Source organism: Mytilus trossulus, chromosome 4, assembly GCF_036588685.1.
Source record: "Mytilus trossulus isolate FHL-02 chromosome 4, PNRI_Mtr1.1.1.hap1, whole genome shotgun sequence".
Taxonomy (NCBI): domain Eukaryota; kingdom Metazoa; phylum Mollusca; class Bivalvia; order Mytilida; family Mytilidae; genus Mytilus; species Mytilus trossulus.
This window is the reverse complement of record NC_086376.1, coordinates 44,805,333-44,943,412: the sequence shown is the minus strand read 5'-3', so window position 1 is coordinate 44,943,412 and position 138,080 is coordinate 44,805,333. Positions and strand designations below refer to the sequence as shown.

At 31.3% G+C, this 138,080-nt stretch overlaps 3 protein-coding genes across 13 annotated transcripts; 1 reads left to right on the top strand and 2 right to left on the bottom strand.

The window, feature by feature from the left end:
• Positions 1-7,764: 7,764 nt before the first annotated feature.
• On the bottom strand, positions 7,765-17,222 carry LOC134713968 (interferon alpha-inducible protein 27, mitochondrial-like). Its single transcript, XM_063575231.1, has 3 exons — positions 17,103-17,222; positions 8,643-8,704; positions 7,765-8,201 (listed from the first exon to the last, which is right to left on the bottom strand). Exons 2-3 carry the CDS (start codon positions 8,701-8,703, stop codon positions 7,924-7,926), a joined length of 339 nt encoding a protein of 112 aa, XP_063431301.1. The 5' UTR covers position 8,704; positions 17,103-17,222; the 3' UTR covers positions 7,765-7,923.
• Positions 17,223-38,241: 21,019 nt separating this feature from the next.
• On the top strand, positions 38,242-126,066 carry LOC134715357 (GRAM domain-containing protein 2B-like). Of its 10 annotated transcripts, none has more exons than XM_063577491.1 (15): positions 38,242-38,376; positions 49,235-49,378; positions 52,197-52,236; positions 97,934-97,977; positions 102,150-102,237; positions 108,960-109,063; positions 112,479-112,574; positions 112,967-113,044; positions 114,937-114,981; positions 115,607-115,958; positions 116,450-116,507; positions 118,538-118,579; positions 118,983-119,093; positions 120,715-120,820; positions 121,572-126,066. In XM_063577491.1, exons 4-15 carry the CDS (start codon positions 97,954-97,956, stop codon positions 121,650-121,652), a joined length of 1,185 nt encoding a protein of 394 aa, XP_063433561.1. In that variant the 5' UTR covers positions 38,242-38,376; positions 49,235-49,378; positions 52,197-52,236; positions 97,934-97,953; the 3' UTR covers positions 121,653-126,066. The 10 variants fall into 10 exon arrangements, with proteins under 10 accessions (XP_063433561.1, XP_063433556.1, XP_063433557.1 ...); XM_063577486.1 differs by having other exon boundaries at positions 49,235-49,404; XM_063577487.1 differs by lacking the exons at positions 38,242-38,376; positions 49,235-49,378; positions 52,197-52,236 and adding an exon at positions 61,884-61,986.
• Positions 126,067-130,529: 4,463 nt separating this feature from the next.
• Positions 130,530-135,270, bottom strand: LOC134715356 (sperm-associated antigen 8-like). Of its 2 annotated transcripts, none has more exons than XM_063577481.1 (6): positions 134,587-134,708; positions 134,063-134,240; positions 133,477-133,522; positions 132,704-132,824; positions 131,776-131,838; positions 130,530-131,080 (listed from the first exon to the last, which is right to left on the bottom strand). In XM_063577481.1, the coding sequence occupies exons 1-6, from the start codon at positions 134,611-134,613 to the stop codon at positions 130,958-130,960; spliced, it is 558 nt and encodes a 185-aa protein (XP_063433551.1). In that variant the 5' UTR covers positions 134,614-134,708; the 3' UTR covers positions 130,530-130,957. The 2 variants fall into 2 exon arrangements, with proteins under 2 accessions (XP_063433551.1, XP_063433550.1); XM_063577480.1 differs by lacking the exon at positions 134,587-134,708 and adding an exon at positions 135,060-135,270 and having other exon boundaries at positions 130,538-131,080.
• Positions 135,271-138,080: the final 2,810 nt, after the last annotated feature.

Below are 138,080 nucleotides of genomic sequence, written 5' to 3'. Positions count from 1 at the left end.
GAACAGACAACAGCAGAAGGTCACCAACAGGTCTTCAATGCAGCGAGAAATTCCTGCACCGAAGTCGTCCTTCTGTTAGCCCCTAAACACATATATATACCTAACTCCAAATTGTACACAAGGAACTAAAATTAGAAATAATACAATAAATTTAATATTATGTTAACGAAAAAGTGGCTGTGTGAGATATTACAGTTATCCTTCTGGTGTAAGTTTCATAAACAGAACAATAATGGTTTTTTTAAAATTAAACTGTAAACAGATGTATATACATTTTGTTTTAATTCCATAATTAGTTCAGCTAACGTAAAATAGTATAAATAAAATACAGAACTCAAAGGCAAGCCCAAAAGGGTGTAAAACCAATATAAACTGACAAAATTAAACGCTATCAATCAATGGAACAAAAGGAAAACAGCTGTATTATTCCTGACTTGGTACGTGTATTTTTTGAAAGAAATTTTGTAGTTAGCCAAACCTCCCACTTACATGACAATTGTTCATTGTGTTCTTTTTAATTGATAGAATCGCATGGACAACCCAAGCAGACATAGTACTAGGTAAATGTTAAAATAATTGGGATCCAGCATCCTGTGTAAACATGCATCACATATATACAATATATAGACGGGATTATCTCTAACTGACATAGAAAACATTGGCGCATTCATTAACCTCTCACGTGACCGATCCGCCATTACAACCGTGAAAAATAACGCACGTGTATTGATCAAAACATTATCGATTTTCTGTTTACATTTGTATTTCCTTAATTTTCTTATTTATTTTACTATGAATTCTGCCGAAAGTTATAAAAAGGTGGAGTTTTCTTGTTCAGTTAAAAGTTGTACAAATAATCGTCGAAAATTTCAGATGTGAAAAAACTCAATAAATAAAATATGTAACTATACAAGTTGTGCTGAATACACACAATACGTTTTAAAGAAAAACCCAAAAAACTTGATACACTGGCAGACGAATGTTGGCACGTCGTCAAGCTAAAATTGTCTATGGAAATTATTCCGATGATAACAGTTCATCATGTTTATATAGAATACCTACACATCAGATGTGGATCCAGGATTTGAAAAGGGGGGACCACGGTTCCCCAAACAAAACACAATTTGTAGTGGAAGCGGTAAAAAAAAATGGATTCACCATGAATGAAGCTTCATAAGGGGGCTCGGGCACCCTCCTCAATCCGTTCCTGTACATTTCTTTAGATAATAACAATGAAACCTACCCCGAGGCCACATGCAGTGTTACGTAGTTATGATCTGATGCATATCAACCAAGTATTAAGAGAAGATTTTTTTTTATACATAGATGACTATCTTTGTGCTTCAAAATGGACAGTCGTTCCGACAACATAAGCTCAGACAAACATATTGTTAACAGACGAATGAGGAGACAAGTAAGGAGCTCAAACTTTAATAAAAGGAAGAAACCAAGTTAGCGTATAGACATATTACGCGTCGTTCTGATGAGGTTAACACTTAGTTTAATATTTGGTTATTTGTGATGCGTTTTCATGTTTCGAAAATAAGCGACTTGTAAAATATATTATTCAGAGGCGTCGATTCTTGTTGAAAAACTTAGTTTTTGCAAACAGCATCCATAGACAAATCCCAACAAAACTTACTATTATTATTTAAGTTATGACGTCATATGCAACGTAAACAAATAAACGCTATCATCAAGTAACGTTTTTTCATATCAAGGAATTATTAAAAATGAAATTGGTATTGCGTTCCTTCCTATTTTATACTAGACTGATAAATATATATTTTACTCAAAGTTTCATACAAACGAGACCGGAAAAAGGACGTACATTGTAGATGTCTGCGCAGATGCGGGAATTCAAAACATGACATCCCAAAAATTGAACGATTTTGAGTTCATTAGTACAATGAAAATTTCGGGAAAATTTTCTCGATTTTTTTAATTTTTTTATTGACTTTTCTACTGTTATTGGGGACTTCGTGCCCATATCAAAATTCATATATATTTTGTCCGGGTTAAAGCGTATCAAATACCGTGAGTTATATTTTAGGACACCGGTAGTCCAAATAGTTATGACGTCTTGAAAGGCTATTATATTTTTTTTTCTTTGACGCCTTACTTCGACGTCATAATGCTGAAGCCACCATTTTCGGTTGGGCTTTGAGAGCATATTTTGCTCTCAACTTTGAGACCCAATTTAGCCATCAAATTTTCATTGAAGGCTAATAAAAATTGCATATATAAAAATGCTTAGCTTTTAATGTGTTTGTTTGATCAAAATAATTCCTATTAATCCCTACAGAAATAATAATATAAGTAACAATTCCATCCAAGGCGGGAACATGTCGACTTCATTTTTAAAACGTTTATCTGATTTCTTTTTTAGGAGATTATAAAATAATTTTTACACCAAACTCGGTAAAATTTTTACAGACTAGTAAATTCCCTCTCAAATAAAGTCCAACTAGAAAATATGAGTTTGGCGTTATGACGTCGAAGTAAGGCGTCAAAGAAAAAAATATAATAGCCTTTCAAGACGTCATAATTATTTGGACTAGGACACAGGACACCTGGCTTAAAACACAATTATACTTTTAACAATTTTAATCTCCATTACATATCTAATTACTTTATTATTTAGTCTGTAATTTACCGAGATCAAGTACGCTTCACATTTTGTGTTTACGTTAATTGCATGCGGTCTAGGTTGTAATGGCGATCGCTACTACCACGACGCCTAGGAGTCGCATCACAAACTAAGGCAGATAATTACAAAAACCTGTCTATATAACTAAAAAAATCCAGCAATCATTTAAATCTATCTAACAAAGACCCAAACAATGAAGGTGAAGTTTTAAAAAAGAGGGGCAAAAGTTACGAGATGGACATTCAACAAACATTTAACAAATCGAAAATAAGCTGACAACTCCATTGCTAAAAAAATCAGACAGACAGGCAGACAATAGTACACAAAACGCAACATAGAAAACTATGACTAAGCAACACGAATCCCGCAAAAAATGGGTTTGAAATTTTCCACTAACGTCAACAAAAATGTTTTTTCTGTTGAAGTTGGATAATGTATGTGATGTGTAAACTTTCTCGGTAAAGTAAAAAATAAGTATATATAAATACTTAAGTCACAAAAAAGAAAAACAATAATATTGTTAATACCATTTGTGTACGATCGCAACTTGCGACCATCCGGCACCAGGAATGCGTAAAGTTATAAACCCGATGGCGAAATGTATAAATTCTGAATTATGTCAAAAGTTATCCGAACAAAAGAAAATATATAGAACGAAGCCTGGTTTTAACTACCAGGAAACTAAAGTAGAATAAAAGATACACTTTCACCTAACATCTACAACCTTTAACACAAGCACTCTTATATTATTTATGAAGTATACAATGAATGTTTATTTATTGAGTCTTGGTGCTTTCGAATGAGACCAGACGTTCTTTGACAAAATACTGGATCAAAGATGACGTTTTACAAAGTCTGAGTAACAGCTAAATACGAGGCTGACGTTGGTATATATCGCAGCTACATGTAAGGTGAAGAAAATTTATAATTTGAAAAATGGAAATCGTCTCGTTTGTCATAGATTCTGGTACTGAGATGACTGCTGTTTGAGGCTAATGTCTAGAAATGATGGTTTCTTTAACATGGGATCAAAAAAATAAAAAATCGGATTTATAAAGGAAGAATAAAATCAAATTTACCTGTACTTGAAATCAAATAATCTAGCTTCCCTTTTGTTTTATTTCAAGTATCTACAGGAACTTACGATCATATGAAAATAAGAAAAGTATCTGTCAGATGAGGTGCTCTGTTGGTTCCCACGGCATTCCGAAAACATGCCGGAGTTCTTGCTCCTAATTCGATAAGAATATTGACAAATACTGATCACTTGTTCATCGATGTAGTAAGTAGTTTGTTTCATTTCTTTATGGTATTTTATAATGTCAGTTAACAACTAACTAGAGCTTATTTGTCCTTGTTTGAATACTATGCCTACTCTGAATGAAGCTTACTTATCATTTATCATTCCCCATAGTGCCTAAATAGTTTTACCTGGAAAGGGAATTAACCCATATCTTAATTACAAAACAACAGAAATTCTATAGATATCAAACCAACGAATTCACCAAATGTGAAGAGTAATACTATAGTATTCTTCATGTTTGACAATGAAATTGAAACACTTGATTTTTAAATTTTAAAGCTTTTTTTTTTGCGAAACATTCTATCTTTACTAGGCTTTCGCTTTGCTAATTCAGAACAGACCACCACATATCCGACACACTTGATTTAAACACCAATGTCAAACTTGTGATCTAGACAATCTTCTACGAAGCGTCGATTTCATTATTTATGATCTGATCTGAAACAACGGCTATTTGCCTTTTTTGTTTAGACGAAACACACTATCTTTAATAGGCTTGCGCCTTGCTAATTAATGTTGAATTTTCGCTTAAATAGGCTATCGGAAATACAGGTGAGCGGATTAATCCGGCTCTTAAATGGGCTCTAATGTTGGCGCTAAAATGTCCCCGACTAGTTTTAATATTTCGCTCAAATGTCCTGTGCCCATCAGAACAGACCATCACATATCCGACATACTTTTATGAAGAAACAATTTTAGAATAAGGAAAACCATAAATCCCCCGATTATTTTTAGAAATAATATATCATTTTGGCAAAGATCCTAAAATAATGTAATTAATATCAATAATCACCTATTTTCTTCTACACTTAAACACGAGATACTTACAAAATTATATTTCAAAATGCCCGCATGTGTGTGTTAATTGTCGGAATAGCACGAGGAACGGAAAGGGTATGGATTCGTTTGTCTCGATAGCTGAACATTGGTCTTATCAAATATGTTTGTTTAAAATATATCAAGTCAAAAAGGGTACAACATCATCATTAAATACCTGTTTAAATATGTATATAGTCATTTTATAAAATGTAATGTTTGCAAAAGTATGAATTATTCTCAATAATAAGGATGTTCTTATCCCAGGCAGAAATCCCTAGCCGTATTGGTCACAACTTTTTGGAACTTTTGTTCATCAGTGCTCTTCAATTTTGTACTTGTTTTAACATTTAAACTTTTTGCTGAGTGTCACTGGTTAGTCTTGTGTGGACGAAACGCACGTCTGGCGTATTGATTTTAAACCTTTTGTTAGTTATTTTCGTGTGTTTCTCTGTCCTATATGTTCTCCTATTTATTTGTATTTTATTTCTGTCATGTAAATGTTAAATGTAACATTGCCATAAAATCGGGAGGTTTCAAATTGGCATGTCACAAACCCAGGTTCAACCCACCATGTTTTTCCTAAAAATGTCCTGTACCAAGTCAAGAAAATGACCATTGTTATATTATAGTTCGTTTCTGTGTGTGTTACATTTTAATGTTGTGTTTCTGTTGTGTCGTAGTTCTCCTCTTGTATTTGATGCGTTTCCCTCAGTGTTAGTTTGTACCCCGGATTTATATTTTTTTCTCAATCGATTGATGAATTTCGAACAGCGGTATACTATTGTTGCCTTTATTTAAATATAAGATTATTACTAAAATTAAAAGCGCAAATACTGTAGGTTCTCAAGCTAATTTTTTTAAACAGTGAGATAAAATTTGTTTTATTTGCATTCACAAAAGATACATTGCGGCAGACATAGTTTTTTTTTAACATGACGTTCCAACAGAGTCCCTATTTATATGGAGCATAGTAAAGTTAAGGTAGTCAATTCTAAGTCATAAGTGTTTAATGAGGCCAAGAAGGACGTTTGGATTACCAAGATCTGATCTTTTTCAAAGGTTACGTTTTTGTATGCGGGGTTACCCGAGAGTTCCTTTATTCCTGATTCTTTGATAAGACATTCGTGGTTATATGACTTACATACACAAACAATATTGTTAGAGCTTTGTTTGATGGAAAAAGAAATGTAATTTGTCGTTTGCGATTGATTAAATGTTGACTGAATTAGTAATATAATCGGTGTTGATTTTTAAAGTTGCACATTCGTGGTAATATGACTTACACACACAAACAATATTGTTTGAATTCATAAAATGGAAAAAGAAATGTAATTCGTCGTTTAAATTTGTCCGATCGGGAATTAGTAAAGTAATCGGTCTGCCTGTTGACTTTCCAAGTTGCACATTTACAGCTGCCTTTCTTTTCATAACTGACCATGCGGAGTACATGCGCAATCGATCTCTAACTGAATTCACGGCATTCGTAGTATGCGATATGACAAATTGAACCAAACTAAGTGCTATTATTAATGTTATTTTACAAATAACTTTTCAATATTATGTTTCTGTATATTATTAAAACAATGCGGATAAACACAGATTTTTACTGCCAAAATCGTGCCAAACACCAGGTTAAGTGCCATTTTGGGACATTTAGTTGTTTACATCTCAATCATTTTCATCAGTGTTGTTCGAATAAAAAAGTTAAAGAGCCAAATTTCTTTTGTTTGTATGCTGATGATTTATCGTGGCTATTAGACTATTAAGCAGATATTGTGCAAATACTAATTTGACAACAGAAGATATGATGTTCGGTGTGAACCAAGGCCCTGTGTTGACCTACATTGGTTTACTACAAATTACAAATTGTGACTTGGTTGAGAGTTGTCTAATTGGCACTTATAACACATCTTCTTATATATATATGTTCAGGTCATTTCACAATAGTATGGTTCTGTTTAAGAAATGGCAGTAACTTTATCAAACAACATTATGAAATCAGTTGCCAAGGAAACAATGCTGTAACTTCCTATTGTAAGTAGGTAAATAAGTAATTATAAGTAAGAAACAATAATGTGCATCTGAGGGCTCGTGTCACAAGTTAACAGAAATTCCTCATAAGCGCTATAAAATCAGAAGCAATATGCAAAGACACAAGAAGAGGTGTATTGCTAGTAATGGATAAGATGTAGTTCTAATCGTTTTAAAATCGTTTAAGACGATATTTATATGACAGTTACAACAAACCGTTATATAAATGTACTAAAGGGCCAACTAGTACCACTTATGTAATGTCATGTAATTTCCAATGAGACAAGTATCCGCTAAAGATTCTAATAAGGTGGTTGTTTCCATTTTCGTAAATACTTACTTACAATCTCATCGAATAAATGAAACTGACGAATTCTTTTCCTGTGACGAGCTCCTTTATTTAAAGCTAGGAGCACAATAATAGTAAATAAAACGACAGTTTTGTCACTAGTGCATGGTTGCCACTTACCTTTCGAAACACCTCAGTTCACACACGATATTTATGGTTAAGTCCTTGTTGACTAATATTAAACTTATTGCGTAATGTTTTGTTATTTCAGCTTTTCTCTGCTGTTTTTCCGTTTGCGATAATGATGTTTTTATCTGAGTATTGCTTGCCCCCTTCGTATATCATCTCTTGTTTACACCCAGAAATGAAAAAAAACTGATAAGTATTCCAGAATTTGATATAAAAATTTCTAGTACTCGTTTTTATCAGTAGAATGTTAGTATACATGTACAATATATTTGTTTTGCTTTCATTTTTTTTCAATTTTCAATTTCTTTAAGTTGTTCGATTAGAAAAAGCGCTTTTGATTCACGAAATTTGCAAAGTGTTATGTTTGTTCATAATTTGTTTATGTCAACGGAATATCGATTTACAGGAAGGTGTGCATCCTTCAAATAGACAGCAATTTGATTAAATTAAAAGATTAAACATTATATTGATAACAAAAAATGGTTCATATTTTGTTTTCATTTATTAGTCGGATTTAGTTTTTTTTTTATTTATACAGACTGAATCGGTATAAACTATTAACATCCAACTGAATAAGTTGTTAGATTATACATAATAGAATAATCACAAAAATAAACATAGAACAACAAAAAATAAACAAAATTAATCGCAATCATGAGTTGCACAATAGGTGCCGTAACCTACACCAGCAGCCACAGCCTTTGTTGCCAATCCAATAGTGCCTGTCGCTCCAACTGACTGAGACATGGCAACTAAGCTGCCTGTAACAACAGGTGAGGACGCTGACATGGCACTGGCCGCTAAGGAGCTTCCCACTATTCCTGTAAGACTAAAACCGACTGCTCCAAGTGCTGCTGGTATGGCAATAGGTGCTGCCACCATACAAACTGCCCCTGTTAATACTCCTCCCCAGCTCCAAGCTGTAATTTAAACAAACATTATGATGAAAATTGTATACACTGTTTACTGTTTGTAAAGATGATGTAAATGTTTCCTGTTTTAATCACATGGTTATCTCTTTTTGTGATGGAAACCTCTTTCATATCTTAAGAACATGCATGTTGATGTGGTTGTTTTTTTATTTAAATCAGAGGAAATATTCGTGCCTTCCCAAAACAAGATTTTTATCTACATTTGCCATTATTTTTTCTATTAAACATAGTTGGACTAAATTCTTAATTGTCTTCACGTCTATAAAATTAGATGTTGGAAAAATGTTTAAACTATTGCACTGAGGAGAGATTAAATGTTTATGTTCTTTACCAGATATTTGTACTTTTTTACTTAATATTTCTGCTCTGAAGCGTTCCTGGTGAATTTTACATCAGAAATATTAGAATTTAAACATCTTTTTTACATACCATAACAACCTGGGGCGGCTATCAGCAAGATAAAAACGATAACGGAAATTTTCTTCTCCATTCTGAAAAACACAACATTATCTTGAAAGGGTACTGAGCATTAACAAATAAACAATATTCGGACAACCATAATTTTTAGACTATCAGACATTGAATCATTTTTTTAAAAGTGATATGTTTAGGATAAAAATTAACTACATGTATGTTCAAACCCTCAGTATGAAAATTTATGTAACAATTAAATTTCGAGCGTCCGATGATCGGGTAATATGATCATTGTCAGTCTTCGGAGGTCATCTCAATGGAACCATTAGTTGTAGTCTAGTCCAATATACCATACTTTATTAAAAAAATATTAATTTTGAATAAAACAGCAAGATATCAAAACACAGAAAGACAATGGCGGGTCCAGGGATTATGCGATTGTCCAGACAAAAAAAGTCAAATTATATTGGTGTATGACGATCATATAATAGAGAGACAAAGGAGATCAATTGAATATAAGAAGGTATAGGTCACCATAATGCTTTGCATAATTCGCAAAATCCATATCCATACAAAATTTTAATCAACTTGAGCGAGAAAATCGTTACGATTTTGACTTATAGTGATCAAAGGTACCAAGCTTAATGACGCCAGACGTGTACTTCATCTACACAGATTCATCAGTGACGTCGTCAGATCAAAAAAGATTTAAAGCCAAACAAGTGCAAAGTTAAACAGCATTAGGGATCCAAAATTCCAAAAAATTGTGTCAAATACGGCGAGGGTAATATATACCTGGGATAAGAAAATTCTCAGTATTACGTAATCTTCATACTTTTGTAAACAGGAAACAATTTTTTTTAAATGACCATATGATTGATATTCCTGTCAACACCGAAGTGCTGACTACTGCGCTGGTGATACCCTCGGGGACGAAATGTTCACCAGCAATGACATCGACCCAGTGGTGTTGATATTTTTTTAAAGGTACCAGGCATATAATTTGAAAATTACGCCAGACGTGCGTTACGTCTACATAAGAATCATCAGTGACGCTCTGGTCAAAATAGTTATAAAGCCAAACAAGTACGAAGTTGAAGAGCATTGGGGATATAAAATTCCCAAAAGTTTTGCCAAATACGGCTAAGGTAATCTTTGTCTGGGATAAGAACATCCTTAAGTTAGTTATTCAGAAGTTCATACTTTTGTACACACGAAACGTCTACAAGCAGTGGCATCGACCCAGTGGTGTAAATAGTTATCAAAGATACCAGTCATACCCCATGTTTTTGTATAAAAAAAAAAAAAACATAATTGATATTTAATTTCTAGATTAAGAAAATGTTATATAAATTGGCCTGAAATTTAAAGATTTGTTTTGAGTAATTCGTCCCTTCCTAATTATTACGGTTTTCCGTGACATTTTTATAAATAATAAAATAAACGTGTCGAGTTTTGAGCTGCAGTCTAATCTTATTTATTTCTAGTCTACTTTTAAATTTTCAAAGCTATTTTTGGAGGCCTAATAAAAGAGGGACGAAAGATACCAAAGGGACAGTCAAACTCACCAATCTAAAACAAACTGACAACGCCAAGGCTAAAAATGAAAAAGACAAACAGAAAAACAATAGTACACATAACACAAAATAGAAAACTAAAGAATAAACAACACGAACCCCACCAAAAACTAGGGGTGATCTCAGGTGCTCCGGAAGGGTAAGCAGGTCCTGCTCCACAGCAATGGATAAAATAAGCCTTTAAATTATTTTTTTTCCATGCTAGAAGTCTCGTTTATAGAGAAAAGGAAAGACACAAAAGATGTTGAAAGTTGACAAAAGATGAGAAACGATGTACGCAAATGTGTCGAGCAGCAAAGAAGAATGTCGGGAGAAGTCGTCATAAAGAAATCAAATCTTGCCAACACAGAAACAAAAGATAAAGCCGATCATGAGGTAGAAAAGGGTAAAAAAGAATTAAGATTTTTGTGACACAAAAAAAAATATGATATACTTGTGGTCAAGGTCAATTTTAAATAGCACAGTGACTAAAATTAGTATGGGAAAAACTAAATTATACCAACCGTGCGAGGGTTGAAAAGCCAGTCAAGGTCGTTAAACACGCCCATCATCATGGTATAATTCTCGGATTACTTCTTGTTATTTATATTTAATATGTTTAATAACAACGGTATATGTTAATTTATAATAAGGCACTAAAACAAATCAGCAACTACCACTGAATTACAGTCTTCTGACATGGAACTATTCATATCCAACTAAGTTGGACATCACGTGACTTTTGTGACGTATATTAGCCGCCATTTTGTTTTATATTTCCCCATATAAAATGCATATATGCTTCAATAAAGTTTAATTTTCTCTTAAACCTTATCCGTTTTCTCACTTTTGCAAATCAATCCTTGATATTCAAAAATATTTCTATCAAACAATGTTGGTCCTAACAGTTTAATTTTTGATTAAATTCGGTCAAATCGGAATCGTAAAACATGCACTTTTTCTCATCATTTCTCCGTTGAATCAATGCTAAATTACCGATACCCATGTCTACTTTTAAAACAAATAAAGAAATTCTGTAAATAAAAAACAAACTTTGCAAATCGATTAAGTATATTCAAACATATAGCTGGGGAAAAATACTACTTAAAACAGTTTAATTTCAGGGCAATTTCGGTCAAACATCGATTTAAAAACGGGAATTTTCCGAAATTTTTCAAAATGGCGGCTGATGTATCATATGAAAATGTTGCATCAAATCAATGATTTCTATAGTAGACTTTCCTAGATTATATTTAATTTTTCATAAAGAATCTCCGATCTTTCTGTTATTTTCCTTTAGTGATATTTCGATATCATTGATTTCAAAATTTCTTAATAAAAAAAAAATATTTTAAGTGTGACACGGGAACATTTATTTTGAAAGATATTCATTCAGGAGATACTGTTACCAGAAAATACTTTACAATATCTATAATAAAAAAAATCTCTTCTTTTTTAAAGGTGTTTTTCAAGTTTTCTGTATATTTTATCTTTCTTTAGAAATATATTTATTCATTTCTTTTAAAACAAAAACAAAAATGTTTTCATCCTAAGAGAGAAAAAAACAATGTTCAATTATAATAGATAAATATTCTCTACCTTTTAAATTTCATTCCTTGACCAAACAGGTGAAATCTAACTTGGGTTATAATGTTACATCATAATATATTGTCAGGTAGACGTGAAAACCAAAAGCAACCAGCTGACATTAAACATCCTGTCAGTGGGTATACATGTATTACCAGAGTTTAAATTTTGTGATATACAAAAGTTTTCATAAATGTACAAATCAATATCTTCTCCTTCCCGTGTCAAATCAGAAGAAGTATGTTTCATTATAAACTTTAGGAAAATATGAATATTATGAAAATTTCTTTAAAAAGATATTTTTTGCTTAAAAGGCATTCAAATATTTATATGTTTCTATAATTATTTCATAGAAATATTCTGATTCAAATTTTAATTTAAATGAATTTCGATCATTGATATGATTTTATTGTTATTTATCTTTTAATTCAATATTTAAAGCTAAATCCAGGCAATGAATCGATTTAAAGTTTAAATTGTGTAAAACAAAAGATTTATTATATACATTCCAAAAGAGACGTATAATACGATTGGTCTGGTTTTAACAATATTGTATACCCGATAATATCTATCGACAGAGTTATCGGTCCTGAATAGGACTGATATAGTTGGGTATGTATTTTCGACTATTGATTTATCTGTTTTTGTTGAACTAATTATTTCTAATAAACACAGATCGGCTGTTTTACGAATCCAAACTCTGATAACATGGAAACATTTTGAAACAGTTGTTACTTATTTGTCTCAAACAACACGTAATATCTACCGCCTTATTATATATTATGTATGGGGTGTTAGACAAGTGATTATATTTGCCTCACTTAAAATGTGAAAAAAGACGATCATAGCAGAATTCATCAATTTCTAAAAATCAGGGTAAGAAAAAGAATGCGCTTAGACTTATTTGCACATCTTTTTTGGCAGTGCAAGTGTTTCTGAGCTAAATCTTTCGCTACGAGAAAGCTGGTGGATGGAACTGTCTTTTATGTTAACGCAAAATGAAGGGGGGGGGGGGGCAAACTGTAAAAAGCAAAATATGCAATTCCCAATGCCATATTCCCCTTACTTGCTCAAACCAGGGACTATTATACTAACGCTAGTATAATAGTCCCAGCTCAAACGTATATTACAGATTTATTAATAAGGTTTATTGTGTAGTCAAGAAACAGCTTCTTTGGTGTGTGGCAATGCTTTTTTTTTAATATCTGTACTATAAATTATTGTACAAGTTATAAGTGAATTTAAGACAAATTTTTGTAATTTTTTTTGTACAAAGTCAAAAAACAAATTATAATTTGTACATTTTTTTTGTACAAAGTCAAAATACAAATTATAATTTGTACAATTTTTTTGTACACATTATAATTTGAACAAATTGATAACTTGTTCACAACATATATATCCAAGTGAGTATGGATTATTTCTCAATATATTATGTTGGACAATGTTCCGTTAACAGTTGTGATCAATCGACAAAATTTAAATTACATATTTGTGCTTTTGATATGTTCATAAGATGAGTGAGTGAGTTACGGTGATTTTATTTAAATTATATTATTGATAACTGTAGTCTTTTTAAAAATAATTGATTTGTCTTTTTTAAATAATTGACTTGATAATTTTGCAAGCTCTTGGAAACAGATGTTGCCTGGAAACAGATGTTGCATTTACTTGAAACTGCAAATCATCTTCTTATAAGAGGGAATATTAAGGATTTTTATCCTGCTGTTTATTTCCCATGTTTTCCTCCTGATTAGAATTAAGCTTACAAACTGCATTGCATTAATCTTTTTGTTTTAATGACAGCAGTATGATAAACTTACTAACTAAGTAAAGTTAATATAATACCTTTTTATAAAAACAAGGGTGACCAATCTGATCCCTAAAATTATAGACCAATTACTATACTGAGCTGCCTGGGAAAACCTTTCACATCTGTTTTAAATTTAAGATTGAGTTTTTTCTTAGAGGATTATTTATTATTAAATTAAAACCAGGCTGGCTTCAGAAAATGTTATTCCACAGTAGACAATATATTTGTTATTCACATATCATTTGAGTTGCTAAAGAGGGGAAAAAGAAACTATATTGTGCTTTCGTTGTCTTCGCGAAAGCTTTAGATACTGTTTGGCGGTCTGGTTTCTGGTCAAAACTTATCAAACATTCGATTAACGGAAAGATGTATATAACGTTATTGTCAACATGTACAATAATATCAAATCACGTATTCACTTTGGATCAGATTTTTCTGAAATTTTCCCTTGTTCTATTGGTGTTAGGCAGGGAGAGAATCTCTCTTCTTCGATTTTTTCCATTTATCTTCTTAACGATCTGGAATTGTTTTTACAGAATAATAATATAGAAGGTTTATGCACTATCTTTGATGAGTTAGAAATAGAGTTAAATGTTTATTTAAAATTGTTTTGTGAGTTATGGAAACTAAGAGTAAATGTGGAAAAAAAGTAAGATTGTATTTTTTTCACAAGGTAGACTACCGCAGAATATTGTTTTTAAGTATGATGATATAATACTAGATACTGTGAGTGAATTTACTTATCTTGGTGTTTTACTGTCTAGGTCAGGAAATTTTTCAAGAGCTAAAAAAAGCAATGTGAAAAAGCAACACATGCTATGTACGATATTATTCGAAAAGGTAGAGTACATAATCTGTCAATTGAATGCCAACTTGGTCTATTTGATAAAATTGTAAAACCAATACTTCTGTATTGGTATGAAGTCTGGGGTTTTGGAAAAAATCAATAATCGAGAGGGTTCATATTATTATTTGTAAAATATTACTTCGAGTAAAAAAGTCTACTCCTGATTTTATGATTTATGGTGAATTGGGAAGATATCCATTAGATATTTCACTTAAGTTACGATTGATAAATTATTGGTTCAAGTTGGTAACCGGAAAACCTGACAAATTGCCTTCTATTTTGTATAACTTAGCAACTGCCAAATATGGTACAAATATTTTATTGTTAAACAAGTCAAGTCAATTTTAGACACGTGTGGCTTGTCATATGTATGGGTCAATATCTTTTTTGTAAATAAAACATGGCTACATGTAACCATCAAACAGAATTTAATAGATCATTTCAAACAAAAATTGCTAGCAAGCCTACAGGAATAACCAAAAACATTAAATTATTGTTTAATTAAAGGATACTTTGGAGTTTGAGAAATATTTAAATATTTTGGATGACAGGCAACTGTTATTATTTCTTAAATTTCGAACTTTGAACATGAAATTTCCAATAGAAACTGGCAGATGGCAAAACATGGAAAGAGAAATTAGAAAATGTGTATTGTTGTATATGTGTAATTCAGATGCCATTAGTGATGAATACCATTATTTGTTTTAATTGTTCAGCTTTTGATAACTGTAGAAAACAATGTATTGCATTTTACTATAGAAATAGACCAAACACATTGAAGTTTTATGACTTAATGAATTCAAAAAAAATGTACAGAACTGAACGATCTATGCAAACTTATTAAGGAGATCAATAACAAATTGAACTTTTCTGAGTGAACAATTGTGAATGCCTCTATCTACTTTCGTACATTATTTATTTATATAATTTTGAAATATGTATAATTATCTCTATACCTTTGTAATTTGGTTTGTGAGAATAAAGATATTTATAGATTATCGGTGATCATCTCAACGAGATTGATTTTCTCGCTTGAGCCGGGACGTTAAAAGGCGTTAAGAACCTTTGGTGACCCCACAGTTTAAATTCTATAAAAAGTAAGAAGTGAGCAATAGTCGTTACCGACAAACGTTCACCTAATCTGTCCCAATCAAAGGGATAATTTAGGTCGTCAATCAATGTTTAGGACCACACTGTTTTGAATATGATTCTATTTTGTACAAAGTTTAGGTGATCAACACAAGTTATACGGTGATATATTTTTATCTCTTTAAAATTAAGGTAGCACAATACAAAGATTTTTTTACTTCCAATCACTAACCTTTGAAATGCTGTAACTTTCTTATGAATGTATAGAAAATAATAAAAGAGGTATATATAGATAGATAAAAGATTTATCTTTTAAATGAATGCAATATTTTTATTATGCAATCATTATGTAATCAATTATTATGTAATTAGTGACAAACTGGGTAAGTTCACATATCTTTAACTATACAGAAAATTTTAACGAAATTTTAATCAACACATCATGGGCTTCAAAAGGGTGTCTCAGATTGTCTCTATGGTATTCCATTCTCTAATAAATCTCTAATTAGTGTAAACATTATAACCACATAAATGAAGATAATGTTTAATTAGGTGTAAAATTTGTTCTATACATTCTATCTGAAATCTGAGACACCCTTTTGTAGATAATGGCCATAGGAACAGCATATAATAAAATCAGCCCTCTAGGGATACCTATGCAGAAGCTAATTTCATTTGAAAGTGGAAATTTGGTGAAAAATATTTTAGACACAGTTAACATTATAATTGGTTTTCATAATTGTTGCATAATACTAACATTGCATTAATTTGAAAGAGTAATCTGTTAGCTATCCAAAACTACCACTTTTATAAATTTTCAAGCATTTTTAAGAAAGTTACAGCATTTTAAAACTTGGGACTTGGAGTTATAAAATCTTTGTATTGTGCTACCTTAAATGATAGCAATGATATTAACGTTTCCTTTATTACAATTAACCCAGTCAATCAAGGTAGTTTTTCTGTGCAATTTCTTAATCTACTTGATCTCTGAAATGGATACCTAAAATCTTAGATAAATTTATAGACTGGTATAGTATTGTTCGTGACATGCGTTGATCATATATCACGTATTTCGTTCTAAAAAGGATGAGTTGCAATGTAAAAGACGGTAGAAAATTAATGCTCAATTTGATTAGGGACTTTCCGTTTTGAATTTTTCTCGGAGTTCAGTTTTTTTTGTGATTTTACCTTTTTTCTAAAAGTAAAAAAATAAAATCTGTGTAAGCTTTATTTGATCTGATGTTGATTTCTTACTCTACAACTAACCTCGCATGCATGCTACTACAGAATGGGATCGTCTGTCTTACCATAATACCTTTTTAACATATTAAACTTCTGATTCTCGAGCATGCATGGGTTTATATGAAAGTAAAAGCGAAAAGCATGTTTTAATCAAAGTTATGAACATTATTGCATTGAAGCTGTTTGTCTACTAAACTTGGCATTTGCATAAAGTATTTTAAACATCATCCCTGATCCTTGAATATAAAATGTGTAAGAGCCATTGCTGGTCACCGTAAATTCAAATGACCACTGGTTAATACCGCGGCAAAACTGATAAGTTAAAAAATTTCCCAACTTACCTTTGAAATGGTGTGTCGAATTGTTATAACCAGTAACAGTTTAAATTGTAAGTAAAATTCAATTACAGGATATATATATATATGATAGCTTAGCGCCCACTGAAAACAGACTGTTACGCATTCAATTTGTTTTTAAATGTGATTCTTTTGTCATTACATATGTCATAACATATGTCATATTATATGGATTGTTTTTCATCTTTTCAATTATATTTTTTTTTGTTGGCTGTTCTTTCCATCAATATGTTAGTTTCATTTATTTTCGGGAATTACATTGTATTTTCACTATTTAGTTGCAGACATTAGGAAACTATCATTAAACTTAAAAGGGTGCATGGGGGTTATTCTTGTTTTTTTTCTGAAAAAAATATATTCTGATCCCAAATGAGAGGAAAAAATATTCTGGTCAAGCAAAGATAAAAAAAATTACATATTCATTTTCCAGTGCACATGAAAAGCGAAATGTTTTAGATTTGATTTATTTGCAATAAAGAACATTTTTTTTTTATAGGTATGGTACGTATTATTAATTACAGTTACGACTAAGTACTATCGAAGTTCGGCTGAATCAATGTCTGTTCCTTAAATTTACAAAAGGACAAGATGTTTAAATAGAAAATACAAGTTATTTGTTCATATTTTACAGTAAAACGCAAAAATAAATTAAAATTTATGTAAAAAAAAACAAAGTAACGAATTTTTCAATAAAGGAGGAGGGCTTGAAAAAATGTCCTATCCTAAGTACCTATGTCATTCAAAAGCTGTAAACTTATGATTCTAAATATAAACTTTTAATTAGAATTCCCTGTTTTCCATGTATGTCAATGTATACCTTGCAATCATTCTTTATACCAATATTCACACATTTATATAGCTCCTCTTTGTGTAAATTTAATAGAACAATGTAATAGGGGAGGGTTGGATCCCGCTTACAAAAAAAGACAAACAAACAACAGTACACAAAACAAAACATGCAGGTCTCATATGCTCCGGAAGGGCAGACAGATCCTGCTCCATATGTGGTACCCGTCATGTTATTCATATTAGTACAAATCCGGTTTTAAGTCTGATCGGTAGGTCCTATTCGTTGGAAAAGTGGATGGGATTGTAGTTACGATTGAAACATATCCACCGCCAAAGAAAGTTTTGGTTGGAGGTACAAGCACTTGAATCTGTTATCAATTGGTAAGTGTATATTCTGTATGTATGAAATCATCTTATAATAGACCTTTGCTGTCAATCTCTTGAGTTATGATGCAGACTTAACTGGATTCTTTAAGTTCGATAGAATATTTCACCAAATTTTGAGTTTTCTTCCTAAGTTCCTGTGTGATGTCAGAGTCATGAATAAATTCGACAAGAAGAGGAGCACACTCAAATGAATACCGATCGCTTGTCGTAAAAGAGTCCTTCAAACGCAATTAATTTGCTCTCAATCAAGAAATCAAGCATAAAGTCAGTTTCAGAGAACTTTTTGTTTACAACTATGCAAAACATTAAAAATCAAAGATTGAAGGTGCTTGACTAAATAGTCACCATGGAAACAAATAATCTCATTGCTATAACAATTGTACACTAAATACCATGGACTTATCTGAAGTGGTTCCCATTGATCTCACTTATATTCTCTATAAGGTAAACTAGGCAAACTGGCAATTGAATGGAAACTGCCGTGTGGGTCATATTTTTGTCGACTGGTTCTTTTTGCTGGGGCCGAGTTTCATTCTATCAATTATAGTTATGAAGATAATTGGCAAAAAGAAATGAGGTATTATATTGACAGCAAACTCGCCTGTTTTCTTAAATAACTAGGGCAGATGGTACAAATGGAATTTGATACCAAATTATTGATCTATCAAAGATCACATTCTATGTACACGAAGTCAATTATGTCTTCATTTTGTCAAATGCAACCACATGATAAGTAATATCCTTTACCAGAAAAGATAGTCAATTATGTGCCCCTTTAAGATGGCATTTACCAGAGAGAGGGGACCGTCTGTATTCATGCCCTTGTAAAGCTCATCAAGCATTTTATTTATCGTCATTATACCAGATATACTTGTTTGGTCTGCAGTTTCCCTAATGACGGCATTGTGATTATTGATTAAAACAACTAACAAATAATTTGTGCAATATATAGCATCATCTTTATTTAATCGCTGGCTTCACATGGGAAGGAAGTGATGATGCCCCAAAACATACAACTATTCTAGCTTTTCAGCCATTCTCGAGAGTTGTCTTATTATAATTACCACTCATACCTCAAAACGGTGGATAAATTAAAACAGCCTTAGAAAATTGAATATGTCCTTTATGCCATAAAAAGGTGGAAGATGAATTCCATTTTATCATAACATGAACTGAACTTATAAACTTAGGATCAAAATTTTTAATGAAACTTCTAATATCGTCCCTTTTTTTTAATTCAACAAGTAAGGAAAACAAATTTGATTTTGTATTTTACTCGTGAATAATGTGATATATTAATAATCATTGTTAACAGTATAATTAAAATGTATAATGAGAGAAACAACTATAATGTCAATATATACGAACTGCGTATACGTATGATTGTTGACTTACATTATGATATTTGAAATGAGAACTTTAAAGATGAGGCATGTTGTCGAAGTAGTATTACAATAAATATTAATAATCTTTTTTTTATGCTACATGTTTGTATTGTTTTCTATCTATCGTTTTTTTTTTATCTATATGTTTGTTTGTTTTATGAATATTTCGTAACAATCCTTTTGTTTGGATTTGAGACTAATAAAATTCTTAATCTTATTTCCACAACTTTCCATCTACATTGTACCTGATCTTTATATACACCAATACTAAATGCATGTACAAAAAACTGCAATTGAGAAAAAATTACAAAAAAATCCTTTGCTCAACCCTTCAAAGCTGTGACCATCATATGACGACCCAAACCACTGTTATATGGCTCCAATGGCATTCCATACTTTCAGAAGTCAATTTTATGATACTTATATATATTGAAAGTATTCATACCTGCCAACTGTCCCTATTTGAGGGGATTCCCCCAATGAAGGCTCCAAAATGAAAATTTAAAAGAGCACTTGTGTCCACAACTTGAACAAAATAATTAATTTTACAATGGCTTAGGCTTGTAAAAGTACAAAGAAGCCCAAAACAACATTAAAATATATTTGAAGGCCACCAGGAGGCTGTAATTCAGTCGTTGTCGTTTGTTTCAGTGCTACATATTTGTTTTTCGTTCATTTTTTTTTTTTACATAAATGAGGCCGTTAGTTTTCTCGTTTTGATTTTTAAACATTGTCTTATCGGGGCCTTTTATAGCTGACTATGCTGTATGGGCTTTGCTCATTTTGAAGGCCGTACGGTGACCTATAGTTGTTAATGTTTGTCATTTTGGTCTTTGTGGATAGTTGTCTCATTGGCAATCATACCCCATCTTCTTTTTATATTAAAGGTCTTGTAGGACTATGAGAGTCATCTTGCACGCAAAACTCCCATGGGCATTTTGAAAAGTTTGCAGGTATGAACTGTATTATTTACATGTTCCGCCAACCTGAGACTATCTATAGTCATGTTTCTCATGTACAGTATAAATTGTATTTTGAGCTCAAATATGGACTTGAAAAATTGAAATTGGATGAAACTCAGTTTTCTATAGGGATGGGCTTCCCTTCAGTAGTTTATGGATAATCCAGTGGTGTAGTTCAATTTTTTTAACAAACAAGAAAAAATTACAAGCTTTCGCGGGCTTTTTATACAAAAGAATTAGAGTTATCTAACTTTTCCCGTCTATTTTTCGCATTACTATATAGTGTCCATCTACGCGCTTGTATTATTGTATAGATTTAGATCCATTTGAACATTTACAAATACAATGTTTAAGGAAATTTTAGGGGTATAGCCAGCTGGGTATAGCGCAAAACGATAAATGTTTTCGGATGTAGGCCTGCGCTGGACCCTTAATGAAAATGTGCACTACTTCTGGACTTCATACCAAAGACTACTATAACACAGGTCATACTAAACTCCAAAACAAAAATTGATGAACTAAAATTTAAAAAAAAACCATACAAGACTAACAATGTCCAATAACTTCTGACTTGGGACAGGTGCATAAATGTGGCGGGTTTAAGCAAGTTTTATGAAAATTCAACCCTCTCCCTATACCTCTTAATTTAAATATATTTTATTGTCTAAATATACAACAGGATTGGATATAAGTTATAAGCCTCTCCATATAAGTACAATATACAAAATTTCAAGATGACAGCAATTATATAATTCAGTACAATATGAAAAATATATACAATAAATATATTATGTCTAAACAGTAACAGTTCGATACGAGTGCACTTATTAAGATACAGCAATATTACTCAACAGAATCTTTTTGTATGGCGTATATAACTATGTACATTTCTGAAAAGGATTGCGTTTTTTTCAACAGTAATTTCGTCTGTTCCAAATAAAATACGTTCTATGGAAATAGCCTCTAGCCAATGTAGAATAAAGTAACGCACAGCAGTAAACACAGTAAAACCTTTATTTCTCATAATTTGATCATTTTTCCTGGTGCATAATAACGACCATAACATTGCATGAACATTTGAGCAGATTTTAAAAGAACAAATATGTTGGTATGCTTGCCAATAATATATAGTTTGGTAAATGCCAAATTCAAAGTAGAAGGAAGAGAACAATTATCGAAAACACTATCACGGTTCTCACAGAGCGGTGAATTCAGGAGTCCAGGACTCACGAAGAGGTGTCTGAACACACCGGCGATTTAAAAACTTGTGAATCCAAAGATGCATCATGAAAGATGAGATCGTGGAGACTTAAATAATAACTTATATTGCAATTATACATTCTTGTTACTGTGCGACACAACATGGCCAAAAATGACGAGTCCCAGCACTCGCCTTTAAAAATCCTTAGTGAGAACCTTACACTATGCGTCCTTCAACAGGGAAATAACCCAAAACCATACATATAGTAAATCCTTGACTAACTAATGGTTGGTGTCAGCGCGCCGCTGATGAATGGTAATCACAAAGAAAAGCAATGCAGATGTAACACATTTGTAAAGTGTTATATACTTCATATATCGCATTCTATTGATTTAAAAGGGCTCCGTAAGACAGCTTGTTAAACAATAGAAAAGAGAACCGTTTTTTTTTAAAATGGAGTAACTCCTGGAACACTATTATGATTGAAAAACGTTCACATAATTAAAATAAAATACTGTAAAACAGAAACAAAATATAACGGCATATGGCAAATTATTACAATAACTGAATAAGAGGTTCCTTGCATAGGACAGGAAAAAGAAACATACAGGTTAGGGTAGATATCTGTGTTGGCATACAATCCTCCTTCTAGTGTGACAGAGATGTAGCCAAAAATAAAAATAAGATCAAATTAAACTGTCAATTGTTCTTGAACAATTGAGAGGTCTTTCCTTTTATAATGTAAAATACATGTTTCAATAGACGTAAAATGTATTGAAAAGCTTTAAAACACACTGAAAACCCTTTAAATAAGGTCAAAAACACATAATTAGCTATTTGGGACATGACCTTGACCTTTGACCTTTGTCAAGGTCATTAATCCCAAATGTCATTGCTGAAGACCCCATGGGTCTAGGACCTTTGGTTATATAGTAAAAGCTGATTTTGTCTTTCCAGAAACCTAAAACAGGGGTTATGCCCCTTAAAAAAAGGTCAAATCTCTTCGGTCAAAATGTAACAAAGTTGCACTGAAATGATCCAAACATTTTCCACTATTTAAAACTTCTGTAAGTATAATAGTTTCTGAGATTATTCCATAACAAGGTGTTAGGTCAAAGGTCAAGGTCAACATACTAATTTGACCTTGATGTATTTTTCAAAGATACATGAATTGATGATGAATGGTGAAGATCCTAGGTGTCTACGACTTACGGTTTCTGAGTTTTGATGGTCAACCGACACCAGTTAATTTTCATAGGGGCATAACCCTACCAATGAGTCGTTGAATCTTTTCGATCTTAATGTAACGAAGAACCGGGGTCTGGTCTTGAACAAATTTCACCCTTTGTTTTTTTTCGACCTATTACGGTTACGGTGTTGGAACGATAACAAGGTTATTGGGTTTCGGAGGGATTACTCCGAACCGACAAAATATTTCGCCTAATAGGGTGAGTTCCAGATAGGTATTCATGACACCGATACAAGGTGTGAACATGAAAGCGACATGTCTTACGGTTAAGGCTGCTAACTTCGTCAAAGTTTGGCGGAACAAAAAGAATAATAAATATTAAACTGTCAATTGTTCTTGAACAATTGAGAGGTCTTTCCTTTTGTAAGGTAAAAAACATGTTCTAATAGATGTAGAATGAATTAAAAAGGTCAATGTCAACCGGAAAAAGCTTTAAAACACACTAAAAATCCATTATATGAGGTTAAAAACACTAAATTTGCTATTTGGGACATGACCTTGACCTTTGACCTTTTGACTTTTGTCAAGGTCATCAGTCCCCAATGTCATTGCCGAAGACCCCATGGGTCTAGGACCTTTGGTTATATAGTAAAAGCTGATTTTGTTTTTCCAGAAACCTAAAACAGGGGTTATGCCCCTTAAAAAAAGGTCAAATCTCTTCGGTCAAAATGTAACAAAGTTGCGCCGTAATGACCCAAACATTTTCCACTATTTAAAACTTCTGTAAGTATAATAGTTTCTGAGATTATTCCATAACAAGGTGATAGGTCAAAGGTCAAGGTCAACATACAAATTTGACCTTGAGGTATTTTTCAACAATACATCAATTGATAATCAATGGTGAAGATCCTAGGTGTCTACGACTTACGGTTTCTGAGTTTTGGTGGTCAACCGACACCGGTTAATTTTCATAGGGGCATAACCCTACCAATGAGTCGTTGAATCTTTTCGATCCCAATGTAACGAAGAACCGGGGTCTGGTCCTGAACAAATTTCCCCCTTTGTTTTTTTTCTACCTATTACGGTTACGGTGTTGGAACGATAACAAGGTTTTTTGGTTTCGGAGGGATAACTCCGAACCGACAAAATATTTCGACTCACAGGGTGAGTTCCAGATAGGTATTCATGACACCGATACAAAGTGTCAACATGAAAGCGACACGTCTTACGGTTAACGCGGCTAAATTTGTCAAAGTTTGGCGGAAAAAGAATAATAATAATAATTAAACTGTCAATTGTTCTTGAACAATTGAGAGGTCTTTCCTTTTTTAATGTAAAATACATGTTCCAACAGACGTAGAATGTATTGAAAAGGTCAAGGTCAACCTTAAAAAGCTCGAAAACACACTAAAAATCCTTTAAATAAGGTTAAAAACACTAAATTCGCTATCTGGGACATGACCTTGACCTTTGACCTTTTGACCTTTATCAAGGTCATTAGTTCCCAATGCTATCACTGAAGACCCCAAGGGTCTAGGACCCTTGGTTATATAGTAAAAGCTGATTTTGTCTTATCAGAAACCTAAAACAGGGGTTATGCCCCTTATAGAAAGGTCAAATCTCTTCGGTCAAAATGTAACAAAGTTGCGCCATAATGACCCAAACATTTTCCACTATTTAAAACTTCTGTAAGTATAATGGTTTCTGAGATTATCCCATAACAAGGTCTTAGGTCAAAGGTCAAGGTCAACATACACATTTGACCTTGAGGTATTTTTCAAAGATACATGAAATGATGATGATTGGTGAAGATCCTATGTGTCTACGACTTACGGTTTCTGAGTTTTGGTGGCCAACCGACACCGGTTAATTTTCATAGGGGCATAACCCTACCAATGAGTCGTTGAATCTTTTCGATTCAAATGTAACGAAGAACCGGGGTCTGGTCCTGAACAAATTTCACCCTTCATTTTTTTTCTACCTATTACGGTTACGGTGTTGGAACGATAACAAGGTTTTTGGGTTTCGGAGGGATTACTCCGAACCGACAAAATATTTTGACTCACAGGGTGAGTTCCGGATAGGTATTCATGACACCGATGCAAAGTGTGAACATGAAAGCGACACGTCTTACGGTTACGGAGGGAAATTTTGTCAAAGTTTGGCGGAACAAGAAGAATAATAATTAAACTGTCAATTGTTCTTGAACAATTGAGAGGTCTTTCCTTTTTTAATGTAAAATACATGTTCCAACAGACGTAGAATGTATTGAAAAGGTCAAGGTCAACCTTAAAAAGCTCGAAAACACACTAAAAATCCTTTAAATAAGGTTAAAAACACTAAATTCGCTATCTGGGACATGACCTTGACCTTTGACCTTTTGACCTTTATCAAGGTCATTAGTTCCCAATGCTATTACTGAAGACCCCAAGGGTCTAGGACCCTTGGTTATATAGTAAAAGCTGATTTTGTCTTATCAGAAACCTAAAACAGGGGTTATGCCCCTTATAGAAAGGTCAAATCTCTTCGGTCAAAATGTAACAAAGTTGCGCCATAATGACCCAAACATTTTCCACTATTTAAAACTTCTGTAAGTATAATGGTTTCTGAGATTATCCCATAACAAGGTGTTAGGTCAAAGGTCAAGGTCAACATACACATTTGACCTTGAGGTATTTTTCAAAGATACATGAAATGATGATGATTGGTGAAGATCCTATGTGTCTACGACTTACGGTTTCTGAGTTTTGGTGGCCAACCGACACCGGTTAATTTTCATAGGGGCATAACCCTACCAATGAGTCGTTGAATCTTTTCGATCCAAATGTAACGAAGAACCGGGGTCTGGTCCTGAACAAATTTCACCCTTTGTTTTTTTTCTACCTATTACGGTTACGGTGTTGGAACGATAACAAGGTTTTTGGGTTTCGGAGGGATTACTCCGAACCGACAAAATATTTCGACTAATAGGGTGAGATCCAGATAGGTATTCATGACACCGATACAAAGTGTGAACATGAAAGCGACACGTCTTACGGTTACGGAGGGAAATTTTGTCAAAGTTTGGCGGAACAAAAAGAATAATAATAATAATAATAATAATAATAATAATAATAATCAGAAGAAATACAGTAAGGTCTTTCCCTTTAGTAAAAGGAAAGACCTTAATAATAATTAAACTGTCAATTGTTCTTGAACAATTGAGAGGTCTTTCCTTTTATAATGTAAAATACATGTTCTAATAGACGTAGAATGTATTGAAAAGGTCAAGGTCAACCGTACAAAGCTTGAAAACACACTAAAAATCCTTTATATGAGGTTAAAAACACTAAATTCGCTATCTGGGACATGACCTTGACCTTTGACCTTTTGACCTTTGTCAAGGTCATTAGTCCCCAATGTCATTTCTGAAGACCCCATGGGTCTAGGACCTTTGGTTATATAGTAAAAGCTGATTTTGTCTTTTCAGAAACCTAAAACAGGGGTTATGCCCCTTATTAAAAGGTCAAATCTCTTTGGTCAAAATGTAACAAAGTTGCGCCGTAATGACCCAAACATTTTCCACTATTTAAAACTTCTGTAAGTATAATGGTTTCTGAGATTATCCCATAACAAGGTGTTAGGTCAAAGGTCAAGGTCAAAATACAAATTTGACCTTGAGGTTTTTTTGAAAGATACATGAATTGATGATGATTGGTGAAGATCCTAGGTGTCTACGACTTACGGTTTCTGAGTTTTGGTGGCCAACCGACACCGGTTAATTTTCATAGGGGCATAACCCTATCAATGAGTCGTTGAATCTTTTCGATCCAAATGTAACGAAGAACCGGGGTCTGTTCCTGAACAAATTCCACCCTTTGTTTTTTTTCTACCTATTATGGTTACGGTGTTGGAACGATAACAAGGTTTTTTGGTTTCGGAGGGATTACTCCGAACCGACAAAATATTTCGACTAACAGGGTGAGTTCCAGATAGGTATTCATGACACCGATACAAAGTGTGAACATGAAAGCGACACGTCTTACGGTTTAGGCTGCTAACTTCGTCAAAGTTTGGCGGAAGAATAATAATAATAATTAAACTGTCAATTGTTCTTGAACAATTGAGAGGTCTTTCCTTTTGCAATGTAAAATACATGTTCAAATAGACGTAGAATGTATTGAAAAGCTTTAAAACACACTGAAAATCCTTTAAATAAGGTTAAAAACACTAAATTCGCTATCTTGGACATGACCTTGACCTTTGACCTTTTGACCTTTCTCAAGGTCATTAGTCCACAATGTCATTGCTGAAGACCCCATGGGTCTAGGACCTTCGGTTATGTAGTAAAAGCTGATTTTGTCTTTTCAGAAACGTGAAAGAGGCTTTATGCCCCTTAAAAAAAGGTCAAATCTCTGCGGTCAAAATGTAACAAAGTTGCGCCGTAATGACCCAAACATTTTCCACTATTTAAAATTTCTGTAAGTATAATGGTTTCTGAGATTATCCCATAACAAGGTGTTAGGTCAAAGGTCAAGGTCAACATACAAATTTGACCTTGAGGTATTTTTCAAAGATACATGAATTGATGATGATTGGGGAAGATCCTAGGTGTCTACGACTTACGGTTTCTGAGTTTTGGTGGCCAACCGACACCGGTTAATTTTCATAGGGGCATAACCCTACCAATGAGTCGTTGAATCTTTTCGATCCAAATGTAACGAAGAACCGGGGTCTGGTCCTGAACAAATTTCACCCTTCGTTTTTTTTCTACCTATTACGGTTACCGTGTTGGAACGATAACAAGGTTTTTGGGTTTCGGAGGGATTACTCCGAACCGACAAAATATTTCGACTCACAGGGTGAGTTCCGGATAGGTATTCATGACACCGATACAAAGTGTGAATATGAAAGCGACACGTCTTACGGTTACGGAGGGAAATTTTGTCAAAGTTTGGCGGAACAAAAAGAATAATAATAAACGGAAGAAATACAGTAAGGTCTTTCCCTTTAGTAAAAGGAAAGACCTTAATAATAATAAACAGAAGAAATACAGTAAGGTCTTTCCCTTTAGTAAAAGGAAAGACCTTAATAATCAGAAGAAATACAGTAAGGTCTTTCCCTTTAGTAAAAGGAAAGACCTTAATAATAATAATAAACAGAAGAAATACAGTAAGGTCTTTCCCTTTTGTAAAAGGAAAGACCTTAATAAATTATTGAAGAATTGCGCAAATGATTGTCAAAAATGCATTTAATTTATTATTACAGAATTAATAAAATAATTATAAGACCGTGCTCTTGAATTTAATCATGCCATAATCATGCAAATAGTTGTCTAATTATGTACTTGAATGGAATCACTACAGGTATGTGCAATGATAATTGTAAATGGTGCATTTGAACTGGGACTATATTTTACTCACTAATATTACTCACGTATATGATAGTCTCAGACTTTAATTAAATATTGAATCGTGCAAAAAAATGCAAAACCGTGCACTTGAAATTGAATAATTACAATTCTATTAATCATGAAATATCTTATAATTGTGATCTGTACAAAAAAACAAACTTGCAGAATTATGCACGCCCGCAAATATGTATACTTTTTCTTTGAAAATGGACATCGCACTTAAGGTGGTACCCAACACTTTCACTAAAATTAATTTGGCTCGTTTAATTTTCATAAAATTTGGACAAAGCATTTACTTTGACCCTTTAACAGAAATATAAAAAAAATCAAAAATTTTACACCAACCATTTTATCAGAAAAATTACACTGGTTATATAGCAGTTTGACAAACTCCTATTTTGATCACTGAGAAGCTAAAAATTCACCTTACAACGCAACGTAATGAAAACGTTTAGCTGACTTTACAGAGTTATCTCCCTGTAGTGTTAGGTATCACCTTAAGGAAGTTTTCTGCTCAGTTTCAAAATAAATAACTTTCCATAAAACTAGTACATATTGATAGGGGATTAATTGGGGAATCAAAACAGCAAAACAAATATGTGCTTGTTTTCAAGATATTAGCCATTGGAATTTTGGCGGGGAAATGTTCTCTCTTGACTTTTATCTTAGATTTATCATTGACCAGTTAAAATTCTCAAAAACTGTTACAGCTTATTTCCTAATGCATGTAAAGCAAAACTTTGGTTGACTTGCTTGCTTTGTTTGTATAATTGTTTATACAAGCTAGGTAAATAAGATTCACATCTTTAAACAATATATATAGGCATAGTTTAACCTGTATATATAATATTTGAACTTAATTGGGTATCATCCTAATGATTGTACAATATACAAACAAAGCAAGCAAGCTAGCCAAAGTTTTGTTCTACATGCATTAGGAAATAAGCTGTAAAAAATAAATAAGATTTTATAATTTTATAAGACTTTTACAAATGGCTTATAATAATACGTGAGTCATACGTGTAAAAGATTTATAAAAAGAAAAGTGAGGGTCTATGGGCAATTTTTTAAGGCATTCAAATGGATGGATAAACAGAAGATTTCGAAAATCCTACAAATTTTCAAAACATGATAAGCAAACATCCTTAATATAGAAATATATGAATGGACTGCAATTAAACAGAAATACCTACAAGGCTATTCCCTAACGAACGCAAGGTGATCCTAACTTGGGAAAGTCGCAAAAATGTGGCGGGGTTTCTTAGCTTTTAAAGTTAAGACATGTCTTGTTTCTATGCTTGTGGCTATGGATTCTAATATGCTGGTTGTAATTTTAACAAGACTAGACAAAAAATACAACCAGGATCTCATACAAATAGCTTTTATTTACTAAATAAAAAATAATCATAAAATGATAGTACTGATTTAAAGCTATTTAATAATAAATTTTAAATTTGATGTGGGACTTTTCGGTAACAAAAGAAATGGGAAATTCTCGCTGGTTTGTTGTTTTTTGTTGTTAGTCAACTTAAGTTATCATAACATCACATATTTCTTGTTGTAAACAAGATATATAAGTCGGGCTATTCGATGAAATTTACAATACGACGGACGCGAGCTAAAAAAAGACAAATTGTGTATTAATTTACGTTTTTTTTTTATTAAATTAAGACTGCCAATTGATATTTTATCGTGTGTTTTTCTATGGTGTGATGTTATGCTATTGTTTCAAAAAAACGGGGGAGAAGGTTTGGATCCATTAAAACGTTTAATCCCGCTGCAAAAGTTTGCACCTGTCCTAAGTCAGGAATCTGATGTACAGTAGTTGTCGTTTGTTTATGTAATATATACGTGTTTCTCGTTTCTCATTTTTTTTTATATAGATTAGACCGTTGGTTTTCCTGTTTGAATGGTTTTACACTAGTAATTTTTGGGCCCTTTATAGCTTGTTGTTCGGTGTGAGCCAAGGCTCCGTGTTGAAGGCCGTACATTGACCTATAATGGTTAACTTTTTTTTAAATTGTTATTTGGATGGAGAGTTGTCTCATTGGCACTCACACCACATCTTCCTATATCTATAAACAAGCATTATTTATCCAAATGTTTGGTTGATATGTTTCACCCGACAAAATTAAGGGATGTGAGGGATTCCAAATCAACCAAAAGCTACGAATTAGTCTGACACAATCGGACAACGAATATATGAATGACGGTCGAAAAATGTAGACATAAAGGCTACTTCCAGCAGGCAGGTTGTAGTCTGGTCTTGAAAAAAGTATGATATATCAGCCTCCTCAAATCAAATGGTTCCGGCGTACTTTAGACTTTAAATCTGTCTAGAGCTTATACTGACTGGGATCAGTATTCAGCTGTTATTTTAATATAGGATGCCGATCATGGGGTGTTACGAGTTAACCATGTTTTCGTAGGTAAATAATATTCCTGAGGAACTTTTATTTTCAGAGTGTTCTAATAGAGAGTATTACTGTTTGGTGGACTAATGAAATAGAAGTCAATACGTTCTTGCTCAATCTAGGCCTGTGTCGTCATGAAGGTGTTAGAATTGTCATGCTCAGCCTTAGCAATTTGTGACAGTCTGAATTTAAATTTCAAAATGACTGAGTGATGTTTTCTCGACGCACTGGTGAACTCCACCATCATAGTGAATCACATGACTTTCGGTAAGTATATACCAGCGAAAATATCTTTATAAGTAAAGAATTTTAACATAAAATAAATACACGGGAAATGGCAAAGTTCACGTCGTCTAGTCTGATTTATCATTTTACCAACAAACAAACAAAAAGTCCAAGCAAAAGGGGTACGTCCTCTACGCCCCAACTCTGGATCCGCCACTGTACATATAGGCATGTTGTCTTTCTTTTATATAGAATAACCGATATGTTTACAAAGAAAGATGAATAGATTAATGCATTTAAAAATAAATATAACAAATATCCGGATTAATATGCAATTTTTTATTCAGAAATAACTCATATTTATCAATTGTTCATGAATTGAGGAAAAAACGTCATTTTTTACTGCATGTTTATCAAAATTAAAAAAAAATCCTCTATTTACAGTTTTATAAAATTTGCGTCACATAATCTCCCTGCAAAATGAAACAAAATGCCGTTTTAAAAAATAGGGGTCCGTGAACTCGTTTTCAAATTAAATCACTTTGAATGATAAAAATCAGTCGAAAATGCATCTTTTCCCATTATCTCACAGAAAGACGTCGCGAAAATAACAAATTACGTTAGCAACGCCATTACCTTCCCTGTAACTGTATCGTATGCCCTTAAGTAGCCTAGTCATATAGACAGCTGTCAGACTCGTCTACTTTTAACCTAACAATGACTTCGCGGTTCATTTTGGATTTTTAACGTAAATAATCGCACAAAGATTAAAAAAATACTATTATCGACGAGATCCTTTTAAGTTAAATTACAAAAATGAATATCGAGCACTCGGAGAAAATAATGTTTCGTCAGTCTATTCTCTATAATCTGGTTATGGATATTTCATGACAAGGTCTGTGGTATCTGTTTGGTAAAATTTAAATCTCTAACGTTAGCTTCCGTTAAATCCGAAAAAGTCCGACTTCGAACACAAAACGCTGGTCCCTTTAAAATTTCAAGTGGATACATATGGTGCATGACGCATGGATAAAAATACCAAATGTCTTAAACCGGTAACATAGTTAAAAAAATGTAAAGGGTCTATATGGATTTCAATCAAACTGATACTAAATATTGATGAATTGATAATCCGGGCCATTAAACCTGACCCAAAAATTACTAGTATAAAACCATTCAAAACGAGAAACGAGAAACACATATGAAATAAATAAACAGACGGCAACTACTGTATATTTGATTCCTGACTTAAGACAGGTGCACACTTTTGCAGTAGGATTGTAATGGTAACCTGAATCCTTCTACCTTCTCTGAAACAATAGTAACTCGAATAATTATGTGCCCTCTAGCGGCCTATAGCCTATCGAGGCTAATGTAGCAATCGGAGATTAGACGGAGATCAGCGGAATATAACGACTGACATTATTCGGGTTAAAACAATAGTATAACATCACAACATAGAAAGACACACTTTAAGTGGTATGTCATTAATATTGAAGATCGTTTGATTAATATACGAATATTTCTAACGACAAAACATGTTCCAAGTATTAATTTGCATTTAAAAAAATCAAAAAAATCGGAGTATCCATTGAAATTATGAATTTAAAAGAAGCGATAAGGAATTATATTCTGCACTATAATGTCCGCGGGTCTATCATATGTCGGTTATCAACCCAAAACTAATTATATATGCAATCTACACTAGAAAATGAACATACAAATTAAAGTATACAGAAATGTATGACTCCCCTTCAAATCCAGACCCTCCTTCGTAGAATCGTTGTTGACATGGTATTTGAACTACTCTTTTTTATATTAGTATACCACAACAGATACATGTAATACCATACCATCTATCTGGTATTACTATGAAAGATATACCATGACTCGAGAACCTTGCAAGACTTGATAAACATATTCAAAATGTGATCTATATGGGAACACGTTGTAGTAAGAAGGATATGTCATCAGATGTGGAGATGTCTCTTGTCATAAAGAATAGTGTTCATGTTCCGGACCATATGAGTATTTGGACCATACGCGTATGGTCATGACCATATGGGTATATACTCATATGGTCCGACCATACGCGTATGGTCGGGGTAATTAACACTCTGTTACAGTTAACTTTTAATACATCTAAAAATTAATTAAAATATGGTATGACCGTTCATTCAAAATACGCTATCATATAGGTAATTCTATCATTATATTATAATAAAAAGATAAGCTAAATAAAAATAAGAAGTTTCACATATTTAATTTTACTTAATTGTCAAATTTAAAGTAAACACATTTTATACCGATGGTCATTACCGATTAGTTATTACGAGTAATTGGCAATATGTCGACTAAAAAATTAAATTCCAAAAATGTCTTAATGAACTTGTTACATAGGAAGTCACTGGAAAGTAGCATACTATTAGTTTATTTAAGTGGTGTTGTGAAGATGGTGTATTGCAGTCATTTTACGATATTTGAGATCTAGAGCTTCTTAAAAACACCGTAGACATCAGAATTGCTAAAGACCTCGGTATCACTGAACGCAGCTGCAAAAAAGGCTTGTTTTTCACTCGCAAACAAAATGTGTAAATGAAAAAGATCGTGCACAAATTTCTTGCAAATGCAAAAAAAGCTATGATACCGTGTGGAAGTGAATGTCATCCAAACCTATATGCACGAATGTAACTAGCGATGAAAACTAATTATGGCATCAATATTAAATTTTTACGTAGTTTTTTGGATTATAAAATTAAAAAAATTGTCATGTTTTAAACCATCACTGTTTTTTTAGATAAAGTTTTTGTATTTTTGAAACGTTTATAATGTAATTTGAAAATATATATATACCTATATGGTCCAAATACTCATATGGTCCGGCCCGTTAATAAACAAACGAGTATTATACTCATATGGTCCGACCATACGCGTACGGTCGGACCATGCCGGCGCGTATGGTCGGACCATATGAGTATACGCATACGGTCATGACCATACGCGTATGGTCCAAATACTCATATGGTCCGGAACATTCACATTATTAGGTCTCGAACACAGTGTAAAAACTGTAAAAAATGTCATTTTACCATAAAGTTGGACTATTGTATCGAAACATGATTAATATTTACATTCGTCTATTATACTATACACGAAACAAAGATCAAAAACTTTAAAACAAACAGAGAGCTATCGAATTGTTAATTAATAATACGCTCACAAATAGGCAAGTTTAAGTTTAAACTGTGACATCGATAGTAAAATTATCAGTCGGTGACAATTTTTCTATACAAACAAGTGTGGACACAGATCAGTGTGAATAGTACGTTTGGATGTCTGACAGTGTTTTCTGACAAAAAGAGTTTTCCGGTTGTCCGCATTGGGTTCTTTGTTGAACTGTTGTGCCCAGTGACAGTCAACCTGTACCAAACACTAAAAATGATAGTCGTACATTCAATATTCTTGGTTATGTTTGTTATTGGGTTTGTGCCTAATTGATGTTAATCAACATCGCCTTGTATTCATATTCATCAGATTTTTATGTCATTTATCTAGTATTCTTGTTTATAAAACTACTATATAATTTAGAAAAGAGTGACCGTCAGGATCCTTCGTTGATCTTGCCAAATGCCATTGGTTCCTTTTTTTTTTATGTTGGAGACCTTCAAGCAACTGTAATAACTTTCTTCAAATATCCTGGATATCTACCAAACTTGGACAGAAGCTTTTTTGTGATCGTAAGATAGTGTCCATAAATATATTTTGTAAAACAAATCCTATTTTTACGTATTTTAGTTTTTCTGCAATTCTCAGTTCCGTAATTATTTGTATCCATTCAACCTGAGCTTAAATTCTTACCTTTCTTTTTTTTAATCAAATTGTGTTACTTATATATCGCAAGACATAAGAAAAAGAGGGGAAACAGTTATATTGCAAAATGAAAATGAACACCGAACGCCCTAGCGTTTGTACTGAAAACAAATATGAACCTGAAATGTAGAGCCTTTTATATATGGTTATATGTTGTGGGCTTTGTTCATTGTTAAGAGCATTCCGTTGGCCTATAGTTGTTAATTTCTGTGTCATTTATCTCTTGTGGATCATTGGTAATCATAATACATCTTCTAATTTTCAAAAGAAATTTAAGAATTCATGGTGGGATGATGTCTTTTTTTTTAATTTGATTAGTTCTAATTTCAAAGTTTTATTTGAAATCTATATTCAGTAAATAAAAGAGGCTACATATAATAGTGCTAACATATGTGGTTGTTGTTTTTGGTGTTGGTATAGCAAAGTTGATTTCACATAAGACAATATCATGATCGCTTCCTCCAATTGGTGGGAGGGTCTCAACTCTGTTCAAATGCAAATGATGGATTTGTCATGTACTTTAAACCTAATAACTAAAACGAAATATATTTCCCTGTAGACTGGAGGTGTAATGAGCTATCTGAAACTGTAATTATTCTTCTTGATTTTATTTGTGTAAGTTTTGACAATAAAGTAAATCAACATGTTGTACGTATTCTATGGGCACCACTGAATTGCGCCCTTTTATAAAAAGACTAGTACTGTTATGACGGTGGTTTAAAGCCAACTCTGTCGTTTAAACTGCATTAGAATACACAAAGAAACCTTGAACCAATCAAATATAAACGATAAGAATTGTTCTTTTCTATATATAAATATTTCATTTTAACACGGGAAACTCAAACATGCACTGTGATTAGATATTTTAGTATTGTTGTAAAAAACAACTTAAATTTCCTAGATAAATTTTAATCTAATCAAAATTAAAAGAGTTACACATTATAAATCAACAAGATAAAACAGTACTATAAATGTACCGTAGTTAAAAGGGGGTATAAGGCAGGAGTTTGTTTTAATTTTAAACTAAGCATTAAAACCCTGATAAGCATTACCATTAAAACAGTTGTAGTTTTTAAAAAAAATATCATATATCTTTATCAGCATCTGCATAAAAAAAGGTGTTCACCAAGTCCATGCAGTTGCTAAAATATGAGACCTCGGGCACTGATATTTTTAAGTAACAAAATATACGTTTTGATCGAGGACAAAATCGTTCATGATTCTTCTATATACTCTCATTTATATTGATTTACTTATTTATATACAATTTTGAAATCTAAAATGCAAAAGCGCAACAACCGGCACTTTCGATGTAGCAATGTACATATCCCAATTTAAATTGAGGATTGTTTTAGCAATGATTTTTTTTTTGTGGACAACAGTTTTTGTTATATAATATTATTATTTTATTCTCCCGGGCGCTATTTTTTCTTTCCCGGGCTCTCTCGGTAATTCCCGGGCGCTTTTTAGTAGGACCGGTTTTTGTACAGTATAAAATTTTAAGTTATAATTTGTTATCATCCAATCAAAACGAATATAAATATTGTTGTATACACGACACGTATGTAAATTCAATGTTCCGTTTAATTTGTTGATATCTCAAATTATGTTGGCATTGCACAACGCCATATTAATAGTGTTGTACTCTAAATATTAATGGCGTCTTTAAGCTAAATTCATTGGATGTTGGATGTGTAGTGATCGATATTTTATTCTTATACACATGATTTGTATTAGTTTTTTTTATTTCTTGGCTTTGAATAAGCTTTAGTATGCAAATAACAACATGCACGGTCATATCCTAGAACAAGTACATCAGCTAAATATCTAAGCATAACATTCTCTTCAGATCTCAAATGGAACAAACACATACAACAATCAGCAGCAAAACATCGAAAGCACATCAATTTTTATCATTCAGTCACGTAATCTAACAATTAGACACACACATCAGAAATTTTTTCAGACTGGAACAAGTGCAAAGAAGCGCTTCACGTTATACCGTTGCAACAGATTTCACAACACCAGCAGTGTATCTGATATGCTTCAAAATCTGAACTGGCAAACCCTTCAAGAACGAAGGCTTAAAACCAGACTACAAAAGTTCCACAAAGTAATAATTAACGAAATTGCAATACCATCTCAGGATATTGTCATAAAAAGCCAGTCTAAAACAGTATCTACTCATCAATTAACATTCAGACAACTCCACTGCAACAACGACAGTTTTAAATTCTCATTCTTCAGCCAAACTGGCATGGCAGTCAAAGATTGAACTAAATTACCGTCACCTGAAAATTCAAACAAAACTTCTACAGACAACTTTAAGGATACACTTACCTATGAAGTACTCCTTAAAACATTTTTTCACTAAAACTAAATGTACCTTTTGCTTTTTATCTTAATTTAAAAATTAAAAATAAAAAAATATATAAAAAATTTAAAGTTCAATAAAAATGGTAAAGTTTTAAAATTCAATAAAAATGGTTAAAGTCATAAGAAACCTCAAATCAAAAAGAAATAATGCATATGTTTTTTATAACTGAATTTATAGTTTTCTTTGTAAAACTTATGTTCATTTACTTTTTTCTGAAGAAAATTCTTTAATTTATTCATATTTAGAAGAAGTTTACTTTATTTGAATTGCTTCCTTCGAGCAAGCAATTCCCCCGATATATTTTCCGTATGCAAGGTGACCTCAGTGTGACCCATCTCGTAAAAATCCGGTGACCACAATACGCATGGATGTCCTTAAAATAAACTATTATCTGAATTTACATGTTAAACACGTGCTCAAATTCCATGCTTTTTTGTTTATTTTTCGTCAATTGTTGACAAACAGGTGACAATCGTTAAACTTCGGCTTCAAAACACGAACTTTAATTACCTGCCATATTTTCACAACAACACTGACCGATTGAAAAAAAAATTGACGATTATACGAAATTTACACGAAAAAAATGATAAATTCGAGCACAGAAGACTAAGTTTATGATGTTTGTATGCATTGGTTTAAGAATTGGAAGAACATTATTTTTCACCGGTCACTCGTTTCTTATGACTTTAAGTTTAAAATTTCAATAAAAATTGTAAATTTTTAAAATAAAGAAAAATTGAAGTTAACTTTAAAAAGCAACCGCAATCAGGCATGTGCTTGAAAGTAATCTTCAAATGTTGATGGCAGTTGTCTGTAACTAAGAAGAAGATCTGATCCGAATTAACATAAAAGCCAGTATTGGTACTTTCGACGTAACGGTACAGAACAGTACTTTAGTACTTTGATTTAGACCAGAAGCTGAAGGTGTCTTCATAGACGTCCGCGTTAAATGAACATACAATGAACACTTTACCTATCATAACATGGAATCAGCTGATACTTCCGGTCAGAGACGCCACTCGACCGGGTAAATAAACAACCTAGTGATCAGGCCATATGAGACAATCGGTAAGATGCATTGTAATGACAACTCTGTTATAAATGACATTGAATGTCATGTTAAAACATGATTGAAAAACACATACAAGATGCTTACCGTAATTATACCATTCGCCCTTGGCCTTGGGAGATCTTGGGATAATCAGGGATCGACTGAGGTGCACACTTAAAAATGGTGTGATATGTGTTTGTCAAATTGCAAATGACACAACTCTCCTTCAGAAACCTAAGAACGAGGATGTCAACAACTGCAGGTTATCCTATGGTCCACAACAAAATACAAGTCATATTGATTCATTCTATATGTACATGTATGACAGACCTGCCAACCCTCCCATTTAAATCGAGAGACTGAAGCTCAAATGGTGAAATTCCAGAAATTTCCTGTTTACCTTTACCCCCCTCCCCAATGCAGTAGTATAGAATCTTCTGCTTTTGGATATTTTAACCTTGAATGACAAGCATACATTGATTAATCATTAAACAAAGGTATCTTATTGAAAAGCTGTCCTGATGGATGCAAATGTCAAAGATGAATGATTAAAAAGGAAAGAAACAAACAACACATCTTGTATAAGATATAACCATGTTTACATCTAACATCAGACTTGAATTTCTTCTCTTGAACTGAATTTTAATGTGTGTATTGTTATGCGTTTACTTTTCTACATTGGCTAGAGGTATAGGGGAGGGTTGAGATCTCATAAACATGTTTAACCCTGCCACATTTTTGTGCCTGTCCCTAGTGATGTCAGGAGCCTCTGGCCTTTGTTGGTCTTGTATTATTTTTGATTTTAGTTTCTTGTGTACAATTTGGAGTTTAGTATGGCATTCATTATCACTAAACTAGTATATATTTGTTTAGGGGCCAGCTGAAAGACGCCTCCGGGTGAGGGAATTTCTCGCTACATTGAAGACCTGTTGGTGACCTTCTGCGGTTGTCATTTCTATGGTCGGGTTGTTGTCTCTTTGACACATTCCCCATTTTCTTCTCAATTTTATTAAAGAAATAAAGTATATTCAATAACTCTTATATACATGTATGTGTTTTGAAGATGAATAAATAAGTAGGTCATATATTTCACTTGAAAATGTTGTTCACGCAAAATCTCTAACTCAGCTGTCATACATGTACATGTAGTTGAAGGGGAGATCTCCCTCTGTGAAGGTTTCAGAGGTTGGCAGGTATAATATCATATATATTACATGTACCGGTACATGTATATATATGTCTGTCATACATGTACATGTATATATATGTCTGTCATACATGTATTGAAAGGTGCACAACTTAGTCTAACATTACAATGTAATTTGTACAATATGTATGAGAAAAATGCCAAGTACTATGATATCCATGTACACACATGTCATGTAAATCAATAGACCTCATTGCTATTTATTCAAATCCTGATAAGTGATAAGTTTCAAAATTACACAGCTTTTTTATGACATCACAAATCAGTTAATGGGAAAACCAATTTATTATAGTACATACATTTGTAAAACTTTTCAAAGAAAAAACATTTGGACCATAATTTGGTATTCGGCCTTTGGTTTCTTTTTGTATCCTTTTTTATAAGTTCTAAAACTTTAACTTTTTTTCTTTGGGTTGTGTTGGTGTTAGAATAGTATAAATGGAACAATTGAGTTTTTCGAGAAAAAAATAATACATTTAATTTTGATTCACCGTTTACGTGACAGGAAACTTAACAGGAAACCAATCTTTATTTTCTTTATTTTGCACAATATATTTCAAAAGACATAAATGAACACCATTACTAGTGTTACTTGCTTCATGTTAATATTTAAAATCTATTTTCAATGTTAAATTAAAGTTTTTTTTAAACGCGACAGGAAACCATAAGAAACCGAAAGCACTTTTTTAGTTTTATTTTATTGCAAAATCTGCTTAAAATAATCTGAACAGTATACTTTTTCTTAAAATCCGATCTTAAATGTAACAATATTATAAAACTCCTAAATATGTGCTTGTTTTAAAAACAATTAGTACAATTTATTCAGGAATTTCCATATTTTCTTCTTTGATACAGGATACAATAATCGTTGTATCTTGATGTTTTAGCCAAAAAAATGTATTTATATTTGGTTTTGAAATTCCAGTTACCGTATTTATTCTATTTAAAGCCCCTCTTCTAATTAACGCCCCCCTACCGAAAATAGTGTGTTCAGAACTTTTGACTTCTTTAAACGCCCCCATTTTGTAGTTAAAAAAAATAATTTCCAATGACAAAGACGAGTTTGACGGCAAAGTTATCATTTGGATTAGCTTCCTCTTGTTCACATCTTAGTTTGTCGCCGATTGCATAACTCCAGATACTTTTGTATACATGATAACCCCTAATTGAGATGTTGAAGTTATGTTCCATCGATGTTGACGCTTGTTCATTCGAAAATTTTAACAAATTATTAGATGAGGTCACATTACCGATAAACGCTATTTATAGATTATGGAGACAATAAAAAACACGTGTGTGTAACTATAGTCTATTTCAACAAAATTCAGGGAAAGGTCAATGAAGTAAGGTACGAAATTCGTTTCTCTAATTGACGCCCCCCTTTCGGAAATTGTCTACGCCCCCGAGGCGTTTATTAGAATAAATACGGTATATACAATTTATTCCAAATCATTGGCAATGTAAAATTCTTTAAATCCAGTGAAGAAAAAAACTTTTAACTTGGAATTAGAATCTTTAAAATAGGCACCATGTGATATTTGTGACCTGTACACCATCTACATGGTTTCCACATTTTAACCTACTTTAGTGGGCTAAAATCAATAAAGTACTTCCTTTCAAGTCATGTATGGTAAAAGATTACTTTTCCTTTGACAAGTTTATTGCGTTTCTGAAAAGTGTTTGCAGAACTTTTAATTAAAAATTGTGACTAAGATACCAACTTTGTACATTCCAAGTGTAACGGTATATTAAAATGTATTTTTTATTAAATTATCTTTATTCACCTAAAATATCCAGTAATATTTACTGCTGAAGCAAAATCAATCCAACGAACATCCGCACCATGATAAGAGACGTAATTTCAATTGAATTTTCCAAGGACCCTTTACATTGTTTTTGGGAAACGAAGTGTGTTAAAATGTCGGTCAAATCTGAAATCGATTTTGTCAAGTCATTGGGCATTTATTTTCACACAAGATGGTGTGTAACATCATGCACATAGGAAAAATAATAGACCCCCGGCGCAATCTCTTTGAAAATTGTATTTTCCTTGTTTAAACAAGACGAAACAAGTCTACAGATTATGTTTGCTAACATCCCGTTGGAAACAAAAACAATGTTTAGACCTAGTTTTTTGTATATCTGGCTGTAAGGGTGTGATCACATGTTAGTCACATGTTTCACGTATGACCGGAAATGATTAGAACTCAATGACAAAAACGATTTTAATAAATAACTTGACTTCTGTTTCGTGTGAAATGTAACGCATAACGATAATGTCATTTTCTAACTTAATTATTACGAAGAACAAAACAAGAATGTAAATCATCTCCGATTTACCTGTTTGAACATCTCACGAGAGTTCATATTTGCATATTGTTGCAAAGAATTCTTTTACAACAAAGCAGATTACACCATCTAAGATTTGCGTTACGAAATGGGAAACCAAAGTAACGACAGTGTTCTTACACCTGCTACAGAAATACTAATAGTTCTTGGTATTTTCTTCTCACTATTCTTATTGGTCGATGTTCTTTGTTATTTGAAAGCAAAAGTTACGAATTTGTGGGTGATGATTATCTATAAATCAGTCAGCGTTATGCACTTAGGAAGTGAAAAGTAACAAGGAAAACGACACAAAAATACGGTTGTATAATCTTTGAAATTTGTTAATTTCATTTTTTCTTCTAGGGAAGAGAATTGTATATTGCTATACACAATACACTTGTATATTGATAAAAATAATGGCATTTTTAGATGTAGTTACAACTTTTCTTACAGTAATTCACAATTTTATCACTTTTCTATAGTTACATGTATAGGAAACGAGCCCAATAGCAAATTATGGTCCATATTTAAATCATTGATACAATTTTAAACAGGATTTTTATGCATATATATGTATGACTCTTGTTTGTCTTCAAAGCAAATTTCCTCCCTCAGCTTATGATCCTCAATAGTGGTCTGTGTTTTTGCAAAAATTGACCAAAAACAAGAAGTAACTGTTTTTGTACTACATGTGTATTTTGGAATAAGGACGTTAACGATAGAGAAAGTGAAGAAATCTGATCAATAGACTATTTTAGTCATTGAACAAAGACTGACAGAGAGCAGATCAGATTTTGTAATTTGAGGGAAAATGGAATTGCTGATTTTTTTTTTCTTTAAATGATCAACCTTTAATCAAATGTCATGTATATATATTTACATACTTTGTAGTGAAAATATACCTTTGTTTAATTTACATTCACTGCCATTGAATTTACAATAATTGTCAAAATGTGTTATAATATAAAATCTTACTTCATATAACCAGTGTTTGAAGTATGAAGTTAATACTCTCGTTAGTCATGTCAGATTTTACCAATTTTTTGCCATTTTGGCTTATATTTTAAAAATTAAAATAGATCGACAGAAACTTAAATGATCAGACAGTAAGACAAGTATTCAATTAAAACTATGCCCTTTTATGATGATTTTTACCAAATTTTTTTTCATTTTGCCAGAAATGAAAACAACTACATGTACAATAAATGACCAATTAAATTTTGCAAATTTTACTGTCACCCTTTATAGGAGTGATTGCCCTGAAGTGAGGATTTTTTTACCCTCTGTTATGTTTTGAGCAAAAAGAAAAGAAGATATAGAGAAACTACAAAATGTAAACAGACTAAAAGTTCAACTGAACAAACTGAACAAAACAGAGATTTTTGTCATGAATTCTTATCTCGTTTACAATTTTGGAGAGGGTCCTTTGTTGAATATGTATTTATACCAAGTGAGTGAGCCATTCTATTTAGAGCCTCTAGTTATAATATTACTCAGGTAAAGGTCTATCCACTACATAAACAGATAAGTTTCATTGTAGAAGAATAAATGTTTGAGTACCTTATTTGACATGAGGCTTTCATTTTTATCTATTTTTACATGTATAAACTGATAAAGATCAGCAATCATATTGTATGAAACATGTCAATTACACAAGTATATTTTGTTTTAGAAAAACATCTAATTTTTGGAAACTCTATATAGATTTTGTACTGTGAACATCCACAGTTTTTGTAAAAAAATCTCAATACTTTTGCCTGTAATAAATGTGTCTTTTGAACCAAAAAAGTATGTACATGTACATCTATTTATTATAATTATTATAATAATGACCCAAAGGTGATATTGACACCAGCAGTTGTACAGTTGCTTAAAATGTGTAAGCCTTTTATAAAAGTTTTGTGAGTGACAAGTATGTACTTATGTGTGATTGATTGATTGATTAGTTATTTCTTACATGTTATGTCCAGTTGGTATGTACTTTGTGCATTTTTGAGTATGATATTATTATTAGAAGCAAGAAACTTTAGATGAAGAATTTTGCAAATTATATATATGAAAGCAATAGATTTTTTCAAGACTGAAAAAGAACCCCAAAATAATATTATGCAATATACTGGTATTTCAAACTGTTTACAATACATTGTATATATTTATATACAGTGGCGGATCCAGAACTTTTCCTAAGGGGGTCCCCTGACTGACCTAAGGGGGGGCTTGCTCCAGTCATGTTTCAATGATTCCCTATATAATCAACCAAATTTTTCCCATGAAAGGCCCCCCTGGATCTGCCTATGATATACATGTACAAATGTATGTTTATATATGAGGGTGGTCAAGAGTTATTTTCGTGCAACGTGCAGCTGTGAATAAGGTTCGTTATTCCCTGTGTTTTGTGAAATTGGTAAACAGATCAACATGCAAGAAATTTTTAATTGTTCGTTCAATGGCAATTTTATTTCCTTTCTTCTGTGCAGATATGTCCCTGGAGCTCATATATCATGAAGAAACTCTGGTCACTTTAATCTATTTAAAAAAAACACTTCTGTGGCAAAGCTGCATTGTAAATTTGTTATTTCCTTTAAAGAAGTGTTTTGGAAATCTAGAACATCTTAATGAAGCTTCTGTGTGTGTACATAATGTCTTATCAACATTCCTGATTTGACCTTTACTTCAAGTCTGATCAGTTCTGGACACTAATTTTACTTTAGATGTTTGTAAATATTGGTTTTTACCCACAAGTGTATTGATCTTATTTGAAAACTTTTCTTCAAAACCTTAAACAAACAAAAGAAATACAGTTTTGATGGTTTTATTGAATAGAAGCTAAACTTTACCTAAGAAGGGCTTATTTACTTTATTTTATATGTACTTTTACTTGAAATAACAAGAAAAGAGGGGGTAAATTTTGTGGCAAAACCATCTTGTGTATTCATTAAAAATATTTCCTATGAAAAAGTTTGACATGCGGAAGAAAACACTTCACAGGTTCTTAAACTTTTAATGGTCTGCATGTTTTTCATTTGAGGCATGCATACAAAATACCATAAAAGTTGATGGGGATAGACCAATCCCTCCTTGAAGGTCTATGGAAACAGACTACTTCAGAGTTACTTTTGCCAAACATTTTAGAATTTGAAACAATATCTGAAATTTGACTGTGCCAGTATTCATTTATCCATTTCATATTAGAAATGTGAATTTTCACAGTTAAATATGAATAATGATGAACAACTTGTATAACCTTATCAGATACTGTGAATTTATTCATTTTTGTGGGTACCAATTTTCGTGGATGTTAAATTTCATTGTTTTTGCAAAGTCTGCAGACATCCCTTAAGGGCATACGATACAGTTACAGGGGAGGTAATGACGTTGCTAACGTAAAATGTTATTTTCGCGACGTCAAACTTTGACATATTGGGAAAAGATGCATTTTTGGACTGATTTTTATCATTCAAGCTGATTTAATTTAAAAACGAGTTCATGGACCCCTATTTTTCAAAACAGCAATTTGTTTCATTTTGCAGGGAGATTATCGGACCCAAATTTTATAAAACTGTAAATAGAGGATTTTTTTATTTTTGACAAACATGCAGCAAAAAAATGGCGTATTTTCCTCAATTCATGAACATTTGATAAATATGAGTTATTTCTGAATAAAAAATGCATAATTGTTTAGGGTACTTATAAAATACAGAAATTACCGATTATTTAACAGAAAACAATTTGTGGTTATCTTTTATAACAAAAAAGTTATGTCTTTCTCTCGAAAAAGAAATTACGGCCACAAATCTAAATTTTGAGCAAATATACAAAATTTCGAATTCATTTTACTCAAAAAGTAGCACATGAAGGTATATTTTTTATGACATATTTGATTTAATCAGGTAAAAAATAGCCTACATGCAAATTTTCACGAACTTGTAAATACAGGATCAAAACTGTATCGTATGCCCTTAAGAAAAATTGTAATTCATGGAACATTTGAATTGGTGGTTCCACTGTTCCAACGAAATTCAAGAATGTTACTGACCACCTGTCTGAAAGTTGCATAAGCAACAGGATTTAAAGAAAATTAAAAAAATATTATTTTTGTTAAATCATTAAAGAAAGCTTAAGTGTCATGGTGAAATAATAATTCACATTTAGAAGCCAGTTTTGTTCAATTTGGTCAAAATAAGCTAAGAAATATTGCTGTGGAATTATTCAATTGCAAGTGAATTATTCAATATCATTGAATCTGTATTCATGTGACCTTCAATTAACCCCATAGCTAGAGATGGGTTATGAATGAATAAAGTGTGTTCAGGAAAAGAATGTCAACATTGAAAGTGAAACAAGGGTAACTATATATATATGTAGGACTCAAATCTATGGCGGGTTCCAAATCTATGGCAGATTCCTAATCTATGGCAAATGTGACGTTACAAATGCCAAACAACTCAAATCTATGGCAGATGTTTGTTTACTCCAAACTATGGCAGATGTTGGGGAGAGAGTACCGTATAACGTCACAATTGAATATAACGCCATATTACATCTTCGCCGCCGCTAACGATGACAGAAACCATAGTTTGAACGCCATTCAAGATAAAGATATTTCCCTAACAAAAATTTGCGGGTTGTTAAGAGGAAGATGTGACCTATTATCCCGAAGACGGATCAAATGTGCTGTACTGGCCGAATCCCGCGATGAATTATAGCGCGGCTATTTTCGGTACCACATATTTTAGAGAAAGGATTTTTTGGGGTCTTTATAACTTTCATTTCAGTGTGAGCCAAGGCTCCGTGTTGAAGGCCATACCTTTACCTATACTAGTTTACATTTATAAATTGTAACTTGGATGGAGAGTTGCCATGGATTTGTTTATAGACATGCTCCCGTTGTCGTATTTTTCCACTTGCTTTTAAGACAAGTCATTGGTCGAAAATGTACTGCATTGTTTTCCATTTGCACAAAACTTTCCATAGATTTGGAAACAACATAAATCTGCCATAGATTAGGAAATTACAAAACTTGCCATGGATTTGGGATGGCATGACGTCACATTTACCACAGATTAGGAATCTGCCATAGATTTGGAACCCACCATGGATTTGAGTCCTACATATATATTTGATTGACTGATTTGATTCATTTGAAAAAAACCCTCATTCTTTAATTGACAATAGGTAAAAACGATGATGCTGCTACATTATCAAGCCCCTTTATGTTTTGTCAACTAAAAATGTTAGTATGTGTTAATTTTTGCTAATTCATGTACACCTAGGTGTGCAATACTAGCTCTTTGGAGCCTCTAGTTTTCCTTCTTCAATTATATATCAGAGTCACAATAAAGTTTTCAAGATTAGATCTCTTTCTAATTTACTCTTAGTATTAGGTCAATTACAATCTTGTCTATAGATCTTTTGTTCAATCTATCTGACAGTTGTAATTTGACCTTGAACTTATTTTCAGGTTTCATTGATCCACATTGAGCTTTTTTGATGTATTTAGTCAGATCTTTATTTCAAAGACTATCAATATATTTAATGGTAGCTAGTTATTGTCAATTAAGCAGACAAGATCATTCCACATGTCCACTAAATTGCAAATTACCAGTACTGAGTAGTATTGGTGGTGTAGAAAAGATTTGAAGATGTATAGACCTAGCAAACGAGATTTCCAACTACATGTACAAGTATAAACTACAAATGTAATGTAACCGTCTATAGAACTGTTATGTATATGTTTATAGTAACAACCTATTTATATATAGTTGTTTGTCCAAACAATGGGTTACTGCTTTTACAGTGATTCATTTTTGTACATGTATATAATATGTACATGTACATTAATTAAAAGGATAGAGATATGTGGTATGATTGCAAATGAATCAACTATCCACCAGAATTTAAAGGGGCACTAGCTGTAAAATTCATGATCACCGATTTGACTCAAATTCTCATATTTGATTTATAACAATGTAAAACATTTATCCAAAATACCAAAAGTCTAAAATAAACAGTAAACAGAGCACCTAATATGTAGGTTCGTTTCGTGTGTATGTTAGTCCAGACGCCATCTTATTAACTATTGATTTGACCTCAGATTACCATATAAGTGATGTAAACATACATAACGATATGAATAGATTAATCCAACCAACACGATATGAATAGATTAATCCAACCAACACGATATGAATAGATTAATCCAACCAACACCTGCAATTGGATTTTTATAGGTCTGTTTGATTTTATCTTATTGATTAAAAATTTATGTGTCTCATTGTTTTTAACCCTATAAGAATGATTTTATATAGATTGAGTCAGTAATCAAATGATTTACTGTAGTTTCACTTTCATTGTTGACATTCTTTTTTTTTAAATAACCTGTACACGTATAATGCACACATTGTCAATCTCTAGCGAGGGGTTTAATTGAAGTTCACATGAATACAGATTTAATTAGGTCGGCTGATTCACTTGCAAGTGAAACAGTAATTATCAATGTTTCATCCCTTAATTTGACAAAATTAAACCATTTTGACTGCTAAAAGAGAATTATTATTTCACTATTTCACTTTCATTATTGATTGAACAAAAAAAATCTTAATTAAGATTTATTATATTTCTCGTAGCTAGTGCCCCTTTAAAAGACAAAGATATAAGCATTACTACTTTTTGCCTGAGGGAACAATCTGTCAGCAAGGAATCACTATGGTCTGCTACTGTTGCAGGTAGTGGAAAGGACTAAGTTGTCATGATACATACATATATATATATATATATATACTTGTATACAAAAAAGAAAAATATAAAACCACTTTGTAAGGTCTGTGTATCTTGACAACCTAACTTTGTTTCTTGGCCAAACAGCTCTAAAAGTATTTTTTGTCTTAAATATATAATGGAAGAATAGCAGAAATTCAACTAGCAGAATTGTAGTCTTAAAATGAATTACAGGCATATAGTGAAGACAGAAAATTATACAAAATAGAAGTGTTTTGAGATTACATAAAGAATACTTTAAATGTAAGACTTAAACTCTTGGAGCCAAAAACGATAAATATTTATTCCAAAGTTACTTTTTATACACCAACATCACACAGTTATTTAAATGGAATTCATTGTTTTGACTGAATCAACTATCTGAAATAAAAAACCAAATAAATTTCAATGTTTACCATTTACACAATGTTGGATAAACATGCATTAGGTGTTAGAATCAGTCAAACAAATGTATTGCTGTGTTTTAATTAAAAGTGTAATCAAATACAAATAGTAGATTTATAAAAGGGCCTGTAGCGATAATCTCTGTGCAAAGAATCAATACAATGTTGTCTTTATTTCAGTTGGAGAAGAAAGGTGGAGAGAACAGCATGTTTTATCAACTCGTAATTATATATTGACCACCAACAAGGATTTTTAAATTCAGGAAATTGTGATTAAAGCGTAGAAAGCAACGATAAAGGAATGGCATAGTTTCACATCAGCCTGTAAGTGATGCTACGTGTTAACATAGGTAATAGATTATTTTATATCAATATTTAATGCTTTCTAAATGCATGTTATGTTGTACGTGTGTGACAAAAGTACAATTTTGAGTGGTCTGCAGTGACATCATTTGTAGCAAGTGGTGAAATTGTCTACCATAATTTGATCAATCATGGAATGTCACAATCATTTCAGATAATTTTTCTGTTTACAAACATTAGTAAGATCAGAATAGTTTGTATGTTTTTATTGTCATCACCAAATTGTTTGATAAGGTATACTTAAAAGATGAATTGCTGAATGACATGGAATTGATTTTCTTTCTCAAATTTCATAAAAAACGATATTTGTGGAAATAAAAGAAAAAGTGATTCCATAACATATCATTTTTGTGTTTTTTTTAGAAAAAAAATGAAATTTGAAAAAAGTCATTCCACATTTAAGAATAGTACATGTATTTGTGTATATCATACATATAGGTGCTTCTTGATCTTGTCATTACATTGCAAAACTGGTTTTCATTCTCTAACTTTAGTTTGCCTCAATCAAATGTTGTGAAAAATTATACACAATGCATATTACCACAAAACACAGTCAAGAACAAATTTGGGAAGTGTCAATTGGGGGCATCATGTGTGTCCTATGGACACATTCCCAATTTATAATAAAATTGAGAATGGAAATGGGGAATGTGTCAAAGTCCACTTCCAACAAAGTCGTAGCTGACTTGAGGTTGGCATTCAGTCTGTATGTCCAGCCTTCTGTCCAGCAAATCAGGTTTCCATACTTTTTATCATTGTGCTTGAAGATTATTTTTATATTTAGTGTTTAATGTTTCATCATGACAAGTTACAGATCAAGTTTGAATTATGTTCTGGTTTTGTTTTTGTTTAGAGTTTGTCTTAGAAAATGTACTCAAATAATTATTTTCTGTAATTTTTTGTCATGTTTGAAGATATGGATCATATGGTATTTGGTATATATTTAAGATCAAGTTTGATACTGCTGATTTTGTGCACAGATATGGTACCTGGACTTGAACTGAAAAAAAATCAGTGTTTTATGTAATGCTTGAAGATATTGAGTTGATACTTGTTATATAGTTTACACCATGGCAGTTTATAGATCATAAACATAGCATTTTGTTCCAGTACAATTACTTGTTAACCAGTAGGGGTTATGTTTTATTAACATGCAATACTATGAGTCTCAGAATGCTTGTTTATTTATAACTTAAGCTCAAAATTCCTAACCTGGCGGAGTAAAAGCAGATTTATATAACTAGCTCAAAGTTCCTAACCTGGCTGAGTAACAGCAGCTATAAACACATACCAGTACATTTGGGAGCCCCTTTTCATCCTACTTTAGGGTATAACTACTTTATAAGTAAGTCCAAGACCTTCCAGAAAGTCAAGATGAAGTGCAGCTATTGTTACATGTACATTTCAATAAATATCCTTTCTTTCTATTTAGAATTTGGGAAATTTGATTTTAATCTTAAATCAGACATCCACACTTAACCAAACTTTAAAGATCCAATCAAGTATGTGTTTAAAAGATTTTAGGTGTTAAGATAATTCTCTTTTAACACTACAACAACTTCATAACCAGAATGGCCTGATCAGGTGATTTAATCAGGTGACATGATTCCAACATGGTCATTCATCAGGCCGTATTCTAATCACTATGGATAGATTTAAATGTATAAAAAAAATCTGACCATACTAATAATGGTCGACTTTGACAAATTGTGACTTGGATGGAGAGTTATCTCATTGGCACCCATACCACATCTTCTTATATCTATTTGCTAAAAAAGATGGATTTGATATTTTTAAAGTCTGATTTTTTAAAAGCTTGATGTAAGATGAGGCAGCTTTGATCAGTTCAATTTGTAGATATTATAAATTCTAACATGACGTCCTTCAAACGCTTTGAGTACACACCCGTGGTAAAATTTGAATATATTGCATGGGCTGTTCCGATCGTACTCCCACGTCATATGCTTTTTTATGAATGAGTTTCGCGACGTCATAATACGATGACGTTAGAATATGAGCATTTTACGGGAAAATACACGCTTGAAAAACCGAAAATCATCACAACATGGCAACGTAAACAAACGATGCTCAAATGTGTTATAAGCCATATTTGTTTAAACATTTAAGACATATGAGTAAATTATCATTTAAAATAATTCAAAACTATCTATATGCGTTATTTTAAATAGTTTAAGCATGTCACTAATTCAGTTTACTCCGTTCTTTTACGCCAATTTAATAGTGCGTTTATTTATGGGAATGGCAAATATTTGCCTCCACCTAGAGCATCCAAAAGAATTGCCGTATTTGACCTATTAGAATCGAAATAATTCATGGGGGCTTGAATATATCTAGATTTTACCACGGGTTGTCCCTTTATGACGATATTTTACCCCTCGCTATCGCTCAGGGTAAAATATTTGTCATAAAGGGCCAACCCGTGGTAAAATCACGATATATTCAAGCCCCCATGAATTATTTCTTAAATAATCTTTAAGCTGTTTTATGTATTAAGGTTATCAAACTCAATGTAAAACATTACCTTAAATAAGGAGGCAATAGTCAGTAGGTTGACAAACTTTAAGGCTTACATGGAGCTAATCTTTAACTGACAGGTGTGTCTGCAAATTGATATATTCTAGTTCCTTGTTAGACATGTAAAGAGCATTCACATTTTGCAGACCAATAAATAATGATACCATTATAAAGAATGATGTTCAAATATGTAGGTTTATAACATGTTTTAAAAATGGTATGACGTCTTTGGTTTTCATTGTAGGAAGATGACAAGACCATCATTGTATAACGTTTTCACATAGGTGAGTACCAAGTCTGTAAAATTATAGTGTTTGGGAATCAAAAAATTAAACTGTTTGTATGTATGCTGCTGCCTATCTTTAAATGATTAACTGAATTTTTCCTAATTTTGTAATATTTTATATTATGATTGATATAATAGTGGAAGAATTTTATTTAGTGAAAAAAATAGTAAATTGTTTTATGAGTGTATATGCTGATCAAGTCACTTGGCAAATTGTATTGCATTATACAGATATGGTTGTTCTAATTGTCAGATTTAAAAATGGCAAACTTGATAGTTGGCAGTTTTCAGAGAAATATCACATACTTAAAAAGGTTATATTTCAGTAACCTTTTTGAAGTTATTTGATACTTTATCAAATGAACACTGTAAATTCAGAAGTTATTGTGTGCATTTATTATTGCAGTTTTTGAAGAATGAGAAAAATTTGAGATAAATATTGAATTTACAGTATTGAAAATATAAAGTCCTCTAAGACAATGCGTTGAAGTAAGCAATAAAAAGCTGTGAACAGGCTATCATTTTAACTTGGGATTTTTTTTTTCATTTCAACTTGAAATAATTTTTAATTATGGGATTTGCATAATTTCTTGTGCTTGAAATTTTAATAAATTCCATATTTGTACTGTAATTTAATGTGGAGCGCAAAACACTTTTTACACAAATTATATTATATGAAAGTGTTATACAAAGCTAAAACAACATTATAATGCAAAATAAACATGGAATTAAATAAAAATTCAAGCACAAGAGATTATACAAATCCATAATTAAAAATAATTCAAGTTGAAATAACAGCCTGTTTATAGTTTTGTCTTTGAAACCTTGAACGAAGAAGGGCCGGAAAGTTTGACTTAAGAATAAGCTATTGGATAATGAAAGCTGTCTAGAGAGAATTAGCTTCATACTTACATTAAATCATTTGATGATCTAGATCTAGATGACTAAACATTGTCAGTTTCAATTATTCTAACTTCTAACTTTTGTTAATAATTTCGCTAAAGGTTCTAGCTTAAAGTAACAATGTGTCAAATTCAAAGTTATACTGCACAAGTCTCAATAATCTATTGGGATGTTGGCTGTTACATATAAGGAGTTATGTCCCTTGGGAATAGGATAATCAACAAACTAAATGGTTTCTGGATAACTCTAGATGGAAAAATAAAAATGAGATTAAGGTCTAGTCCAAATTGCCCTATGAGTCCTAAAACTAAAGATAAAGATAAATATAAGACTTCTTGAGGTCAATAGACTGGTATTGATTTAGTATCCCAGGTTCTAAAGAGGGTAGACCTAGGCTAAAGGAAATCATCAGTACGTTTTTTCACGAATAGACTGTAAAATCTGTTTCTGGTAAAAGTTTAAAATACATGGATGAAACTTGACATTGACAATCGCATTTATAACTAATTTTAAGAGTTATCTGCCTGAATGTAGGTCTACCTAATTTTGTTAAATGACATTAAGCCTGGTATACAAATATAGACTAATTAAAGATCAAAGAATGTGATATGATTCTTAAAGAAACAACTATTCTTTAAAATGACTTAAAGACAGTTTCTGACTCGACGGATTTGTACTTAGCACTAAAACTACCGTATTAATTGAATTGTTTTATATTTATGATTTTGGGGCCTTTTATAGCTTAACTTTGTGGTATGGACTTTGCTCATTGCTGATGGCTGTTTATGTCTGTGTCATTTTGGTTTATTGTGGAGAGTTGTCTCATTGGCAATCATACCACATCTTCTATTTTATAATAAAAATACCCTTTCAAAAGTCACAAAGTGCCTATCAGTAAGAGTCCCAGTTACTGAAAGTTTGTTCAAGCCAACTTTATCTTCATTATGATACGTCTAACAGTATGCTGATTGATACCTCCAGGAGTTATGGTTTTTTCGAATAGGAAAACATGAACATTTGGTGGATGGTTGTTTTTAGCTGATCATTAGTGATTGGCTCTAAAGTATCTAGCCCAGCAAAAGATATGGTTGGGTTGTTTTCTGCTCTTTAGGTGGGTTATTGTCTCTTTGACACATTCTCCATTTCCATTCTCAATTTTATTTCATATAATGATGGTTCACATACATGTAGTTAATCCAGGTTGTGTATTTTGAAACATTTGTAGATTTATTGAAAATGACAATACAAAAAAAACCACAGTGGAAAAAAATTGAAGCTTAATTTCTTGCCATAATACTATTGTGAATAAACGCACCACCCATTGCCATAGGATTGATTTTATTCAGAGCATCTTTTTTTGTCAATATATTGACAAATAAGCCACCTTTGATTAACTTTGATTGAAGATTAATCAAGGATCAATTCCTATTTAGGTGGAAAGTTTTTTTTAAAGTATTTAGGTCAATTTTAAGGACAAAATGGATTTTGCAGTTGTAGGTACTTCATTTACAGTTCATTGTGTAAATATTACAAAGTTTTTCTCTGGTAATTTATTGATCTCTTATTTCAAAAGAATGTTCTGCAATATGCACCCAATTTGTTAATTCAAAACTTTTAGTCGGATCTCATTTTAAGAAATGTCTGGAATAACATTAATCTTAATCTGGAGTCTGAGTTTCTGAGCTGAAGATTTAAAAAAACTTGTTTAGGAAATATAGTTCATTTCCCCGCCCCCATAATTTAGCTATTTGACTGCATGGCCAACATGTTAATATTCGTTATGTCATATAGATTGATAAAAAAAGGTGTGAAGAAATGAAATCTGATAGATATGATTTAATTTATTAATCAAGAGTCATTAAAATAAAAGTTCATGTCTCAAAATACATTGATAAGATATTACATATACAAAAATATAATTTGTGACGTCAAGTTTTGTTATTTTATATCACTGCATGGCGTAAATGATTATTATTATTAATCATTGTCGACAATTCATCAATTTTTTGTACTTTGGTTGTATTGATCGTAAAAGGATACTGTCATGCAATGAAATTGAAGATTTTTTTTTAATGAGGAGTGAAGGATTTGGGTTCTGATTTTTCTTGGTTTATTGACAATAAGATTGGAACCATATAGCTAAGGTAAGGCTTTATAAGGGATGTAGATTTTAGGTCAAGACAGGAACCAAATAGCTAAGGTAAGGCTTTATAAGGGATCTAGATTTTAGGTCTGGTGGAATAAAAGTCAGCAAATCTTATAAATTGTCAACTGACCATGAAAAATGGTAATGATTTTTTTTTATTAATCAAGATTGATAACATGATTAATTTATTGATTTGGGGATAGTATTTACAGGTGTTGAAGGCTGCTCCTAAGGATTCTTTGCCATAAATTTATATCTTTTCTGCTTTATAAATCATTTTGTGTTGTATTTTTAAAAAAGACACATTTTTTGCTAGAGTGACACATGAAAGTCAAAAATTATTTTGCGTTTATATGACATAAAAAAGTCTGGCGGAAGACATGAAATTTCAAGCGCTTATTATAGTAATATTGCAATGATAAGCAGGATACGAGGTTTTGACAAAACAATAAATGGGATGCTGAATTCTGAGAAAACAATAAGTGGGATCTTGGATCTACAGACACTACAAATCAATGGATAAATCATGATAAAATGCAAATTTATGCTCTCCTACATTATATTTCTTTGTTTGTTAGTGATATCCATTGGATGAAGGAATTGTATGTTTGAGGTATACTGAGTAGAGCGTGTGTCTTTTGTTGTCTCAAAAGAATTATATCAGAACACTACTGGTCTAGATTGTTTATGTGATATACAAATTTGATTCTTTTGATAGCCGTTTAAGCATCTAGCTAAATAAAGAATGTTTTAAACTTTTGTAACTAGTGTTTAAAAAAAACCAAACAGAACATTTCTTGTTAGGTTAAGTACTATAGAAGGGGAGATAACTAAGATAACCTTACTGTTAGGGAATTTACGAGTGTTGTTTTGTAACAACAAACATTAAGTCTCCAATTTCCTTTTTTGACCCATTTATGGGTATTATGTTTTCTGGTATGTGCGTCCTGGGTATTAGGTTTTCTGGTATGTGCGTTCTGGGTATTATGTTTTCTGGTATGTGCGTCCTTCCATTCTGTCCAGCTTCAGGTTAATGTTTTTTAGTCGAGGTACATTAGATTCAGAAATTATTGCGTGCATTTATTATTGCGATTTAGTCATTTTAGACTAAAATGCAATTTATTTTTTTGCAATATACAGAAAAATCATGTTTGATTCATATAAAAAATTCCAAAATGCAAGGTTTAATTATTGCGATTAGAACCCTTTGGCATTTTTTGCAATGATAAAAACCTTGCCATAATTGCTGAATTTACAGTAGTTTTTTATGAGGTTGGATGCCAATCAATATGAAATTTATATGTATGCTACTTTTTATTTTTTAGATCTACCTAAAGTTGAATACTTTGTATCACCTCCATCTATTTTTTGGAATTATAAAAAAAAAAAACTTAAATTTATTTTATAATCTTTCACAAGTACATTTAAAAAAAGATCTTGACTATTTCACATGTTTTAAATAGATGTTGGATGCTTAATTTTCTCCTATATATAGTGAAAATCTGTGTCTTGCTGTTGTACTAATTGGATTTCTATCTCTTTAAGGAGATGTTGTTAAATCACTGCATGATCTTGGTGACACAGAAGGAATAAGCTGATTGTCAGATAATTGTAAATTGTTGCCATTGATATAGAGTCTTTAGCTGTAATTATTATTCTATAAGAAAGTTAAATGAAAGATTTTCTGAACACCATTAGAAATGCATCAGCTCCATAATTTGGGGTTCAAGCATTTTATTGCTATGTGAAATCATTTAAGTACAAGTATTACTATTGATTTCATTAAAAAATGTCAACTTTTAGTCATTAAGCAACATAAATTATTTGAATTAAGATACATAACTCTGGATTTTTGTGTTATTTGAATGTTGTACGTCATACCGGTATTAATTATTGTTATATACCTTTCTTCTCAAAATTGCAACGGTAAACTTAGAATTTTTATGAGTTGCCTGTGCCTTTACTGTAATGAATGTTAATTTATATATTTCCAACACCTGTTCATATATGTAATAACTTAACTAAATTTTCTTGATCTCGAAAGTGGAATCTTTCAGACACCTACTTTCCTTTTTCTGATCCTTTGAATTACAAGTGCTGGACATTGTTATAACACAACAAAAAAGTGGCAACATCACATGCATTCTTGTTATTATTTCACTTGTTTCTGACCAGTTCATGATCATGAAAGGTCTTCAAACTATCTATTGGCAAGTAAAAAATTGTTTTGTTAGTTTTAATTAACATAATCCGGTTTTACCATTCTGTTGGACACCAGGGAAGCAATAAAAAATATGTCATGAACAAGGAAAGAAGAACAGGATTATGGCTTTTACAAAAGGATAATTTATAGTCTCTTGTAACCTGGAAATTCCATAATAGGCAATCATATCATTATTGTATCTATAAAGCTTTTAACTTTATAATTGATTTAGAACTGTTTGTTAAATAGTCTTTATGTTAGCATCAACCATTTGATCTAGGAATTCCTGATAGGAAACACAAGCCTTGGAATATTGTATTATATGATCCTCTGTATGAAGAGAATTTAAACTGAGTCAGATTGTTTCCTCCATTTTGTAGAGATTTTATTTTTCAGTAAACTAAATTACTTCCTTGTTCATTATGTTCTATCGAATAGATTATTCCTTTTGTCAATTGAAAACCCTGATTATAAAATTATGAATCCTCAATGCATGCAATGAAATGTGATATTTTTGAAATGGTAAATTGTCTGTTTATGATTTATTAGTATTTTAAAAGATATATAAATAAACTCAAAGAACAATTGTAAATAAGACAAACTCTTCTTATGGTATCCTGTTTCTGTCACCAGTAAATGGTAAAAATATATGATATGATTTCCTTTCTCAAGAAATGTGATCATATTCAAATTACTGTTTATTGCACAGTTTTCTTTGATGCCTAGTTTTCCGGGTTCATGTCCAATGTCAATATTCTATGAAAAATAATAGATAATGGCTGAGAATTTTAAAGCTTATAACATAAATTTATATGAGCCTGGATTCACTTGAAGTACAAAAAGTGTTTTTGATAAACTTTACAGACACAATGTCATAAAGTACTTTAAAATAATTTTGAAAAAGGATTTCATTGTAAAAGTTGGTATTAATTTAATGTGAACAATCAGAAAATTGTCACTTAATCCGTTCCAAAATTGTCAGTTAAACCAAAGACTTTGAAATATCTGAATTTTCCGTACTTTTGTTACCCGGAACAATGCTTTACTGAGTCAAAATGAAACCATTTACGATACTATAAAGACAAAAGGTTAACAGTTTCCTCATCTCTAACTATGCATAAAGAAAAGAACACAACAGTTAAAGGTAAGGGAAAATGCAAATATGATGTCATCTTGGGGTTTTAAAATTAGAATTTAAATGAAACTATTAGTTTTTAAATATTATATAAATTAACCTTCCTTGGACAGGATTTGAATAGATGCTTACATAAAACTGCACTGATTTCTGCTTTGGAAGCACCAGCCTTATCCCAAATGCTAAAATGAGAGGTGTGTATACCTTACAACTTTTAAATAGTATGAGGAAAATTAACTGTTTTATGGAATGCCAGTCTACTTATTACCAACAATTGTGCACACTTTGAGAATTCCTGAAATTTTTCTGACATTTTTAGTACTTTTTTGCATGGACTGTCTGATATTATAGCATATTTACTATGTTCCCATATATAAATATATTTGTACTACAGTAGATAAAAAAACAAGAGAAAAGCTTATTGGGCCTCACTTTTCTTCCTTGTTCACAGGTTAAACAAATATCTATAAATTACATACTTTTTTTCAATGTACTTTTAAAATTTATATCTTTATATTATATAATTATCAATAACTGATTAAGAACTGTGAAGAAACTTTATAATGCATACATGCATTGAATAGATATTGCAATTTATGATTTTGATTAACTCACGCGGCATGCATATATATACATGTGAAATCATAAATATGTATTGATAATAATTGAGGTTAGATAATACAGTTCGTGAACAAGTAAAGAGTTTGATAAATTCTAAGAACCCTCTCATGGGACACTCATCAATAAAATCAGGCACTTACTTCAATCCTGCTTACCTTTGGAATGAGGACAACCATTTGCATGTTTTAAAACTATACATCGGATCCATATAACTAAAATCAGTAATATATAGCCTGATATATTCTTTGATAAGAAATAAATCAGATCATACAAGGATCATTTATGAATAAGCTTATAGTATCTTGTATTATCCTTGCATATAATAATTACCAGTTGGCTTACAAAAAAATCCCATGTTACTATGTGAAATGATTTCTTCAAATAGTTATTGTCCATTTTTTTAGAGGTTTTTAGTATGGTGCAAGTAAAGTGGGCTAAATGGGCTGACACATTCTCAATTTTTTTATCAGGCTAAAGACATGGCAATAGGAAAGCAAAAAGACTTTTATAGATATGCATTGCCTTTTTGAAATGAAAAAGAACAAAACGATAAAGAAAAATATCTACATCTTGCCTAAAATCTAGTAATTGTTTACTGGCTTATATATTCCCTGCTCCTGCATTTGAAAATCATTGATATTTGTAAAAGTATTCTGATACTTTTGTGCTGTGTACATAATGTTTATAATTTGAGCAAATATAGCTTTAAATTCAAATAATGTGGGATTGTTCTCCGGAGAAAATTTGAGGTGGCATTTCCATGAATACAAATTGACAAAAAAAAATGTTTATGTTGATAATGCATACATGTATGAAGTCAATTTACAAATTGGTTCTTGTAAATGATATTAAAATGATCTTTCTGTCAATCTGAGTCTGTTAATATCATGATATTTACATCATCAATGATTCAACAATAGATATGATAGATCACTGATACAAGATTATTTGAGCAGAAAACTCAGACTTTTTTGTTTTTCATTCATAATTTAAGATCTTGCATGTCTGGTACAAAAGTCATGCAATTTATTCTCTGAAATATTTATTTTGATTGTCTGCAAGCAATCTCAGCTCTGTTGAATTGCTAAAATCTACTGGTTGCTCAAAGAAAGCTAAACAACTTTTTTTTCCATGCATATTTCGTAAGTTCTATGATTTGGATTTTAAAAAAAAGATGAATGTGAAAAAATTTAAAGTTAATCAGAAGCAAAAAGGTTAGTAACTTGAATAGAAAATTTAACATTGACATTTTCTGAAATCATAAGTCAGTTCAGTGTTTACATTGATAAGTCTTATGTAACTTATTGGCACATTACATTTCAGATCTTATATTTTGTCATAACTTTACAAATTGTGAAGGTTTTTATGAATTTGTGCGCTCTCAAGTATTCTAGTTTATAGGTTAACATCTATTTAATTAATGGCTGCAGTTATTCCTTTCAATTTATTGATATATATGGTATTAAAAGAGAGATATGGGAAATATAGCAATCCAACGTTCATCACTAACAACCAAAATATCTACTGGTAGTTAGAGATCATCATACAGTCTTTAACAAGACAGAATGTCTATATATATAGTATATCATACCTTTAATTGTCCTTAAAATTGAAAATAAAACAACACTAAACTCGCCAAATAACCAAAAAATTTCAAAATAGATACAGTCTTTAACAAGACAGAATGTCTATATATATAGTATATCATACCTTTAATTGTCCTTAAAATTGAAAATAAAACAACACTTAACTCGCCAAATAACCAAAAAATTTCAAGATATAACATTATGCAACCATTGACATTATTGCGGATGGCATTTTAAATTTAGAATGTTATATTGACATAGATAATTTTAATGTATAATTTAAAGGATAAATTTAACAACAAATATGCAACTGGTACTTTCAATTTTATGCAGTTAATCTTTTTAGGTTAGGATTATTTTACGACATATATACTGTGTGAATATGTGTCTATAATATGGCCATAAAGCTTTGGAAATATTTGTTCTCCTAGGAATTTTGATTTGTACATAAAATCAATATTGGAATAAATGTCATGATAAAACATTTATAGACATAGAACATTTAGAATGAAATGACTTGTAAATCTATAGACATTTCTGTATATCAAAATAGATCTTTCTATCCTTTTTAATATCATAATTGTCTTTGGGAATTGCTTGCTGCTTTGTGAGTGGATGCACTTTGATCAAGGCTAATTATCTGGAATTCACAATTTTTAGCACATTTATTTTTTTGGCATTTGAATATCTTTGTTATTTTTATCAGAAGTTTTGTAATTTTATAGGATTTCCCCCAAAAGTTTAGGCCTTTGTTTATATTAACAGTGTTTTCTTATCCTAGGCATAGATTACCTTAGCCGTATTTGGCACAACTTTTTGGAATTTTGGATCCTCAATGCTCTTCAACTTTGTACTTGTTTGGTTTTATGAATATTTTGATATGAGCGTCACTGATGAGTCTTATGTAGATGAAATGCGCGTCTGGCGTACTAAATTAAAATCCTGGTACTTTTGATAACTATTTTCTCACACAATCCAGAGTACTTTTTATTAGAAATGAATATATTACATTTTAGAGTTAATTCCCTTTCCATTTTGCTTTCCTGTGTCAACCAGGAAGAAAATTCAATAGAATATGTTTTCAACATGTGTTTAGTCAGGTAAAACAATAAAACCTGAAGAGTATGTTAGTGGAAAATCTGTGCTCAATCAGGGTAACTATCTTTTTTGATTTTTGTAAATTATTATTTAATGATGTCAGATGGAAATTTTAATTGGTTATTAAGATAATATGCATTGTTATGCATTGTTATTTTTCTATTCAGGTCACATGTTCCATTCATGTGAAATTAATTTGTTGGTGTCATCTAAAAATACATTAAATGAGGCAGAAGCCACTTTGTTTTTTTTTTTTTACATATTTACTGTTTAACAGTTGGACAATAAAGCCTTAATGTTTGTTATAGACTCTGATGTTAAATTATTAAACTATTTATTTACTGCTTATGTACAATCGATGATACATGTCATGCTTTGAATTTATGCAGACCAATCTTTTAAGCTAACCTGGCCTAAAAAAGATTACGCAACAAGTTGGCTTAGCTTTAAATGGCCATGGTCTTTCTGCTGTCATCATTAAACTTTACACATAAAATTGTTATCTTTAGAACTGTAAACTGCACTGTGAATCATACTAATTAGACCGTTGGTTTTTCCGTTTGAATGTTTTCACACTAGTAATTTTGAGGCCCTTTTATAGCTTGCTGTTTGGTGTGAGTCAAGGTTCTGTGTTGAAGGGGGTACCTTGACCTATAAGGGTTTACTTTTATAAATTGTTACTAACTTGGATGGAGAGTTGTCTCATTGGTACTCTTACCACATCTTCCTATATTTATTGGCAAAAATAAAGGTGTTTTATAAGAAATCCACATTTGTACTTTTCATGACGTCTATGTAGGTGATGGCCCTGGAGTACTCTGGAGAAGATACAGATGGGGCAACTAAGAACCAAAAATCAATGACAGCATGATGGCCAAAAGTAATCTGAAATTAGGAAAAGTGGACATGATATATATGGCTGCTATGACAATTGAAAATTTTAATGATTTGAATGTACACCCTGAAATAAAAAAAAAATGGAGAGCAAACTCTGACAATAGAGTTTTAAATTAAAGTATCACTTTCTGAAAATTTAGGTATCAAATTGTTTTGATTCAGAAAATTTATGTTGAAGGGGTATGTAAATTCAATTCAATTCATTTTAGATTTATTTCAAAAAATCAATTTACTCTTACCCAAGGTATCTGGGCTATCAGCTATTGCTTGCTATTGTTAAATTATTGTTAATAATAGATTTATTGACTTTTAAATGGGTTTTAAATTCAACTGTTTGAAATTATTGATAACAATTTAATTTAAAGTTTGTGTTTTTCACTGGAATTTTATAATCTTGTTTGATAAATACAACCCTAATGTTGTGAAAAATGGGAATATGGAAGGAAAATGAACATGAGGTAGCAAAACCCAAACCAAACTGCATACTTGTTCATCACTACTGAGACTGGCAAGGTTAATGCATGTTAGTCACAAGCTTGCAGGATGCATGCTTCATACAAATCTTTATTTTTGATTACAAGATGCTCGCAGCAAGCTTGTAGATGATTATATTACTTTCTGCATGCATACTCAACAAGCTCCAAACAAGTCAATGACTGTGAAAAGTCTATTCAGGGATTACAAAACTTATTTTTACTAATATAGCGCAACCTGCCTAATTCGACACCTGAGTATTCAAACATCCTGCTTTATTTAACACATTTTCATGGTCTGAAAATATGCCTATTCTTGCAACAACAAAAAACCTGAGCATTCTGACACCCTGCTTTAATCCGATATTTTTTAACACAGGTAACTCAGTATAATTACGTGGCAGGGGATAATTTATATATCATCTTTCTATCTGTATTTTCAACCTTGTTGGCTAAGATAATTTGATATGCTGATCATATTGAACATAGAAATGTTGCAGCCAGAAACTAGACAATATCTGTTTCATTAGGCACTATGAAATTAATCAATTGTTTTTAAGTTATTTTATTATGAAAGGCAACAACTAGACCCTTTAGTTTTATGGCATATGAAGACATTTAAATGTATGTGTGTCTTTATTTAGAATAGTTAATTCAACACCTCTAGAATGTTATAAAAAAATAAAATGCAGACAATTAATAAAATTAAAGCTATGTTTATCTAGGTTGATCACAGAAAGCAGTCAATGAAATTTGAATAAAGCCAAAGGGTTTAACTGATACCTAGCACTTATAAAATTCCTAGAAAACAGAATTTGCTTGTTACATTTTTAAAAAGTGTATGTGACGTTAAGCACGTTATTGCGTCAATGCCGTGAAATGCAACCAAGCAATTTGATAAATAGCTCTTCTATGAAAACTAACTAGTTCAGCTTTATGAAATTTATATCCATAGATTAGGCAGGTATTACTGTTTCCAAAAATATTAAAAATATTCTTTAACTTTTCATTATAGTTTCAACTAATGATACAAATATCACCAAAACGTCAAAAATATGCGTGTCAGACGTAACAAATTATTCGCAAAATAACTTTTGCGGGAATTTTTGTGGTCTAATAAAAAGTTTAAAATCCGCGAAAATTCGCATGAATGATAAACGTTTAATAAAATTTATGACGCCATTGCTTTATTTGTGTTGATCGAAAGGTAAAAATTTATTTTTTCAAAAATGAAAAATTCTCGCCATGGTCAGGTTTCTGAAAATGGTAAGTTATCAAAATTTATCGCTTTTTAAAATATCAGATGATATAAAATTTTGTTTTTATAAATTATTCCTACAAATGTGCTTAGATAGACCATTTCAAATCCGGAATTTAACAGCACTCGCACCACAAATAAAAACGTTTTGGCCTAGGGAAAATGTCTTGCAAGATTGTCCAATGTCGAATTTCGTCGCTTTTTACAAAAACACTGTCAGTTTCAACGTCATTTTATTAAATATTCAATTTGTAGCATAAAACAGTGCTTTTTCGTAATTGTGCTTTCACCCCACAATACGATAACATACTTTTTGATAAGCTGTTAAGTCAAAATGACTTCGTTTTTTAACAAATCAAATGTCTTGCAAGTTTGTCCACTGAACAATTTCTTACGTTTTGAACGTTTTCGATTCGTGACGCTATACATATATGTGTTTTCAAATTATTTCTAAAAGTTTGTTCTTTGTGTTGATGTTAAACACCACATCATGTATAAGCGACATTTGTTGTATTTTATTGACCTGTCATCAAAGGAAGGAGAAGCCAGACATCAGGCGACCTTATGTTAAAATAGCTGCAATAACTGTCGATTAGGATCGGAGTCGAACAAATCTCGCCACGAGCGTATCTTAAAATTACCATGCTTTTTATCACTTTATATGAACTCATTAGGCCAATCCTCCTCCTTGGCCATCGAATTTGAAAGCAGTTCATATTATCATATGATATATGAACAATATTTCATTGTTTTTAAATAACAAGTATGGTTCGATTTTATGTTTTAAGATCAGAGGACAAAACAAAATAACCAAATTACAAATTTCGAAAATAGATAGAATCATAGAAACCACGATAAAAACTGCAATATATAAAAGTAGTTATAATCAAATAGAAAATGAATAATTATCTAAAATGAAAAAAAAACATATGGTAATTTGTCAATAAACAGGAAAAATATTAATTACAGAACAAAAGAATTTCATATCCGAGACAGAGAGAATTAAATATTGTAAAGAGGTAAAGAAACTAAAAAGAAAAGAGCAAAAAAATAAAAGTTACAATAAAAAACCAAATATAAAGAAAAATACAACACAAGCAGAATCAGAAGTCCGAAAAGTTCATTTGCTTGCGTATCTACTAGTAGCATATATTTCATACATGTTCAAGACTTTGAAGTATCCATATCGATCAAAAATGATTACAATCAAAACGAACAAAGTATACTCGTTTACCGACGTAAAACGTCAAATTTTGACGTTACCAATTGGGACGCAATATCGTGCGTAACGTCATATACTTTCAAAAGTTTTACCTGTATATATTACTTTAGAATTGTTTTCTCTGAATTTCAGCTGTCATTTAAAGAACTTTTCACAAAAAGATTTTATTTAAAATGTGTCCAACTACATGTTGTTTAAATGATAATTTCTGAATTAAATGTAATGCTAGATCCTTAAAGAAATGAACTGGAGAATTGTCTTATGGCATATTATTTCTCTTATGAGCAGTAGTGTCATTATCAATACTTTTTTTGAGTAAACCTTTATTTGTTTCCATTGAATGTGATTTGTATGGTATTATGTACATGACTGCACTAGTGAGTCAAATTGTACAGGTCTAAAGTATCATTATAAAGGAAATTGACATTTTGTTATGGTTTTTATGAAATTAAACCCATAAACCCATAAAATTGAACTTTTTCTGACTTCTGCTACTATTTTCAAACCAGAAATAATGTGAAGTTTGTTTTCCTCCTATAATTAACTTTTTCAAGGATACATTTTATTGGTTTGGAATTCCATCTTGACAATTTGAATGTATGTCAGTTTGATAATGATTAGGGTCATGTGACAATTTGAAATTCATTAGAACCTAACCTTGACTTTTGGTCTGTGTAATTTTTGTTGGATTGTTTGATAGATTTTGATGAAACCAAAGTTAAAAAGATATAAATGTTACTTTTATATTCTTAAAAGATGTCCAGAAAATAAGAGACACACCTTAAAAGGTTTAAATGAACTTTTATTGCTGACTATGAGGTGTGAGCTTTGCTCATTGTTGAAGGCCGTACAGTGATCTATAGTTGTTAATTTCTGTGTCATTTGGTCTCTTGTGTAGAGTTGTCTCATTGGCAATCATACCACATCTTTTTAATATTTCCCATTCTTTGTGTAGGGTGTGGCTATTTAAGAGTGAGAGAGGATAAATTAATTATACTATTTCATTTGATTGGTATCAACATTCATGCGCATGAGGATGCTTTACTATTTGATTTTTTTTCACATCCATTGCTCCTGTTTTTTGAATCCCCTCTTAAAAAGTTATGCAACAGAAACAATCAAATATGAAATAACAGCTTCTAATACAAGGAGTCAACTTCGTGCAAAGGTGTTGTGTTCAATATATAGATTTCTCAGATTATGTGGCTTTTCTGTATGGATTATAAAACACATATTTCAATAACTTACTGGTAATTTAAAATATGCAGGTGACACATGCTTTTCATGGAAAAACTCACATTTGATTTATAACATTTTTTTTTTAATCCAAGATAGGGGAAACAAAAAGTTTAAAACAACATTACAGTTGTCAAACAGAAAGATTTATGTAGAATTTTTCCCCCCAACTAAAATGGATTAAAATACAATCCACACTCTTTTTGTGAACATACTACTTTTCTATTCATGGCACAATAATGTGGAGTGTTAACATATGACAAATTATTGAAGATGATTGTGTGGACAAAATTTTGTTGAACTCAAGAACTTGACCTAACATGGTCATACAGAATCATTTGATTTAGTTTACTATGATTTATTTATCTCACAGACAGATGTAATAACAGTTCTGTAATTACATTGGTAATAAATTGAAAGACTGATTAATTGTAACAGTTGTTTGCCTTATGTCCAGTGGCAAATATTTCATGCATAATCGGGAGTATACAAAAGGTAGGTTCAGTAAAGTGGGTTGATAGAGATGAAGGGGATGAAAAGATAATAAATAGCAATCTACAATGAAATTGAAGTACCAGTTTTCTGAAGATAAAAAAATGCCATTAAATTACTAGTATCTATCATTTTATAGAAGTAAATGTCTATATACTCTAAAGTTGGAACTTTTCTTGAGTTTATTTTAGTTGATTTCTAGTTGAGATAAATTCAGTAAAAATATCCTCTGCGCATATATTTGATATACACAGTCATAACATACATGAGGCAGAAAAACATCAAACTAAAGCCTCACTAACAGATATGACCCTAGAAATAGAAAACTTAAACTCAGTGAAAATTTACAACTTTATAGTAAATTGATGGTAACAAAAAAAAAACGTAACATTATATATTTTTAGGTCTTCTTTAGCAGCAATACTATATTATTTTGAGTTCATTTTTGAAATATTAGCTTTATTTATTTGTTTGTATTGGATACACATCATAGTATTGACGATTCTTAGATTGTTTGTGTACTCTGTTGTTAAGATCATTTGCTTTCTTCAAAATCTCCCACACTTTGCTATTTCATAATTTAGAAGAATTTCATGTGATTGTCCCCCTAAGGTCACAATTTATAGTTTTCTTTCAGAGACTGTTTTGGTGTCTCTAAGGTCACTTGATTGTTGTTTCAAAACAACCTTAGAGGATCATTCTTTATTTCAACCTTAGAGGATCAATCTTTATTTGTCATTATTTTTGAAATCCCAAAAAGATACCTTTAAAATCTAAATCAAAAAGTCAGCACTGGTCTCAAGCTGAACTCTAATTAACATTTATGATTTAAAGATAATTTTGATTCACCTCAGTGGTTTCATTTCTAAACCTTATTAATATTTAAATGGCCTTCGTTTATATTTTTTTTGTCAATTGATCGTTTTGGTCAAACAAAAACCCATACTATCAGATTATTATTAAATAGACACAGCCGTTACCAATGTGTTGAGTTCTACAAGTTTAAAAACTAGGACTATATTCTGACTGGTCGGAACTAAAACCAGAAAAACCAGAAGACTTCCAGAAAGTCAAGGATTAAATGAAATGATATATATATGAGAGTAAACTGGAAAGTGATTTGATCCTGTGTTGAAAAAACTGCGATTAATTCTCACTTACGGTAAGCTGTGTTGTAAATACAATAATAAGAAGTACATTGTATAGATTTATTTCTATTGATAAAATTAGTTATAGGCATTTTATAAACAAATTTTACACTTTAAAGGTATTATAAGCAAAGGTTTTATTTTTGCAAGTTGTTGTAGCTAAAGTGGTAGGGTCAATTTCTCCTGAGTTTATTAAATTGCACCTGGGTCTATTTTTAAAATATCTATTTCAATCTTAACTTAAATTTGCTGTATCACAATTTTTGTTGTTGTGTTTAGTGGTTAGCTTAACATGATAAATAAACAGTGAATGAGTGATTTTGTTGCTTGCCAATATCCTTAATTGGTAATTCTAAACAAAATAATTTAAATTTGAATGGATCTTGATCAATGGTCTGATTGAATGGTATTGCTAAGGAATGGCTTGTGTCAGGTCATAAACTGTACCTTAATTTCTGGGTAAAAGTTGAATTGTAAAATACAGGTTGACTTCAACAAAACAGTCAACTATTTTTATTTGGAAACACTCAGACACATGGTTACATGTGTGACAAGAGGCAACATAGTAAAGTCATACATTATTATGGGTACTACAAAACAATGTTAGCATATAATCACACTAATAACAATATTTTAACTAATTTTTTTAACAAACAGTGATAAGTTCTTAAGAACGTTGATATTGCAAAATGAAAGCAGTCTTTTCATTTTCTCTTTATACACATGGGTAAATGCTATAATATTCTGAAATATGTATTTTTCTGATAATTTTAACAATATCAGACTGGTACTGAAATAACAGTAGTGAAACTCATTTCCAATGGACTAGGAGCAGAGATGACACTCAGTGTCTTTCATCTCTTAAGGAATTCCATTCCATCTTTCTGTTCAATTGGTATTTTTAGGTGTCGCATCGCAGAATAGTAATATTTTACGATCTGCAAATGAGAGTCTTAATAGATAATTTTCTAAACCAAAGTTGTTTTTGAACAGTCCGTAATATTCCCCCCTCGATGAGTTTTGGATTTAAAAGTGCTATTGTTGGATGAATTTATCTGCTAATCTTTGCTCTATAGACAAGCAAGTATAACATAAATTGTCAAAGTTGAGGTCATTTAGGGTACCAAAAAATGTTACTTGAATTATACCTAATTCTTATTCAGATATCATGATAAAATTCTAGGAGTTTATGGCACTTTCAACAATATAAAATATTTATTGTAAATGATTTCTAATAATTATGTTATATAGATTGAAATGACCATATTACACCTATAAGGGGTGTCATTACTAATTAATGTTACATTCTATGACATAAAGTGTCCTGTTGGGATTTAAAGTATCTATTTAATTATATGTTTTGCCATTAATTAGTTATCTCATATTACTTATTTATCAATTGCTCATTGATCTATTGAAATACAATATTTCTTGATGGATAATTGATGGGGAATCGTACATTTATCCAACATTTCATTGGGGGTTTCATTTTGATGGTTGCATTATCTTGATGAATCTTGTTTGACCTAATATAAGATGAGGCATGGTTGTAAAAAATTGTGTAGACTCAAAAAAATTAAGCCATGGATAAATACAGAAAAAGATCAACATGAAAAAAAAGGTACTGTACTGTAAAATAGATGTATGTGGTTTTTTTTAAAGTCTAATTTAATACTGTCAAAATGACTTGAATTGATAAATTTAAAAACGATTACTGTAAGCTCAATAAATTGTTAATTTTTCACTTTTGAATGGTGTTTAATTATACAAATCAGAAGATGTGGTATGATTGCCAATGAGACAACTCACCACAAGAGACCAAATGACACAGAAATTAACAACTATAGGTCACTATATGGCCTTCAACACTGAGCAAAGTCCATAACGCATAGTCACCGAAATGACAATGTAAAACAAAACAAATGAGAAAACTGACAGCCTAATTTATGTAAAAATAATGAATGAAAAGCAAATATGTTATACACAGCAACAAACAACAACCACTGAATTACAGGCTTCTGACTTGGGACAGGCAAATATAGAATGTGGTGGGGTTAAACTAGTTTGCTGGGACCAACCCCCTTCCCCATTAAACCAACAGGAACGCCAAATTTTACATTTTGTACTTCTAATTATATTTTATAGAATGAATTTTTTGGAAGAATATATATGTTTATTTTGTTCATGGATTGAACTAAAATTGAAAGTTTAATAGAAAAGAATGGCTTAGATAATAATTTTACCTTGTCAGTTTTAGGGATCTTATTTAATCAGTAAAATCTTCTCAATGTCATTAAAAGCCATTTCTTAAGAAAAATATATTTTTAAGGTTAAAACAGCTCACTTGACTGAAAGTGAAAGAAAAAAAAAAGGTGAATAGATAGATTACTTTCTCAATGAGACAGTTATCAATAAACCTAAAAGTAAAATGACTTACATGAATCAAGATGATTTGAATTTTCATGGTAGTTTTAGCTGCAATGATACTCAAAGTCCTGGTAATTGAAGTTTTTACTACATGTATATTGTAATTCAAGTCAAGGGTTAAGAGGAACATGGGAATTAGAGGGTGGGAAGTGGGAATCGGGGCAGGGAAGAAGAAGACAATGGAAACTAGGCTAAAGGGGGCTGGACAGGCCGGTCGGCTGGAGAATAGAAATTGGGATATTCTAGATCTTGAAATATTTATTTTACTGATTTTGGTGGTCTGGCAGTAAGGATGGATGTGCATTATGGAGGAGTGAAGTTGGAATTTAGAGACCCTCTGTTCACTCTTGATGACACATATTTGATAACTTCAAATTACTGCTGAAAATATAACTTGTATTATCAATACATCTTTTTGGTGGAATAAAATTTTGCTATCTTGAAAAAAGTGAATGTAGAATTTTCTTTCATAGAATTATGATAATAACTTGAAGCAAATTGTTTGTATCATGTTGTGAACATGCAGTTAATTTGGAGTAAGGAAATCTCAGGTCCACAGCTACATACTAACATCCTGACTGAACTCTGACAGTATGAGTGTTCATTTTTCTAAAATATACAATGCATATAACTTATATACATGTATAGCTAGGTCCTGCCAGGTCTTAATATGCCCTTAAAATGTTTTCCAGGTACACACTTTAGTTTGTCTGTACTCTGGGTAAATTTTGTGTTGTAAACATTACCATATTTTCTTCTAATGATTTATATAAGGTACTCATTGTAAAGACACTTATCTATTGTTAAGATACTGTTACATTGACGTAATATCATAAACTTCTTGTATTCATATTTTGTCAATTGGAACACTGTTTTGGAATTTCCTTGTTAAAATGCCAAGGTCACATATATAAACTATATAAACATTACAAAATTATAAAAGAATGACATTTAAGATCAAAGCCTGTTACAAATTTTTTGGCAATTCTTTTAATATCATTAGGTTGTTTTATCACACGGATGTATAGTGACTGTATACACCACATTTCCTTTTATTCCCATGTATTTGAGCTGTTGAAGGGTTTTTATCCATAAAAAAAGGGTCATCTGGCCCACTTCGTTGGGTTATATGCATAATACATGTTTATAAGAAAAGAAGATGTGGTATGATTGCCAATGAGACAACTCTCCACAAGAGACTGAAATTTCACAGAATTAACAACTATAGGTCATTGTATGGCCTTCAACAATGAGCAAAGCCAATACCGAATAGTCAACTATAATAGGTTAGGCACATGAAATTATTTTACAATGATAACTGTTAGTAGATTGGTGAAAATTTCTATTTCATTTTACTATTGAAGGCTATTCACTCATCATATTCCAGCAGTAGTGGAAATCTTGGAACACCAACCTTATTAACCCCTCTTACTGATGGAATAAGTATAGAACTAGATGAAGATATTGACTAATAGAATATTGGAGAATCAATTGTAAAATAAAAACCTTCTATGAAAAATTCAAAAATGACCCAATCTTGTCTTCATATTATCACTGCCCTCGATATAGAGTGATAAATTTATAATTCTATGTTAATATAAAAAAGAAGATGTGGTATGATTGCCAATGAGACAACTATCCACAAAAGACCAAAATGACACAAATGTTAACATCTATAGGTCACCGTACGGCCTTCAACAATGAGCAAAGCCCATACCGCATAGTCAGCTATAAAAGGCCCTGATAAGATAATGTAAAACAATTCAAACAAGAAAACTAACGGCCTTATTTATGTTAAAAAATGAATGAAAAATAAATATGTAACACATAAACAAACGACAACCACTGAATTACAGGCTCCTGACTTTTGTTTGTCTGTACTCTAGACTAATGACAATTTCTGTTAAAATCTCTATATGAATTCCTGTAGTATGAAAAAGGAAATGGCTCATACTTCAGAAATAACAATGGATATACATATTTGAGAATTGTTTCCTATTAAAGTGGTATATATAAGACAAACTGTTCAATGGTCAGCACTTAGTGATAAAAGCTTTGTTATTTCCCAGAAATCGGTTGCTTTATGTGGTGATTAATCATCAGAGATAAATTAGTAATTTCTTATTGAAGTTGAGGACAATTTGTAACTTTGTATGTATGACATGTATACATTGGATTATTGATGTCCTGGGAAACTGGTTCTAAACTGGTTCCCTGTATAAAACAGCTGTAAGCACTGGTAGACCTATTTGGCAAATGACCGCGATTTTTGGCAAATCTCCGCGGAACGGATAATAAATAAAGGTTTATCGTAAATTTTCCGTTTTACAGAATATTTTGCGGTTCTCCGGAGATTTTCCGTGTCTCGGGAAATTATCCGTTTGTCCGATTAAACTGGTGTGTATTGAGTCAGTGATAGAACCAGTGATGCGTGAGCGACGGTTATTAATAGATCGTTGTATAATCCGTTATCTGTGAGCAGCGGTTATTAATAGATCGTTGTGATTATATACACTGTTTACAGTCAGATAAAAATAACCGTCTTATTACCCTTTTCAGTCGAGAAATAAAAATCGGTGGTTTTGATATTAAAGTTACTTGCAATTTAAATATCGAATTTAGTTCAATAAAGAATAATCTATTGAAATGTGACCAATGAACAGGAAAATGCACGTGGTAACTTTGCAATACTACAAATATGTTCACCTTACAAAATTCTTCTTTATTGTCATGTTAAGATAAATCAGTTCCTGTAAAAACAGTAAAAACAGGGTCTTAATTACTGCAGATGCCGTAATCCGACATAATGTCATACTGATTTGACACTTGTCTACTGTGAGTAACACCTGCTGTGATATTTTTGCAATACAACATGGACAAGCGGAAGGTCGTAAATCAATCTGTTGATCCGAATTTAACTTTACCTGTGCAGATATTTATTTATGGAGGATATCATAGATACGTGTAATAAATTGTATTGTATTCAACAGAGATAATTTAAATACACAATTTAATTTATTAAGACATATTTGCAGGTATACATTGAACATGTTTATTCCAACCAAGAAGGTTTGATATTGAATGTTTTTTTTTTTTTTTTTATCAAACTACGATCTGATCAGTCTCGTAGATTATAAACGAGTAATACGTTTATAGTTACACATTGTTACTCTTCTAACTCTTCTGACGTCTTTTTCTTTGTGCTATTAAAAATTAAAAACCTCACAATTTTCCACATCAGATCGACATTTATATATATATGAATACTGGAAATCTTTTTTCCGTCCGACACCACGCTCCCCACAAGAGCCCCAAGATATAATCATACCTGTCAATCACTAGCCTCAAGTTGAACATTTTGGTCAGCCTTCCTCGTGCTTTCAATTATGACATCGTTGCGATTTTTTTTTTTTAAATTGACATGTGAAAAGAATAAAGTGATGGGAAGTTTATTTTACGACCTATCAGAACTTCTTGTGATTCTAAAAAGATTTTTCTTAGGCCGCATTTCTTTCTAACAAGAATTTTGTAAACGTCGCGTGTGTTACTGTTTTCTAAACGCTACACGAGTAGAAACAAATACATCTTTTGATAAATCTTTAATGACCCTGTTTGAATTTTCAGTAATGCATGCAAATGTTGTTGGTAACCAGACTTTTTTACAAACGTAGAAACAAATACTTCGTTTAATCAGGTTGAAGTTACAGTACATTCCGTGACATGGTCTGAAAAATGTCGCAGGTTTTAAAAAGGCTCAGCATCAGCGACTTAAATGTCGATGATTGATTACCTGTTGTCAATCAAATCATCAGCTGATAGTAAGTGCAATAAAATCAGCCAAGCGTGCATGGTCGGCCGCACATGCTACTTAATATTATGTAATTAGTTATGATAATGTAACAGGTAAAATCGATAATTACATAATAGACATTTAAAAGGCATGAACGGTTTTCAGATTGTTTCAGTTCTAATTATTTAATTTACCAATAAAAGAAATATGTTTTTTTTTCAGGTCTGTCTGAGGAAGAAACATTCTACACATTATTGTTCTCTTATTTATCTTCTCAGTTTTTATTTACGATTCGAATTTAAAATAAAATATCTTTTCCTATCCGTTCTTTTCTCATTATTTCTACATTTCGTCGCGAGTTATATGTTCTAGTAATTTCGTAGATTAGTTTTCTTTTTAAAAGACATGAGTTTCCTATCTTTATTCATATTTGAAAACGTCATGTGAGGGAGGGTAAGAAGGGGTCCTGATCGATCCCAAATGCCGGGCTTAAAAAACAAAATACCGAAATCCCGGACTTAAAATCACGAAATCCCGAGGTCCCCTAATTCGAAAAAGAATTTCCGGTACCCGAAAGTGTTACTCTTGAAATCCCAAGCTTAAAAACACCCGATCCTGGAGTCCCGATAAAGGTCCTATCCCCCCTCTTATATATTCTCAAAACGTGAAATATTACTGTAACAAGAAATACACGAATGAAACAGCTGCTGAAACGTCTATTATTGAAAACTAGTTTTTCGTTTGTAAGATACGATGGTTATTTTTATTGTAATAAAATGTTTGGATTGGAAGAGAATTTGATCGAACATTTAAATGCATTGCTGGTGAAAGCGGGGTCAAGGTTGACACGATAATATCACGTGTGTACATGTGTTTAAAACTTTAGGGGTTTCCTGTTCAATTTCATGGATAAAATCATCAATCGGAACTACTCGGCCGGCTTTTTGTTTGCACGAAGAAATAACTCTTCAATAATTATTGTACTGTATAGCGAGAGTAGTTATGATTGATAAAATTATAAAAGATATTATTAGACTAGCATGTAACTATGTCCAGTGTGTATTCTTTGTAAAAAAAAAACACAACGTCATATTCAACTGGCTTAAAATTCTAAGATAAAAAAAAAAAAAAAAAAAAAATCGAGATTTTTTTCTCAGTAAAATAGTTTGCAGCAAAAAAAACTATTTACGAGATTTTTTCTAGGTAAAATAAAATGCAGCAAATTTTCTCAATTATAATATAAAACTTACTGAATAGCGTAAATATGTGTTTACAAAAAAAATCGATATTTTCTTTTGTTCTTGAAGAACAAGACTATGTAGGATAAAAAAATCTTTACGTTTTAGAAATCAGTCACAAACAGTAGAGGGTCACTACTTGATAAGGCAATGGGTATAATTAGTAAAACTCTTTGAAGCCCCCCTTTGAGTGTACAACAAATTAAAGATATCTTTTTGAATGATTTGTGTAGCCTTGAAAAAGACTGTTATGAAAAAGTTTCTGCTGCATATCTCGTAGTTCTTGACTTGGTTTTCTTAGTGTGGTAGGAGGTGTTCGATCTTCTTGGTGAAACTGGGGTCATCTAACTTGGTTTTGAAGTAACTTATCGATTTACCATAAGACCTTTCAGGAAATATTTTGCGAGGTACATCGGCTGTTGCACGTCCTTCTAATGCTATTACTACTGGGACAACTTTATATAAATGGTCAATAAAGCGGTTGCAGTACTCAATAGTAAGATCTCTGGTCCAAAACTCTTGTAGAGCTGTCTGAAGGTCATCTTTAGTTTTAAGGTTTTTTTTAGCAAGTCTGCGTTTCAGCATATTCCAAACCATTTCAATGGGGTTGATATCGGGAGATTCGGAGGGCCAGCAGTCCCACCACTGAATGCCATTGTCGATCATGAAACTTTTGGCAAGCTTGGAGCGATGTTTTGGGTCGTTGTCTTGTTGAAAACGGTGACCATCTGGATAAACAGATTTGATAAAAGGCAGAAGAGTCTTTTCTAAAATGTTTTCAACGAAAAAATCGGACTTAAGAATTCCGTCGAAAATCAGAAGACGTGTGGTTCCCCTACGACTAATACCTCCCCATACATGCACTTTTAATGGATGCTTCTGTTGTGGAATTGGTGTAGCAGATTCATTTCTTAAACGATAAACAACAACTTTGTTATCATGAAGTTGCACTGTGCATTTGTCGGTGAATACAATGTCATTAAAATTGTCATTATCTAACACAAGCTGTTTACAGAAATCTACGCGTTTGACTTTGTTGACTTCGCGGATCATTTGACAATAACGAGGTGCACTTGCAGTGTAGCCAGCTTCCTTGAATACTCTATGTACTGTGGTACTGAAACAAATGCAGCGTTTGTACTAACAAACGACAAACTGTAGACGTATTTTTAGCGTTTGCATAGTTTGTCAAAGTTTCTGTAAAATTTGCAAACGTATGTTTAAAAGAAATGATCAAAACATGTGCGAGCTAAGCCGTTTGCATCGTTTGTGTTAGAAAGAAATGCATCCTTAATGAGTCTGAATCCGTAACCGTCAAAATAGCATGCTTTACAAAAAGATCAGCCAATTCAAACGTTTTTTTACACAAAGATGCATTACATGTAAATTAAACATTTATTTAAGTATTTTTTTTTCATATCTATCTTTTACGTATCTATCAATTTGGTTACAGAGTTTATGCAAGTAAGTTGTACCGTGTGGTGCGTTTTCAGATTCATTTCTCAACAACTTCCTGTGAACCGAAATATTTCGGCGGGGGTATCAACGGCGGCAAGCTTACAGTTTAACTTGCTTGAATTTTATTTAAGTCAGTTTATTGAAATAAAATTGAAAATGGAAATGGGGAATGTGTCAAAGAGATAGCAACCCGACCATAGAAAAATTGCAGCAGAAGGTCACCAACAGGTCTTCAATGTAGCGAGAAACTCCCGCACCCCAAGGCGTCCTTCAGCTGGCCCCTAAACAAATATATACTAGTTCAGTGATAATGAACGCCATACTAATTTCCAAATTGTACACAAGAGACTAAAATTAAAATAATACAAGACTAACAAAGACCAGAGGCTCCTGACTTGGGACAGGTGCAAAAATGCGGCGGGGTTAAACATGTTTATGAGATCTCAACCCTCCCCCTATACCTCTAGCCAATGTAGAAAAGTAAACGCACAACAATACGCACATTTAAAATTCAGTTCTAAAGAAGTCCGAGTCTGATGTCAGAAGATTTAACCAGATAAAATAAACAAAATGACATTGTTTTTGCAGAAGATTAATTCAGACATTAACGTACTTTGGCTTCCCATTTGTTCCACTGTGTAGGATAACTTATTTACGCATTACATCATTAATAATTACCAATATTAAAATGCTGAAATGCAAGTTGTATACTTATTATTTTACTAATTTTCGTTTTGGTTCCGTTCAAATTTGCTGTTATAGCATGTATAGATTCCTTGAATTTCATAACTTAGACTTTAACTTATCTAGTTTCAGTTGTTAAATACTAGTCAGTAAAGAGCTAAATATTTTGCCTTCCAGCAGAGCCCCAACAATTAAGCATCAGACGTATACGTGATACATTAATCTTATATATATGTAATATCAGCTATGGACTCCTAGACTTTTTCTCTTTTTATAGCCGACTATGCAGTATGGGCTGTGCTCATTGTTGAAGGCCGTACGGTGACCTACATGTATAGTTGTTAATTTCTGTGGCATATGGTCTCTTATCGAGAGTTTTCTCATTGGCAATCACACCACATCTTTTTTTTAAACGGACTCATTTAGCATTTGTTATATTCTCAACGGTTGAGAAAAACTCCATGGATGACAAGTCAACTGGGGTTTTGAGTTGAACATTTTGATTGTGTATGTTTATTTGGGTTTGAATAGGATTTATATAGAAGAAGAGAAAATATATGGACAAAAAGTGCACAACAAAGGGCCAAAAAAGTAAATAAAATAGACACCAAGAAAACAAAGAATATAGAATAATGGGGAAAAATATGAAGACTACAGAAAAATTACTTACAACTATAAGACAATATTCAAGACCCTCGTATGTGTTCAAATACAATCTGTATACACTATAGTATATATCTTGCTATAACGTTCCGTTCTCAATGTTATATGCTCGAGCATGACTGTCTGATTCTATTTAATTTTTAAATTGATGTCCAGTGGCAAACATTTCTAGAGTCGTGTCATTCAGGAAGTAAATATAAATAAAAAATGAATCTGTTCATGAGCGGGTTGGTAAAAATAGAGCTCCCTACATGTATATATCTTGTTTAAAAAAATATTTATTTTACTCAGCTATCTTCAAGGCACTATCAAAATAATAAATTGAACACGGGTTTGACAGTCAGTAAACTGTCACACAAGAAATAGATTGAATGTTGAATGTACACTAGTCCAATTTGTAATGTTGTCTTTACGTCCTTCCACATTCTTTTTTTTTCAAAATCCGGGATCCGCTTTCGAATATATTATGGTAGTCTGTCAATGGAGCCAGAGATACATTTAACGACCTTGACTGGCTACACAACCCTTGCACGGTAGATAAATACACCATACACAGATACACTGGCTGGTTAAAGGGACAATAAACCAGAAGTGTAAATTGCCTCAGGTATTTTAAGTATATTGTGTGTAATGTGTCAACAGCCACGTGTTAGTGAATTCAAAGATAATCAAAATGATCTAATTCACGTAGTAATCTACCATGCAGCTACGCATCATCGCAAACAACTAGCTTTGCATTGTAAGATATTTAATTATACCCCCGCTTTGAAAAAAGGGGGGGTATACTGTTTAACCTCTGTCTGTCCTTCCGTCAGTCCATCAGTCCGTCAGTCTGTCAGTCAGTCAGTCCGTCCGTCCCATGAATATTTTTCGTCACATTTTTGTCAGAAACTACACTACCAGGATTTCTGAAATTTGGTTTCAGGCTTGATATAAGTCAGCTATACCGTGTGACGCGTTTTCAGATTCATCACTCAACAACTTCCTGTTTACCGAACACTTGTTTGATTTTACACATGATAGCCAAGTGGAAAATTTTTCGTCACATTTTTTTCAGGAACTACAATACAAGGATTTCTGAAATTGGTTTAGTCAGCTATACCGTGTGATGCGTTTTCAGATTTATCACTCGAAAACTTCCTGTTTACCGAACACGTGCATATTTTTACACAATTAATATTATCCACTTGCGGCGGGGGTATCATCAGTGAGCAGTAGCTCGCAGTTTCACTTGTTTTATATAAACCAACATCAAATGCAAAAGAAATATTAGAGATGGACATTTCTGATTAACTGGTGAATTAAAAATTCCATAGAAATCTCATTTATCTGGGTTTATTTTTCCAAGTTAGTCAGTATAATAGCTTAGTCGAAGTGTTTGGTCCGAGGTTTTGTCTTAAAATGATTAGCCGTGTAATTTTTTTCTCAAAAAACGAACGGCAAATTGTAATTGAAACAAAAAGAAAATAAAAAAAATAAAAGTTATTACCGGACCATAGGTGATCATAGGTTGATGAATAATCATTTAATTTGTAAAATGAAATATATTTATGACCATTTAGGCACACATGAATATTCAATTTATTAAACGATCGAGGGATACCAGCTATTTCTCCGCGCGTGGCTCTGATGAAGCTCAGAGCATTTCACACAGACGGGCTAAGAATGTAAAGTAGTGAAAATATATAAGTTATTAGCTAGCACACCAGTGGCGGATCCAGAAAATTTCATATGCACTAAATGCATAAGAGGGGGCGGGGCGGCCGCTTCAGTTATTCCCTCTATAATCAACAAATTTTCTTTTCCAGCAAAGGAGGATCTGTGTCCTGCATTCTGTATAAAAATGCTAAAAATTATAGGTATTAAAGTTTTATTCTGCTGGACAAGAGATCACCATCGATTTTAAATTTAGAGTATCAATTCTCTGCGTGTCGCCATGTCTATGAACCACAAAGGACCAAAACCATAGTAGCCTTATGTAGTCGTAATCGCGTGTCGATATCGTGTCAATCGTACGGTTGTTTTGTCCGACTAACTAACTTGAAACGGAAAATGTTTTTTTTTTTTTTTAAAGTAACCAAGGTCTGTCGTTTTTAACTGTTTATATGGGAATTGGTAAAAAAGTCATAGTTCAAAGTCATAAATGAGCGTAAATAAGTGTTCCGTGAAAATTGTTTTCGAAAATCTAATTTGTTCATAATTCTTTTATGTAATAAACTTATTTAAATAAATTCGTACCTTCCCTTGTCTGATCACCAGCATGGCTAAAGGTATTACTCCCAAATGTATTGTGAGGTGACACGTTCAGGTATTCAAGCGATTTCCTGTCGGACTTTCAAGTTCATGCATCGCTTCACTGATCTTCACTTCTAAGGGTATTGATCAGTGTATACGACCGATAACTTGAAACTTTCCATTTTGAACTATCAGGTGTATAGTACATGTAGTATTAATCTGTCTTGCGTGTCTGGTATACTAGTCATTACTAAACGCATAAGCTTGTTTATAAATTACATTTCTGGTGTAAAGAATATTGTTTATAAAAATCTAAATAATTCCCCCCCAAAAAAAGATTTGATAAAATAAAAATCTGTTTTCACATTTTTTAGGGTAAATTTGGGGAAATGAAAGTACTCGTTCTCAAAAGTGAAGGACAGTTTGAAACATACAAGAAATGTTGATTTAACAAAAATATACGCACTAATCGACCATTCTTTTATACGCCTTGATAGAAAGTTAAGGAACTATAGATAGTTGCAATTCAAAATAATATACATTTTTACATTGAACATAAGAAAGAAACATACATTTTGTTTATTTGGGTTAAAAGTTTTGTAAATAAACTAGTCCCCGTATAACAACAGTATGTTATCATGGGATGTCGATGGACGAAGAAGAAAAAGAGAACTTATTTGAATTAAATACAGGTCGATATTTAACTTGCCTTGGGTTCATCGAAGTTATGGACATAGTAAAATCACAGATTTCTATTTCAACAAGATTGTTCTCGAACAAAGGAAGGAGTTCGTCATCACAATTGTTGGCTATAATGTATAATGATGTGAACATGGTTCTGAAAGTACATAATGCCAAATTTCCTGTTCCGACATGCATGTTATATATGCCACTGGACAAACACTAATTATCCCCAAGGGATGTGAATATTTTGCTGGAAAACTATTGAGTATCAAAGTTTCAAATTAATTTCGGGATTTATTTTCCTTCTTGGTATTCAATATTCAATAACAGAAGAAAGAATAAACAGTTTGTCCGCTAAATAGGGGTATTCTTGTTATAGTTATATTAAAAAATAGGGATATATGACATTAAATTGGTTCTGTCTTTTTTTTATACATCGTTAAAAGATGTGTGTTTAAGGTGAACGACACAAGAACCCTGTAATACTAGTACGAGAGTATAGCATGTAAACATTCCTTCTCAATAATATGGTTGTATTGGAAATATTTTCATACAGATTGACAACTCATGGTCCGATATGCATGTAATATTTGCCACATGACGCCCATAGTTCTTTCTACCATCATCATCTTATTCTTTGATATTGCTGTAAACATCGATGGTTCACACCAAAACAAAATGGGAGTAATGTACCTTCTGATAGCTTGTCCGTGTTATACACTTGTGAAACTTAATATATAGACGAAATTTCGGTATTGAAATGAATCTACATCTCACAAACAGGATTTTCAAATAACGATTTTGAGCAATCGTTGTAGGTTCATGAATATTCATATGGTGCTTTTCTTTAGCGCCAATTGGAAAAAAACGTATCTTTAAATAAAGTTTGCGTTATTAAACATATTCCTCAGAAATCAGTTATCATAAAACCATACAAGTTATGATAAACCTTGATAAAACACAGTTCTGTTATCATAAAACATAAAAGAATGCACTATGTAAACTGGAGTAAAATTATGAGACAGTTCTAAGCACTGTACATGTACTATAGTAAAGTTGTAAGTCTGTTCTGTCACAAAACTTGTAAGCGATGGTCCATGCAGTTATAGTCATGTCTGGAAATGTCCCTGGCTGTTTATCCAAAAGATATAGTCTTTTTTTTTTCTGTTTCCCATCGTTTTTTGAGAAATGCATTTAAGAGTGAATCGTTAACTGGGTAAAGACCAGTGGCAAATATCTCTGTGTACGTTCTGTCGATTTGGGAAGATATTTTCTAATTCATTTGAAAATATCTATATGTGTTTGCAATGTTCAATGCTTGGACTTTGAAAAGGCGCAAATAAAGCTAACTAAATATTATTTTGTTAAAAGAGGTAATACAACAAATTTAATTTTTGAAACAATTAAATAATTTTGTAAACATCGCGTGTGAGGGTTTACACGGAGTTAAAAGAAAAGACAACAGGGCAAATCTGATAAAAAAAAAATCCCGAAAATTAAACTTAAGAACAGTAATTGAAACCCCCTCCTCAAACAAATGTACCTCATGACCTGTATTATGCTGAGGTACAATTTTTTTGGTGAAAAAAATATAGAATGCTGGAAGTGTTTCGATGTGCTATTGGAAAATCCTTTGAAAAAAATGGGTAGGGTTCACCTGGCCACGGCTTAGGTAGCACTTCACAGAAAATATAGTTGCAATTGAGCCACAGAATGTTGAATGACCTTCCAACCCTGGCCTTCTAATACGTTAGGCCAACTGTTAGTGTCATACATGCAAAACTACAGACCTATCTACGGAGTGCTACCATACTCACATGCTACCGATACTAGTATGCTGAAGAAGTAATGAAATTAATAGAACCAGAGCCGGATTTAGTGGGGAATGGCGTTGATAGGAGTTTTTAATAGTCTTGATTTGATTGATTGATATACATGGAAGTTTTACACTGACACAATGACTGGCTATACAACACATAGAAGTTTTTGACGACATTGACTGCCTAAACAGCCCTTTGAGTTTCTCAGTCGGCTATAAAGGGGGAATGACACGGTGTCCGCCCCTTTTGTTGAAAAATAAATATTGATTATGTAGGGAATCACTTGAGAATGATTGGAGCTGGTCCTCTCATGACATTATCAGTTAGTCTCCCCTCTCCTTATATATAAAAAAAATCTGGATCTGCCACTGAGAACAAGTTTAATAAATTAAAAAAAAAATGTGTCACTAGTATACACGGATGCCCAATCCGCACTATCATTTTCTATGTTTAACAGACCAGGGACAAGAAAGTCCCTGAGTGGACTGACGGAATGAGGTAATTCTAATTTGGCATTAAATTTAGAAAGATCATATCATTGTGAACATGTGTACTAAGTTTAAAATTGATTGAATATCAACTTCATCAAACACTACCTCGACCAAAAACTTCAACCTGACGCGGGACAGACGGACGAACGAACAAACGAACAGACAGACAAGAAACAATGCTGAGAATGGAACATCCTAAGTATATATTTTTAATCTTTATTTCAAAATTACACCCATAAGGGTCAAGCAATATAAACAAACATTTGTAAATACAATGTAATATAAGGTAATCTTATACACTCCCAGTCCTGAAACACAAACAAAATTAAAAGTCATCTGATTGCAATCTTATAACTGTTAATACTGATGAAGTCGCTTTATCATTGATTTATAAGATACAAGTTGTGACCTTCGAAATTGTTTTATATTATTTTATTTGTATATTTTCCTATAGACTTTTAAGGTACCTCTGTTGTCTTTAAAAAAAATCCCTTCCATAATATCCAAAACTTCATCGTTGATTTGAAAAAAAAAATGATTTTAGATTTTCGATTATCAATTGAAATGAACCTACTAGAGCCTCAACTTCCAAGCGCACGATAATGTCAATCATTACACATCACTTTAACCCTGAATTGACATTCTACAATCGGTCAGTATATAACATCACCTGTGTTTATAGTTACAGGGTATTTCCCGCCGTTGGAAAATCCCGTGCAGTCGACACAATTGATTTTTAACATTCTCTATCATGAGCGAGGTCAAGTTTTAGATCAAGTTAATTACATATATTTTTAACGTTAATTATTTAATTATTAAAAAATAAACGTATCATCATTTCTTTTCTTTTTTTTTGCTAGTATAGTAAATAAATCTCAGTCCCGGAATGTAGATACACTTAAAATTAGACCTGGAAGTGTCTTCTTATAAAAGGAGAAACTGTCTTTCACATTAAAATTTAAAAGAATATTATCGCTCAGGCATATTTTAAATTTTGTAATAAGATGATTGATTGTTGGTTGTTTAACTTCCAGTGGCAAATATTCCATAAATGTCAGGACGAACTTAGTTTTAAGATCGAACTCTCAAAAAATAATTGAAAAACAGTAATGATGACAGAAGAACTTTAATACGTGTGAAATAACCATCCAATCTTTTAAATATAACTTATTTATATTTCAAAAAGTAACAGATTAGTTTACAAGACGTGCATTGACGTACTTTCATATCTTTAAAATGGAACTTCTTTGTCTAAAAGACAACCCACGAGTTGTCGAAATCCAGTTGCATGCATACTATATACTTACATATGCACATTATGCATCGACGATCGTTGTATTACGTTACATACTGCTATACCAATTGACCCCTGATATCAACTAAGGTTAGAACTTCCTATAGGCCGTTCATTTTATTTTTGTTCCAATAAACGGTTCTTGAATCAATTATAATTTCTGAAGTATTTACGATGAAAGCATTATTCTCAAATCGTCTTACACAATGATAAAATTGTATTTATACCACAATTGAAAAGTAATTTAATAAAACAAATGACAGATGAACTGAATAATTATAAAGATGAATGTATGTCCATATGCTCATATATATACACATTCGGACTAAAATTCGCAACTTGTCATTATCTCATCGTAGCATATTGTTAATGTTGCTAATATATGCCTTCAACCCCAAGAGGTATAAATGTGCATTTCATTCTGAAAGATTAATGGATCAGCAGGTGATCAAGATCGTTTTAAAAAATCCTATTTGCCAATGAAGTTTAAATGATCTTCTGCCTCAGACATACACATGTATTTTTCAATCATAAAAGTAAACCTTTAACCCCGAGAAATATATAATCTGTTTCTCTCTAAATTTACAGAAACTAATTGTGATAAATTTTTGAAAATTCCGTATATCTCAATCGATTAATGATAGTTCTGTAAACTTCTACATATATTACAATCTGTACCTCAATACAACCGTCCCTCACACTTAACGGATAATACAACGATCAATTAATGATTGAACGTCGCTCACGCATAACGGATTATACAACCGACCTTTTAATAACCGTCGCTCACGCATCACTGGTTCTATCAATGACTCAATACACACCCGTTTTATCGGACAAACGGATAATTCCCTGAGACACGGAAAATCTCCGGAGAACCGCAAAATATTCTGTAAAACGGAAAATCTACGATGAACCTCTATTTATTATCCGTTCCGCGGAGATTGGCCAAAAAACACCGAATATTTTACAAAAATCGCGGTGATTTTCCAAATAGGTCTGCCAGTGAAGGTGGAGACATGCTGGAGATATTTTGATTGATTGCCTTCCGTTTGCTTTAAGAGCCTTGTGGTAAATATTTCATACATTATTAAAGTTGTGGAAAAATGCAAGATTATAGAAAGTTAAGAAAATGTAGTCAGAAATGAGTAGGAATGGTGAAGAGTGATGAAGATTTTTATTTCCTTTAAAAATGAAAAAGACTAGTTCAGGATGAACTGACAATTTTGCTTTTCATTGTATTCTTGTTTGATTAAATGGTTTTTGAGCTCATGAGGCTCAAAAATGCCAATATGATATAGCAAAAACAATTTGATGACTCTTAAGGAGTTGATAATTTTTGTTCTGCATAATGCTGTGTCAAATTTTTGAAATCTCTTATCAAGATTACAAAGATATATACAGAGTTTCAAAGTTATACTAAGAAAACATTACAAAATTGAAAGGCAGTGAAATAGGGAGGCAAAGCAAAGATTCTCCAGTGTTAATTGACATCCGAGTGCAGGATTTTCTCCCTGTATTTAAGACCCGTTGATCACGCCTTCGGCTGTTGTCTGCTCTTTGGTTCAGGTTGTTGTTTCTGAGACACATTCACCATTTCCATTCTCAACTTTATTGTTAATAAGGTTTTTAATATATTTCAATCAGTTAAGATTGGAATTTATAAGATAGAAATGCAGTATATAATACTTTTATTTATAAAAAGAAATATATTAACATTGAATTATGTAAAGAAAATATATTTTAATTCTGTAGTAGAGGTCATTTATTTTTTCTAAATCAAACCAGGAAAGATCCTGTTTTCAAACTTAAATAGATTGTTTGCATATTTTTATACACTTGTTTTTTTGCATACTGAACTTCTATAAGAATTGAATGCTAAATTAATTCAGATAGTTAATGATTAAATCTGATAGGAAATTGTTTTGCAGGTAGGAATCTAAATTGTGTTTACTTAACATTTTTTTTTGCTCTTGCAGTAGCAGTATTCATATGAAAAGACACATGTATAGTTTTGTGTATAATTGTGTGCATCCTTATTTTTATAAACAAACTTCATCAAGATGTATTTTTGCAGATTCCTCTCTTATTAAGGTTGATGTTTTTTGTAACATATGTTTGGCAAACCTTGTGAATCCAATGGGTCTTTCTCCGTTATAATTTTATCACCTATACAAGTTTTATATGTGACACAAACTTATATTGGAATTGAGTTTCTGATTTCTGGTTTCTTAGTTTCTGGTTTTGCTATTTACACATTCCCAATTTTCTTTAGACTCAATGTATACAAAATTGATGAAAACAAATCAAGAATGCACCAAAAACACGGTTTTTGTACACAAAAATGTGTAATCACAAAAGTAACTGAACTCACATTATTTAAAACTTATTATATGAAAAATAAGCCAGAAATTGTCACAAAATTTTTTCTAATTTTACTAAACAACTTAATCAACAACAAAAAATTAAAAATATAAATTCGATCCTGTTTCCTCATTGATGGAGATTATAAACATTGGACATAATACTTAATTAAAGGAAGTGATTTAATAAATGAGAAGTAAACAAAATAAATTAAGTATAACAACAAGGAAATAATCTAAATTTGTCCAAAAATAGAAATACAATATAACATTATACAACTAGCATAATTGATAGTCTGTAGAAATGAAAATCGTTACAATATTAATAATATAGATGGATATTTATAAGGTCAGGCAGATGACATTTCTACTATTGCATGATAACCGCACATTATGCAATCATGTCTTCACACCCAGCAGACTTTTTATATAACAAGTCAAGCTACAATCTGACAGATTCTGATATTGATCTTGCATTTATATTTGTAATGTGGCCATGGAACTATATAGATCCAATTTCACTTAATTTGTGAAATCAGATAAATACTTGTTGCAAAAAGTAAAATTATCTTGTTTATAAATGGTAGGTCATTTTATGAAAAATTGTATTCGGTAACATTAATATCAAACAGTGCCAAACGAAATGCTCCCATGTCATATAAACATCTTAGGGTTTGTTATACAGTATAAATAAGCTACTTTACAAGGAAAGTTTAATTTCTTTGTTGGTCACACTCAATGCTGGCCAGAAATTAATAGTTTTGTAATGATGTTAATTTAATTGTTATGTTACTGTAACAAAACTTTACAGACTTAATGGAGGAGTGATATTGCTAAGACTGGAGGGTAGGTGTTGTGACTACAGTGCTTATTTACTTAACATAGTGAAAGGATTGTAAATGCATGTTGATAGAATTTGGATTGAATAAGTTAAAAACACATGCCTTTAAACAGATGGGAAAAAAGGGGGGATTCAGAGTCAGATTCAATATTTTATTTTAAAGTAGATCTCTGCACGCATAGTAGGAAATATTCATTTGTCATATCTAAAGTATAGCATATATTAAAACTGTAAAATATCCTAGATATAAATACTAAAACGTCAGGGTGTAAATATAGGCTAAGATGTGAATTTCATCACAAATAGAGCCTTTTTTTGGAAATGTGTTAGTAAGGAAGAAATTTTGAAATAATTAGAGTTTGACTTATGTTGAAGAACTTATTTTTAATGCGTTTGTTTATTTTTTATCTCATATGCCCATTAAAATATATTTATATGTATATAAAGAAGTTATATTGTGTAAAACAACATACTCTGTAAAGACACTTAAAATTTTAATTCAGAACTGAATATAAAAAATAGGGACCTCAGTGGCTGAGTGGTCTAATATATAAGTAGTCAGTAGCTGATCTAGAAATTTTCATAAGTGGGGCCCACTTAAGTCATGCTTTAGTGATTCCCTATATAAGCACCCAAATGTTTTTCAAAAAGGGGCGGCCAGGGCCCCATGAGCCCCCGCAAAATCTGCCTCTGGCAGTTACTACTGTAATCATTAACCAGTCAAAACTGAGGTTGTGAATTCGAATCCTGCTCGTGTGGGTGCACTCGACTACAATGTTAATTGACTAGGAATCTCAGTTTTCCTATGATCTCCTATCCAAGATCAGTGGTTTTCTTTGGCACTCCTGCTTCCTCCACCAATAAAAACTGGCCGCCATGAAATAGTCTAAATGCAGTGTTAAAACACCAAAAATTTAAAAATTAAATAAAATGACATACAAAAAATTTGACTGGTTTGAAAATGGCAAATTGTTCCTGGTTTATACACTAAATTTTTGAAGGTCAGGCACCTGATAAATAAAATCTGCAAAGGAATTATCCCCTGATATTTCAGACTGATATATATCCCTCATGGAAAATTGGTGGCTGAATATTGTCTGAATTATTTCTGAATTCTATCTGAATAATCGTCTGAATAGGTCTGAATGTTGTATTTGTGTCTATTTCTGAATATTGACTGGATTTCGGACTATTCAGCCAGTATTCAGAAACAGAAATATTCAGAAACTAAGAAATATTCAGAAAATTTATGGTTTAAATGATGCTGTATTAAGAAATATTCAGCCATTTTTTAAGACATATTCAGCAATATTCAGAAATCTTCAGCCAACATTCTTCCAATCTTCAGCCATACTAAGAAATATTCAGACATATTAAGAAATATTCAGACATATATTAAGAAATATTCATATATATTCAGAAATATTCATATATATATTCAGAAATATTCAACCATATTAAGAACTATTCAGACAAATTCATCCAATCTTCAGCCTTATTTAGACATATTCAGCCATAATAAGATAGCATGAAATGGAATCAAAACCCCATTGTAACTGATTTGATCTTCCAATTAAGCCCAAGGTTTATCACTTCTTCTAAGAAACACAAAATATAGTGAGTGCTTTGATCATAGATTGATCTGAATATATTCAAATATTTAAATAAATAACATTCTTAACATCCTATCCATGAAAAAAAATGGCCTGCATGGTTTGCATAAGAATAAAAACAGTAACTATGGTCAGCTTAAACCTCACTCACAAACTGATTAACTAATATAAAAATTATGTGTCAGATATAAACTTCTCTTCCTTTCTGTAATTTAAAACTTGCTGTCTCTGTACTTCAAACTTGAATTGCTGAATAAATGTATTAAAATGGAGTCTGCATAAAATCTGTTTCATATCATTGCTGGCAGCTCATATTTAATCCCCTAAAAGTACAAAAATATCCACAAAGAATCAATTGTTCTTGAGGTTATGAAGCAATAAATTCAATAGAAACATTATTGCATTATGCATTTGTACTGTATCTTACATTGGAAGCCTAAACTCAAATTGAGACCCCCCCTTTTTATCCCTTGAAGATAAAATTGGTGACTTATACATGTTATAGTTTTCACTAAGTTTGTTCACCCAATTTAATTTCTACATTTAATGTAGAAAATGGTAGTGCATTTTTTAAGTTATTGACTGCAGATTAACCTAGTTACTATTTGTTTTATGAATGTGACAACAAATTTTGAACAATATTCATTACATTAATTGTCTGCCAAAATTTTCTGATGTTTTTTCAGATTTAAATCCTAAATATTTTATAATAGTGCCTCAACAAATTGCATTTTATAATAATTACAATTATCATATGTTAAATCAAAATACTTATCTGAACACATTTGCGTTTGGATTCTCCATTTTGTTTATCCAGCCGTAATCTTTGATGACGTATGCCAGTGCGTTTCAGTCAAGGTGTCAATCTCGCCCCATATCATATCGGCCCGAAATCGATTCGTCCCTGTAACGGTGTTTCAGTGAAACTTCTCAAAACATGCCGCCGGTCAGGTCACAAATTACGGCCGATTTGCAGGGTTTGCTGATTAGTTGAAATTTAAAATTTCGAAGAGTAACTTCCCCTTAATATGGGTGTTTGAGAAATATTTAAAAATGTATTTGATCTTATTCAAATATACGTTTTCCTTTTTGAATTTTAGTTTTGTGAATAATTTCTATTGTAAAATACTGCTACAACTTGTATTTCATCTTATTTATTTTTTTTTATTTTGCAGGAATAAAAAATAAAAAACACCATACACTAACGATTTTTCCCTAATAATTATATCAAATTTGTAAACAATGTAACAATAGAAATTGACGATATTCATTAATTGTAAAACTTTGAAATAATAAATATAAAATGACAAGCTGAACAGTACTCACAGTTTACTGTCTTTATGATATATAACAATTCTATAACTAATCAGGGATATTAAGATGACAAGGCCCGTTTTATGAGGTTGAATTATTATGATTTTAATTATTCAAATACAAAAATGACACTTGCTAGTATCCGATTGAAAGGAATCATATGGCCAGTTTTGTAAGGTTAAATGACCATTTAAAGTACGGGTCTCCTTGATTTAGCCGGTATGGTGGGAGAACTGTATTTAGAGAAGTTTTAATGTATAAGAAACTGAATTCCTGGTGTTGCATTAAAAACATTTCCCCACTGAATGGTTATTTTATTGTCGGCTAAATTGCACCTTGCTGCAAAAGGTGTCAAAGCTAAAATTAAATAGCCTTTCAAAACGTCATAATTATTTGGACTAGGTACAAATGAATTGTACTGATAATAACTGTTAGAATTTGATATAAGTAACTTTTCTACCAAAATTAATGCCCATGCACCAGTATATCCAATATCTTAATGATAATAAAGCAATACTGCTTTAATTTTCAAAAACGCAATATTTTAAAGTGCACAAGTGTTTGTTCAGTTTTTCATCACTAAATGATCAAACTACTCATGAGTTTTTTAGTATGTACACTTGGTTTTCCAAAGTATTTCATAGTTATATATCAATGGGTTTAAACTGATGACTGTAACTGCATTCACGGTCATCCCAAAATGTTAGATGAAAAATAGGGGGGATTATTATTACCCCGGGATCGGGTGTTTTTAAGCTCAGGATTTCGGGATTCACTCTATCGGGGTTAGGGAATTCTTTTTTGGGGATTTCGAGACGTCGGGATTATGGGATTTCGTTTTTTAAGTCCGGGATTTCGGGATTAGGACCCCTCCTATCCCACCTCAAAAATAAGGTCAGTAGCTATATTGCCTTGGGAAAACACTGTAAGATTCTTGCACTTTTATGTTGATGAGCCAGATGAAGGATTTCAAAATTTTTGTAATCAGGGAAAATTAATTCTTGCTGTTATTTGTACATTTTCAAAATATTTTATTTTATGTAGTTTTGTTGGTGAAACTTATTCACATAACATTCAGACTTTTGAAGAATTATTTTTTATGTTTCCATTTATGTGTTAAAATTAAATAACTCAGGGTAATTCAGATCTATGACTTATTTCTAGTTTTCTGAATTTTGTCTAACTTCTGAATGATTTAGAAAAATTCAGACAATATTCATTTCTATGAGATTATAATTTACTTATTTCCAGTTTTCTGACTTTTGTCTGACATAACTTCTGAATGATTTAAAAAAATTCAGACAATATTCAGATCTATATATTAGAATTTACTTATTTCCAATTTTCTGAATTTTGTCTGACATAATATCTGAATGATTAAGAATAATTCAGACAATATTCAGATATTTAGGGGTGTATTTAATTAATTTTGGTTTCTGAATTGATCTTACTGCTGTTTCTTAATAATTCAGACAAATAAGACAGTATTCAGAAGTTCTGAATATGTCTGAAACTTTTTCTGACTAAATAAGAAGTATTCAGACAAAATTCAGAACTATAAGACAATATTCAGACACCATCAATAAACAGGTCAGACAGGATTCAGACACCTGATTTGTTCTAAGACACATTTCAGCCAAAATTTAGAAAATTTCAGCCACATTCAGCTTATATTCAGAAATTATGGTTCATGAGGGAATGTAATTTCCTAATATATTTATATATATGGTGTATAAGCAGATTTTAAGATTATGAGTTAAATTAAAGAACAGCAGTTAATAATTAGAATGATTGTAAATGTAATATGGCTAGTCATAAGCTTGATTAGTTTTAGTAGGTCAGTTTATGGAATGTTTTTTTTTCAATTATATTTAATTTATAGTTGACTCAGATTATTAGAATAAGAATTACCAATAGAATCTGTAGTAAGAACATGCTGTTTTCATTGATAAAAGTGGGGAAATATATCAATATATATATGTGTTGAGAATATGATCTGGATGCAATTTTTCAAATTAAAAAAAAAGGACTGAAAATTTCTACATATTTTGAAAAAAAACCAGGTCAAAATCTTTTGACTCTTCAATTTCTGTTGGTGAAATATACATTCTTTTAAATTTTTTGCTCTATAAGTTATTGCCCAAGTAGTTATTTAAGTATTTTAAGATTATAAAGTCTTTGGTACAATGAGTGAGATAGTGATATCTTCTTTTACCAGTTCTTTTTGTGCATGAAAATTAGAAATATGAAGCATTTAAGCTAGACAGATAATATAAAAATAAAAAATAAAGGGGGGAAGTTATTTATTTAATATGATGCAACAGCACTGATCTCACTGGAAGAAACCAGATAAAATGTGCAATTTCTCATATTGAATTCATGCAACATTTGCATGCGTCTGTATTGTTGTGGTTGGTTGCAGTCTCATTGATGTGTAACCCATATATATAGTATTCAAAAAGTCAAACTTCATATTATACAATTAAAAAGGTTACTGATAGAAATAAGATACAAATGTGTGTGTCCATTCTGGCCTGAAATGACCAGGTGTCTAGAAATGGACAGGTAACTCAAGTGGTAACATGTTTAAAACTATTGATATATTAATTACTGGTCATTGTTGTTTAAATACTATAATTTATTATTCATTTCCTATTTGATAAACAATGTCATTATATCCTAGTTAAAATTGTAAGTTTTTCAATTGATTTGTGAAAACCTATAAAAAGTACTAGATTTTCAACTACCTAGGGCTTTTGTTTAAGTTAGTAATAAAAAAAACAAAGCATTTGACCAGGTTTTCAAATGGACATTTTTCAAACGTCATAAAATTAAAGTTTAAATTCCATTCATTCTGCTGTATTGGATTTAAAATTATTTATGTAAGTAATATATATGCTTTCAAATTTATTGGACTTGATTTTTTTTAAGTCATGGTTGGACTTTTAAGTTCAACTTTGCAAAATTTAAAGAAAACACCAAACATCAGCATTATTATAAACTGTTGAGGAATCTTAGTTGGAAAATATCAGTGTAATTGAAGCCCAAAAGGTAATTTCAAACAACTGATTATGATTTAAAAGTAATTGAAAACAATTTGAATATTTTTATTTTAATGTTTTATTTGACTTATTTTAGCAAGTTTCACTGACATTTTTAAAGGTTTCAAACATATCATGAGTTTACTTAAATATTTCTTTGAAAACCTTTTGAATGAAGTACATAATTATAGTCTTTGCAAATATCTAAGGTGAAATGGCAATATGCATGAGAAATTAGAGTGAAGATGCAATACAAAATAGAATAGCCATATTTTGTCTTTTACATTACTAACACACATAGAATGAAGGTTTTCAGGATAATCATTGATGAATCTCTATAATTGAACTTTTTAGTACATGTTTTTCATTTTAAATCTCATATGTTGTACATCTAAATACTAAACTCCATTAGAAAAGTCATGCATCATTGTGTGGAATTTAACTCAGTCTATCAAATTTAAAACCATGCTGTTGAAGGATTTGTTCAGCAAGTCTTGAAAAACATTTTAATATCAATTTGTATATGCATTCAAAATCAGAAATCACAATTTTTATACGACTGCAAATTTTGAAAAAAATTTCGTCGTATATTGCTATCACGTTGGCGTCGTCGTCGTCGTCGTCGTCCGAATACTTTTAGTTTTCGCACTCTAACTTTAGTAAAAGTGAATAGAAATCTATGAAATTTTAATACAAGGTTTATGACCACAAAAGGAAGGTTGGTAATGATTTTGGGAGTTTTGGTCCCAACATTTTAGGAATTGGGGGCCAAAAAGGGCCCAAATAAGCATTTTCTTGGTTTTCGCACTATAAATTTAGTTTAAGTTAATAGAAATCTATGAAATTTTGACACAAGGTTTATGACCACAAAAGAAAGGTTGGGATTGATTTTGGGAGTTTTGTTTCAACAGTTTAGGAATTAGGGGCCAAAAAAGGGCCCAAATAAGCATTATTCTTTGTTTTCACACAATAACTTTAGTTTAAGTTAATAGAAATCAATGAAATTTAAACACAATGTTTATGACCATAAAAGGAAGGTTGGTATTGATTTTGGGAGTTTTGGTCCTAACAGTTTAGGAAAAAGGGGCCCAAAGGGTCCAAAATTAAACTTTGTTTGATTTCATCAAGAATTGAATAATTGGGGTTCTTTGATATGCGGAATCTAACTGTGTATGTAGATTCTTAATTTTTGGTCCCATTTTCAAATTGGTCTACATTAAGGTTCAAAGGGTCCAAAATTAAACTTAGTTTGATTTTGATAAAAAATTAATCGGTTGGGTTCTTTGATATGCTGAATCTAAAAATGTATTTAGATTCTTGATTATTGGCCCAGTTTTCAAGTTGGTCCAAATCGGGGTCCAAAATTAAACATTGTTTGATTTCATTAAAAATTGAATAAATGGGGTTCTTTGATATGCCAAATCTAACTGTGTATGTAGATTCTTCATTTTTGGTCCTGTTTTCAAATTGGTCTACATTAAAGTCCAAAGGGTCCAAAATTAAACTTAGTTTGATTTTAACAAAAATTGAAATCTTGGGGTTCTTTGATATGCTGAATCCAAACATGTACTTAGATTTTTGATTATGGGCCCAGTTTTCAAGTTGTCCAAATCAGGATCTAAAATATTATATTAAGTATTGTGCAATAGCAAGTCTTTTCAATTGCACAGTATTGTACAATGGCAAGAAATATCTAATTGCACAATATTGTGAAATAGCAATATTTTTTTTTAATTAGAGCTATCTTTCTTTGTCCAGAATAGTAAGCAAGAAATATCTAATTGCACAATATTGTGAAATAGCAATATTTTTTTTTAATTGGAGTTATCTTTCTTTGTCCAGAATCAACTCAAATCTTTGTTATATACAATGTATATTCACTTTTTACTACCAACTGATAAATTAAAATAATCTTTACCATTCAGTGATAACAAGCAGTTTTTTACATCTTAATATTTTATGATGTATTTAAATGAGTAGTTATTGTTGCAAACTCCATTAGAAATTTAATTGAGATTAATTTGGAATAAGGGAAAGGGGGATGTGATTAAAAAAATTGGGTTCAATTTTCTCATTTGAAATGAAATTTCATAAATAAAATGAAAAAATTTCTTCAAACATTTTTTTGAGAGGATTAATATTCAACAGCATAGTGAATTGCTCAAAGAGAAAACAAAAATTTTAAGTTCATTAGAACACATTCATTCTGTGTCAAAAACCTATGCTGTGTCAACTATTTAATCACAATCCAAATTTAGAGCTGAATCCAGCTTGAATGTTGTGTCCATACTTGCCCCAACCTTTCAGGGTTCAACCTCTGCGGTCGTATAAAGCTACGCCCTGCGGAGCATCTGGTTCATTTTGAAATAAAAAATTGTGTAACATTGAATTAGAATTCAGTGAATATTTACTTAATGCACCGGTTGATTTTTGTCCATAAAAAGATTTTAAAATTAAGATAAATATAGAATAACTTTCCACTGCCTTTGAATATAAGTATTTTTAAATGTGTTTGATTAAGACTTACAAACATGATGAAATTGAGGCTGTGTATATCTGTCAGAGAATGGTGTTTGGTTCAAGCCTGCTTTAAAACTTTTGAATTTGGAATGATTTTGTTTTTAGAAGAAAAAAACCCCATTTTTTTAGTGATAAATAGATAGATTTACGTCAACTTACTTACTTATAATAAGTTAAAGCCCCACTCCCGATTACAAAACAATTGATACGGAAATAACAAGCCCAAACAAAATCTTACCGAAATTTTGTCAAGTAGATGTAATATACCACTTGAAAACATTTTATAAAGAAGTATACATGTACTCTTTTTGTATAAAATACCACTTTTGACAACTAAAACTTCTCTTGTAAAAAAATCTTTTTGGAATTGTTATTTAACCATGAAAAGTAAGTGAATGAGATTGAACTCTGTAAAAAGATAAAAGAATGGTAATTCAGAATGTAGTTCGGATATTTTCCCAGCCACATATGTCATTTCTGATAATCTTTAGAAATCTTTTTAGTTGGAAATAACAAAAAACTTTGTCCTAAGAATTGAATAATAGTTAAATGTAATTTTAGAATCTTTGCTATTACATAATCTCCAAGAGTCAGAAAGAATTATTTAAAATACCTAATAAAAAACCTTATATGCAGAGCTTAAGAAAGGATGCAAATGTAACCTCAAAGAGTCTGAAAAAATTATTATTTTTTTTTTAATAAAAAACGTATTTCATGACCTTATTTCATGACTTTATATGCAGAGCTTAAGAAAGGATGTAAAGAAGACAATGACCTCATGATTTTTATTATCTTTTACAGGTAGATCTTGGTGGACAGTGATGAGCAAGAAAGATACACACAAGGTAGGTCTTTTATTACATGTAATTACTGTGGATTCATTTATTTTAGTGGATACCAATTTTCACGGATTCAGGAAAATGTTCATGTTCATAGATATTTAATTTCATGATTTTACCCAAGTCTGCATACAAGCCTTAACAAAATTTGTCAATTGTTGAGCATTTAATATGTGATTCACATGATGAATTGGTATCAAACGAATAATAATGAATCCGCAGTAATAGTTTAGATAGACTTTAAGCAGACAGTACCTCACATACATTTTGAACTAAATAAAATTGAGAATGGAAATGGGGGATGTATCAAAGAGACAACAACATGACCAAAGAAAAAACAACAGCAGAAGGTCAGCAACAGGCCTTCAATGTAACAAGAAATTCCCGCACCCGAAAGGGGTCCTTCAGCTGGCCCCTAAACAAATATATACTAGTTCAGTGATAATGAACGCCATACTAATTTCCAAATTGTACACAAGAAACTAAAATTAAAATACTAACAAAGACCAGAGGCTCTTGACTTGGGACAGGCGCAAAAAATGAACTAAAGCATGTTTAAATTCAGGCTTTATAAACATTTTTTTGTAGTTCAATTCAGGGTTCAGCTTCATATCATATTAACACGTTCTCTTCCTAATATGCATGTACTATTTGCCACTGGGCATTAAACATCTATTCGTCATCATTATGGCAGGGATGCCTGAATAAGATATACCAAACTGATTGGAAAAATCTCATTCAGTCTTTAATGAAATCTGCTGAGTATCAATTTAGACTGAAATTTAAATGAGGAGTAGAGAAAAAAATATTGATCTTTTGCAATCAGTTTTTAATGTGATTGATAGCTGGCTTTTTTACCAAACTTTTTAGGATTCCAGTTGACCTAGTACTTCACAAACTTTCTTAATGCTTTCTTTTTTTTCTTTGATCTTATCCTGAGTTTGTCACTGGACATTAGGCAGACGACACTCAATCAATTCAATGTTCTACTTTTCAAAAGAGGAAGCAGACTGCTATCATGGCTATAGAATATTGTGATAATTGGCACATTGCAGATAAATAAACTATCCGTTTTCCAATAGATTAACAATCGATTGTTTATTATAAGAACTATAGTCATTCTGTTAGTCATATAATATTACTTTTAATAGTGTCCATTGTCGATGATGCTGTTAGATATAACACTTTTTGTTTGTGTGTCATGAAATATAAGCGAGAAGAATCCATTGTTTGAAAAACGTGACGGAAAAATATCTGCAATTTGAAAGGATGAATACTATTCCTTGTTGAGTTGTCAGTATTAACATGTAGACAGGGAAAAACTGAGTGTCTAATAGCGAACAGAAGTCTCAACGGAGATAACAATATTATTGACATTTAAAGAGAAGTCTGAACAGATGAAATTATTGTTTTAAAAGTCACAAAAACTGATAAAGAGCTGGAAACGTATTGACAATTTCTGAAATTTTATAATTTAATGCTGTCTGAAAGCTGAGGACATTTTTTTCCTCTTTTATATGGAATTCCCTATAAAAGTATGTCACTTGTAAAATTGGTAGATAGCTCGAATTGCACATGATTCGTTATATCATAATATCAGACATAAAGAATAAAGGGGAGGGGAAAGATACAAAAGGGACATTGTAACTGATAAATTGATAATGTTGTTGCAAAAAAAGAAAAATAATAGCCATGTTATATAAATGTTACTGCGGAGGCAGTCATTTATGTTGCTCAGAGGACCAGCTTTCGTTGCTTTGATAATAACCATTTGTATTGTATGTCAATTCATTTTCATCATTGAAATAAACTGATGATATTATAACAATACATTTATGGTGACTTTTCAAACTGAGAAGTGTTAATATGAAATCTAGAAAATTGGAATATATAAAACCAGTAGATCTCATTAAAAATTTACATGATTTTAATTAGTTTTCTAGGATAATTATTTTTTTTAGTTTATCAATTTACATTGTCTTTTTGATTACAGAGCATAAACCGTTAAAATTTAAATTTTGGTTGAAATCATATTATTTCAGAATGTCAATGAAAACTATCGAAAATACAGATTTGTTATAAAACTGTTAGTATGAGCCTCTAGAGAGGCACATTGTATACAACAAAAGCAGCTTGTATTATATTTTTGATTGGTAATGCATTGCTCAATGCCATGTGGCATATATATTTCATGCATGTTCAGGACAAGCAGCTATTTAGCTTCAGTCTTCTGATTCATTTTTATTTGTGAGTTAGGTAGGACAGATAAGCATTATTGGTCAATTTCAAAGAAGTGTTGCCAATAACATGCAGTAGTCCTGAATATGATGGACAGGTTGCTGACTGAACGCAATCAATGCTTCAATCAAACAGCATCAACATTTTTGAGAACGGGTTAAAAAATATAGTTGGTCTTTCTTTCCTTCAAAAGTTGTATTGAAAGAGACTATAAATAAAAAAAGAGATCTTCAGAAAAAGATTGTATTTATCTTATTTTAGCAATCCCATAGCTTAGACATACACTGATCTCTTTCATTTAAAAATCAGCTAAATTGAGCTTACTATATAATTTTGTTTATTCAGTCTTTGTCATGTATTTTTGTAGACAGATCGACTTTTCAAAAACTGACATTATTTGGCCCAAGGTTTGTATTTGACAAAACTAAATGCTTTTGGAGTGTTATATGAACAAAATAATTGTGGAGTCAAACTTTATCAGATTTTCAATAACGTTTGGTAGTATTGTATTGGAATTGTAATTGAAGTTTTTTTTAAATTGAAGTTAATTTTAGAAACTTTTGTCATGTTTTGATTGATTGAAGTTTTTCCAAGTGATTTGTTCTGAATAGGACTGGTTTAAGGTTAAGTTAAATTTGATCTTGCATTATTTTACTATAAGAAACACTAGAAAATATTATTAGGTCAAGGAAATAAAAATCATTTAAACCAACTTATGTTACATTTTTTAGACGCAAAAGACTAGAAAACATAAAATTAAGTAGATTTTATAAGATAAAGCAAACTTACAACCCTAAAAGTCAAATTGGAACTTGAAACCAAGAAAAAGAGAGAAACTTTTAAAATACCTTTGATATTATTAAATTTAGGCCATAGTTATTTTATTTTTAGTTTTACGAAATTTTTTGACAAAACCAATGGGTAGGAGGACGAAAAAAAAAAAAAAAAAACAACTGCTGCTGCTGATTTTTTTTTTTAAAACCAACCGTCAATATCAAATTTATTTATTTTTATTTTTATTTCACCAGGAGATTTTCTACTAGTGTAACTACTATTTTTTTTTCTTGACAAGGTTTGAATTGAAAATCAATGTGCAACAACTTCCTAAACCACCAAGAGCATAAATTTAGATTCTTTCATGCAGTTATGAACTAAAATTTATTTATTTTTGCATGAAAAACACTGGGTCGGAGGAGAAAAAAAAATAAAAATCAACATTTTTAATTTTATTTTTTTTCCTATTTGGCAAAAATTAGGGTAGGAGGGTTCGTAAAACTAAAAACAAAAAAACTACGGCCTTATGGGGACTACTAGAATAGAAAACTTATTTGCAACAAGAATAGAAGACACTTACAATAGCTGGTCCTTCTTTTGTGCCATGTTAAAATCTCAAGCTTCTGAAGTCATAAACCTTTGCTCAGTGCTTGGAGCACTAAAATCATGCTGGAAACATGAAATTCAACATTTTGATTTGTTGATTTTCGAGTACAAAAAACTGACTCAAAAGTTTTATGACTGCAGGTATTCATGAGTTTCAGAGAGTGATAATTTACTATCATTTTACTGAAAACTTTTCCTATATGCTCACAATTTTAGTACACAACTGCTCTTGTAGAATCAAGCTGAAACTAATTCCTAATGGCACCTTTAATCCCTTTTTGGTATTATTGTAATGGTTGAATGTTGTTTTGTTATTTTGTTATTTTTTTTCTTTGTATGGAAGGGGTGATACTTAGGCGTCATAAAACTTTCGAGCATGATTTGTGTACTCAGATTCGAAAATCAACCAATCAAATTGCTGGATTTCATGTTTCGAGCATGATTATTGTGCTCTGAGCACTGAGCAAAGTTGTATGCCTTCAGGCCTTGATATTAATAACTATAATCATTGCAGTTGATAATTCAATTTTCATTTAATTGATCTTTGTTTTATGTTTCAGGAAACTTCACCAACTCGCAGGAACTCCAGATATGAAAAGTTTCACAAGTTGTTCAAGTCTGTCCCACCAGAGGAATCCCCCATTGACTGTAAGTAGAGTGATGTGTTAGTTATGAATATTGATGTTTGAGTCATACATAGCTATAATATTAGCATTTGTATTTGCATTCAGGACCGTTACATGTAGCAAAATTTCATAACCCAAGATATTTTGATTTTTTTAACCCTTTTTAGAAACTTAAAGAAAAAAAGATCAAGCTTGTGTCTCAATGTCATTGTGATAACTTAAAAGTTCACTTTATGAAAACCCCATTTTTTATCCTTTAATTTTAGGCGAAAATTCTGCATTTCTTCCAGAATTGAGCTGACCTGGCTTGAAAAGCAGCTGGAACTGTTTCCAACACTGGAAGTTATATTTCTGTTCATTTGTTCAAGTTTTTGTAATTCTCTGACACCATTTCTCCAATTGAGAACACACTGTGTCTTAATATTTTTGAATTCATGGACATAAGAATTATTCATACAAGTAACAGTTTAAGAAAATAGCAAAGGTTAAATTGCATTCAATGCTGATCCTTGGTAATAAACATCCTTGCATGCAATCAGTTACAAGTGTTAACACATGTTAGTTACACCATTTTATTCATCCAAGAGACAATTAGCATCTTTAAGACAAAAGAGCTTATTACAGAGAGTAAGAGTTATCTTTCTTGATACAGTGATTTAAGTTATCAACATTAATTAAAATGTCTTCTTTTGTAACGTTAATGAGTCTTTATGAGATAACACAATTCTTTAGCTCAATGAACAAGATATGGTGATTAACTAATTTTTGATGTGACTGTCATAGGATAGACTGTCCTCAAGTCACGGGGATTATTCTGCCCCTTTTTCCGAAAACAAAGAATGAAAAAATTAATTTTGATGTAACCTTCATGGGATTGGACTATCCTCAGGTCACGGGGATTATTCTGCCCCTTTTCCGAAAAACAAATGTAAAAGTAAATGTAAATGTTAATGCTATTGATTCACACAAATTCTTCAGGCATTTGTCCTTTCTGTAGCACATTTAAGAGTTCAATTCCAGAAGCTCCTCTTTTGGTCATAGAATTTGCTAATTGGACTTTTCCTGGACACCATTTTACTTCAACACAGCTGTTTTCAATCATTTCAGATATAGATGCAATGTCTATTCTTAATCTTTTGTCCTCTACCAACTTGGTTGATTTTAATGCCTCGGTAACACTTTTGTTGTCAATAAAAGCTGTAATAGGTATAGTTCTTTGTGCAACTCCACAAATGTCCTCAATAATACTCCGAAAATATAATGCTGTTTCTAATCCATCCTGCAGACTTAAAGCTTCTGCAGCTATAGTAGAACGAACAACCCTTTTGATCTTATTGGCTTGCCATGAAATTGGACAACATTTTCCTATTCTATCTTTTATCCAAACAATGTGAGCTCCTGTACTCCCTTTACCATCATTTATATTTCCTAATGCTGCATCACTAAATACAAAAATTTCCCAGTCTTCTGTTTCCTTTCCTTTTAATGATGGGAAAAGCTGAATAGGCCTTATGTCCTTTAACTTTCCAATGTTTTTAATAGCACGTAAAAGATCACAAACTAATGCACTTTTCAATTTAGTACTTAAATCAACAAGTTCAAAAGCCAAATCTGGTCTTGATCCTTGCACTGCCCAGTTCAGTTGCCCAACCATTCTGCGATAATCTTTCTGCTCTTCTTGGGTAAGTTGTTTCAATTTCTGAAATGCACGCTGTGGCTCTATATGTTGGTGATCTAGTTTTTCCATGTAAATTGAATGATCAAGTTGTATACCTTCATTGTTTTGCTTTATCATAAAACCTATATAACGAAAATTCTCTTCTTCAATTTTTCCTGCTATAAATCTCTTCCTCAATTTTTCCATCAGTTTCTCAAAATCTTCATTTCCTGCATGGAGAAAGTCATCTACATGACAACAGAAAATACCTTGAAGAGATCCCTTTACTGTCAGAATAAACAAAGCAGGGTCAAGTTTTGATTGTCTGCATCCTAAATTTAAGAGTTCATCCTTAACACTTATATAAAATTGTCTAGCGCCATCCTTTAGTCCATACAATCCATGTTTAAGTTTCCAAATGAGTCCTTTTGGTGTATCACTTTCAACTGGAGGTTTAATATGGACATCACGATCTAATTTCTTTCCTTGTAGAAATGCTGATTTAATGTCGGTAGTTTTTATTGACCATTTCTTGCTTGCAGCAAATGTAAGGAATATTCTAATAGATCCTTTTCCTATTGTAGGACTATCTTTAGGAATGAAAGAGTGTTCTTCAAAACCCCGAGCTACTAATCTAGCTCTAGTTTCTCCATTTTTATTAGTTATTACCCATCTAGTAGAAATTGTCTTTTGACCACCATCTTCAACTTCCTCATAAGTGTTAAATTGTCTCAGCTTTTGTAATTCTAGTTGCTTTGCAATGTCACTATCATTTTGATCCACTTCATCAGTTGTTTGAACTTCAATGTCATTGGTCTGGTCTTCTAAAATATTCCATTCTAGATTACCCAAGTCTACACTTTTTTGTTCATCGCTTACATGATCTTTCACATTATACCAACTTTTGTTCCCTCCTGTTGCTTTGCCCGCTCTTCCAAGCACAGTTGCACTGATCCATTCATCTGAGCCTTGTAGTTTATATCGAATGTTATCATCTTTCTTTATAAGCTGTAAATTATGACTAACAGCTGTTGCTTCATGAGATGGATCTTCTTGAGGTGCACTTGTTATAGTTTCTGAAATAATGTCAAAGGATTTCTTTTCTTCATTAGTTTGTTCTTTAATTTCATTACTAATAATAATGTCACTTTTCTTCAACGCTATGTTATCTTGTTCTTTATTTTCTCCCAAATCAGTATTTATTTTGCATAATCTGTTTGGAGATACTCTAACAAATACTCCACCGTGTCTGACAAAAACAACTTTTCCATCTTGAAATACTACTTTCCCTGGTCCGAGCCAACGTTCTTTCCCTTCCCTTTTGTAAAACACCATGTCACCATTCTCATATACTTGTTCAGCTGCTCTTACTTTTGAGCGCAAAGCTCTGCAGATTCTTTCGTCTGCTTCAGTTTGAATATAAGCTTTTCGTGTCTCATGTAAAGTATTTAAATGTTTAGCAAATGCCTCACTACCAGTTGTTCCCTCTAATGCTGGTAGCTGTGCATGCATTAAGTTTGGCAAATTAGGATTTTTACCAAAAACTAATTGGTGACTGCTGAAACCATTCCACATTTGCAGTGAATTCCGTGCCATATTTGCCCATGATAAAAGTGTTCCTGATTCTACATTTTTATTTTCAGCCTCAAGTTTCATCAGCATAATATCAGTTATAGCATGTACACGTTCACAAAGTCCATTCTGATATGGGCTCATTCCAGCTGTTGTACATACTTTAACATTTAAAATAGATGCTACCTCCCTCATCTCATCAGAACTAAATTCACCTCCATTGTCAGACATGAGAGCTCCCATGACTCCGAAAATTCCTACCCAGTTTTTCATTAATGCCTCTATTACATTAGTAGGTTTCTTTCTATTTATAAAGACTGACACTGTATATCTTGACCACATGTCTATCATATGGAGAATCCAACGGTCTTTATACTGTTTCAAATCTATTGTAACTTTTTCGTTAAATTGTTTTGCCATAGGCATTGAGACTACTGGCCTTGGTGGTGTCACAGCATACATTTTACATAGATCACATTTAGATTGAATTTCTGATAGGTCCTCATCATATTCCTCTTTCCAAGTCCCAGCATCTTTTAGCAATGCCACAAGGCGTTTTTTAGGTGGATGTGCAAATTGACGATGAAGTTTGAGTAAAGCTGTTTTTCTTTTCTCTACATTCAATTCATCTAACCTGACAGCATTTACTTCTTCTACTTTCAATGTTTCTGTCTTATCTATGGGTATACAATAGTGCCCTGATGATGTAAGATTCAGTGATACTTCCTTTCCCATAATTATTGCTGTGTCATTCTCTAAATCCATTTTTACTCCGGCCTTTTTCATAGCAGACCTTGAAAGCAAGAGAGGGATATCTGAATCAACCACATCAGTTTTTAGTTTCACTTGCTCACCAACCATACAAATAGGCAAATCATACTCTCCAACTGATTTGAGCCTGGTTCCTCCTCCAAACTTGAATACTTTATGTCCGCTGCGATTGACAACCTTTTCACGATCCTCTTCATTCAATGAATAAAGATAACTGTTGAGCCATGTTTTTCCACATACTGTACTACTACATGCACTGTCCAATACTGCACAATTACGAGCATCATTTCCTAGCTGTTTAATGTCTTGTTTTTGGTATCCAGTGAATAAAACAGCATGTTCTTCCTCTTCTGTAATATGGACTTTTGACAGATTTTCCCAGCTGTCTGGACATTTTGCAACAAGATGTCTGTAGGATCCACATGATCTGCATGTTAAAAGTTTCCCATCTGGTCCTGATGGGTTTAAATTCTTTGCCCCTCTTTGAGATGACTGAAATCCTTGTCCACGTCCTCCACCTCTGCTATAGCGGCCTCCACGTTTATAGCCATAGCTGTTACCCCTTTTCACATAACCTGCAGCCCACAATGCTTCCTCGTTTTCAGCCAAAAAAGTTGGTTCAAGTTTTATACTTTGAGCTACACCCTTCACTTGACCTCCTTCTCCCTTGAACTTTTTCAAAGACCGTTTTGCTTCTTCATAAAGTGTCATTTTATTTTCATAATTCATCCCAGTCAAGACTAACATCTTTTCTTCTTTTGATATGTTAGCTTTCCTTAACAATTTGAAAGCCAAGATTTCCGAGGGCAATTTCATGTTTTTCTTTTCAATTTTTCTGTACTTGCTGTCAAAATAGGCAACATATTCATTGATTGATTGACCTTCTGGCCTTGTATAATCTTCGAAATCCTCAAATTTTTCTAAGCTATCTGCAAGGTCATCCTTAGCCAGATGCTTGTCAAGAAAATCTACTAAGGTATTTAAACCTGTATCTTTCTTCAAATCATCAAGAACAATTTGGTCAAAAACTTTTTCCCTAATCTTAGTTTCATCATCTTCAGGTAAGGAGAGTGCTACTGCAATTCCTCTTTTCTTTTTATCTAGGTCTGTTATTTCACTCCATGCTAATAGTTCTTGTTTATATAGTTCATAAGATTTAGATTTGTTGAATGATGGGAGGTTAATTCTGGTTGACATGATTGTTTTTACTTTTCCCCCTTTTTTTCTTTTTTGTCTAGAATTTCTATGCATACAAATATTAAGCTCTCAAGAGGTCAGATACTCTTCCAGTATTGTTAATTTCAACTTTTATAACACTCTTGACAATTACACTGGACACACTATCTCAAATATTTATGCACGCTCTGCTACCATTGTTAACACATGTTAGTTACACCATTTTATTCATCCAAGAGACAATTAGCATCTTTAAGACAAAAGAGCTTATTACAGAGAGTAAGAGTTATCTTTCTTGATAAAGTGATTTAAGTTATCAACAACAAGTCCCTGACATGAACTGTAACATCTATTGAAAATTACACCAATTAAAATGTTTTAATCCCTCATTAAGCCCTATCAGTGAATCAAGTCTATTTCTAGATGGTATTTTTAGGTTTAATTGATTCATGGCCTTGTAATGTTTTAATTTATTGTTAAAATATATGTCATTGATTTTTCAACTTAGTAAATAGTGATCGATTTTGGTGGCATTATTTCTTGTGATAGCACTGTACTTTTGTATAATTAAAGAGCGTAAAAGATTTTTCTTGAATTGTTTGAAATGAAATGGCCATTAAATCGTCTCACACTTTTTATTTTATAGATTAATGGGTTTTAAAAATGATTTAAATGGTAAAATGAATTAGGTTCTGAAATTTGACACAATCAAAAACCCAAGTTCAAAAGATATAAAGGGGCTTCAAATGTCAATATTGTAAGAAAGCATAGTAATAGTTTATAGAGGATTTAGTTTAGTTGGAAAATATAATTACAAGTTTAAATTATTGTTGATCAATCAAAGAAAAAAATGTACGATATTTATTGAAATTTTCTATGAATGATTTGTGTTTATAGTGAAACTATATACAAAGCAAACAGTCAGAGGGGATATATTGACAAAGTCTTTTAAAATATCCAAATATATGGCAAAGTTCTTACCGCTCTTGTAATTTTTAATAATAATAGTTCAGACTTTGGATCTTTTATCAAAAATAGATCAGACATTGGAACTATCGAACGCTGGCATATGGTACCTTAAAAAATTGAAATGATATTATGTAACTTTATTGATATTATGTTCAGAGGACATTTTTTAGTTGTGATACAATTAAATTGAGCATTGGAATGGGGAATGTGTCAAAGAGACAACAACCCGACCTAAGAGAGGAAACAGCTGAAGGCCACCGATTGCTCTTCAACATAGGGAGACAATCCTGCACCTGGAAGCAGGTGTCATTGGACTGGCCCCTTATCCAAAATGTGTACTAGTTCCGTGATAATAAGCATATCTTGTTGTAGTATGAATATGCAATGTTTTATACTAGAATTATATGTAACAAAGCTTTCAACAGTCTACTGAAAGACAATCAAACATTAAACAAACACATATAGATTCAAGTTACATGTAAAGTAGACAGAAACATTTCAATGGGTTTTAACCATAACATCAAATCCTTTTCTTCAATTGTCACAGAATATATAAAATTGATCATTGTTAACAATTATGAACATTTATATTTTGACAGATTTTTCCTGTGCCTTTATTGGAGACATTCTTCTCCAGGGACATTTATATATCTCCCAGAATTTCTTCTGCTTTCACTCCAAGATCAGGGGGAGGGGACGATTGGTAAGTTACAACATAATCATTTTGTTCATACTATTGTTAATCTTCATCTATTTTGATGTAACAGTTAACACCCAGGTAACCAAAGCATTACTTAAAATGCAGTTTAAAAACTATGTTTATTCCAATTATAAGGAATAATATAGATGAAGACCACATTATAGTGGGTCTCATTGGGGTCATAGCCTGACGCGGGATTGTCGATTTTTTGTAAGCATGACACGTGAAGGTGAAATTATTATGTCATGAAAACTGGAAATGAGGAATCTGACACAACAGTAAGCGGGATCCGGGATCGGAACCCCCCAATGAGACCCCCGTTATAGCAAACCGTTTTGTCAAGTACCATGTTGTGCTCCTTTCCCTTAAATGATTCTGTATATTAATAGTACCCAGATAGTCTAACTTGTCTCAGAGCTGTCTGAAAATGCAGATACTAGCATTAAAATTACAAAATGAGCCGTTAGACAAAAAGATCTGGAAACAAAGATATTTTGTGGTCTTGTTTATGCAAGTTTCATGAAATATGAATTAAATTTAATTAATTCTTGAAAACATTATATGACTTGACATTGTTTATTACTAGGATTTAGAATATAGATTATGTAATAATGAGATTTTCTAACTTAGCAAGTTTGATTACATCAAAAGATATTATAATTAAACACATATTATTACATACAAGAGGTTTAAATGATGTCCTTATTTATATTTAATTTGACAACAATAATCTTTATAAACTTTTCAGAATTCAGATTTCTAAATGAAGTTTTTAATTTATTTATTGCAAAACTTGGCCTGGAATGCTAGCTGTCATTAGCTTAGAAAACTTTTTAGAAATTAAATACGAACTATAAAAAAAAATGCATTAGACCTTTTTAAAATACTAATTTGTTTCTCTGAATTTGTTAAGAGAACTCCCAAGAAGGGACACATTATTTGAAAACCTTCAGAAATGAAGTTTGAAGACATTTGTCATTTCAAGGTTTTTTAAAATCTGACTGTGGTATGGGCTTGCTCATTGCAGAGTCTTCACAGTGACCTACATAATATTTCTGTGTCTCTTGTGTAGAGTTGTCTCATTGGCAATCATTCCACATCTTCTTATTTTCATATTTGAAGAAGTCCATAAAATTTGCCTTGTCAGCTCAGTTCAGAGATGAAGTGACATTTGAGAAATAAAGGGATGAGACTAAAAAACCTCATCAAGGACATCTTGAAAATTATTTCATGTGGAAGTGACTATAATTTCTTTGATCAATACCTCTTCAACTAGAAGCCTTGGAATCTTGAAATGCCATCTTATACAAGGGAAAATAATGTTTCAGTTATATTATGGCAATGAAATTTCTGAGCATTTTTTTCTGATTAAGTCTGCTATTTTGAATAAGTTGAATAAGAACAGTATATTTCATAACAGTTGCAAAATATATTCATAGATGTTAAATGTCACTTTTATAAATTCGTATCATGTAGTGTAGTTAGTTTTTAAACTGAAGTTTTATCGATAGTTCAGTGATTGTATTTATGATCAGTCATCTAGATCCATTCAATATCATATACATTGCATAAAATGGAAATGAATAAAAAAAATATATTATATAACTGTTGGGGGTAAAAGGTTGTCATAAATAAAAAGTACTCTCGATTTTAAATGTTTGCTTGCATTTATTAATGTGAGTACATAAGGCTTATAAAACAGAATTTCTTGACTTCTTACATAATGAAAAAGATACTAGTCAGAATGAATAGGATATTTGAAATAAAAATGAAAAAAAACAATTTGGCAACATTTTAATCCATTGGTTGTCTATCAGTTGGATGTTTAAATAAGGTTATGTAAAATGTAAAAAGCTTACATGTTCTTTTGGAATTTACAGGAACATTTGAATAAATACTGTGGATTCCTTTATTTTTGTGGGTACCAATTTTTATGGATTGAGGAAAACTTGCATGTTTGTGAATATTTAATTTCGGGGTCTTGCTGAAGTTTGCAAAATTTGGTAGTCTCTGAACAATTAATTTCCTGATTCACCTGTTCCCACAAAATCCACGAAAATTGGTATCCAACTAATAATAATGAATCCACAGTAGTAAGTTCATGTTATCAATGTGATGATAACATAGAAATATGAATGAATCAATAATTTAACGAAAACATAGATGTTTTTATTTGCCATTCTATAAAAGTTGATGTTTCACCTTTTAATTGCTGTAAAAAGTCAATATATTTAAACATAGTGCAAACGAACCTATGCATATATAACAACAGGAACCTGAGTTTCAACATCATTAACCAAGAAAAGTAAAAGTACATGTTCAGTATCATTAACAATCAGGTATATCTGATACGGCTTTGTTTACCAAACAAATAGATGAAAACAAATATCAGTTTACGATTGGAAACAGCTGATTTTCATATGGTTGGGTAAATTTACATCCAGGGTAGAAATGATATTTAAATATAGTTAATCTTTTCTTCAGTACTAGGTAGCATGCATATTTGAATGACTATGTAAATTTTATATGATATCATTTTCAGTTCTTTAAATATTTATTCTATCAGCGTAAACACTTTCCTTAAACGAATTTTGTCGATTTAGCATTCATATAGTATTGGGAAATTAAATGTTTATGTATTATTGATATGTATGTTGTGTAATTTTGTATAGCACTCAATAATTATTCATGTCACATCGATGTAGTCGTTATAATCAAGTAAAGCCATAATCACTTAAAAAATTGTGCTCTTTCTAAAAAATGTTAGTACAGTGAGTTCAAGGTTACTTTTTCTTCATTGTTGAGTTCATTTGCTTTTGTGAAGTATCCATTTTCTAAAAAAAAAAAAAAAAAAAAAACTTTCTGAAGTCATAGAGGTTTGCTCATACCAAATTTACCTGGTCTACTGTTATGTGTTATGATAATATACCTTGTGAAATACCGGTAGGTACATTTTGTAATTACATTTGGGAAAAGACTTCACCATTTAATATGCTGTTCCTAAACTGCTGCATATGTTCTTTCAAAGATTAGTAGCTGTAACTGGTGTGAAAAAGAATATAAGAATATTAGGGAGTATTTGTCTTTAATCCATTATATGCACTGTCTTAATGTTACTGTAATACATTGTATACAGGATCTGATGTGACTGTGAGATAAAATACAACAACTAAAGTGCTGTACCTTTGATATATGTAAAAATAGGAAGATGTGGTATTGCCAATAATTGAATAAAACAACTCTCAACAAGAGACCAAAGTATAGAAGTCATAGATAACATGAGCTATTTCCTTGTAGATTATTTACTCATGTACATTTCTTGCATATATCATTCCTTTCAGCTAACCTTCTAGTTCCCTTTAAATCCTTAGCAATTAAAAAGAAAAGTAAAAATTAATTTTCTTCTTTCTTCTTTCAGTTGGAGATTCCAATGAGCAGAGTTATCAGCATTACTAGGGAGAAAACAGCACTTATCATTCCAAATGCCATTGGTTTCCAGACAGCTGGTAAAAAGGTAAGACAGGGATCCAGTTTGCAATAAACATTTAGGACAAGGAAGGCTAAAACATTGTGATTTCATAAGGTCATAGAATAATTTATCAATGGACAACAAATATAGTGAAGGCAACAAATACATCAACTTTTGAACATTGAATTTGATTACTAAGTCTATATCCTGTAAATATTTTGATGTCCAAGTCAGTTTTTGTCAAGTATTGATTTTTGTAGTTTTGCTAAATCTATTTTATTATGATTTTAGGTCTTGAAAAGTACAAAATCTATTTTCCATGCTTTAGTGACAACCATCCACCCTAAACATTAATTATTTCTTTTGATGTTAAATTTTGTATTTATTTCTTCCAAATCTGAACATATAACTTTCTATAATTATTTGTATAATTTCAGTACTCATTTGGTTCATTCCTTACAAGAGACAGTACATATAAGTTTGTGATTGGTCATTGGAAAAGATGTCAAGAAATGGTCAGTATTACATTTCTATATGTGAACTTGGGTAACAAAAAAATTGGTGTTTTCCATGAGTACAGACAAAACCACAAATTTAAATCTAACAAACTTTCATTTTTTTTCAAAGGATTTGATGCAAAATTTTGAAAACCATAAAATTTAGTATGAATGAAAGTATTATTTTACTTCAATCCTCAAAAGAGATACCCATGTAAATAAAATTATTCCACAGTACAGGCACAAAATATTCAGTTTAACTTTCTCAGTGAACCAATTGAGGACTTACTAATTGAACAGGCGTAAGGTTCACACAGTTTGAATTAATGCAGAATACTAATTTTGTTTTAAGGAACATAGTCAAGCTTTGACCTCAGAATAGGATTTCATTGACCTTTGCTGTCTTGATGTGTATACAATATTCCATGAAAAAAGAAAAAAATATTTTCTTGCAAAAAATGTAAAGGCAAATATCTGTTATATCTACATTTTTGTTTTGTCATGAGTTAAACGTAGACCAATATTCCACTATTCAAAACTTTTTTGCAGCCCTTTTCACAATTTCATTGTTCTCAAGTTTTAATCATTGCTATTTTTAGAAAAAAAACCACATATACTATGTAATTGAGCTATACAATACAATACAATACCAATACATGTTCAATCGTTTGTTCAATTGTTTATTATACTAACATGTTTTACAATATGAAACAATAGTAATAATTTATTAAAACTACATAACACCTGGCCCTCTTTAAAAAAAATTAACATATTGAAAATATATTTATTGCATTTTGTATTGTTTTTGATCTGAATGAAGAAAGTATGCCAAGAAAAATCCCATAAGTGCTGACCTGGTATTACATTACTGTCAAATTAGTCTATTTTAGAAAATCGTTCGCTGGTGAAAAATGTAGGAATTTAAGTGGTTGAATGATTTGGAAATATTATTCCTTTTAAAAATAAAAGTTAATGGAATAAATAAATAGTATATAAATATTAGAAAGATTTTGATTGAATTGATATGATTTTTGTGTTTAGGGATTTAAATATGCGTTTTAGTATTATTATGTACTTTGAAAAATTAAATACATATCAAAACAGCTCTGTAAAAGTTAATCAAGTATAATGCATCAACTTGATTAAAAAAATATCTTGTACTTTTTTGGTTCAAATTGTATGATATAAAGGTACTTGTGACAAAATTATGGTAAAATAAAAAACCTGAAGACTGTTAGCCTAGATTCTTCAATATAAATCTTTAAAAAAAAATGAAAAGCAAATCTTTAAAATATATGTTTCTTAAATATTTGATTTAGGTATTAACCGAATCAAAATTATTTCTAATCCTGTATGTTCTCAAAATGTGTAACCTCTTAGAAATTATATTAAGAAGTGCAGTAATAATACTATTGGTACATTCTAGTATATGACGAAGTATGCATTTTTTTGATGAAGAAATCACTCAGATGAATGTTTTTCATTGTATGTATGCCAAAATGAATAGGAGTTATGCTATTTGCAGAGTATCATTTGTGTAAGACATGATGTTGCACACTTAGTCTTTTAAAAATATTACCCAGAATGCCCTGCATAATCAAATAGTGAATAGAACAGCAGCATTCATATTCTCATCCTGGCACATGTGCTTTACCACAATATCTTATGGTAGATCCATTCAAACTTTTTTGGCTCCATACCTATTATTTACAGCCATCCATTGGACCACAAAAGGGAACATCTTAGCACTACTTAATAAACAACAAAGTAAAATCCATAACATGCGGCTGCCACCTAAACTAAAGTTAATTTCAAGACCGCCTTTTTTTTAAATTTTGTTTGGATTATTTAATATTGTACATGTCATCCATAACTTAAAACTATAGTGTTTGTTTTGGTTTTGTTTTCAGAGCAAGACCTTGTTACAAAATCAGTCAAGTGGAACAGAATCAGATGTAAGTTCTATATTTGAGAAATCATTATAGGTCACATACTGGTGACATATAGATAAAACCTTTCATGTCAACAGTTTTGTATTGGCATCTTGTGTAACAATTTTTTTTAATCAAATAAGGTACCATATTTTGTACATTTTGTCTATCACCATACCATGTTGTTGCTGTCAAGTTTTGAAGTTTTATGCCCCATTTTTATGCCCCATTTCCGGGCATTATGTTTTCTGGTCTGTGGGTCTGTCCCTCAGTTCATTCATCTGTCCATCCATTCGTCCATCTGTCCCGCTTCAGGTTAAAGTTTTTAGTCGAGGTAGTTTTTGATGAAGTTGATATCCAATCAACTTGAAACTTAGTACACATGTTCCCTATGATATGATTTTTCTAATTTTAATGCAAAATTAGAGATTTTCCCCCATTTTCACGGTCCACTGAACATAAAAAATGATAGTGCAGATGGGACATCGGTGTACAGCAGACACATTCTTGTTTTCTTTCTGTAAGTAAAAATACATCACTGTACATATTAATTTCTTGTCTTATTGTAATATATTTTTTTCCAAAATAGTATGTAGAATCGTGATGGTTCTTCCATATAAGATGACTTTACATTTTATTTTCATTTCAGGTGCCGTATTCATTAAGGGACCAAACTCCCGACACACCAATGGACAATTCAGACATAACAAAAATGTTTGACGAGTCACAAAACAATGATGTTGACAATAACAATGTGATAAATGGACATATAATATCCCGGCCAGACACGGAAGATTCAGACGCTGGCGTGTGCCTTGCGTGTGGGTCAAGGGATGCAAGTGATGAAAATGTGAAAAATGACATATCAAACAATGTTAATAAGACACTTCAGAACCATGTTCTTATTTCTCAAACCTCAACTGTTGTACATGAAAAACCAAAACCTGTGAAACCTCGATTTTTTATTGGCAGTGGAAAGTTTGTTCCTTATTTCTTTCAGTGTAAGTACATCTAACAGTCCAGGAATATCTTGTGGAAAAGTTTGAATTTATAAATAAGTTCGCAAAACCAAGGAGCAGATATTTACAAGTTTGTTTGATTCCATAAATTCACAGAACATTTAAAAAATTGTAATACCTTTTCATAACTTTTCAATATAACTTAAAGAATTAGAAAATATAAGTTCTGGCTTGATTTTGCACTGACTGATTTGTCAAAATACAAAAGAGATTTGCTAGACCTTGACAAAAAAGCTGATTACAGGAAATGAACATTTGAACAAGCATACCGGGTAGAAAAATTTATTAATTTTCAAGTGGGCATTGTTCTATATAACTTAGTTTTTAAGTGTAGTTTCTGAAATCGTATTTTAGAGATGAATGGTTGCAAGAAGACAATAAGTTTTATTATTCACCCTGATTTATAGATAAAATAAGTAAGATGTTGTGAATTGTATATTTTTGCTTTTATATAAATCTTGTAATTTTCACAGGTTTTGACTGTGAGAAAATGTATGAAGCCTTTTCACAGCTGTCTCTCAAATTCCAAAGGTAATTATATAAATTGACTTTACATTTTACCCTCAAGTACTGGCTTGTCTAAAAAAAATCACAGTTAGATTAGCATGTAAGCAGAAAACAATACAAAGTTATTAATGCATCAAAAATAATTTCTGTGTGGAAATATTTTGATGAGGAATATTATAGAAATCTTTGGATTACAGATCAAACAGTTTAAATTTCTTGTAAAAAAATATCCATTATCATCTCAAGTTCTAGTGCTTATAGAATCGCCCTTCAAATATCTATTGAACAACATTGGCTGATAAACAGGCTGCATGGAAGTCATGTTTTCAAAGACGACAATGATTTTTTTGTCAAACACAAAAAAAAACCTTTTTAACACCTGTTAAAAATCAATTGATTATTCTGTACTTAATAAATAAGGACAAGTTAACAGTACATTTAAAAAAAAGTAATGCCACATCTATTATTTATCTTACTGAAATCAAAAGAAAACCTTTATTAGTGACCCATTAATATATACTGGATTATATTTTAAAGTACATGTAATACCAAGTTATTTTTGCTGAGAAATAATGTTGTTTTTAGATGATAAAAGTAATAGGATCATTTTTATGTCAGAAATGAAGCCTATGAAAAGAATCATAATGAACATTTGATGACATTTTCATCAAACTCGTGATTAAGTTCCGACATACAGTGTTATAGAGTTGCATGCAAATAAAAAACACTAATAGGATTTCTTAAGAATTCATTTGAAAATTGAAAATTTTAGGGTATGATCTTAATGTAATAAGGATATTATATGGAGTTATATCATTTTTCTCTATCAATTTTTTATTTTTATGTTTTCTCTAAAAAATGCTTTTAGTTATGTGATTGTGAGATATTTAAGGGATGGCTAAATGCATGTACTTACATACAAGACCTCAGTGACCACAAGTAAATGGCCCTTGTCCTAAATCATGACCTTTTACATTTTGAAATTGGACATTCTTTTATAATTTTTTTTCTTCTGGTGTTGATGGCATATCTTTTGTATTCTCTATTGATTTCAATTGATTTTATATGGCACCAATTTTCATGGCATCAATTCCTAATTCATAATTGATGCTATGAAATTGTTCAAGTAAGCACACAGATGACATATGAAAGATTTTAAATGTATGATTTGATTTTGTTTTCTGTCAGTTTCATCAAAACGGAGATAACAATATTATATTTTATAGCTTATTTCCTAATGCTTGTAGAGTAAAACTTTGGTCAACTTGCTTGCTTTTTTTGTATAAATATTTATTTCAGCTTTGTAATTAATTAAGATTGACATCTTCAAACAATAAATATACAAACAACCAAACAAAACAAACAAAACAAGCAAGCTAATCAAAGTCTTGCTTTTCATTGATTAGGAAATTTGCTGTAAGCTTCAACAGCATCAATTGGTGAATTTATGGTTGCAAATACCTGTTAACTGGCTCCACTAACACATTCCCAGTTAACTAAATTTACAACCATCAAATCACCAACTGATGCTTTATATTGAAATACAATACAATTATCTCGTATTTGACTTTTGTTGATATTTGAAAATAATGATGAAGCTAATTACTGGGTTCCTCATGCAGTGACAAATATATCATGTATATCAGGACAAGAGTATGTAAATGAGATATGAGATATGAATCCTGCTTCGTACTAGACGGAAACATTGATTTGAATTTTTTATGCTCCTTTGAGAGGTAACAGTCTGCAGGTAGATAGTCACCCTAGCCAGACACATTGTTCTGACCCCAACCAAGGAGTCTTTGATCTTACTGCTAAATTCTGCCTACTTGACAGATAAACAGCTATTACCAATTGTTAAGTCTTTCAGCTGACCCAGAAACATGGCCCAACTGAATACAGATAAGCACACTTCCAAGAAAGCACTTAGGCAATACACAATTTAAGACCCTATGTTATCTTTTGATATCTTTTCAATAAAATAAATATTATAAGATTTGTCATGTTGGTTATTTTGTTTAATTTTTTCAAATGTGTTTATTTTATTTTTACAGAATTCCAAGGACCAATATAATCCTCGCAATATGCATTATCATGTAAGTATATACTTTCAGTTTTGTCTCATCAATGACCAATCAGGGAGAGGGTTTAATTTATATTGTTTAATTGTTCAGTTTTATGAATATTAAAATTCATATACAAAAGAACTCATATTTTGAATTCATTAAAGTGATATTTGAAACTTATTTGTGGTCAAATGTTGATAACTAGTAATTGATTTTGTGGTCCTGAACTTAATACGCTTGAAAAATAAAAAAAAGTATATGTTATTAAATAGATATAAGAAGATGTGGTATGAGTGCCTATTAGACAACTGTTTATCCAAGTAACAATTTATAAAAGTAAACCATTAAAGTAACAGTAAATATTAGTTCTGCCAATAATAAATACATACAGAATAACCCTATTTTAATGTTGAATATTTGGTTTTTTTTTCAGGACATTATTTTTAATTGTATCAGCCATGGCATTAACCTACAAAATCCTTTTGTTGCAAGTCAGGATTGATTCCAAAGATATCTGGTCGCCATCTTCTAAAGCTCAGTGGAGGTAAGTACATAGATATGTGCGTCTGGTGATTATTATTTCCCAAGTTTATTTTTTTATATTTCTCTCCAAAGTCCGTCCGTTCGTCCCCCTTCAGGTTAAAGTTTTTGGTCAAGATAGTTTTTGATGAAGTTGAAGTCTAATCAATTTGAAACTTAGTACACATGTTCCCTATGATATGATCTTTCTAATTTTAATGTCAAATTAAAGTATTGACCCCAATTTCATGGTCCACTGAACAAAGAAAAAGATAGTGTGAAGCTCAGGTTAAAGTTTTTGGTCAAGGTAGTTTTTGATGAAGTTGAAGTCCAATCAACTTGAAACTTAGTACACATGTTAACTATGATATGATCTTTGTAATTTTAATTCCAAATGAAAGTATTGACACCAATTTCACGGTCCAGTGAACATGTAAAATGATAGTGCAAGTGGGGCATCAGTGTACTTTGGACACATTCTTGTTCTATATATCATAGTGAAAAAATTGTGGACAACCAAAATATAACACATTTATATGTATATTATAATTCAATGTGCCAGCTATTTACACCAAGCAAAAATGTATCTATAAGTTTGTTACACTTCTTTCTCTAACTATACTTCCTGAAAAAACCCAACTATAAATGATTTACTTATTCATGTTTAACCTTTGAGACTGACTTTCACATTCCTTTCAAGTCTGTAATGATTTGTCAGGAAAAACAAGAAAGTCAATTTGTGTTTTCTCGATACTGTCAATGCTATGTGTCTTTAGGGATAGCAAATGCTATTTCAGTTTTTTCAGGGATGCTAATCAGTAGTTGGGTTTATTTTAAAATTTCTAAGATGATCTGATGAAGTTATCATCTCAAAATCTTAATTATCTCCCTTGGCATGTTTTATTATTTAAAATGTCACATGAGACAGTTATGTTTGTTAGTGAAATATTGATTTTTACCAATTCCAATTTATTATAATTGAAATGTCAAAATGTCATTTCATGAATAAGAGAGAAAGTAATATGTCCTTCAAATGATCATAACTGAAAAAAAAATGTTTATTGTATTGTAAGTTGAAATCAATTGTTTAAAAATAGTGGTGGTAGTAGGGTGCTGTGTATTAGTCACTGATACTGTATATTGGGCTTGAGTCAAAAAGTAACTGGTTGAATTTTTGTTTATCAAACTTTTATCAGAATATGTTGGAAAGTTTCTGTTTAGTTCAACCACAACTAATCTAGTCTTTGAGCTTCATTATGAAGAGATTGAATAATTATACCCCCGCTTTAAAAAAGGGGGGGTATACTGTTTTACCTCTGTCAGTCCGTCAGTCAGTCCGTCCGTCCCATGAATATTTTTCCTCGCATTTTCTCAGGAACTACAATACAAGGATTTCTGAAATTTGGTTTCAGGGTTTATCTAAGTCAGCTATACCGTGTGATGCGTTTTCAGATTGATCACTTGACAAATTCCTGTTTACCGAACACTTGCATATTTTTACACTATTAATATTATCCACTTGCGGCGGGGGTATCATCAGTGAGCAGTAGCTCACAGTTTCACTTGTTTTAAGAACGTTTGCAGTTTTAGTATAATAAAAATTGATTAGTGTAATACATTCTCCTTTTATTCACCTATTTTTTCAGAGAGAAAATGTACTCGTCAATATATGGTCTACAAAATCAGAACCATTTCAGTGTGGTGAAACAAATGAATGAGATATTGAAATCAAACCTGCAAGTCTTAGAAGAGGTAAGATCTCAAAACTTTAAATTATGATCTTGATCAATGTAACACTAGAAATAAGAAGATGAGGTATGAGTGCCGAAGATTCAACTCTCGAACCAATTCATAAATGTGTAGACAGTAGACAATTAAAGGTCAGTCAAATAACACCTTCAACATGGTACCTTGGCTCACACTGAACAGCAAGCTATAAAGGGCCCCAAAAATGACAAGTGTAAAGCAATTCAAACCAGAAAACCAATGGTCTAATCAATCTAAAAAAAACACTAATGAGGGAACACATATGAATTGCATCAACAAATTAGAAATAGTTGCTGTGTAGTACAATCCATTAAATCTAGTTATTTATTTCTTGAACAAATTGAATGTCATGTTAAAAGTTGAGGTACAAATTTAAGGTTTATTCTTGAATGTCTGTTTTAAAAGGAACTGCCTTTAGTTATTAACTTTATATATTTATGTTTACTGCTTTATTGATATATTTTGATAGATACATTTAGATAAACCACATGCAACTTTGTGGCCAGGTACTTGGCGAAAAAACCCACCTCATAAACAAAAAAAGTTTCCACTATAGCCTTAGATGAATTACATTAAAAAATAGGGTTGTCATGCTTTCAAAATAGTTGAGGCTTGCACACATTTTTTTAATGTTTTTTTTGTTTTGATTTTATTCCTGTTTTAAAAACTGGAAGGTTTGTTAATAAGCTGTGTCAATAAAAGTATTTTAGGTAAAATAATGTTTCTTCTTTTATAGTTAAGTGAAGATTTGAAAAGATTAAAATCCTGGGGACCAGAAAGAACTAAGTGCGAAAAGGGTGAGACTGAATGCAGCTGATACATTACATTCCTGTTCATGTGTAAAGACTAGTCCAAATCAAAAGAAAGAACATTCCATTGTTTATTTATAGTGTGGATATAACCTGTATCAGGACTGTTGAAGTAGGGCACATTTTCTGTGTTTCATATCTGTGATTCAACATTTTTACAAATTGTGAAACGTTTTGTTATGATCAATTTTTGTGCAATATTTTATGAAAGAATACATGTATTTATGTTGCTTTTCTTATTGCACTGGTTGATAACAATCAATGACCTATGATCTTGCTTTATGCAATCAGTTAAGTGTTACGTAGTTTATGCATATCTGTAGGCAGGTAGAAAATAGTTAGTTTAGGCCGTCAAAAAATAATGTTCTTTTTCTTAGGTCAAGAACTTTTCTGTTGGAAGGAACAACAGAAAACAGTTCTATCCAAATTCGACATTCCTACTTTTGGAAAATATTCAATGTACAAAAATCAAAAGGATATTTTAAAAAAACTGAAAAACATAATTGAAATATTAATAATATTAGCTATTCTTTTACTAGATGGCTGTTAACCCACCAAAAATGTTGGTTTTTTTTACACGCTCATCACATATATATTAAAAAAAAGCCTAAGAATAAGAACATTATATTTTGATGGCTTTTGAATTGTCATTTTGAAGAGTGACTTTACTGCCGTCCAATGTGATAAAGTTTTTTCCCTTTCATTAAATTTGTTATCTATTATATATTTTTGTAAGCTACCTTGGTGCATGTCAAGTATTAGTTCGAAGCTGCATGCTGACTAAATAAAATAGTATAGCGAGCTATTTTCTAAGAAATTTGAAAATTTGAGAGTTTTAATGATGTTAAATATAATCAGCTTTAGTGTGCAGATATTCAGTAGCCTGTTACATGAACAAAATTGTTGATATAAAGTACTTATATGTAATGAAAAAATCAATGCAACTTGTGGTCAGTTGTAAGATTTGTGTTAAAAAGACCCAGAAAATCGCTGAAGATATTTAGCCATAATCCAGTTTTGTAATTGAAAGCAAAGTCCTAATTTTCAGACTAATTCTTATTTTCTCAACTTAGGTTTCCAAAAGTCTGCAAAATTTATGAAGAGAAAAGTATTAGAAAAAAACTTCCATTTTATATTGAGATATACCTGCCTGACAAAGCCTTTGTACTGGTTTATCAAAATATTTTTTTCTTACTTCTAATAACTATCAAATATAATGTATATATAACACATACTACATGTATTAGAGATTTTTTCAGAGATTTTAACATTTTTCCTCAAATCAAGATTCAAGATATTTATGTTTTTTTTGACAATGTACTAACATTATCATGTATGAATGGTATCTCATTATTTTGGTCTTTCATCTATATAAGTCCAGCTTTCATAATTCATTACCTATGAATGTTGATAACAATTAGGATCGAAAAACTGTTACTTTATTTCATTACATGTACTAACATGACAATCATTTATAAAATCCAAGTGCTGTATTCTAAAACCAAGATGTTTCATAATCTGTGAATCAGTCTTAAATGTAATCTTCAAAAAAAGGTGATTCTATAAGGAGTTATAGCCTGTTTACAATTACTATGCATTTATTAAATCTGTATGAATTTTCTTAATTTCTGTAAATTTTCTTGATTTTTAAATGTTTTTTTAGTTAAATTAATTTTGTTACAATACTTTAAAAATTAAATCAAGTCTATTATATATTCCTTATGAGTCGCTTGATTAAAAGATCAGTTGGCTTACATTATTAAACTGGTCAAATGAGATATTTGTTTTAATGACAGTTTATATCTACTTTTATAAATGCATGTTCAAATAAGAGATTTTTTTCTCATTTGACATTTATTGAGGATGGATTATTATATTTATAGAATTTTATATGTTTTGTATATGTGGATGGTGTATCTGTGATCAAGTGTGTATACAGAAATCGATTTGCATCTGTAGGTCAGTGTTAAATTAAAAATTCAATTTTGGATCACTTGTAGTAGAGTTTCTTAGGCTTATAATGTAGACTGCCTATTGTGTAGTTCTTTGCTTTTAGTGATTGTAAAAGGTGAACTGAAATTAAAATATAAATATATTTTTAAATGTACAGATCAAATACAAAAGATATATCTAGAAGTTACTTTTTGTGAATTCATTTTGATAAGGATAGAAATTTAATTTTCAAATAAAAAAAATTGTGCAGTTGTTAAAAAAGGGAGATAATTTGTCAAAATTATTTTTAATGAATTTTCTTTCTTTTGTCAAAGTATTTTAAAATAATAACATAGATTTTATTATAAATTGCTTCCCCCCACTGATAAATCTCAAAACTTTCCATAAAAAAACTTAAATATTTTACAATTCATCTTAAACCTGTGGTTATGAATGAAAAACCTATATGTTTGATCTGCTGAATGAAAGATAATTAAAATTAAAAAAAAAATTATTCTCAGGACATCATGACAATCAAAGACTTACTTGTGACAATTTGTTTTTATTTCATACTGATGATCTCAAAAAACATTTTGATAATCCCCTGAAATGTTTTTTTTTTTGATTGGAATAGCTGTGATGTAAGTTCTAGAATGCAGCAGTATTGTTCAGATACACGTTTGCAGACAAAAAGACAAAATATTCTATTTCCTCAGACACAAACGTGTACAAGAGGTCATAAACATGATAAAGTATACATATAAATCGACAGCAGAGTAGTGTACGATAAAAGCATGTGAAAGACCATCTTTTCAATATGTAGATTACAGGACCAGTGTTAAGTCAGGACAATTAAGTTTGTAGTGTACCAGTGTAAAGTCAGGACAATTAAGTTTTATTTGTTTGCTGTTGTAGTTGTTGTTATTGTTTTATTCATTCCATTTTAAATTATAATTTAACATACATATTTTTTTTCTCAGAATAAAAAATAGGGAAGATATGAAAATGAGTTACTACAAATAGAAACTGTTGTGCAGGTTTTAAACAATTAAGAAGAGCCCACTGCTATAACAGGAAAACATTCATCTTGAAAAGAGAAAGTTTTCTTGTATTTAAAAACACAATATAGACCATTATTTTCTCCTTAAAATTGCATGGAAGTATTTCAAGTGAAATTTATGTAATATATTTGATAAGCTCTTGTTTTCAAGAAGCTCTTTCTGCTTTAAGATACAAACTTCCGTTTTCTGTAAAAGTATTGTACAATCCATTGATAAATGTTAAGTATTTGAAATTGTTAACAAGTCTGTTGTTAAGTTTGAAAAGTCAAATTTTTGTTTATATGTACATTTTTTTGTAAAATCTGTTCATTATTTGTATCAATGATTAAAACTTTTTTTTAGGAAGCCAAATAGATGTTCAAAAATCACTGTACAATCTTGTGTTTCTGTTGATCAATTATTTATAGTTAGAAGTAGTGATTGTAAGCTATTGACTTGTACTTAATTTTCACATATCTACAATCGCCGGTTTATCATTTGTTCATGCCAGAAAAGATAAGGTGCATTAAGGACCCTTTTTGGCAGTAAAAAAGTGGTTTCAAAAACATAAAACTGATTTATCTGTAGAGATACTGAATAGATTTATGCAAAGTTTAAATTGTAAGATCTTTTGAAAGAGAACATGTAAAATTATCTTTGAAATTTGACAAAAAAGTGTGAGGGGAATGTGTTTTTTTTTAAATCAATCTTGGATTTTAAAAATTAATCCCATTTGTTTAAATCATTCATTTGGTAAATAGTAAATGATATTGCATGTGAAAATACCATAACTAAAATACTGGCATGAATACAAATGTATGAACTGTAACATTTGGGTGTGTATTATACAGGGATTTATATCTCTGTAATCAGTGCTATATTTTCATCTGTGATATTTAGCTTGCTTTACACTTCAGTTCTATGCTGAGGGTTGTAAGCTACTGGTGATGCATGGTCATGTAGATTAATGATTCTGTTATTATTGTAACCAAAAAGTACTTAATGAAACCTTTATATGACAGTCTTTGTAATTTAGCTAGATATTGATTTTCTAATGAAATGTCAATGTATCATTGAGGCTGAATTAAAAGTATTCTGGTTTTGCAGGCCATCCCAATGAATTTTGAATTGTTTGTATCAAACATTTTAATTTTGAATTTATTTGTGAAAATATAATTGAAGTTTTAAATTTATTTGATATATATTGTTCTTAAATTGAATTAAATTTGATGTTTTAAAACAAGTGATTTAAAAACTTGCCAAAAAAGACAGATTTCCCTGCATAAAGTCACTTTTATGAAATGAAAAATTTAAGTGAGAGCAACTGAGACAGCAATGGAACATAACAAAAAAAATCTATAAGTAAACACATGGTCTTCTGAAAAGTTTGTTGAAACAAACTGTAGTTATGAATTGGGTGCCTACAGAATATAAAATTACATCTAGAAAAATGATATTTTTAACGCTGAATGAAATTGTATAAAAAGACTAAGTGAGCATTTTTGTAAGAAACTGATTGAAATATTTATTCTGACTGGCCTATTCTGGTCTTTTTGTATGTACATTTCTTGAATTCTATTTATGTTTTGTTTGTTACTTGTTTCATTTTAACCAGGAAACGAAGTTTCAATTTGTATATTCTATCTATGCAAGTAGATATATGTGTGTTCTTTATTTTGATATTTTCTGTAAAAAATAAAACAAAAAAAACATGACATGACATGAGACCATGTCAAAATTTTCTGTTGCACATTCAAAAACATTCTTTTAAGAACAACTATTAAAAGTATTTGTACTTTTTAGCAAAAAGATGAACCATATACATGTATATATATTTATAGATAATGGTGATTTCATTGAATTCCCATTGTGATAAATAACAATAATCTAATATTCAAAATAGTTTGTTTATTTTCACTTACAAGACTTTCCTCACATATTATCAGACACTAATATGAGACTTCCAACTGATAAATTGCGTCACATATCAAAACTTATTAGTTTGAATGACAAATTTAAACAACTTATTGCTTTAAAATAATTGCAAAATCTGCATCATTCTTGTCAAAGTGAGAATCTGCAGTTTTTACAAAGGTGTGTAATGCACATTACAGTATATTAAACTCCCCAAAAAAAAGAACAGCGAAATTACAAATACATAAAGTGAGCGTAAGAAAAGAAAAAACACAGAAAGAGTTTTGATCTACTGATTCTATTTAATAAAAAGAATAACTTTAAAAAAGAAGACAACTTGTGACTAAACACCTCCATGGATCTAACGTGTGCTGCACATTTGTTAATTCCATGTGCAGATTGTTGATTTTTTTATATTCAAAAACAGAGATTAGTTATATTAAATTAATATTAAATAAGGATAATTACAAATTAATTAATGCTGTAGATGTGTTTGATTTTCATTCATTAGGTTTAGAGCCATTTTAGTTTCATCAATAATTTCATAGAGATCATTATTTTACGCTTTTTATCTAGAAAAGGAATGGGTGGTGGACAGGCATAAATGTTTTCAACAGTGTTATATATTTAACACTTTAGAAGTAGAAATAAAAATGGCAGTGTGAAAATCTTATGATAAGTACAGGTATATATATTTCACTCCATGTGGAACAGTTGACATAATGTAAAATAATTTATACATAAACAAGAAGTTCTAAAATTATTTTTAAGTATTTTATTTATTTATGATTCTATTTGAATATCATTTTTTTATTATCATGCCTGAATTTTCCAGGTTACTAACCATGTTACCATGTTTCTGTGAAATCAGAATTATATTTATTATTTGTTACATTGTATTTGACATTTAATCATATGTCCCATTATTATGACCAAATTTGGACATGCATGCAATCTTTTGATCAAAATATTTAAATCATAGAAACAATTTTTGAAATGAATGATGCAATTAATTATTTAGTCATTGAAGTGTTTTATTGATTTTTATAATAGTAAAAACAATAACAAAAGTACATTAATGATACAAGATAATTTCTTTGAACAAATTCAAATGAAATTTCGAAAAAATTAGTTATATTTTTTTCTTAAATTAAAAGTATTCAAAAGGTGTAAAACTTTTCAAAATGGTACAAATTATATTTGACTGAACAGGATTTTTTTTTGTTTTCATGCTAATGATGGGAGTAAAGCCCTAATATCATTTTCAGAATCTGGATTGGGAATTTTTTTAATTCATAAAATAAATGCAAGTATACCATTTGAAAAAAAATTCTAATATCAATCAAGAACCATGTACTTTGGAGTGTTACCTAGAATTAAACATTGATAAGATTTGCAAATTTCATATTTTCATACTGTGAAATCATTTCTTTTCGTGAGTATCAATTTTCGCAGATTCAGGAAAAATTGCCTTTTCGTTGTTATTTGAAATCGTGGTTTTGCTAATCTCTGCATACAAAGCCTTTAGAAAATTCGCAATGCATTGAACATTTGAAGTCATGGTTTAGCTATTCCCACTAAACACACAGAAACTTGATATCCATGAATAATAATGAATTCACAGTAGTCCAAAAATATACTTTGGTGTGAGAAACAAAAATCCATTTGATGTGGGTATATTAACTAATCAGATATTTGATCACAATCTACATTTTTTATTGTTTGTTGTTATGATGTATTATATTATTGAAGATTATTTATTTTTCACAAAGCAATGAGTGGAAGCTTCACAGTAAATAAAAGTTTTTAAAGTATTTGACACATTTATGTTTTTTTTTTGCCATCATGTACATTGTCAATTATGGCTCTTTGATTGTGCCAACTTCTGAGATCTACTAATGGATTTAAAGAAAAGACAAACTAAAAAGTAAGAGAAACTTTCTTTAGTCTATTCACAATAGAAAGAACTTTTGTTGTGATATTGCGAACCTATTGTTGTTTGGAGCTGTTGACATGTATATGCCACTTGACTTCCAATATAAGAGTTAAAGGATGTGGTATGATTGCCAAAGGACAACTCTCAACCAATAAACAAATAATGTACAAATTTAGCAACTGTATGGTTTTTTTAAAATGACAAAAGTAAAACAATACAGATGAGAAAACTAACAAACAGCCTGATTTATATTACGAAATAATATCACATCCATATTTTCAAATTTGAAATTGTAATCATACCAGATTGATGTTCAATTATTACCATTTGAGACCTACATTGAATAGTCAAGGTCTTTGAATACCTTCTGTTGTAGTTGTAATGATTCAAATGCAACAAGTTTTCTTCTTCCATCCTGGTAAACAAGGAATTTTGAGATACCATCTTGTATCTTGAAACTAAATCATCTCATCCATAACACAATCTATAAGAAACTCATTTCAGATAGTATCACTTTCTAGCAATATAGCATAATATTACCATGGTGCTAAAAGGCCCTGGGGAGAATACTTGGCAGCAGTATACTGATGCCATTCACTATCATAAGTATGATATAAATCAACATAGCAACACTTTTTACATCTGCAAAGCTGTTGAATACATTGTGTACATGAGCATATGGAAACTAGAGGCCCCTGAATTCCTCACTAGTATGTAATTGACCTAAATAGCATGAAAAATCTTTCATAAGAACCTAAGTAATATACCAGTTATACATTAAGAATATTCTTCTGGACATTTCTACTTGGCTTGTCTTTTTCCTTTCAAATATTCAGTACAATTTCCCATTGATTTTCAGTGTAAAGTGTTACCTCTGCTGGCAGCCTTTTCATGGTTTGAATTTTTTGAAGAAAATCACAAGATCTGTTGAAGACATTCTTAGGAACATTCCTGTCAATCGACACTAGTTTGGACATTTCAGTATTTTCATTGTTGCTGAATCATCGTGGATCATAATTTGTTTATATCTATTTTCTTAATCTAAGTTTAATACAAGACTAAAATGCTTGTGATTATCTTTAGTTATTTATTCATATGTTTTGTCCTTCTGGAATAAGATGCTGATAACACCGCTGTCCCAGGTTTGGAGAAGTGTGTGTGCTTACAAACATGTTTAACCCCACCACATTCTATATGTGCATGTCCCAAGTCAGTAGCTTATTGTTCAGTTGTCGTAGGTTCTAGTGGCATATTTGATTTTAGCAAGTTTTTTGGGTAAATTTGGCCATTAGTTTTCTCAGTTGAATTGTTTCATATTTTTCTAGTCTGGGCCTTTTATAGCTGACTATACAATATGGTTTTTCTCATTGTTGAATGCTGTATGATTGCCTATAATTGCATACATCCACTTCATTTAAGTTTTGGTGGACAGTTGTCTCATTGGCAATCATACCACATCTCCTTAATTTTAAAAAGGGATTTACATGTGCTAAATAAGGTTATTATCTTTAGAACATCATCATATTATATATATTTACTCAAAGTATTACAATCCTTTACTTGCATACTCGGTTTGTATGGGAAACTTTAAAAGTATGGACAATGGGAGACAACTCCACAATTTCATGTCATATATTTTGAAGTGAGGAATTTTTTTTGTACAATTGTTTTGTACAAAACCATCTTTACAAGTGTGAAAAATAATCATCTTTCCAAAAGTATGAAGGCTATGTGGCTGTGAGCCAGCCAATATATTGTTGTAAAACTTCTTTTCTACAACCCAAACAGTTACATCATGGTTACATATCTACAGCCAAATTTAGGACAGAAAATCACTCTAAACTGAAAAAGACTATGAAGAACTGGTTGCAAAAATTAAAAGTCACATTTGATATATATTTTTTATTTCTTGTATTAAGTATTTCAGTCTTTTTTTTTTACACAAATTCTGTATCACATGATTTTAAAAACATGATAAATATATAAACAAGTTAAAACAATAAATAGTATTTTTTCTTCAATGCATCTTTTTTTTAAATCTAGATACAGTTTGAAGTTTCGTATATATACATAATAAAGAGAGCAATGTAAGAATAAGTTAAGAGTAAACGCTGAAAAATTAAAACATTTTTTTATATACTGATCTCCCCCCATTTTCAAGAACTTTAAAATGTTGGAAATAAGTTACCCTTAAACTGTATTGATAATAAAATATATATCACAGAACATAATGCATTGAAAATTGATATTGGAGAAAAACCAATAAATACTCAGTGCAATAAAAAAAATATTCATTTACTGTATGTAAACTGCACAGGGTAACTCATTTAAAGTGTTTTCAAACTTATTTTATAAAATTTATTTGACTGTTAAATAAACAGTTATTACATGGCAGTTGACAATGCTTGCACCTTAGTCTTAACTTTCAATTGTTTCACCAATAGTTTCATAATTGTGTCATATAAATGTTCAATATCCAATGTATAAATGTTCACATTTTAGGATAGTTTTCCAGTTCATAAGGCTGTGTTTCATCCCAGTATTCTCCTATGGGTTTGCTGAAGGCATCATTTTTCCTGAATGGTGTGTCGCCTGTTTTTTCTGAGCTAACACCCTGAAAACGTAAAATGATACAGAAGTAATAAATAGCCTAACAATACAAAACTAGAATATACTTTTGTTATCTAAAACTTATTTCCTACATTTAGCCACAGTGGTAATAAGTTTTTCTAAAGAATGCCTCAGTTATTGGAGTTTGGCTTGAATATCAGCCTTATTAGTTGCATAAATATTTTGGCCTTGCACATCACTCAAAGAGACACAAATTGTCTAAAATTAATACTGATGATTGTTATCAAAGGACTGGATCATTGTTGAAGGCTGTACAGTTCACAGGCACTTGTCTCAAGATTTTTTTCTTCTTCTAAATACCTTTATTTCAAAAGTACCTGTGGTATGGTTGCCTATAATTGCAATAGGTAAGAAACCAGTTCCTCTTATGACTTATTAAGATTTGCCATATTTTAGCACAGAATGTCTTCTGGTTATATAAACATAGACTGAGGATAGAGCACACACATTGACAATATAACTAGTTACCAGCAGATGGATTTCTTGTTTGAATTGTTTTACATTTTCATTTTGGGGCCTTTTACAGCTGACTATGCTGTATGGGCTTTGCTCATAGATGATGGCCGTACTGTGACCTATAGTTGTTAATTTCTGTGTCATTTTGGTCTCAAGTGGAGAGTTGTCTCATTGGCAATCATACCATATCTTCTTTTTTGATACTTAAATAGTTATACTTACATGTACATTTTTCTTGTGTTCTGACCAATATGTGACAGGCTGATCTTTCTTGTAATTGTGATTCTGAAATAATAAAAGATAGTTTTTATATATATCAAGATAACTAATGTCATATTCATCTGAGATTTAGTGTTAAAAGAGTAAACAATCATGGAGTGTAATTTCAGAAATTATTGCAATGTTTTTATTATTGCGAAAAATGCAACAGGGTTTTAATCGCAATAATTTAAATGCGCTTTTTGAATTTTTTCCTTATGAATTAAGGTGGTACCTAACACTACAGGGAGATAACTCTGTAAAGTCTTCTTAATGTTTTAAATACCTTGTGTTGTGTTTCTCAATATCACAAGAATTAAAATCACGTTTAGTCTAAAATGACTAAATCACAATAATTTCTGAATTACAATGATGTACATTGTAATGATACATGTTTATATTTGTAAGGAAGTAATTAATCAAGAAATTTCTGACAAGAGTTTCTTTAGAAAAAGAGTTCTTTTTATGGTTTCAAAATGTCTAATGGCTGTAAAAAAAAACAACAGCCCAGGGTTTCTAACAATATGTTTGAGCTAGATACATAAACATTTTTAATCCCACTTCACAGAATGAATCAAAATACAAGGAAACATGCAGAATGGAATTATGAAATTTTGAATTTTATGATAATATTATATCATTTTGTATCAAGTTCACAGAAATATTTTACTTTTAAGTAACGTGAGGGTACGCAAATTGCACCTATTTTGACAGTTTTTTAACCTACGTTTATTTATGCTTCAGACAAAAGTTTTCATTATGTGTTAATTTTGTAGATGTATCATTGTTTACTATATGGTTTCACCAATTTAATTTTAATGACCTCCAAATTGTAAATGAAACAGATACAATTCTTGTCATATATTGAATGATTCACATTTATTCTACTAACCTTTGTTGGCTGAGGTCGTACCGATTTAAAACCTTCAATATTGAAATCTTTATTTGTAACTGATCTAAAGTCTGTTGGTTCTGGTTGTGATGCTTCTAATTCTTCATTGAAAACTTCTCTCCTGTAAATGAAATATATTTGTAACAAATGCATTCTGATTTTAACTTTGTAAAAATATTAAGACAAATTTATTGCTGTCAGACTTGCAGAGTATCATTTTGCAATTCATACTGTTAATTAGTTGCCTTCCTCATGAAATAGTGATCTCTTTATTTACACTCTGCCTTACTGGAAAATGTTGGAAATTAAGGTTGTATGGATGGATTTCACATCTTACAGCAGAAAATTGATACTACATAGAAATTCTGAATAGATAGATTTTTCAATGTGCTAAGCAGCATGACTGATAAAGGCTCTTAAAAAATGACAGTCTAGTAACTATTCATTTTGAATATATTTAAAATTTCTATCATCTGTTATTATTTAAATTTTTATTATCACAATCTATTTAAAGGCAAAATGCAAAATATTGGTAAAAGTTATTGACCATAGGGCAATATAACTCTAATGAGGTGTCAACTGAAGATTTCAACTGTACAGAGTTATATTTAAAAGTACCAATATTTTTGCAATTGGCAGCTTCTATATGTTAGACTGTCAGTTAAAGAAGTATGTATATCCGAACACTATTTCTTAGTCAAAAAATAATAATGAAAAACAAATATTTTCAAAAATTATAACTTCTACCAATAGACCTGAAGGATCAAACTCACCCAACTTTTTCAAAAAACATTTCTCTCATCATTTGTTCTTTTTTACCTACAAAAATATTATTTCATATATTTTATAAACAAATTTTAAATTAAGAAATAAATTCAAAATAATTTCTTGCAAAATTCAAGTTGATGTACATCGATGTAGTAATTACAGAAAAAAGTATGACCACATTTTGCGATAAAATTCAAATAAAGCTTATACTTAATATCAAATATTACAGGGCACTAAAACTATCTTCCTCTTTGGTAACAGATTATTTAAATTAAAAAAGTAATCTATTGCTATAGATTTTTATTACAAATACCTTAGATTTTTTATTCACATGTATATATAATTATTTGTATTTTACTAAGACCCAGGACTCGCCATGAAAAATTCCTAATTAGAACCCTGTATGTTTATTCATTCTGTCATTACCATTTATTGTAAATGTGTTTATGTCGATAGAATATTGTCTATTGTCTTTTTTTTTTTTTTTTTATAAAGCACTTTCATACTATGTATATATTAATTTGACATACAAAAACGATGGCTGTTTAATTTCATTTACATATTGAATAAATTATGTAAATTATATATTACCCATCAATCGAACTCCACAAGGTTCTGGTTTTTTATATGATTCTCTGACTGTTGTGAGTTTTGATGCAGGGGCTTCTAACTCTGTTGTAAGTATTCCTATATGACCATCTTTAAATCTTTCAGCACTACTTGTGACCTTAACATCTTCTTCGACACAATCATAAGGATTAACTGACCTCTAAAATAAAAGAAAATAATCCAATATTAAAAGGAATAAATAGTTCTACATGGTATATCAAAATAAAATTAATCAAATCACTGTTATATTTTTATTTTATTTTTTCTATGCACCAATGCAGTGTAACATATTTTAACTGAAAATTTATTTCTTTTAAATTGAAAATAAGCCATGCATGCAACTGCACGTAACAGTCAAAGTTGTGACTGAGTGTGGAAAAATGAAGAATGATAGATAGATAATTTATAAAATATTAATATATTTTTTTTTATGTTATACTAAAATTATCCACACGTAGGTGACACAATATTACAATTGTTTAGAATTTCTATAAACCAAAATATACCTTTTTATGGTAAACTGTTCTGTACATATTTATAATGTGATAAACCCTTGAAAATTAATGTACTAACATAGGAACAAGTAATTGGAATCAGGAAATATATAAAATGATTATATACACTACCTGCTACAATTAGCTTGGTATAATCAACACTACTTTGTGACTTTAATCATATTGTTTTCTAAAGTGGTGACATGAATCACAGTTTGATACATACAGAGTGTGCAAAACTGTTCTGACATACCTTTTTTTTTAAATTAGTAAAAAAATGACATTTATTTTGGACCCTCTTTAATGAAAGCCCTGATCTAGGCTGGACCATGCCTTAAAATGTTCATATACACAGGTTGTTCTTTAACAAGTCTGGCTAGAGATTTTTTTGTTTTGTTTTAGTTAAATCCATAGTTGACGAGAAGATGACCCCAGAGGAAAAAAAGGTGTTTGAATTATTGACAATATTGTATCCGTTTACAAACCTCCTCAACCCAGTTCTCAAGTAAGCATTTTCCATCCGCATTATTAAATCTTATTTCATTTCTGCCTTGGTTCAAGATACTCATTGTTGTATGTTATTAGTGGAAATACTGGTGTTAAAAATTGCAACAAATTTGACCGGATGTGATGGTTTCTAAGGTAAAATGTCAACAATGTTAAAAGAACGATAGCAAGGGAAATAACTCTTGAAATAATCATGAAGAGGCCCCTATGGCACCTGTAATACCAAACACTTTTCCCATAACAAACCAAAATGACTGGAAAAAAGCACCTCCCCCTAAAAAAATTATTCAAATAGGAAAGACAAATAAACAAATTAAACTGTAATCATATAAAAAAAATTATACAAATTATTCCATTTTTTTTTTTAGAAACTTCACAATTTTTTTATTTACATTTTTTGTTCGAGTTTTTGTTATCACTTCAATTTTTTTTCTTTTTTTTTCTTACAAAGTGATTTTTTTTCTTTATTCTACAATTTCTAATGAGGGGGGGATAGGACCTTTATCGGGACTTCGGGATCGGGTGTTTTTAAGATCGGGGATTGACCCTTTCGGGATCCGGGAATTCTTTTTCGAATTTCGGGACCTCGGGAATTCCGGTTTTTTAAGCCCGGGATTTCGGGATTTCGTGTTTTTATGCTTGGGATTTCGGGATCAGGACCCCTCCTACCCTCCCTCACTAATGCCCATAGACTATCCAACTCTATACCCATAACCTCAGCCTCATAACACCAAGGATTTGTATAGTTAGACTAACTATACAAATCCTTGATAACACTAATAAAATTTATCTACAGTCAAATTGATTACCCATAAGAGAGGGTTTGGATGGGGTTAAATGATTAAAGAATAATGCCCTTAAAAATTAAGATTAGAGAATAACGAGCCAAAAAATAGAAGATTAGAGAATAAAAGGGTTAATTTTTTGAAGATTAGAGAAAAAAGGGGTTAATTTTTTAAAGATTAGAGAAAAATGGGGTGAAAATTAAATGTTTACAGATTAACAGACCTCCCCATTGTGCGATCATGGTTTACTACCTAGACAATTTGAAATCTTTCCGAACTTTTAATAAACTCAAAGACATTTTTGAAAATGGTTTGGTTTTGCTCTAGAGAAAGAAGACAACTACCCGAGGAAAGTAGTTCTATGTTAAGTTTACAATCATTTGGAAGCCAGTGCAGACTTTCAAACATTTTATTTCGTATGTCTGAATATAATATACATTTAAAAAAGAAATGATAGGAATCTTCACGATTAACACCACAGCGGCAAGAAGGGTCAGAAATAATATTGACCCTATATAGATCATAGTTTAAGAATGATGCAAAACATCGAAGTTGGGTGAGAATTATAAACAATATTTACGATTTCCAAATTCATATTGCTTCGCCGGGTACAAATATATTATATATTTTTTTTTAGTTCAGTTGCCTATCATTTAAATAGCTTCTAAACCATTTTAACAGATTTCCATTTATACCATAAGCCTTCATTTTATGTACGTAATAAACCATCACGCCAAACTTTATCAAAGGCTCTGGAGAAATCGCACTGAAAAACAAATCATCTTATCTCTTTCTTTTCAAGTGAAAAGTTTACTAGTGGTAAACCCTAAGGTCCAATAATATTCAATTTCTACCGAATAATATATAGTATGGCCTGTCAAAAGAAAATTTCTAACATGCCAATTTTCAATAACAGTTAACATTAAATATATATTCACAAAAACAGATAACAAAAAACCTATTAGTCCAATAACAGCTAACAATAAATAAGACAATAACAGCTAACAGCAAATATATTTTCAGAATAACAGATAACAAAGATTTAAATTGCTTTCGGGTAATTTTTTAGAAATAAAAAAACCAAAAGAACTATGTCAATTGGACCTGCTTTGATACCACAACTGTCCTTACATTTTTACTAGATATAATTTTTGTCTGCTATGGAGTTTACGTATATTGTCACACTATCAGAATTCCAATGGGGAAAATACACGGTGGGTATAGTTGTCCTGCGAGAGAACGTACTGTGCTGGTGATTTGGTCCTGACGGGTGCTGGTGATCAATGAAAAATGTAAACAAAGACGAAAATGATGATTTTTGACGTTTTCACTCATAAAAAATGGAACTTGAGAAAACAGTTGAGATTTTTCAATTTTGTTTCTTATGGGTTCATATGTAAACCATTGAAAAAGTTGACCCTCTTAACTGTTTCAGTAAGCGTAACACAAAAATGCTCATTTTCAGAAAATCTCGAACTGAAAAAAATAAAACAAAAATGCTCATAGAGTCCACTTTCTATACCGCAATCCACACGACAAAACTTTTTTGAAAAAAACAATGCAATTTATTAAAATTTAGCATTTTTTCAATTTACTCATGTCCTGATACTGTGCTGCATGGTGGGTCCTGTCATTGTGCTGGTGGGTCCTGATACGGTGCTGGTGATTTTGGATAAGAAGTTGGTCATATTTGAAACAAATGTTACAAAATCAATAAAATTGGGCAGATAATTGTTGTCAATAGGATCTATTACTCCTATTTTAGCTCTTGTGCATCCATTTGGCTGTTTAATATGTGTTTTCAAATGATCGTAACTTGTATAACATAATTACATAAAAGGGCAACATCTTTCGTCCAATATCAGAGAACAATATAATTTAGTATCTAAAAATAAGAATAGTTTTATTAAGATATTAAATGCCCCTTACATTGATGCCTCAACAATGATCAAAGCCCATGCCGCATAGACATGTTTGTCAGCGCTCGACATACCCCTCCCCACTTCCACCCAACCAACCCTCGATCCTCATTTCCTCCTTCATTGTTACAGTGCTGTACCAACACAACAAATTATCACATTAAATAATAACACAAAAACACACATTATTGAACAACGAATGCTCGCAGGTACTGAAAGCTATTTCAAAGCCGCATTTTCAACTAATAGATAAACCATGTTCTCATATAAAAAAAAATCTCAATCGCGTCGATTA

Coding starts and splice junctions, on each gene's coding strand:
- LOC134713968 (XM_063575231.1), bottom strand. CDS start 8,703: ATGGAGAAGAAAATTTCCGTTATCGTTTTTATCTTGCTGATAGCCGCC. Junction 8,202..8,642: donor AGCCGCCCCAGGTTGTTATG/GTATGTAAAAAA, acceptor TTTAAATTACAG/CTTGGAGCTGGGGAGGAGTA.
- LOC134715357 (XM_063577482.1), top strand. CDS start 70,193: ATGAGGCATGGTTGTAAAAAATTGTGTAGACTCAAAAAAATTAAGCCA. Junction 97,978..102,149: donor GCAAGAAAGATACACACAAG/GTAGGTCTTTTA, acceptor TTTATGTTTCAG/GAAACTTCACCAACTCGCAG. Junction 120,821..121,571: donor ACCTGCAAGTCTTAGAAGAG/GTAAGATCTCAA, acceptor CTTCTTTTATAG/TTAAGTGAAGATTTGAAAAG.
- LOC134715356 (XM_063577480.1), bottom strand. CDS start 135,143: ATGAGTATCTTGAACCAAGGCAGAAATGAAATAAGATTTAATAATGCG. Junction 134,241..135,059: donor TTGAGAACTGGGTTGAGGAG/GTTTGTAAACGG, acceptor CTTTTATTTTAG/AGGTCAGTTAATCCTTATGA. Junction 132,825..133,476: donor ATGTTTTTTGAAAAAGTTGG/GTGAGTTTGATC, acceptor TTTCATTTACAG/GAGAGAAGTTTTCAATGAAG.